The sequence below is a fragment of the Saccopteryx leptura genome, chromosome 3 (genome assembly GCF_036850995.1).
Source record: "Saccopteryx leptura isolate mSacLep1 chromosome 3, mSacLep1_pri_phased_curated, whole genome shotgun sequence".
In the NCBI taxonomy this organism is placed as follows: domain Eukaryota; kingdom Metazoa; phylum Chordata; class Mammalia; order Chiroptera; family Emballonuridae; genus Saccopteryx; species Saccopteryx leptura.
In genome coordinates this window covers 7,742,418-7,883,877 of record NC_089505.1, presented here as the reverse complement: position 1 = coordinate 7,883,877, position 141,460 = coordinate 7,742,418, and the positions used below count along the sequence as shown (strand labels likewise).

The window sequence follows — 141,460 nt, the reverse complement described above, 5'->3', positions numbered from 1 at the left end:
CACCCTCGCCATTTGTCTTCATTGTTGCTATGCCCTGGAGCTGGCCAGGGAGACCACCAACAGGGCACTTGGCTCAGATGCTGCTCAGGAAGTATGAGGGAGGGAGGAAAGAAGGTAGGCAGTTTTTGAGGGCTTGGTTGTGGCTTTTTGTTTCCTTAACACCCTTATCTGCCGTCCCCTCTACCCTTCCCAAAAAGGAGACTGCTGAAGTCCAAGTCATCCTGGTGGTTTGCTTAGAGGGGGGTGGATTCCTAGCTCATAGAGGATGAATTCGTAAGTCATGGCAGGGACTCAGGACCTGGACTTCCACAGTGAAGTCCTCACTCAAGTGTCCCCTGATTTAGACAGCAGAAGAGATTCTTCTGGTAAGAAGACGTGACTTGGGTCTTCTACAGATTACCAGAAATACGAACTTCACCTGACCAGGCGGTGGTGCAGTGAATAGAGCATCGGACTGGGACTTGAAGAACCCAGGTTCAAAATCCCGAGATTGCCAGCTTGAGCATGGGTTCATCCGGCTTGAGCACAGGTTCGCTGGCTTGAGTGTGGGATCAGACACATGACCCCATGGTCACTGGCTTGAGCCCGAGGTTGCTGGCTTGAGCAAGGGGTCACTCAGTGTGCTGTAGCCCCCTGGTCAAGGCACATATGAGAAATCAATCAATGAACAACTAGAGCTGCAACAAAGAACTGATGCATCTCATCTCTCTCCCTTTCTGTGTGTCCCTATCTGTCCCTCTCTCTGTCTCTCTCTCTGTATGTGTCAAAAAAAAAAAAAAAAAAAAAAAAGAAGAAGAAAAAAGAAAGAAAAGAAAAATGAACTTCTATGAGGTTGAAGGGCAGAAGTCTGGCCTGAAGGTTTGAGGAAGGACAACAGGGATCCCCAGAAGACAATCAACATTGTAGTGAATTCTGGTGAGGACCGAGTCCCTGGAGCAGGACTGATGGCGGGCAGGGGACATGCAGTGGCCAGGGGCCAGAGCCCCTGTGTGAGCAGGGTGGCGTGGAGTGGGCTGCATCAGGTGTCTGTGCAGAGGCCCCCACTGGTAGCCATTGGCTGGGAGGTTAGTCCTCAGGCTCCTGGAACAGCCCAAAGGGATGGCAAGACCATTTGATCTTGCCTTATTGTTCTGTGCCAGGGGAAAACAAGAGGACCACTGTCCACTTCCCAGAGTGACCATGGGAGTCTCAGGAAATGCAGGTGTCTTCCTGGAGAAACTGAGAGTTGAAATCATTATACAGGTTTCAAAGATCAGACAATTCGAGACCATTTGTTTGAACACCAGGAGAGGAAGGAGTTTCTGCCCCTGTAGGGAGGAGCATCTTGGGAACCTGAGTCTCAGGGACTTCCCTGGACATGACTCGTGGTTGTGTGTGGACCGGAGGGGTCATGGGTGTCTGAGCAGTAAGGTCCCAGCAAGGAGCAGGTCTGGGGAGAGCTTAGGTGGGGTCTGGGTGCTTTGTGAGGTGTTGGGCACCTCCAAAGATGAAATCTGACCCGAAGGCTAGTGTGGAGATATGGGCTTTGCAGCTGAAGTCCCACTCTGATTCTTGGAGCTCAGAGGTTGTCCAGCCTCTTGCTTACAAAATCAGGTGTTGTCATTAGGACAGGGATTTGGATTGAGCGTCCTCAGTGACAGTTGCTTGGATGGTCTCCTCTCTCCTGATCTTCCCAAAAGAGTCCCTGTGCCTGGAAGGGGCGGAGTGAGTGGGGAGCTGGTGAGGAGGGGTAGGGGCGGGGTGGGGAGAGGAGGAGTAGGGGCGGGGTGGGGAGAGGAGCCGGCGAGGAGGGGTAGGAGCCCGATGGGAGGGGTAGGAGCCCGCGGGGAGGGGTAGGAGCTGGCTAGGAGGGGTAGGAGCCGCCTAGGAGGGGTAGGAGCCGGCGAGGAGGGGTAGGAGCCGCCGAGGAGGGGTAGGGGAAGGGCAGGTGGGGAGAGAGCCCGGAGTGTGTGGACTGGCAGCCACTCTGCAGCTCGGCCCCTCTCTCAGAGGTGGCTGCAGACTGGGGTGCGCCAGTCGCCCGGCAGCGGCCCTGACAGCGCCAGTCATGGGGAGCTAGAGGCCCGCACACCTTGGCACCCATGGCTCCCAGACCCAGGAAGGAAAGAACCCAGACACACAGACTCTTTTGGGCGGATCGGGAGAGAGGAGGCGGGCCAAGGAGCTGTCACTGAGGACCCCGTGGGATGCTCTGCCCTTAGCATGCGGACACACTGGTACCGGCTCGAGGCGCGGGGATGCGCCCCCCCTCCCGCAGAGCTGCTGCGGGTACCAGCACTGTGGTCCTCGAGCTCCTGGGGCCGCCCGTGCTGTGCCCGCGCCATGGGAGCGCGCCCTGCCGCACCTGGGTCCAGTCTCCCGGGGAAGTGCAGGAAACGCTCCCTAAACTCCACTTGGTACGTCTCGCCCGCTTCCTTCTCTTCTCCGCTTTCGCCGGGGACCTCGCAGCCACCGCCCGCCACCTCCTGCGTGTGGGGCCCGCCCGACTCTCTTTCACGCGCACGGACAGCACCGCTCGCTCACATTCACATGGACTGGCTCTGTGCCGTGCCGAAGCCGGGCAGTCGAAACTTAGATTAACAGCCGCCGGGAGTGCTGGAGCCGCCCAGTGGTCTGCTGTGACCCGCTACCCGGCCTCGCGTCCTGGGTTCCCTCCCGCACCGCGGCCGCTGCTGCCACCGCCAAGGAGAATGGTGAGCTGGGCGTCTGCCTCCCACTGGGGACGGGACCTAGCACAGGGCAGAAACCGCCAGATTTGGGGGGAAGTGACTGAGGAAATCAACTAGGGAAGACAGGCCCGGGATGACAGCCACAGTACTTTTTTGAGGCGCGGTACTGCTGGGCAATACTTGGGGAAGACTTTTTTTTTTTTTACAGAGAGAGTGTGTCAGAGAGAGGGATAGACAAGGACAGACAGACAGAAATGGAGAGAGATGAGAAGCATCAATCATTAGTTTTTTTTTGTTTTTTGTCTTTTGTTTCTGAAGCTGGAAATGGGGAGAGACAGTCAGACAGACTCCCGCATGCGCCCGACCGGGATCCACCCGGCACACCCACCAGGGGGCGATGCTCTGCCCCTCCGGGGTGTCGCTCTGTCGGGACCAGAGCCACTCTAGCGCCTGGGGTAGAGGCCAAGGAGCCATCCCCAGCGCCCGGGCCAGTTTTTCTCCAATGGAGCCTTGGCTGCGGGAGGGGAAGAGAGAGACAGAGAGGAAGGAGGGGGGGTGGAGAAGCAAATGGGCGCTTTTCCTATGTGCCCTGGCCGGGAATCGAACCCGGGTCCCCCGCACGCCAGGCCGACACTCTACCACTGAGCCAACCAGCCAGGGCAATCGTTAGTTTTTCATTGCGTGGTGCAACACCTTAGTTTTCATTGATTGCTTTCTCATATGTGCATTGACCTCGGGCCTTCAGCAGACCGAGTAACCCCCTGCTGGAGCCAGCGACCTTGGGTTCAAGCTGAGCTCTTTTTTTTTTTGCTGAAACCAGATGAGCCCGCCCTCAAGCTGGCAAACTCGGGGTCTCAAACCTGGATCTTCTGCATCCCAGTCTGATGCTCTATGCACTGCGCCACCGCCTGGTCAGGCATAAATAAATTTTTATTAATGTTAATGGGGTGATACCAATAAATCAGGGTACATATATTCAAAGAAAACATGTCCCGGTTATCTTGCCATTCAATTATGTTGTATATTCATCACCCAAAGTCAGGTTGTCCTCTGTCACCCTCTATCTAGTTTTCTTTGTGCCCCTCCCCGTCCCTTTCCCCTCTCCCTCCTTTCCTCCCGCGCCCCCCACCTCCCCCCCACCCCTGGTAACCACCACACTCTTGTCCATGTCTCTCAGTCAGGTTTTTATGTCCCACCAATGTATGGAATCATGTAGTTCTTGGTTTTTACTGATTTACTTATTTCCCTCCATATAATGTTATCAAGATCCCACCATTTTGTTGTAAATGATCCGATGCCATCATTTCTTATGCCTGAGTAGTATTCCATTGTGTATATGTGCCACATTTTCTTTATCAGTCTTCTGTTGAAGAGCATTTTGGTTGTTTCCATGTCTTGGCCACTGAACAATGCTGCAATGAACATGGGGCTACATGTGTTTTTACGTATCAATGTTTCTGAGTTTTTGGGGTATATACCCAGCAGAGGGATTGCTGGGTCATAAGGTAGTTCTAATTTTAGTTTTTTGAGGAACCACCATACTTTCTTCCATTATGGTTGTACTACTTTACATTCCCACCAACCATGAATTGAGGGTTCCTTTTACTCCACAGCCTCTCCAGCATTTGCTATTACCTGTCTTGTTGATAATAGCTTGTCTAACAGGTGTGAGGTGGTGTCTCATTGCAGTTTTGATTTGCATTTCTCTAATAATTAATGAAGATGAGCATCTTTTCATATATCTGTTGGCCATTTGTATTTCTTCCTGGGAGAAGTGTCTGTTCATGTCCTCTTCCCATTTTTTTTATTGAATTTGTTCGTTTGTTGTTTGAGTTCTTTGTATATTTTGGATATTAGGCCTTTATCTGAGCTGTTGTTTGAAAACATCATTTCCCATTTAGTTGGCTGTCTATTTTGTTGTCAGTTTCTTTTGAGACATTCCCTGGGGCTTGAGGTTAAACTAGTGTGAGATGGGCACGAGGAAGGTGATTCTTGGGGTGAATTTAGAGTCATGGGTGTCAGTGTGTGTCTTGCCCAGAGGTGGGCGCAGGGCTCTGGGCTTTATTTGAACTGTGCTCAGCAGAGTTTGGGGGCTCGCGCTGGGCCACTTCTCGGGGGGGCCTTGGGGACTGTCGCTTGCAGTGCCAGATGGCTTTGGGAGAGGTAGGGGTGTGCAAGGCCCGAGCACAGGGTGGGCAGAGGACAAGCAAGGATTAGTGAACTTGAAGGTGGGGTGTCTTCTCCTCCCCAGCCTGTCTCCACTCCTCTCAACCCCAATCCTTGCCTCCTGGTAGCTCCTTTTCACGCAACCCCCCCCCCCCCCCACACACACACACACTCACTCACACACTCAGAAGTTGGATGCTGTTGGGCAGATAAAATGTATTATGCTCACTTTGTTAAAGATAACACGAGGAGGCCTTTGCCCAGGTGATATTAATGTGTGTTGGGGTGGGCTAAAGGCAGGCAGAGTCCTTGTAGCCTGGGGCTTGGTTTTGGGATTAAGCCTCTCCTACCCTTTTTGATGTGGGGTGGTACAATCCAGTCATGCCTCAGAAAGTGACTTTGTATTAGAGACTTCCCTGTTTCGTATATTGCATTAAAGGTTTGGATTTCTACACTATAAAATGGGGACCGAGCAGGAGCTTGCCCTCTTGGTTCCTGAGATTATCATTAGAGGAGAGAGCAGAGCAGAGAGCAGAAGGAGGCCACGTGGAGTAGGCCAGGAAAAGCAGCCAAGATGGCAGAGTGCTGAGTGAGATGCCAGTTTGTGTAGTTTGTATCTGGGATAAGGAAGGAGATGGGGAATTGAGGAGAATAAGGCTGGTGAGCTAGAAACCTTTGATTCTAGGAAAGTCAGATAAGTCAGTGGCTTTGTGAGCACTGAATGTGAGTGGGTTTTGGAGCCCAGTGTGTATTTTTACTTGCCCGCCGGGTGCAAGCTAGAATGAAAGAAAATGGCCTATCAGTTTTTGGCTCCATTTCTTTACCGACTGTCCGAATCCAATGCGAACCTGCGTGAGCCGGGCTGCTTTGATAGTGGTAGCCCTGGCCCTGGATACTGGCTTTACAGATGCCATCGAGGGGGATTGTCATATTATTACTACTAAGAGGAGCGCGAGATCTTGTGAGTACTGGCTGGAGCGCGAGACTCCTGCTTTTAGGACTTGGGTGACAGCCGTGTTTTTGGGACGAGAGGAAAGAGAGCCCAGCCTTGGTTGGATGCCTGTACCTGGCGTTTGCCTGTATCTGTGTACAAATGGTCCTTGATTAAAGTGATTGAATGAGCAGCAGGGTAGACTTCTTTACTTTAGGAATGTGAAGTCACTTATCAGTGAATTGATGGAGACACACAAAGACACATAATGATGGGAGGGAAAATGTTGCTTACATGTAACTGCCTCCAGTGCAGGGAGTTTTAACAATGGAGCAATGAAAACTGCTCTGGCCCCTTTCAGATTACTCTCTGCTCTTTTAAAATAGTCTTTAGTAGGCCCTGGCCGGTTGGCTCAGCGGTAGAGCGTCGGCCTAGCGTGCGGAGGACCCGGGTTCGATTCCCGGCCAGGGCACACAGGAGAAGCACCCATTTGCTTCTCCACCCCTCCGACGCGCTTTCCTCTCTGTCTCTCTCTTCCCCTCCCGCAGCTAAGGCTCCATTGGAGCAAAGATGGCCCGGGCGCTGGGGATAGCTCTGTGGCCTCTGCCTCAGGTGCTAGAGTGGCTCTGGTCGCAACATGGCGACGCCCCGGAGGGGCAGAGCATCGCCTCCTGGTGGGCAGAGCGTCACCCCATGGTGGGCGTGCTGGTGGATCCCGGTCGGGCGCATGCGGGAGTCTGTCTGACTGTCTCTCCCTGTTTCCAGCTTCAGAAAAATGAAAAAAAATAAAAATAAAAATAAACTATATATAAAAAAAAAGTCTTTAGTAGAACTGGTTTTGCCCACGGCGTCTGTCGCGAAGTTGGGTGGGGTGGCGAGTGGGGGGCGGTAGTCGGGGTGGTGGGAGAAGGAGGAGGCGGTGGCAAATCCCTATAAATGGCGCCGAAGCAGGACCCGAAGCCTAAATTCCAGGAGGGTGAACGAGTGCTATGCTTTCATGGGTCTCTTCTTTATGAAGCAAAGTGTGTAAAGGTTGCCATAAAGGACAAGCAAGTGAAATACTTCATACATTACAGCGGTTGGAATAAAAATTGGGATGAGTGGGTTCCAGAAAGCAGAGTCCTCAAATATGTGGACACCAATCTGCAGAAACAGCGGGAACTTCAAAAGGCCAATCAGGAGCAGTATGCGGAGGGGAAGATAAGAGGGGCTGCCCCAGGCAAGAAGACATCTGGTCTGCAGCAGAAAAATGTTGGAGGGAAAACAAAAAAGAACCAACAGAAAACACCTGGAAATGGAGATGGTGGCAGCACCAGTGAGACACCTCGGCCTCCTCGCAAGAAAAGAGCTCGAGTGGATCCTACTGTTGAAAACGAGGAAACATTCACGAACAGAGTTGAAGTTAAAGGAAAGATTCCTGAAGAACTAAAACCATGGCTTGTTGATGACTGGGACTTAATTACCGGGCAGAAACAGCTCTTCTATCTTCCTGCCAAGAATGTGGATTCCATTCTGGAGGATTGTGCAAATTACAAGAAATCTCCAGGAAACACAGATAATAATAGGGAGTATGCTGTTAATGAAGTTGTGGCAGGGATAAAGGAATACTTCAATGTGCTGTTGGGCACTCAGCTGCTCTACAAATTTGAGAGACTACAGTATGCTGAAATCCTTGCAGACCACCCTGATGCACCTATGTCCCAGGTGTATGGAGCGCCCCATCTACTGAGATTATTTGTACGAATTGGCGCAATGCTGGCCTACACACCTCTGGATGAGAAGAGCCTTGCTTTATTACTGAATTATCTTCATGATTTCCTAAAATACCTGGCAAAGAATTCTGCAACTTTGTTTAGTGCCAGCGATTATGACGTGGCTCCTCCTGAGTACCTCCGGAAAGCGGTGTGAGGCGCATACTAGTTACGTTTGGATCTCTGTAACACATTTCTGTTCTTAGTTCTCCTGTACAAATAATGTACTTTGAAAATGTTAGTGTAGAACAGAGTTGATGTTTGTTTTCTGTTTGAGTTAAACAGAAAATAAAAGGGGTTGTTGGGCAGATAAAATGTATTATGCTCACTTTGTTAAAGAGGCCGTTGCCCAGGTGATATTAATGTGTGTTGAGAATCCTTGTAGCCTGGGGCTTGGTTTTGGGATTAAGCCTTTCCCACCCATTTTGATGTGGGGTGGTACAATCCAATCATGCCTCAGAGAAGTGACTATTAGAGACTTCCCTATTGTATATTGGATTAAGGGTTTGGATTTCTACACTATAAAATAGGGACGGAGGCGCTCTTGGTTCCTGAGATTATCATTAGAAGAGAGAGAGGAGAGCAAAGAAAGGCCACGTGGAGGAGGCCAGGAGGAGCAGCCAAGATGGTGGAGTTCTGAGTGAGATGCCAGTTTGTGTAGAGTTTGTATCTGGGATAAGGAAGGAGATGGGGAACTGAGGAGAATAAGGCTGGTGAGCTAGAAACCTTTGATTCTAGGAAACTCGGATAGTGGCTTTGTGAGCACTGAATGTGAGTGGGTTTTGGAGTCCAGTGTGTATTTTTACTTGCCCGCCGGGTGCAAGCTAGAATTAAAGACTATGGCCCATCAGTTTTTGGCTCCGCTGTTTCTTTACCGACTGTCCAAATCCAATGCGAACCTGCATGGGCCAGGCTGCTGGCTTTACAGGGGTTATAGCTCCTTTTTTCTTTTTCTTTTCATTTTTTAAATTTTATTTCAAAGTTGCTACCAGTGTATTGATGGACAATGGAGAGACATACTGTAGAGTGTTCTTTTGCCTAGTTGACAAAGCTGCTTTTGAATGCTGGTGGTTCTATTCCTTTGACACTACGCACTTTTATAATACGTGTTAATGCTATATGACAAAATGCTCTGATTCCTAGTGCCAAAGGTCCAATTCAGTGTATATAACTGATCACACTCATCCATTTGTGCTCTTTTTTTTTATTGGTGCTTAAAGTAAAGAGTTTATCCTTTGCAAGTCACCCACATTGTTCCTTAGGCATTTTATCTACTCAGATTGTTGAAGAGTGGTGGCTTGTTTATGGTTTTTGTATTTGTGTCTAATGCACGTTTTAACATGATAAGCGCAATGCATTGTGTAGCTACAGTTTTCTGGAAAAGCCAATCTTTTAGGAATTGTTTCTCAGATCTTCAATAAATTTTTTCTTTAAATTTAAAAAAATAAAAAATAAAAAAAATAAAAGTCTTTTCTCAATTAAGAAAATATATAGAATATCATAAATAATGTAAAACAATGTATTCAAATAGATGCCTAAAGCAGATTACCTGGGAGACTGTGAGCATAGTATTCAGTGGAGTTTCACACAAGTACTAGGATCATGGTTTCTAGATTAAGCCAGACCTCATGCTTAGATTTTAATACTGGAAGTTGCTTCTCTTTGACATCTCTGTGAGAAGGTGTGGCTGACAAGGTGCTGATTATGCCTGCATCATTGTCCTTATCATTTTGCAGGCATACACAGATGTTTTTGAATGAATAATCTTCTTACTCACTGAATTTTCACTCATTCAAAAAGTATTTATTGAGCCAACGAGCACATAATATACAGAGCTGAGCTGGTTGTTATTTTTATTCATTTTAATGTGGTGACATTGATAAATCAGGTCAATATGTTCAGGGAAAACATTTCCAGATTATTTTGACATTTGATTACTTTGCATAACCCTCAGCCAAAGTCAAATTGTCTTCTGTCACCTGTCACCTTCTATCTGTTTTTCTTTGTGCTCCCCACCCCCTCTCTCCTTCGCCCCCCCCTTACCATCACATTCTTGTCCATGTCTCTGAGTCTCATTTTTATGTCCCATCTATGTATGAATTTATATAGTTCTTTGTTTTTTCTGATATACTTATTTCACTCCGTATAATTTTATCAAGGTCCATCCATGTTATTGTAAATGATCCAATGTCATTTCTTATGGCTGAGTAGTATTCCATAGTATATATATACCAAAGCTTTTTAATCCACTCGTACATTGATGGACACTTAGGCTGTTTCCAGATCTTCGCTATTGTGAACAATGCCGCCATAAACATGGGGGTGCATTTCTCCTTTTAGAACAGTTCAATGGTTTTCTTAGGGTATATTCCTACAAGTGGGATAGCTGGGTCAAAAGGCAGTTCGATTTTCAATTTTTTGAGGTATCTCTGTACTGTTTTCCAGTGGCTGCACCAGTCTGCCTTCCCACCAGCAGTGCAGGAGGCTTCCCTTTTCTCCACAACCTGGCCAGCACTTATTCTGTGTTGTTTTGTTGATGAGCACCATTCTGACTGGTGTGAGGTGATATCTCATTGTGGTTTTAATTTGCATTTCTCTAATGATTAGTGATGTTGAGCATTTTTTCATTTGCCTATTGGCCATCTGTATGTCCTCTTTGGAGAAGTGTCTATTCATTTCTTTTGCCCATTTTTTTATTGGATTGTTTGTCTTTCTGGTGTTGAGATTTACAAGTTCTTTATAAATTTTGGTTATTAACCCCTTATCAGACGTATTGTCAAATATGTTCTCCCATTGTGTAGTTTGTTTTTTTATTCTGTTCTTAGTGTCTTTAGCTGTGCAAAAGCTTTTTAGTTTAATATAGTCCCATTTGTTTATCCTGTCTTTTATTTCACTTGCCTGTAGAGATAAATCAGCAAATATATTGCTGTGAGAGATGTTGGAGAGCTTACTGCCTATGTTTTCTTCTAAGATGCTTATGGTTTCACAGCTTACATTTAAGTGTTTTATCCATTTTGAGTTTATTTTTGTGAATGGTGTAAGTTGGTGGTCTAGTTTCATTTTTTTGCAGGTAGCTGTCCAATTTTCCCAACACCATTTATTAAAGAGGCTGTCTTTATTCCATTGTATGCCCTTAACCTCCTTTGTCAAGTATCAGTTGTCCATAGAGCTGTGGATTTATTTCTGGGTTCTATGTTCTGTTCCATTGATCTACTCCAGGCTGTAAAATCTGACCCAGAAATTTGTTGTCTTAAGTTTCTATTTTCTCAGAGTAAGTGATCTTTACTTATGTGCAGACATAGCATTGACATAGTTAAAGCTATGCCATAAATATAGTTTACTTTTTCTCTAATTATTTTTATTTTGTACCTTTCTTATCAAGGAAAAATGTCCCAGAATTTTCACACTAGTTATGTTGAGGCTCCTGGGAAGCTGGAGACACAGTATTGTAAACTAAAGGTAAGTTCTGACTAACTCTCCTGTGTTCTGTTCATGGAGAATCTGCTTCCCTCCATACACCTCTGCCCTAGCTAGGAAAGCTCTGAGTTTGGCCCTGTTTTGGTTTTCTGTTAATGAGATTGTATCATTTACTCTGCAGTTGTTCACATGTAGTATAATATTTTCTTAATGGATCAGAACCACTGCCCCAGGAAGTTTTAAGTAGAACCTGTCTGAGCTGTCATGCTTTACAAAGCAGTGGCTGTGTGTGCTCTGAGACACCATACTGAAAGTTTGAGGTTGATTAGGAGGGGACTTCGGTGTTCTTCATTTCTATCACTCAGTGTTGCCCAGGGTAGGAGAAGCCCAGGATCATTTTTTATCCAGGGATCCCCACAAAGGCCTGGTTAGTTCCAGCTTTTAGTTAAAATTGACAAGGGCTCTCTCTGGGAGTCCTGTACCAGACTTGTACTACATTTAAGTCAATGGAGAAGCACCCAGAGATGTAAAAAGGAAGACAAAATTCATTTCCTGAATTATTGTTTGCTTGGCAGTCAAATGTGCTCTCTTCTGTAGATGAAAGGCTGATGGTTTCCCCTTGTAACCCTTGCTTTGTCTAGGGAACTTCTAGCTTCCGGATGAGGCACCTTCAGAGCCTGCATAAATTTGTTTCCAGAGCTACAGCTGAGTTGATTTGGTTGAATGAGGAGGAGGAGGAGGAACTAGCATATGATTGGAGTGACAACAATCCCAATATCTCGGCCAAGAAAAATTACTTCTCTGTGAGTCTAGCACAACATGCCTGTCATATTTCTGTAATAGCAGCAGAAGGAGACAGAGGGTCTAGTCTGCTGAGAGCGTGGGTTTCTGGGTTTGCATTCTGCTAGGTAGAAATAAGGATACTGTTTAATGCATCTGCGCATGGGAGAAGTGGATGTGGAGAGAGAGAACTCGCACGCTAGAATGAGTTTGTTTAGAAAGTGTCTTGGGTTCACAGAGCAGCAGCCTGCAAGTTGAGTCATTTCAGAAGCAACATGGCTTGTGGTTAAGCTTATAGTCTTTGAAGTGAGCTAGTTCCAATGTAACTTCTTATTCCTCTGCTTACTAGCTCTGTGACCTTTGCAAGTCATTGAATCTCTCTGGACCTCTATAAAATGGGATAATAGCACCACTTCAAAGTGTTGTGTAAAAGATTCAGTAAGATTTAATAAGCTAATAATCTTAGTATTGTTTAACTGAGGCCTCTCAGAAATGCTGAATTCTCTAATTCATTAAAAAACTTTTTGGTCTCAATCACTTCATTTGTGAAATGGGAAGGAAAATTCAGCATTGGACTATGGGACAGTACGTATTCTTTTCAGTGCAAGATGGACACAAGTTGATAGGGTTACTTTTTGGTGTTTTTACTATTTCTACATCTCGGAGGATTTTTAAATATTTTGTAAATCCTATGCAAATAGGAAACTTTTTAACTAACATTTACATTATATATTTTAATTCCATGAATTTAGAGTTTATTTTAAAATATAGGCTTTTCCTGAATAGAGAGTAGTACAGGATTCTTCTGAGGTAAAGGAGACGGAATAGATATGATAATACCTAGAACAGTCTGTATGAGAACAGACTATATAGATATAAAGAAGGTGTTTGGAAAGCATCAAGGGAGAGGGGTCAAATCTGATAGAAGAGCTGGCATCTAAAGTAGGTCTTGTAATGTTAATAGAATTCAGAGCCAGAAGAGGACACTACAGGCTGTGGGAAGAGTCTTAGCGAAGCCAGCCACTCAGGGCCTCGGGTCCACTGGTGTGTCAGGTCCTGTGTTAGGTGGGTGCAGGCATGAACTAGCCACTCTAGCCAAGTTTTGTCCTTTCTCTGCTTTCAGTGCTCGTCCTATGTTCCCTCACTTACTCAGGTCTGGCGTGGGTCCCACATCCTTTGTGAATCATTCCTCAGTAATTCCGGTATTTTTGCTCCTTTCTGAAATCCTTTGGCATGTACTGTTCATGCATCTCATTTTGGCTGTAACCCAGTGCTGTAGGCTTTTAAAAAGTAGGGCAGGGAACAGAGCCTTTTCTTCACTGATACTGTCCCTTTAATAGTGCTTATTGCATACACCTTTATTCCATTTTCAGGAGTTGAGAATGGAACTGGAGGAGAAACAGGATGTGTTTCGGTCTCTACGAGATACAGCGGAGCTGCTATCACGTGAGAACCACCCAGCCCAGCAGACTGTGGAGGTATGGACTGGAGGATGTGTGCTCAGAGGCAGTTGTTATAAAAGTGTTCAAATCGGTGGCTTTGTTCTGCTGAAAGACCTGGAGGAATGATGGGAACATTTGTCTTGGGTCTTCTCCCTTTTCGTCTGAGCCCTCAAAAGACTGCAAACAGTTTAGATGGTCTAAGAAGAATACTATGAAAAACAAGAAGGGATATTGACTCCTAACTTCACAGGGAAAATGCCTTGGACCATATTTTTTCAAGTAACTGCCCAGACAGATCCTCTTGTTGATGTGGTAGCATTGCCCAGAGAGGGAAGATGGTAGAGGAAGTCAGGAGGGGTTTGTTTATGCCTGAGTTTTGCTGGCTAGATCCTTGAGTTGCAACTGAGTGTGGAGAGGCCTTTTCTGTGTAACCCCTTCTTACAAGACCATGTTAGATAAAGACAAGCCTCTTGCTTACGGGAAGCACTGAGCAGTGCCAGTCAAGTACCTCCATGTATCTTCTGTAGGCCTCCCTATCCTTAGGAGATTGTCCTTGGAGGAGAGCGTTGTGCGTGTATTGGGTGTGTTGATTTCATGCTCCTCTGCCTGTGCTTGGTGGTTGCAGGCTTACAGCGCCGCTGTCCAGTCCCAGTTGCAGTGGATGAAGCAGCTGTGCTTGTGTGTCGAGCAGCACGTGAAGGAGAACACTGCTTACTTTCAGGTACGTGGGCTGTGTGTTTGTCTGCGTGCGTGCCTTTGTGTAAGTATGTGTGTATCAGAGACTGAGGAGAATATTTTCAGTCTCGCAAGAGATTGTGTACACGTGCATATACATGGGGAAGGCAAAGTTAATCTCACCTGTGTCAGTTAGCTTCTATTGTATAAACCAGCACCCTAAAACTAAGTTGCTTAAAACAGCAGTCATTTAGGTAGTTAATGATTCTATGGTTTGACACTTACGGCTCTGCTCAGCTGCGCTGTCTTCTCATCTTACCTGGCTGAATCATGATTGCAGGCAGCTGGCAGGCAGGCTGGGATTGGTGGGTCCCTAACAGCATCACTCCATGTCTGACGTCATCTGAGGTGAGGAGCTACAAGTCTGTATACAAGTCTGTAGCTCCCAGCAGGTTATTCTGGACTTCTCCACGTGGTGCCTCTGTCCACAAACAGCCAGAGAGAGGGAGCCCCAGCGCCTGTCTGCTACCTTGCTTAGTAACAGGCCAGTGGCCAAAGGAAGTCATGTGGTCATGCCCAGCTTCCAGGGGAGGAGAAATAGACTCCATCTCTTGATGGCAAGACCTATAGAATAACAGGGCCATTTTTTTTTTCTACAGTCTCTCACAGAATGAAGGATATGCTACTTGTTTTCAAATGAGGGTAGGCAGAGACAATAAATTATTATCTGTTTGGTTTTGCCCTAAGTTAAATATTCTTCCTGATGATTTTGTAATTATACCAACAAATTAAAACATTTGATAATTCAACCTCTAGGCTTTTGTGAACTATACCTCACAGCCCAGTGCTGTCACTAGTGAGAAGTCAAGAGGAATGAGCAGAGCTTTCTGGGGGGGGGGGGAGGGGGGGGAGGGTGAAGCCGGCTGACTTTTCCACAGTGCTCAGCAGGCTTTGTGCTAGTCACCAGTAATAGTTCTAGGCCACGGCATCATGAAAGCTCCCGTTTATACTTCCATGGCCTTTGTAATGAACCTCACTGAGCCAGGAGAGTGTCATCGGCTCTGCTCGGCTCTGCGCAGTAGGCTGTCTCAGTTAAGGTCTTGGTGTTGCGTTGTAGTGAGCACAAGGCAGCCCTCCCTTCTGTCCCCACAGTTCTTCAGTGATGCACGAGACCTGGAGTCTTTCTTGAGGAACCTCCAAGACTCCATCAAGCAGAAATACTTCTGTGACCATAACACCAGCTTATCCCGCCTCGAGGACCTGCTCCAGGACTCCGTGGTGGGTGTTGCATCAGTGGGACGATTACAGAAAGGAGCTCTGAGAAACAGGGTAAACCTGTCAGCTGCTGCTGTTTATATCCTTGAAAGCTCCAGGCAGTGGGTCATTGTTTTTATGTTTGGCTCACATTCAAATAGAGTTTAATCGGTTTGCTCCCTTTCCTTTTTTCCTTTTTCTTTAAAGACATTGCTAATAAGATTCCTTTGGGTACATTATTGAAGTAAAGGCCTAGTCATCTCCCCTGAGCCTCTTAGCGCTCATCATACTTTCTTTGCCCTGTTCCTGTCTGTTTCAGTTCTGTAGTTGGAGCAGAGATGAGGTGTAGAGCAACAAAAGTAGGGTTGAAGGGGATTAACTGACATCAGATTCTTCTTCACTCAGAAAACCCCTATGAAACTAGACTTGAGCCAAATTTCTCTTCCTTGGCAATTTTCTTTAGGTAATGATGAGGTACTAGAAAATTGAATTTAATTAAGGACATTAAAATCTTACTTAGAGGTAATGCTATATTTCCCAGTTTATTTACGTAGCAATATTTACTTTAAAAAAATACAGTATTGCATTTAGTATTTAACCCAAATCAATTTTACCTTCATTTCCTCCAATGAACTGTCCCTTCAGGAGTGCTGTAATCAAATCAGCAGGACCACTTCCATTTATTGAATGTCTATTACGTAGAGTTGGCAAGACAAGGCTCAAGGTACATCTCTCAGTAAGAATGAAATATGTTTGTAATAGAGAAATTACTTTTCCTGTAGGAGAAGCCAGGGGACCCTCACACTTCAATAGAAGATTATAAATAAGAAAAGCAGAATAACTCAAAACAATGCCATTTGTTTTGTGGGTAAGACTTGGGCACTAATGAATGTTGGTTGGTGGGTTTTTTATGTATGTATCACCTGGGCAGATAATCTGTTAATTTGGAATGAAGGGTAAAAACCTGACTTTTCAGATGTTGTCTCTACAGTGTCTCTTTCGGAGGTACTTCAGGTGTGAAGGAGGATTATAATAATCCTTGGCTGTTATCTCCTCCCTCCCACAGAGTACCTTCCTGTCGTAGGGTAACTCCTCTGCAGTTGTTGTCATATCTTCTCTTCTCGAGGGTCGCTGCTCTGTTCCCTCCTCTCCAGATCAGGGGCATGGGTTGGCGGCATCCTCGGGGCATGGAGTCACCTGGGTCTGCTCCTCAGCTTGTCCTCAGCTTTCCGTCAGGTTCGGGAGCATCTGTCCTGGCTTCCGGTTCTTTTCAGAACTTTTACCACGCTGAGCACTTGGTGTCTCGAGTTTGAGATGTTTGGCTATGGGTTAGACAGAAACTGACATCTTTATTGCAAGGCAAATGACATGGGTGGGTGAGCTTGCAAGTATGGAATAGTGAGGCTGTCTCCCTGATAGATTCCATTCCTCTTTCTTAACTAATAAGTTCAAGTTGTATTTCTTCCAATCATGCTCCCTGGGACAGGCACAGGTAGTTTAATTAAGCATTTCTTTTTTTAACTTGCATATTCTTAATTCCTTAATGACATTTCTTAACATTATTAACTCTTGGCTCTCATTACATCTATTTCCATCCTAAGAAAGCCCTCTTCTGGGGAGTTTTTGTACCTTGGAACGGGCTCAAAACATTCCGGTTAACCTTTTACGTAAATGGAATTGGCAGTAGATCGCTACCAATTTTGTTGACAAGAGGTTTATTAGTTTTTAACATAATTGGGTTTGCAGAGACTTGAGTTTTAATTTTGCATGGTACTGCTTTCAAACCAATCAAATTTACATGATTGTCACACAGCAAGGCACTAAATGGTGAACCCTAAATCATTTGTCGCAATGCCTTCACCAACAGTATTGATTTGTAGATTGTTGGTTGGAGAGCTAAGATCTTTCTGGAGAAAGTTTGACTCAATTAAAAAAAGTAAAACATTTGTGGTGGATATAATTTAAAATTTTTAAAGAACTTAATCTAGCTTCTCCTAAGCAGAAGGCAAGAACTGGCTTTTCCCATTGAGAAGTTGAATAAGAACAACAATAACAACATGGTTGTTGTTATTGTTTTTAATTTGTGTGTTCTTTGAACTTTATTTGGGGAAATCCTTTGCTAGCTTTATAGTTGTATTTGGCAGCTAGAAGGTCTTTTTATTTTATTTTCATTTTTTGTCTGTAGCTTTTATGGTTCCTTGAAAGGGCACAGGAAAAAAGCTGCAAAATTTGAGTGCAAATGCACTTGGTGGAAAACAGAAACGGTCTCTTCTTTTTCCTCTACCCCCGTGTTTCTAAGATGGCTCCACCAACAATTATTTAACTGAGAAATGACATTCTCTAAGGGAGTGGAGTATTCAGTTTTTGTTAGCCACTCTGAGTAGCAACATTAGTGTCTTTTTTATTTTCTTCTCATTTTGTAGGATGAAAAGGAGCAGCTTACGCAGTCCAAGAGTTCTGTTGCCAGTCTTGTTGGGAGATCAAAAACAATTGTTCCGGCCCTGGCCGGTTGGCTCCGCGGTAGAGCGACGGCCTGGCATGCAGGAGTCCGGGTTCGATTCCCGAATTCCATTCCCAGCCAGGGCACACAGGAGAAGCACCCATCTGCTTCTCCACCCCTACCCCTCTCCTTCCTCTCTGTCTCTCTCTTCCCCTCCCGCAGCGAGGCTCCATTGGAGCAAAGATGGCCCGGGTGCTGGGGATGGCTCTGTGGCCTCTGCCTCAGGCACTAGAATGGCTCTGGATGCAACAGCGACGCCCCAGAGGGGCTGAGCATCACCCCCTGGTGCGTATGCTGGGTGGATCCCGATAGAGCGCATGCGGGAGTCTGTCTGACTGCCTCCCCGTTTCCAGCTTCAGAAAAATGGAAAACAAAAACAAAAACAAAAAAAACAACAATTGTTCCGTTAAAACCATGAAGTCCTGACCATGTGCTGAAGAGCGCCATTTCTGTGCACGCCATCTATGACTACCGGCAGATCGAGGTAAGGAGAGGGAACGGGTATTCTGGCTCTAGAGGGAAGTGAGGGACAAGGGAAGCTTCCTCATAGAGTTATGACAGTAAGGAAAAATCAAATGATAAAGAGTGGGATTTTTTGTCTGTTTTTTAAATTTTTATTTATTTTTTAAACAGAGACAAAGTCAGAGAGAGAAATAGACAAGGACAAACAGGAACGGAGAGATGAGAAGCATCAATCCTTAGTTTTCTATTGCGCTTTGCGACACACCCTAGTTGTTCATTGATTGCTTTCTCATATGTGCCCTGACTGCGGGCCTTCAGCAGACCGAGAAACCCCTTGCTTGAGCCAGCGACCTTGCATCCAAACTGGTCTGGTGAGCTTTTGCTCAAACCAGATGAGTTTGCACTCAAGCTGGCAACCTCAGGGTCTCAAACCCGGGTCCTTCCACATCCCAGTCCGATGCTCTATCCACTGCACCACCGTCTGGTCAGGCAAGAGACTTTTTAAAATTTAGAAAATTTTTTTTTTTTTTTTGCATTTTTCAAAAGCTGGAAACGAGGAGGCATTCAGACAGACTCCCGCATGCGCCCGACCGGGATCCACCCGGCATGACCACCAGGGGTGATGCTCTGCCCCTCTGGGGCGTAGCTGTGCTACATCCAGAGCCATTCTAGCACCTGAGGCAGAGGCCACAGTGCCATTCCCAGCGCCCGGGCCATCTTTGCTCCAATGGAGCCTTGGCTGCTGGAGGGGAAGAGAGAGACAGAGAGGAAGGAGAGGGGGAAGGGTGGAGAAGCAGATGGGCGCTTCTCCTGTGTGCCCTGGCCAGGAATTGAACCCAGGACTCCCACACGCCAGGCCGACGCTCCACCACTGAGCCAACTGGCCAGGGCCAAAATTTAGAATTCTTTTTTTTTTTTTTTTTTTTTTCCCTGAAGCTGGAAATGGGGAGAGACAGTCAGACAGACTCCCGCATTCGCCCGACCGGGATCCACCCGGCACACCCACCAGGGGCGACGTTCTGCCCACCAGGGGGTGATGCTCTGCCCCTCCGGGGCGTCGCTCTGCCCCTCCGGGGCGTCGCTCTGCTGCGACCAGAGCCACTCTAGCGCCTGGGGCAGAGGCCAAGGATCCATCCCCAGCGCCCAGGCCATCTTTGCTCCAATGGAGCCTTGGCTGCGGGAGGGGAAGAGAGAGACAGAGAGGAAGGAGGGGGTGGGGGTGGAGAAGCAAATGGGCGCTTCTCCTATGTGCCCTGGCTGGGAATCGAACCCGGTTCCCCCACACGCCAGGCCAACACTCTACCGCTGAGCCAGCTGGCCAGGGCCAAAATTTAGAAATTTTTAAACTTTTTTATTTATTGACCTTAGAGGAGAGAGAAAGAAAGGGGGTGAGGGGAGGAGCAGGATGCGTCAACTCATTGTAGTTGCTTCTCATACGTGCCTTGACCAGACAAGCCCAGGGTTTCGAATTGGTGACCTCAGCATTCCAGGTCAATGCTCTGTCCACTGTGCTACTACAGGTCAGGCTAACGTTTAGAATTTAGACATGCTCAAATCTTTTCTGTCATTTTCTTTTAAAAGCTTCAACTCTATAATAATAATTTGCTCCCGACCTATGTGATTGGCTTCATCATCTACCCAGCTGCCTAAGTGGTGACAGAAATGGTACTTGGTAGCACCTGGGAGATACCTTTGACCTCTCTCTTGTCCCCTATGGCTTTTAGGACTGCCAAGTCAGTACTGACTTATAAATAAATAAATAAATATCCTTTAGCTGTTCCTTTTTCTATCCCAAGTTTCTCTCACTTGGATCATTGTATCAGCTTCCTCATCCAATGCGTTCTTTTTCTTCTTCTTCTTTATTTTCCAAGTGAGAGGAGGGGAGATAGAAAGACAGAGTCCCACATGTGTCCTGACGGGGATCCACCCAGCAACTCCTGTCTGGGGCCAATGCTCTGCCCATCTGGGACAATGGCTTGCAACCAAACTAGTTTTAGCACCTTAGGTGGAAGCTCCCCAGAGCCATCCTCAGCACCCAGGGCAATATTCTCAAACCAGCCGAACCATGGCTGCAAGAGGAGGAGGAGAGAGAGAGAGAGAGAGAGAGAGAAAAAAGAGGGAGGGGTGGAGAAGCAGATGGTCACTTCTCTGTGCACTAACCAGGAATTGAACTGGGACATCCACATAGTGGGCCGACCATCTACCACTGAGCCACCAACCAGGGCTCTAATGCATTCTTTTTTTTTTGTACTTTTCTGAAGCTGGAAACGGGGGAGGCAGTCAGAGAGACTCCCGCATGCGCCCGACCGAAATCCACTGGCACGCCCACCAGGGGGCGATGCTCTCCCTATCTGGGGCGTCGCTCTGTCGCAACCAGAGCCACTGTCGTGCCTGGGGCAGAGGCCAAGGAGCCATCCCCAGCGCCCGGGCCATCTTTTGCTCCAATGGAGCTTCGGCTGCAGGAGGGGAAGAGAGAGACAGAGAGGAAGGAGAGGGGGAGGGGTGGAGAAGCAGATGGGCACCTCTCCTGTGTGCCCTGGCTGGGAATCGAACCCGGGACTTCCGCACTCCAGGCCAACGCTCTACCACTGAGCCAACCGGCCAGGGTTCTAATGCATTCTTTATCCAACCACCAGCATGATCATTTACAAAGAATTGTCACTCCCCTGCTTAAGTCCTACAGCAATTCCCCTTTCTATTTAGAAAGTCTAAATTCCTTAGTATGGCTTCAGATGTCTGAATAATTTTTTTTTACCTCTCTGGCCAAGATCATGTCTCTTCCGTGCATTCTCAGTAAATTTTATTATTCACACAGTATTGTAACTGTATACCCCTTGAGAATATGTGGAATATAGACCATGTTTGTCAGATTTCCATTTTACCATTTTTATCTCTAGTGGCCTAGCACACGAAATTTCAGGTACATGGCTGGCTTGATAAATATTGGTTATACAAAAGAATGTATGAACTTCTCCTGCACTTTTCTGTCTCAATATTTGTCTATAAAATAGTGATAACACTAGGTTACTTATCTCCCAAGAGAAAGTCCTGATAATTCCAAATACTTAACTGTTTTCAGGGATTTGGGTGGGATGACAGGAAGGGAGGAGGAGAAAGTATCACAAAAGCAAAGTTGTGAGTATTCATTATGTCTATTTCATTTTTATTCTACTGGTTGATTATGTGAGAGATTGCTCTTGGAGGTCTTAACAGTCTCCTTCTACCCTTCATTTACCGCGTTATTTGACATGTACCAGGCATTTCATAAACACTCGCTTTATGGATTTGACATCTGCACCCTTTCCTGTGTTTTGTATTTTTACATGTTATCTTTTTGTCTGAATCAGGAACTCTCCCTAAGTGATGGCAGATCTCCAAAATGATTTTTTCTTACAGATTTCATAGCCTTGAGGTCAGGCCCCAGGTAATAATGGGTTGTTGATTTATCCATTAGCAATTATTTGTAAATTTGTCTCTTCAGAGCACTATATGCAAGAATGACGAATGTGTATTGGAAGATAATTCACAGAGGACCAAGTGGAAAGTGATCAGCCCCTCAGAGAATGAGGCAACGGTGCCATCTGTTTGCTTCCTCATCACTCCACCCAATAAGGATGCCATTGAGATGGCCAGCAGGTGACTTTGCTCAGCTGTCCCTGTGTGCTTCCACCTGTGCTGTTTGTCCTGGGAGCACAGATATAAGGACAGTCTGCATTTATGATCTTGAACAGAGGGACCCAATTTTAGTTTCTTTTGGGAAAGACTTTCTATTAGAATTTCAAGTCTTACACTCCCAGCCACAAGTAGAGTTTCAGTAAATGCTTATGTTCAGTTGAGATGTTTTCTTTTTAGTTGGTTTTTTTTTTTTTTTTTTTTTTTTTTCATTTTTCTGAAGCTGGAAACAGGGAGAGACAGTCAGACAGACTCCCGCATGCGCCCGACCGGGATCCACCCGGCACGCCCACCAGGGGCGACGCTCTGCCCACCAGGGGGCGATGCTCTGCCCATCCTGGGCGTCGCCATGTCGCGACCAGAGCCACTCCAGCGCCTGAGGCAGAGGCCACAGAGCCATCCCCAGCGCCCGGGCCATCTTTGCTCCAATGGAGCCTTGGCTGCGGGAGGGGAAGAGAGAGACAGAGAGGAAAGCGCGGCGGAGGGGTGGAGAAGCAAATGGGCGCTTCTCCTGTGTGCCCTGGCCGGGAATTTAGTTGTTTTTTTTAATACATGAGAAAAGGGGGAGGCAGAGACATACTCCTGCATGTACCCCAACTGGGATCCACTGCAGCAAACCCACTAGGAGGTGATGCTCTGCCCATCTGGGGCCATTGCTCTGTTTCTCCAGCTGAGCTTTTCTTAGTACCTAAGGAGGAAGCCATGGAGCTATCCTTACTTAGTGCCTGGGACCACCTTGCTTTAACTGAACCATGGCTGCTGGAGGCGAAGATAGAGAGAAAGAGAGAAGCGAGAGGGAGGTGAGTGGAGAGGCAGGTGGTCACTACTTCTATGTACCTTGACCTGGGATTGAACCTGGTACATCTACATGCTGGGCTGACGCTCTACCACTGAGCCAACCAGCCATGGCTGAGATATATTTAGTAATTCTTTTTTTTCTGAAGCTGGAAACGGGGAGAGACAGACAGACTCCCGCATGCGCCCGACCGGGATCCACCCGGCACGCCCACCAGGGGCGATGCTCTGCCCCGACCAGAGCCACTCTAGCGCCTGGGGCAGAGGCCAAGGAGCCATCCCCAGCACCCGGGCCATCTTTGTTTGCTCCAGTGGAGCCTTGGCTGCAGGAGGGGAAGAGAGAGACAGAGAGGAAGGAGGGGGGCGGGGTGGAGAAGCAAATGGGCGCTTCTCCTATGTGCCCTGGCTGAGAATCAAACCCGGGTCCCCCGAATGACAGGCCGACGCTCTACCGCTGAGCCAACTGGCCCGGGGCAATTCTTTTTTAAAAGAATTCTTGGTTATAAATAGCTTATTCTCAGATTGATATTTTATATTATCTTTTTTTTTTGTATTTTTCTGAAGCTGGGAACGGGAGAGACAGACAAGACTCCCGCATGTGCACAACCGGGATCCACCCAGCACGCCCACTAGGGGGCGATGCTCTGCCCCTCGGGGGGGGGGGGTGGCTCTGTTGCGACCAGAGCCACTCTAGCACCTGGGGCAAAGGCCAAGGAGCCATCCCCAGCGCCCAGGCCATCTTTGCTCCAATGGAGTCTCGCTGCGGAAGGGGAAGAGAGAGAGAGAGAGAGGAAGGAGAGGGGGGGGAGGGGTTGAGAAGCAGATGGGCGCTTCTCCTGTGTGCCCTGGCCGGGAATCGAACACGGGACTTCTGCATGCCAGGCCGATGCTCTACCACTGAGCCAACCGGCCATGGCTTCTCAGAATGATATTTTAATGATAGCTATTTTTTTCTATAATTTATATTTTATTAGAGTAATATGTACATATTTTTGACGGTTGAATTATACCAAAGAGTTTATAATAAGACCTACCAACCACCCTCCCCATCCCAGAGTTCTGCTTTCCAGAGTCAACTATTTTCAACTCTTTGAAGCAGATTTTTCTGGTTTTAATTCCAAATTTCTTAATCATGTGATTTTTTTTTCTATTTTCTGATTTTTTTCAACTTTGTTGACTTCCTCCTCTTGGAAATTAACATTTAGCTTGCTACACATACACCTGCATACACTTCTTTTTCCATCTTCCAAATGTAGTTATGTCACAAGTTTTGTTTAAATTGATACTTTTGTGTTACCACATTAAATGGTTTATGGCTGAGCCACAGGTTGATGACTGTGGGGGATTGCTGTGAGGTGTCTTCTCCTTGGGCCTTTCTGCTCTGAGCTCATCCACAGCCACTCTCCTTGCTTGTGCTTGGCTCTGGGACTCTCACCTTTTTCCTGTTTCTCAGGCACCCCAAGCATACCCTTGCCTCAGGCCCTTCTCTTTTCTGTGAATATTGATGGGATTTACTCCCCTACTCACTGCCTGTCACTTTCTGTCTCCTTTATTCATCTTTCTTTTTCTCCATGAAACTTAACACAGACTAGCAGATAATATATTTGTTTATTGCTTCTCCCCTCCTCTTAGAAGTTCCAAAACAATAGAGGTTTTTGTTTTTTTTCTGTTTTGTTTACTTTGTAGCTTTAGCACCTAGAACTAGTGCTGGAACATAGTAGGTGCTCGGAGGTGGTTGTTGAAGGAAAGAGTGAATGAGTAGGTGACTGAAAATATGTATAAGTAGATTACTTCATTTACTTTCTTGTATGGCTTCATGTTTCCTTGAAAGTGATAATTGTTTTGCTTTTAAGTTTGATTAGTTGTTGTCTATTTGCATATTACAGATATAAGGCCAGTGGCCTTGGCCATGCAGGTTCACATTGGATTTGGGCAGACTTAGGTAAAGGAACTGTGGAGCCAAAAACTGCTAGGCCATTCTGTTTATTAGAGTCTTGCAACAGCTGATGAGCAAGCCAAAAACAGGCCAGGGTGGGGGGAACCCCTTCCTTGGCAAACTGTAGCAAACAGTGGCCCTTCCCAAGCTGGCAGGCAATCCGCAATTTGCGATCTGCTGCCCTGAGGGCGAGCGCCCGCAGCCTTACCTAGACTAGACCCACATGGCGCTGCCCTGTACTCATGCACCAATCAGGCAAAGTACAAGCAAGCAAGCATACACACTTACCACACACTTTTTTGCCCAAAAATGACTTTATTTTCAAACTCTCCTACATTTCTCTAAAAGACATCACAATATGGCCAATCACCGTTGATAATTTTCATTTTTATATTCTCTTGGAAACATCTCTCTTGGGTCGTCCTGTCTTCCTTTCCAGTCTGAATCTGCGGTGGGAGCCTGCTTCAGTATGCCTCCCTGGCTTGTACTTCATCTTCATCCCGAAGATCTTCTCTACCTCTCTTCTGGGCTGGGCCCTCTGGTTCCTAGAAACCAACTCTTATTTGTTGGTGTCTTTCCTGGATTGGGAGAGTCCACTCTCTAGGAACCTCCTGAGAAAAAGTCCATGGGAAGTAAATTTTTTGAGACCTCTCATATCTGCAACTGTCTTCTCCCTTCATAAGGAATTGTCCAGTTATGAATTTCTATAACATGAAGGCACTGTTCCACTGTTGTTTAGCTTCCAGGGTTTGCTGTTGAGAAGTACAGTTCTATTCTCATTCTTTATCTTTCTTTTTTTTAAGTTTACTTACCTATCAAATTCTCCCTTTGTAGTAGTGAGCAGTCCTATGGTTTGACCTATGCACAGAATTGTACATCGTCTCATACAGTCACAGTACAGATCAGTTTGATACTTTAACCTTCTGAATGAAATCTGTATCTCTCTGATGCTTTTGAAATCCTAGCTTGTCTTTAATTTTTGGAGGGAATGCTTTGTTTTCAGGGGAAGCTTTATGCTAATTCTGAACACAGACTGAAAACACACATCTTTGAGATCTGGGGAAAATTTTCTTGGACTATTTCTTGAATTGTTTCATTCCCTATGTTCTGTCCTTGCCTTAAGAACTCTCATTTGTTAGATATTGGATCTCCTATACTGATTCTCTAATTTTCTTTCTGTTTTATACTTTTCTGTGTTTTTGTTCTTTGAGATTTTCTGAACTTTTATTTCAACTTTGCTGATATTTTAGTGGGGTTTTTGGAAAAGGGGAAGATAAATTAATGAGTTTAATGTCTTTTATTTAACTGTCAATCTTGGCTTCTAGTTTTTCATCCTACTTTGGTATCTCACGTTTCTAAACTTGAAGAAATCTGTGGTAATTTGATATTTGTTGCTTGTGTCTGAATATCTGTGAGTTTGTCTTCCAGAAGTTGAGACTGAATTAGGGAATGGGATGCTTACAAAAAAAGTCTTCTTCTCAAGCAGTTTCCTTCAATCTGCCAGATGAACTTTTAAATAGCTAATAGCAATCATTTTTGAAGTGTTGAGGTTGACATTTTCAACAATTCCAAATGAGGTTCTTTTATCTCTGATTTTCTTCGTAATTGCTTTCCCTGGGTATTTCCTCTGACTTCTCATAATTGTATTACATGCAGGTAACATTTATGAGATTGCTAAATGTGTGCTGATATAAAATACACGATAGCATAGCAAATCCAAATTGTTTGAGGATCTCTATTAACTTAGTTCTAAAGATTCCTGGGTTTTTAGTGTCTGACTTACTCATTTTCCCAGCTCAGCATACACACTCAGTTCTGCTAAAGTAATCACGTTTATTCCTTAGAGAGTCCCTAATGTGAAGCTGAAGTCTTACAAAAGCTATGCCCTGGCTCTGTGTTGTTCCTAGAGTGGAGTAGTCTTATCAGAAGGTCATGTCCTTTGGCATCAGCTACATGTTAACACCAAAAGCCTTATCTCCTGGAACTACCTGAGGAAGGACCTTGACCTTGTAAAGACCTGGAACCGGAAAAGGTAATTATGAAAGAAAGCATGAGCCCAGGTTCATATCCTATTGGCAAGTTTTTTCCCTACTCACCCAATCAGAAAACAAAAGGGTCAGGGAGACTGGTTCAATGTTAAGGGCTTGTGGCTTTTAACAGGTTCAATGTTAAGGAAATTTCTGATGAAAATATATAACATATTTGGTCCTCTTGTCAGAGAGAGAAGGGTGCAGGCTTCTTCTCACTGCAGGATAAAAATCTCTTCTGCATAAGTGTATGTCGCAGGGGTCTATGGTGAATTAACCGTTATTAAGGGTTATGTCCAAGGGGGCACAGAGGGTGCTTCTGGGTGCTAGTGATGTTCTGTTTCTTTCGGACAAGTTCAATTTGTGAAAAATCAGCATGTTTACAGTTATGGTTTGTACATAATTTTGTGTCTGTTAAATGTCAATAAAAAGGAGAAAGAAAGTATTATGTTCCCATTCTATTGAAATTTCTTGTGGCTTTTCCTGCCTAGCTTGGGTCATCACCCCCAGGGGACTGGCACCAAGAGATGAAGACCCTGCAGGCCCATAACGAGGACGAGGACTTCCTTCAGGACAGCTGGGACTCAATGCTCCTCTCAGTGGCGGACCGTCTGTGTTTGGAAGAGGAAGTGGAGGCTTGTAAAACCCACTTCCAGCACCTGGTGCAATCCATGGAGAATGGTGTGTGCCTGGGAAGAGGAGGGTCCTGGTGGAATGAGCCCTCATGTAAACTAGAAAGTGCTGTCACCACTCAAACTAAAACCTTGAAAGAGAGAAACTTGTAGAGATGAATTCAGATCAGGGAAGAAGAGGCCATATTTTAGTCTATGTTGCTAATCAATCCTTTACCTTGTCTTGTGGAAATACAGTGTTTGGATCCTTAAAGATCATTATATAATGCAGGGAATTTAGGCCCAGGCATAAGGTTGCCCATGTAAGGCCTTGCTTTCATTGGTGGACTGTCGGTTCTGCCGGAACCATTGGTTCCCTGTGTCTGAGGGTGGAGCTGCTTGCCCAGGTTTGCTGATCTCTGGTGTGGTGCTTGATGGTCTTCTGTGCTTGTGTATTCACAGAGGACAAAGAGGAAACAGTGGTCAAGATGTACATTCCAGAGCTGAAGAATATCGGGCTGCGCCTGGAGGAGTGTGAGCAGAGGCTAGTCAAACGAATTCAGACTCCACCAGCTCTAGGATCGACAAGGATGCCCGGCAGGACAGTGCATTAAGGATCGCAGAGCAAGAGGTAAACACTAAGAGCAAGGCGAGTGTTGGTTGCACAGTGAATGCTTTCAGAATGAATTGGGTGGCAAGAGAGTATGTCCAAAAAAATAAAGCAATAGACTCATGCTTCCCTGCAGCCTGTGCCTTTTACCTGTGGAAAAGCCTGATTTCAGCTCTGTGATTGCCAAAAATTGATTAGTTCCATCCACAGTTGGGAAAGCAAACAGACTGGTAAATTGCTCTAAGCACTGCATTTGGGTTATGTATTTGAAGACTGCTTAGTAAAGATGCTCCTATCTGGTCTCTTACATGTAAGTGTTACTTTATATTACATAGTTTCTGCCAGTCATTTGACTCAAAAAATTTTAAGGAAAGAAACAGATTCTACTGTGGATTCTAATGCACTTTCTCTGTGACTTGGAGCAAATTAACTCTAATCTTTAGTTTCCTTTCTTAGAAAATGGAGATAATATGTGAGTCACAGAGTTATTTTGAAAAAATTAAGTAATATAATAAGCTTTCTGGAAGGGTAACATGCTATGAAAATTTGAGTAGTATTCTTGAAGTAAAAGCAGCAAATACTAGTTGCTTTCTTAAGTGCTTGGAGGCATGCATAGAAAAGTAAGGCAAAATTCTTGTTTTTCACTTATAGTGTAGTTTAAAAAGAATAAAAGGTTGAAATCACAATTAGAGACTTCAGTCTAAGAGAGATTATAAAATAGTACCTAGTGTACTTCCAGATTTCCAAGCGAATATTACTCTAGGAATTTCTAGAGGGTTTTAGAACATTTTCATTTGTCATGGTAGAGAGAGTTCCAAAGAATATTCGACTTGGTGCTCGCTCCACAGTCCATACACTAAGAGTTGAATAATACAGAAATTAGCATGGCCCCCATGGGGGAAGTGTGACACAGATTTGTGAAGCGTTCCGTATTTCTATTGGCCTGTTCCAGGATATTACTGTCACAGAATGTTTACCATTTAGTAAAAATCTACCATCAAAAAAGTGTATTAGATTTGATCTGGGAGCTTAAAGGAAATGAAAAGGAATGGCTAATGAGAAGGAGGGATTTCTTTTTCCTTCTTACCTTTCTTAATTATTCTTAAGCTTGAAGAGGAGGTCGAGAGGGCACTGTAGCGTTCATTGGCCGTAAGGGACCTAATATGCCTGTATGACTCATATCATATGAACCTGTAATTCTCATTTGAAGTATTTTACTTTTCTGGGGTCTTTTAAAATCTACTTCTCCCTACAAAATTGCACATCTTAAGAAATAAAGGTTAACATTTAGCTCTTCTAAAGGACTTTCATTTTTCTTTTTCTATTTTTATTTTAAAATTGTTTTTGATATACAAAAAGTTTTATTCTTCACCTAGATTTATCCTTCACCTAGATTCCCCAAATGTTAACTTCTCTTTACATTTGCTGTGTCATTTTCTTCTACAATGTATGTATACAGAATAATAATCATTTTTCTTGAGAGTAACTTTCAGAAATGATGCTCCTTTATCCTTAGATACTGCATTGGGTGTTTCCAAAAACCAGGGTAGTTTCTTATAATTACCACAGGACAATGCTTAAAATTTGGAAATGAATATTGATAGAAAACTTTACTAAAATTTTATCAATTAATCTAATAATCCTTTTTGGGATAGCAGCCCAACCCTCAACTCACCCTACCCCTCTTTCAACAACCAAAAAAATAATTTTGCCACCCTGGCTGGTTGGCTCAGCGGTAGAGCGTCGGCCTGGTGTGTGGAAGTCCTGGGTTCAATCCCTGCTCAGGGCACACAGGAGAGGCACCCATCTGCTTCTCCACCCTTCTCCCTCTCCTTCCTCTCTCTTTCTCTCTCTTTCTCTCTCTCTTCCCCTCCCGCAGCCAAGGCTCAACTGAAGCAAAGTTGGTCCGGGCGCTGTGGATGGCTCGATGGCCTCTGCCTCAGGCGCTAGAATGGCTCCTGCTACAGCGGAGAAACGCCCCAGATGGGCAGAGCATCATCCCCTGGTGGGCATGATGGGTGGATCCCAGTTGGGCATATGTGGGAGTCTGTGTGCCTCCCAGCTTCTAACTTTGGAAAAATAAAAAAGTAATTTTGCTACAGGATTTAATCCAATATCACACGTTGCATTTAGTTGCTGTATCTTTTTAGATTATTTAACCTGATACAGATTTATTTAAAAAAAAATTTTTTAAATTCATTTTAGAGAGGAGAGAGAGAGAGACAGAGAGAAAGAGGAGAGAGAGACGGGGGGAGGAGCTGGAAGCATCAACTCCCATATGTGCCTTGACCAGGCAAGCCCAGGGTTTGAACCGGCGACCTCAGCATTTCCAGGTTGACGCTTTATCCACTGCGCCACCACAGGTCAGGCCCTGATACAGTTTAAAAAAATTTTTTTATCATCTTTCATGAGCTTAACAATTTTGAAGAGTGCAGAGCATTTATTTTGCAGGATGTCCCTCTGTGTTTATCTGAGGCTTCGCCATGATTAGAAATACTGTATTTCCCATGTGTAAGATGCTCCCATGTATAAGACACACCTTAATTTTGGGGCCCGAAGTTTTAAAAAAAAAGTGGTTTTTTTTTTTTTGTTTTTTTTTTGTATTTTTCTGAAGCTGGAAACAGGGAGAGACAGTCAGACAGACTCCCGCATGCGCCCGACTGGGATCTACCCGGCACGCCCACCAGGGGCAACACTCTGCCCACCAGGGGGCGATGCTCTGCCCCTCTGGGGCGTCGCTCTGCCATGACCAGAGCCACTCTAGCGCCTGGGGCAGAGGCCAAGGAGCCATCCCCAGTGCCCGGCCCATCTTTGTTCCAATGGAGCCTTGGCTGCGGGAGGGGAAGAGAGAGACAGAGAGGAAGGAGGGGATGGGGGTGGAGAAGCAAATGGGCGCTTCTCCTATGTGCCCTGGCCAGGAATCGATCCCGGGTCCCCCGCACGCCAGGCAGACGCTCTACCGCTGAGCCAACCGGCCAGGGCCTCTTCCTATTCTTTAGTGTCCCTTTCTTTCCTTTCCTTTCTCTTTATTTTTTCAAGTGAAAGGAATAGAGATAGTGAGGCAAACTCCTGCATGCTCCCTGCCTGGGATCCACCTGGCAACCCCATGGGGGGGGGGGGGTGATGCTCAAGTACTGAGCTATTTTTAGCTCATGAGGCTGATGTGCTCCAAGGGAGCTATCTTCAGTGCCCCAGGCCGCACTCAAACCAATCCAGCCACTGGCTGGGGGACAGAAAGAGAGAGAGAAGGGGGAATGGGGGGCGGAGAAGCAGACGATCATTTCTCATGTATGCCCTGACCAGGGATCAAACCCGGGACATTCATACGCCGGGCTGACACTCTATCTACTGAGCCTCTGGCCAGAGACTTCCTTTCTTTTTGTCCTGAGGTCTCTAATCAAACAAAAATGAGGTAAGAAAGAGTCCTAACACTGCAAATGACCTCCCACCCCATTGGCATTTGTTCAGGGGAGCCCAAATGAACGCATTCCATACTTGGAACTAAAGCCCTGGTATCTTGTCATGGCTATATGCTCTTCAAGATCTACAACCCCTCTGGATTGTTCATGAAACACTCCAGGAACTTCCCTTTCTCATTCCAATGGAAAACATTGCCATTTGGACCCAAATCCTCGGCTCACTCACTTATTCAGACAGACAGTGGAGAGACTATATACATGGTCCATTTTCTCCACCAGCAGATTGAGTTCTGAGTGCAGAGTTGAAATACTTGAACCAGATGGGGACTGATGGAGAAAGCTGTTGCACTTCATGGAAAAAGCATCCAAGTCTGACCTCAGTTGCTGCAAATCATCCTGGGTACGCTGTCAGGACTAAAACATACAACAAAGATGAAGACAGAATTAAACAAAGACGACTTTGTTTGTAATAGCCAAGTATGTAAGTAACCTAAATGCCATCTGTAAGAGAGTGGTTGAATAAATTCTGAAATTGCACTGAAGGGGATGAAGGGGAAAAAACAGACACAAGTAATTTCTGGACAAAGTATCTGGCCTATTGACACACCTTCAGGCCAACAACGGAAAGACTATAAATACATGTTGAGCTCCAGTTAATAGGGTTTTTTTAATAGTAGTATGAGTTAGCACTTCTGAAAGTACTCTCTGCATGTGTAAGAACTGAGCAATAAGTAAATCTGTTATGGATAATGTAAAGTAATAATCACAGCTATAATGGGAGCCAGCTGTCGGCCATGTCCTTGCTGCCTACCTTAGTCTGAGTCTTTTTTACTTTTTAGCGTGGAATTTTTTTTTTTTTTTTTTTTTTTTTTTTTGGCGTGGAATATTTTTAATCTTGTGTTGCTCTGCTTGTGTTTCTACAGCACTGGCTTAGTGATGTGAAAGACAAGAATTCAGTGTTTGCAGTCCTGGATGAGGAAATTGCCAAGGCCAAGGTGGTGGCAGAGCAGCTGAGTTGTCTGACCCCAGAGCGAAACCTGGATGTGGAGCGCTATCAGGAGAAAGGCTCCCAGCTGCAGGAGCGTTGGCACCGGGTCATTGCCCAGCTTGAGACCCGGTGAGTGTCTCAGGGTAGTGACCCTACCCTTTTCTCCTATCAGGGTTCAGGGAGTAGGTTTTAAACAAAAATAATAATATCTGCGTATTCTTGTTTAAACGCAGGAATTGGTAGGGAGAGGTAGAAATGAAATGTCACGATGAATTCTGGAAAAGATGAGAAACAGGAAGTTTAGACCACCAGCCCCAAAGCAGACTTGAGACATGCTTTTGAGTCAGCAGTGATAGTTCTATTAAGTAGTGCCTCTCCTTTGTCCCTTGTCTTACCTAATTAAGTCATGATGACAGTGCTGACTTAGAATACAGCCTGGAAAGGTGACCTGGTGATCTCTTAAGGACAGAACCCGAGGTTCAGGTCTTGTTTTACTAGCTTTGAATCTAAATATAAACCATTTTCATAGTGGGCCTTTGCAGAATTTCTTGCTTCCTTTCATTTGCTAACTAGGTGGTTTTTATCTCAATAACGTAAGGTCCTATTTCTGATGACTGATTTGAATAGGAAAGATAGAAAACTGCCTATCTGAAGCTCGGCTGGGTAGGCAAACACATAGGGTGAGGAGTTATAGAAACTCAAATAAGTTTGGATTGATTCTGTATAATTGAATTACTATCCCAAGGATGAGCTAGGCTAACAAAAATGATATTTTTAAAAAATGCACTGAAATTAATAGTAAATAGGTACTATTTGTCACCCACTCTTTCATCATCCTCCCCAAGAAATGACTGATTCATAAATTACAGCTGGAGTAATCTGATAGGCACCCCATCATTCAGGGACAGAAGTGTACAGTCAGTACTACCTATGGGCAACCCTGGTAATCCTGGGAAATCTCATTAAAAATTTGACAAGGATTATCATAGGATGCCAGGTCGCAGACAGTTCCCAGAGCCACTTTTTACCCCACAGGGCACTGGGCTCCTACGTAGTTCTCAGGATTGTACTGCTTTCTCCCACAAATAAAGATGTATCCTGTGTGGTCAAGCTCAGCTGGAGGTACAGGCCAAGAAGGGAGTTCTCATTTACTTTATTACATTGACACCAAGATACCTCATAGCAGTTTTTCTCTGCTCCTTCAGCCAATTGGAACTAGAAAGTGTCCAGGAAGTTCTGGGAGACTACCGAGCCTGCCATGGAACTCTTATCAAGTGGATTGAGGAAACGACTGTCCAGCAGGAAATGATGAAGCCAGGCCAGGCAGAGGACAGCAGAGTGCTCTTAGAGCAGCTCAGCCAGCAGACGCTGGGTGTGGCAGTAGCATGGTGGAGATTGGGGGAGGGTTAGCTCATCATAGCTAAAGATGATGTACTTGCAGTTATGCTTCCCCTAAATGTGAGATTCTGAGCCCTGTCTCCTGAAAAGGGTTCAAGCAGGATTGTCTCAAGATGCTGGTGTTGCATACAGGCCAGATGACCTATAAGGTCCCTTTTAATCCTAAATTTCTGAGTATCTATTGAAATCATTTGATGGACAGGTTAAAAGGACTTTGGTTTATTTTGTTTCGTGATATTAAATTTTATTTTACTAGGATTAAAATATGGAGAAAAGCTATGAGTGTAAGAAAATGTCTTCTTTCAGAGCACTTTTTATTTGTTGGTATTTTGGGGTTTTTTGTTTTGTTTGGCATTACAGTTAGGTTGCCTGGATACCAATCCTGGTTTACTCACTTACTATGATCCTTTGAGCAAATTGCTTAATCTCTCAGTATTACATTCCTCGTCAATAAAATGGACATAGTCGGTTATTTGTTCAGCTGACCTCATACAGTTGTAGTTGTTAGGATTAAGTGAAGTGATGCGTGTAAAGTACTTAGAACAGTGCTCTTTGAAGTGTGTGCCCCAGACTAGCATCTGGGAACATGTTAGAAATTCAAGTTCTCGAACCCAAACCCAAACCTACTGAGTCAGAAACTCTGGAGTTGTTCTGTGTTATAGGCTGTCTTCCAGGTGATTCTGATGATGCTAAGGTTTGAAAACTGCCTTAGAACCTAATAAATGTTCTTTCTTTCTTTATTAATCATTTCAGTGGTTTCAGTGACAAAGCTAATGTTGTGATATTTTGGTTCCTAGGATCTGTTTGCAGAAACTCAGAGAAATCAGACAAAACTGGACCAGTGTCAAAAATTTTCCCAGCAGTTCTCCACTATTGTAAAGGTAACTACCACGCCCCAAAGGGAACGTAGTGGTCGCCAGCATAGGAACACCTGCACTGTCGCTGCAGGTTTTTCACTGTCGCTCCTCTGCTCCAGGCTGGCCCCTCCCTCAGCTGGTGCAGATGTGCACTGCTCCTGGCCCTGCATTTCAGGATGCTCAGGGAGGTGCCAGACATGAACCGTGATTCGAGGAAGCTTCATTTGGATGACCCCCAGGCCTCCTAAACTTAACATGTCAAAACAGTATTTGGGTTTTCTCTCCATGTTGCTTATATCAGGATAGAGTGTCACCATTTTCCTACTTGCTGAGACAAAAACCCAAGAGTCACCCTTAACATTTCTCTTTGCTTTAAGCTTTGTGTTCAGTCTTTGGACTTCACAAACTGGCTCCATCTTCCAACGTGTCTTGTATTTGACTACCTCTCATCCCCCCCCGCCCCCCCACCGTTTCCCTGGTTTACATCTACGCGAGGACTCTTCTTAAACTGCTCCACTGCCTCCGAGCTGGCCTCTTGCTCCTGCCCCACAGGCTGTTTTTCCACACAGTAGCAGACTCAGCCTTAGAACATACTACCTGGCTCGGAGGTTCAGACACCAGCTATGATATGCACTACCAAACAAAAAAAGAAACTGCTAACTGTGCAAATGCCATTGATTGTCAGACATATTTCAATTTTAGAACTACTAAAATGTGAAATTTTGTACTTTACAATAGATAAAAAATAGAAAATTGTATCACGTTGTGCTCCTGCTCACAACTATTCAAAGGCTTCCTATCATACTTATAATAATTTTTTTGTGTGTGAGAGAGAGACAGAGAGAGGGACAGACAGACAGGAAGGGAGAGAGATGAGAAGCCTCAATTCTCATTGTGGCACCTCAGTTGTTCATTGATTTTTCATATGTGCCTTGACCGTGGGGCTACAACAGACTGAGTAACCCCTTGCTCAAGCCAGCAACCTTGGGTCCAAGTTGGTGAGCTTTGCTCAAACTAGCTGAGCCCACGCTCAAGCTGGTGACCTCGAGGTCTTGAACTTGGGTCCTCCGCATCCCAGTCCGACTCTCTATCCACTGTGCCACCACCTGGTCAGGCTAATTTAGAGTTTTGATACTAGATTTTCGATGTCTATATTATTGTAGGTTTTCTCTTTGCACCCCAAGTCCTGTATATATTGAGTTTTTCACACTTTCAGATTCCAAAATTAGAGATGAATCAGAAAGACAAATTAGGGCCAATTTTTAAAAATGAAATTCTAGTTTAATATTAATCTTTAAAATAATGTCATTGTTTGCAAGAGAGAGAGAGACCAGTGAAGCATCAACTTGTAGTTGTGTCACTGTAGTTGTCCATTGATTGCTTCTCATACGTGTCTTGACTGGGGGACTCAAGCCGAGCCAGTGACCTTTGGCCTTCGAGCCAGTGACCATGGGATCATTTTGATGATCCCATGCTCAAGCTCTTGACCCTATGCTCAAGCTGATGAGCCTGTACTCAAGCTGGCAACCTTGGCGTTTTGACCTTGGGACTTCAGTGTCCCAGGTCAACCCTCTATCCATTGTGCCACCACTGGTCAGGCTAGTCGTATTAATTAAAGATATATTTTGAAGGCTGGTATAAACTAAGAAAGGAAATTCTATACTTTATGTTGACACTTACAAATGGCATCTAGAAATGTTTTTTTTAAATATTTAAACATAATTGAATTTCCAGATAATTAAAAGGACATACTTTTATATTTAAATCATGTCTTATTGAAATAAGTGGCAGAAAGGAGCTCTTCGGTAAAGGTTTGCTGAACTAAAGTGCATCCTATACCCCTGAGCCTTTTCAAATGATAGAGGAGTTAGTCTGTTCTTAACGCTTTAAAGCAGTGGTCCCCAAACTTTTTTGGGCCATGGACCGGTTTAATGTCAGAAAATATTTTCACGGACTGGCCTTTAGGGTGGGACGGATAAATGTATCACGTGACTGACACAAGCGTCAAGAGTGAATCTTAGACGGATGTAACAGAGGGATCTGGTCATTTTTAAAAAAGAGAACATCGTTCAGACTTAAGTATAAGTAAAACGGAAATATTGTAAGTTATTTATTCTTTCTCTGCGGACCAGTACCAAATAGCCCACGGACCAGTACCGGTCCGCGGCCCTGGGGTTGGGATCCACTGCTTTAAAGTCATCATTATGGCCTTTATTATTAATCTGTGTGCCAATAGAGTTCTGTGGTGGCTCTCCTTATTAGACTGCCTCCAACATTCAGGCTTCCTCTCCCCTTTGTAATTTTCTGTTTTTAATCTGAGGGAACTTAAAACCCAAGCTTAGTATGGATTGTTATATTAAATAAGATTTAAGATTCCAAGTTTGCAATAAAGTCCATGATTCTACCATTTGTGTTGGCAAATTTAGCTAGTCTGAGGTGGTGGTGTTGTTTTGTTTTGTTTTATTTGTTTGGTTTGGGGTGGTTTTTTTCCTCTTTTTTTTTTTTTCTTAAATCTGAATTCAAAGTTATGTTCTGGGGCTTGAAATTACTAGAAGCCTTACTAGATTTGGAGAGATGGGAAGGAAGGTCTAGTTCACAGTCTGCCTTTGCTTTTCAAATGCTCTATTCTCTTCACTCACAAGTGAAGGTAGTAGTGACAGAGAAAAATGGGAACTGATGCTTTTCCTACTCCTTTAAACTGTATTTTGGTCTCATGTTTAGATGATACATGAGCTACATTCCAAAGCAGAAAGAGCATTAGAAGGTCTGATATCGTCTTCACTGTACTTTTTCAACTCACTGGGCACCTTGGACAAATCTTTAGGCTTCCAGGGTTGGTTCTCTCTTTTGTAATAGGGAGATAATAATTCTGCCTACACTGCAAGGTTATGACAAAATCAAAATAAGGTAATACTTTTGAAGACCTTTAAAACAGCTGAATGCTATATATGCGTGTTTTGTTTACGATTGGAACTCAATGTGCCTGAGTAAGATTGATCTTTTACTGAATACAGTACTGTTATACTGTTATCCATTTCAAAATTTTTTTTAATTTTTTTAGTTATTCATTTTAGAAAGGAGAGAGATGGAGGGAGAGAGAAGAGAGAGAGAGAGACCGAGAGAGAGAAGGGGGGAGGAGCAGGAAGCATCAACTCCCATATGTGCCTTGACCAGACAAGTCCAGGGTTTACGAACCGGCGACCTCAGCATTTCCAGGTCGAAGCTTTATCCATTGTGCTACCACAGGTCAGGTTCTGTTATCCATTTTAATGTGACTTTTTTTGCCTTAACAATTTGTTCTATGTATTTGCGTAGGCAAAAACAGCTGGAAGATATCCTGGTTCTAGCCAAACTGTTCCGCGAGACAGCTGATCCTATTTCTGACTTCTTATCTGTCACAGAGAAAAAGCTTGCTAACTCTGAACCTGTTGGCCCTCAGACCACCAAAATACAGCAACAGATCATCTGGCACAAGGTAGGAGGTGGTAGTTACAGTAAGTGAAAACAAAAACTGGAATCAGAAGCCCTGGAAATTAGGAAACTGCCTTCAACATGCTAGAATATGTATTTTGAGGAGGTCTTTAAAGTTTAAAATATAGTCACATTATTAATTGGAGTACTCACATCTTTGGTAGATATCCACTAATAGTCTACCATTTAAAAGAAAAACACAATTCTTGTGTTATATTTGCCCTTCAGTAGGTAAACTTTTTTGTATTATTATTTAATTTATTACATCATTTATTCATTGTTTCATGTTTACTTTTCATTTATTTTGTTTCTGTTATTCATTTTTTCCATCTGGATTTCCAGGCTCTGGAGGAGGAAATAGAAAGCCATGCAACAGATGTGCACCAGGCAGTGAAAATTGGGCATTCCCTCTCCTCCCTGGCATGTTCTGTGGAACAGGGAATGCTCTCAGAAAAGCGAGACTCCTTGCAGGCCCGATACAGTGAGATTCAAGACCCGTGCTGTCGAAAAGCAGCCCTGCTTGAACAAGCACTGTTTAACGCTAGACGGTTCGGGGGAGGATGAGGAGGTGCTCAACTGGCTGGCTGAGGTTGAGGACAAGCTCAGTTCAGTGTTGTAAAGGATTACAGACAGGATGTCCTGCAGAAACAGCATGCTGACCACCTGGTATTCATGTTTTCCATTCTTATTGGTTGTGTTTCTAGTTATTTTGTCATTTTGATTCATGTTTCTCTTCATTTCTTTTTATTCCTAACATTTCAACTTCATACACAAGTGCATACTTACAGACTTGTTGCTAAGAACTTAGCTATTTTCTGATGAGTCCATGGAAATATCTGTACTTTACAGTCTGGATTAGGAATTCTAGAAAATGGTTCAGAGTATAGTCAGGGGCCATCTCAATTCCAACTCCGTTTACCTCATTAGGTAATGTACTGCTCCGTTTCCATTTGAAAAGCAGCTTTCATAAAACCAGATTACCTGAACAGTTCCCAGGGTTTGAATTATACAGCTATAACTCTTAAAACAGTTCCAGAACCTGTATGCTCAAATTCCAGGGGTTCTGCATTGCCTTAGAACAGTTTGCCCTTTTCAGTTCATCAAGTGAGGTTCATTAAATTTCATTTCATGACATTTGTTTTGGGATGGCAAAAATGAGCAAACGCAGGGAGGGTTTTACTTTTCTGTCTAGTAATCTAAACTCCATCTGCTTCGTTGATTTCAGATATTGAGAGTTTTTAACCAGGATTAAAATCTGCCTATTTCTTGCTTTCTTCTTTTGAAGCGTCTTATTCTTTGTTTCACATATAAATAATTTTGCTGAATTCTACTTTACCTTTCTTGGGCTCGGGTTTGGTACCAATAAATTGATAAAACTGATTGAATCCCAAAACTCTTCTCATCAGTATAAAAAAACACTTGCCTGTATATATCTGATTTAATTATTTTAAGTAATTAATGGTATAACTAAAGAGATAATGAAGGAGTCAAATATCTGATGTTTAAACTAGACTGATATTCATCTGTTTACTTTCAATTTCATCTCTTAAAGGTCTCATTTCTTTTTATTGTGCCGTAGTTTTAGGATTAATGGTCTTCTTTCCATTCAGGCTTTGAATGAAGAAATTGTTAACAGAAAGAAGAATGTAGATCAAGCTATTAAAAACAGTCAGGCTCTTCTAAAACAAACCACAGGTACTTTGAAAAGTGCATCTCGTAGCATTCTGTATGTATATACAATCACATAACGTAGGGAAAGAAGCACCCTGCATTAGCCACTTCCCTAGATATACAAGCTTACTTATTAATAGTTCACTGATTTTTATTTTTTTTATTTTTTTACAGAGACAGAGAATCAGAGAGAGGGATAGATAGGACAGACAGGAAAGGAGAGAGATGAGAAGCATGAATCATTAGTTTTTCATTGCGACACCTTAGTTTTTCATTGATTGCTTTCTCATATGTGCCTTGACCATGGGCCTTCAGCTGACTGAGTAACCCCTTGCTCGAGCCAGCGACCTTGGGTCCGAGCTGATGAGCTTTGCTCAAACCAGATGAGCCCGCACTCAAGCTGGCAACCTCAGGGTCTCTAACCTGGGTCCTCCACATCCCAGTCTGACGCACTATCCACTGTGCCACTGCTTGTCAGGCCTAGTTCACTGATTTTACTACCATGTTGTCATGGCCCCCACCTCACCCACGCCCACTCTACCCACTGGGCAGCCCTCAGCCTGGGTTCCTGTTTCCTGCTTAACCTTTTGAAAACGAAAAAACTTTGTTGTGGTTATAGATGATGACTCCACTTCCCTCCAATATATTGAAAGCCAGTATTTACTGGAAGGTTCTGGGAATATCTAGAAACACTTGCATTTGGACTCAAATCTTAATAATCTCGGGAGTGGCTTCTTTTATTGATTAAAGGGTTTATTTCCCTCCTTCTTTAATGTGGGATGGTGGGTGAAGTCACTATCATAGGGAGAGAGCATCTATAAAATGTAAGCGCTGCTCTGAAGGAAGGGGGATTAAGGGACTCCCTCATGCCCAGAAGGTGAGTTCCTCATGTTGTCTTTAATACGAATAATTGTGTGCGGTCTCCCACAGGTGAAGAGGTTTTGTTTCTCTAAGAGAAACTGGACGGAATAAAGACCCGCTACGCAGACTTCACAGTCACTAGCTCTAAGGCCCTCAGAACTTTAGAGCAAGCCCGGCAGCTGGCCAAGAAGTTCCAGTCTACTTATGAGGAGCTGACCGGGTGGCTGAAGGAGGTGGATGAAGAGCTGGCAGCTAGTGGAGGACAGTCCCCCACAGGGGAGCGGATACCTCAGTTTCAACAAAGACAGAAGGTAAGCTGACATTTCATTTCACACTGTAGAAGAAAAAAACGTTTCCCTCTTAGCCAGAATCTAAGTTTAAATTCTAAAGTTTTTACACAAACCTTGTCTACTTTAAATCTAAACCAAAAATGTCTGCCTGCCTCCTTTCTTGTTTATTCACTGACAGAAGATTTGACATAAATAGAGATTGATATAAGACCACTTGTTTCAGTCTGAAGAAAAAAGATTGAATCTCAATTCCTGGGAAGTTTGCTTTGTATATAACATTTTAGAATTTGCTTTCCTGGTTCATTCTCTAAAGAGTGCTTCGTGTTGTGTTTGATTCTCATGCAGGATCTAGTGCAGTTCTAAATGCACTGAAGTAGGTACTTACTGAGTTAAATGCCTAAGGGTAAAGAACTATCATTTCTATTGAAGTAAGGGGGGAAAAGGAAGAAACACTATTTTTTTAATGCAGACGGTCTGGCTCAAGAAGTCTTGCAGACAGTTCTAAGCAGCATCTAAGCCTAAAGTCAGGCTTGGAATGATTGCAAAATCTGAGACAAGAAGAAATAAGTGAAGGAAGGAGGTCAAAGCCCTGCTGAGATGTGTGGCAGAGATACCACTTTACCCCAGCACAGCTGCTAATGTGCTTAATTTAGCAAGGTCTGGCCTCAAAATGTTTTTCCCTCCTTAGGAATTAGAGAAGGAGGTCATGGAGCACAGGCTGGTGTTGGACACAGTGAATGAGGTGAGCCGTGCTCTCTTAGAGCTGGTGCCCTGGAGAGCCAGAGACGGGCTGGATAAACTGGTGTCCATTGCCCATGAGCAGGACAAGCTGGTCAGTGACACTGTTGGACAAAGGGTGGATGAAATGGATGCTGCTACTCAGAGATCACAACAGGTAATGTTTATAAACATTAATACTTTAATATTAAACATAGGTGTTTAATTTTAAACATAGGTATTATATTTCCCACCATCTTTTTTCCCTCTTACTTTCTTGAAAAAGTTTAGTTGCTTTTCTTTGTAGCAGGATATGCACCTATTAATGTGCTGGAGTCTCAAAAATAATATAACACGACTCCTTGGATTCATCGTTATAAATAAAAGCTTTGTGAACCACACAGAAGTTTGCCCTAACTCCAGATGCATTCCCAGTATGTCTTTACTGAGATCATTTATCTTGGCCAGATAATTGAGTATAAAATGTATTGTGCGTGGGAGCTTTCTTTTCTCTTAAATATTAGTGTAGGTTAGCAGAGTTGAAGAGGAAGAGATGAAAGATTCAAGGACGTTTACAAACAACAGTCATGTAGAACATGTTCTTACTTTTTTTGTTACTGCATAACTGTGTAAAGATTGTGTTGTTCCGAGGGTCTTAAGCGTCTTCAACTAAGTATTTCCAAGTTAATTTCACTCAGCTATCTGCTGCCATGTTAGATTTTATTTAAACATGACTAAAACTATTATTCAGGATTGACAGAAAGTCCACAGCCTCCTAAAAACACTGATTAGTATAAGATCAACTCATATTTGTTGAAGTATAAGCAATTCTAAAATGCCTGCAACTTGACTTGAATTCTAAAAAGGAAGACTGTGGCTGTATATAATCTGTCATTTTTCTTCAATATGTGTATAGTGTGAGCAAGCTGCTGATGCAGAACTAGCTTGGGTTGCGGAAACAAAACGGAAGCTGATGGCCCTGGGTCCAATTCGCCTGGAACAGGACCAGAGCACAGCTCAGCTGCAGGTACAGAAGGTAAGTATAACACTGATGTATCCAGCGTGTCCTGAACTAATGTAATCATCTTAGCTTAGTATGACTAGGGGAGTTTCTACCTACTCTTCCAAGTCGAGTGGAATGATGCAATGTGATGATGGTGAATAGAGATTATTTTATAAATATTTGGTTAGGATGAGGAGTTTTTTTGCTTTGTGAAAAGGGAGAAATGGGCTTATTAGTCCAGGAAAGATTAATAATTTTCTGGATGATTTTTATGAGGGAAGATATTTTTCTAAGCTATTAAAAGATAAGCATTGCAGATGTGTAAATAGGCAAAATGTCAAGCTAGATAAGAACAATTTTTTTTTTAATTTAGAAATTAAATTTAATGGAGTGACATTGGCCAATAAGAACACATAGGTTTCAGGTAAACATTAGTATAGCAGGTTTTTTGTGTTTTTTTTTTGTGCGAGAGAGATGAGAAGCATCAACTCATCGTTGTGGCACCTTAGCTGTTCATTGATTACTTCTCCTATGTACCCTGAGCAGGGCGCTCAAGCCAGCAACCATGGAATCTTTTTTTTTTTTTTAATTTTATTTATTTATTTTTTACAGAGACAGAGAGTCAGAGAAAGGGAGAGACAGGGACAGACAGACAGGAATGGAGAGAGATGAGAAGCGTCAATCATTAGTTTTTAATTGTACATTGCAACACCTTAGTTGTTCATTGATTGCTTTCTCATATGTGCCTTGACCGCAGGCCTTCAGCAGACCGAGTAACCCCTTGCTGGAACCAGCGACCTTGAGTTCAAGCTGGTGAGCTTTTGCTCAAACCAGATGAGCCCGCGCTCAAGTTGTCCACCTCAGGGTCTCGAACCTGGGTCCTCTGCACCTCAGTCCGACGCTGTATCCACTGCGCCACCACCTGGTCAGACAATCATGGGATCTTGTCTGTGATTCCATGCTGAAGCCGGCAGCCTCGCACTCAGGCCAGTGACCTTGAGGTTTCGAACCTGGGACCTCAGTGTCTCAGGTCGATGTGCTGTCCGTCCACTGTGCCAACACTGGTCAAGCTCAACAACAATTTTTTATGTGGCTTTATTAAAGCAAAGAATTTTTATAGGTGTGTCTGACTTTTTGCTGACACAGCCTTGGGATTCTTTTACTTCCTAACTGTAGTTTACTTTTTTCTTAAAGGCTTTCTCCATTGACATCATTCGACACAAAGTTGTAAAAGGTTATTCGCTAAAATGATAATTTTGCTGTGTTGAGTTTGTGCTATTTTACTATATTTGAAACAACTTTTATATTTTAAAAATTATACTAATAATATATATATATGAGTGTGATAGAAAAGTTAGAAAATTCAGGTAACTATAACGAAAATAAAAATTGCTTATAATCTTAGGTTAGTTCATAATGTTTTAACATTTTAGTATTTCTTTTTTTAGATTTTTAAATTTATATATACCTGTATTTTTGTTGTTATTGTTCACAGGAAAAGACAGAGTCTCTAATACAGCAATATGAAGCCATTAGTCTGCTCAATTCAGAGTGCTCTTCCCTCCTAGAGCGAGCACAGGTCTTGGTGAACCAGTTTTGGGAAACTTACGAGGAGCTTAGCCCCTGGATTGAGGAAAGTCAGGCACTAATAGCACAGTTACCTCCATCAGCTATTGATCATGAGCAGCTCAGGCTGCAGCAAGAGGAAATGAGGGTAAGGAGCATGCTGAGCTTTAGGTAATTGCAGAACTAAGAATGGGCTCCACAGTCTATTCAAGTTCTGCATTATGAAATTCTTAATCAGTCAAAATTTCTTTGCACAATAACAATGTATTACGTCTGAATTATTTCCTTTGTTCTTTAATATGAGTCAAGTAAAGAACACTTTTATATATCAGGAACCTGTGTTGCAGAAGTAACCAAAGAACTAAGTAAACATCCAGGGAACGTAGCATCTTTCCAGTGATGGCGGGGTGCTGTTAGACTTCGGGGGTGGCTGGTGGCTTTTCATTTGGTCAGGCCCCAGCTGGCCCTGGGAAGGAATGTCACAAAGCATTTGCCGCATGTGGGTAAGATGGAAGGAAGATTTATAACATCCACAAATGCTATGACCACTGTAAAAAGGTTCTTTTTTAATGTTTATTTTATTTGGTTATGGCTTGTGCTTATCCCTATCCCTGTCTTTCTGTAAGTGGAAGGATGTAAACTAGAAGTAGCCATCAGATAAGTCAGGGAATGGCTGGAGTACCAGAAATATGACTCTTTGTAGCTTGTCCGGCTTGGTTGTCTCAGTCTCAGGAGGAAGGCAGCCACTAACCCATGAAAATTGCAATTAGTACACTTAAGTATTTATGAGTACAGAGGATGGTGGGATAAATTTGTACTGGAGGTGAGAGTGAGAGAGAAGACATGATCTGGGAAGGCTTCCTGGTTGGTGGGACATCTGAACTGGCTTTTAACAATGTAGAGAATCAGAATCCAAGGCAAGGCTTAGCTGCTTTTCCCCTCTATAAATGATGAAATGTTGGGACATTCAGTAATTCCATTTGTTTTTCTCAAAGTTGGTATAAGCTCTTAACAAAATATTTACGCACATAAACTGGTATAAAAATGCTTATTTTAATCTGTCTTTCTTTACATAGCTACTAAGGGAATCCATTGCTGAACACAAACCTCATCTTGATAAACTGCTAAAGATAGGCCCTCAGCTAAAGGAGTTAAACCCTGAAGTGGGTGAGATGGTGGAAGAAAAAGACCAGAAGGCAGAAAGCATGTATGCCCAAATTAAAGAGGGAGGTGCGCCAGCGGGCCCTGGCGCTGGAAGAGGCTATTTCCTGGTCGGCTCAGGTACGTGTGTGGCTTGACCTTGTAACCCTTCATTTGCTCTTTAGTCTAAGCAAGAAGTTTCTGTATCAAATACACCTCCATGCTCAGGAAGTCTAGACCAGCATGCCGATGGTAGTGTCAGACTAGGAATCTTGGCTGATGTGCATTTTCATTGTAAGGATCAGTAAGAATCCATTGTGATGGATGGGTGTGCTGGTGCTGAAAGGAGGGTAAAATGTCTTAGTCGGTACATGCTGTCTGTTGATAGTTTCCCTTAAAACTTTGTTGTGATAATCCTTCAGCAGGGATAGTTCTGGATAACAGTTCCTATTGAACCTGTTTTCTTTGAGACTTATAAGACAGCACATTAAGATTCTCTCTCTCAGGAGGCCACCAGCTAGCTCCTCCTAGCTCAGAGAAGGATGCTTGAGTAGAGAGAAGTATGAGCCAGAGGGAAACAGACCACCAGCAGTGAAGTTGACAGCATGTAACTACATACTTTTCAACTAATACAGTACCGTTAGTGGTACTTTTGTCATGTCTGGGTATTTTATTCCTATGTTTAGTCAATATTCTTGGTTAATATTTGTACTTACTCAAGTCCCCCCCCCCCCCCCATCCCATCTCTCACTCACATTGTGGAATTGTTACTTTGTGTTGTTGCTGCCTGCTCCTGTCTTCCCCACATCCTCACATTTCATTGTTGTGTTGACCGCGCCCACCATTACAGATTACAGAGGTCCCACTGGGACTAGGGTATTCTTATGAACCTGAGTATTGAGGATGAGCTATCGGGAAATTCCCCTTTACTTCAGAGGAATGAATTTTATTAGCGCAGTTTATTATGCCAGTTTCACTTGGGGTGGATCCTAGAAGTGAGGGAGTGATGGAAAGTGATTTTGTTAAGGAAATTCCACCATGTATTTCTCACAGGACACATACAGTTGATAAGCCTAATTCTAATTCATGAATCCAGAGTTGGTTTTAGATAGCCTTTTTTGAGGGGCAAGCTTATCTGTTTTGCTCCTGTTTTTCCTCTCTCTATGCTTCATATTGTAAGTGAAATTTTACAATAATAGTCACGTTATTCAAAGTGCCAGAGAAGTGGAAAGGTAATTGTTCTCTTAGAATAAGGTTAGATTTGGCCTGCCTTAAGTACCTTTCATCATGCCAACATTTTCCTTTTTCACTGTTACATACGGTGGTTATTAAATTGCATGCTATGATGATTTTAAACTTGAAGTCATTTAGCAAATTGAGTTCCCCATCCATTTATATAGTTGGTGGAGGTCATCTAACTTGTTGGTCTCATCTGTTGCATGCAACTATCATCTGAGATGTTGACACACTGAGTCTCAACAGTTTCATAGTGTTGTACCTTTCGTCATGTTCCTGGTATATAACTTAATATCTTTTTGATTCTTAAACATTTATTTTATATTTCTGGTGGGCCAGCTGCAGTGTACTATGCCCCAAACAGTTTTTAGCCAAGCCCACAGCCGTCAGACAAGGCTATGTGCAGTTTATCCTCAGCAGTAGTAGATGTATGCCTTGGCCTTGTTCCCTAGCACTTCCTCTAGAAGTGGGATGAAGTATTGCTGTGGTGGCTAACGGTCTGGCTTGTATTCAGTTCCATGATAAAATCGAGCCCATGTTGGAGACTCTGGAGAATCTTTCCTCTCACCTACGTATGCCAGCACTGATCCCTGCGGAAGTCGACAAGATCAGAGAGTGCTTCAGTGACGATGAGAGTGCCACCATGGAGCTAGAAAAAGCTTTCCTTTGAGGCCCTGAGCGCCGTGGAGAAGAGCTTATTGGGAGATCTCAGGGAGCTGACAAAGATCTGGCTGCGAAAGGTGCTTGATGAATCTAATTATTTTTAAAGAAAACCAATAATATAAGTTCTAGGCTGTGGTTACCTCCAGCACTCCACCGGATGTATGTACGGTGCTTTGTTGAATGTGAAGTCCCCAAGTAATGAGTATTCCAGAAAGTCATTTGGAAATCATTTAGAATTCAGAACACATCTCCCCATTGAAACAAGGTTATAATTGGTAGTTAGATTCCCAGGCCAGGAAGCAAATGCTCCTTTAACCCCTAATATGAGTGAACTGCAGTATCAATAGTATGTAGATGATAACTATCTTTTATAACACTTTCCATGGGAAACAGCAAGTTGAACACGGAACACTGGGAATCGAGTTCTCATCTCAGTCCCTTTGTAAGTTATGGGGTTTGTATTGAGTAGTAGTACCTTTCTGTTAGATGGTAACTCATTCCAAGATTACCTCTATGGTCTCTTTATGTGGGAAACCAACATAAGTGGGAAATGTGAATGTAGAAATAATAATAAAACTGAGATAGATAGATATAAATAGTTAAAGCTTTTTAAAAGATAATTTCAATGAAAATGTGAGAATTAGATGACATTTTTTGATGAGGCTGATTTCCAGCACTTAGAGAAGTCCTAGTCATACCTCTTTTTTGCCCCCTCAGAAATCCAGGACAAATTGGATCACATGGTATTCTTCTGGGAGGACATCAAAGCTCGGGCTGAAGAGCGAGAAATTAAGTTTCTTGATGTCCTTGCCCTGGCCGGTTGGCTCAGCGGTAGAGCGTCGGCCTAGCGTGCGGAGGACCCGGGTTCGATTCCCGGCCAGGGCACACAGGAGAAGCGCCCATTTGCTTCTCCACCCCTCCGCCGCACTTTCCTCTCTGTCTCTCTCTTCCCCTCCCGCAGCCAAGGCTCCATTGGAACAAAGATGGCCCGGGCGCTGGGGATGGCTCTGTGGCCTCTGCCCCAGGCGCTAGAGTGGCTCTGGTTGCAATATGGCGATGCCCAGGATGGGCAGAGCATCGCCCCCTGGTGGGCAGAGCGTTGCCCCATGGTGGGCGTGCCGGGTGGATCCCGGTCGGGCGCATGCGGGAGTCTGTCTGACTGTCTCTCCCCGTTTCCAGCTTCAGAAAAATGAAAAAAAAAAAAAAAAAAGTTTCTTGATGTCCTTGAACTAGCAGAAAAGTTCTGGTATGACATGGCAGCTCTCCTTACCACCATCAAAGACACCCAGGACATTGTCCATGACTTGGAAAGCGCAGGCATTGACCCATCTATCATCAAACAGCAGGTTGAAGCTGCTGAGGTAAGAAAAAACAACCCCCTTCTCTGTGTTTGCCCGCTACAAAAGCACTTTTTCCAAGTATGTTGTGTTAACGGCTTAGCCAAGGTGAGTGTCTGAAAAGTTGTTTGTTTTTGTTTTTAAGTTTAGGAGGATATTTTCTTTTTGAAAAAATACCTGTTCCTTATAGTAGATTTCTTTTTTTATTACAAATACAAGTTTTACTATTTGTAGATTTGTATAACCTCCACCAACTGAGATATACAGCAGTTGAATTACACAAAACTAATTTTCTCATCAATTTTAAACTTAATTCAAATAAATAGAATAGGCTTAGAATATTTAGTTTTGCTTTCATTTCTGAAAATAGCTTTTGCTATAGTGTACATTATTTTGTTTCTCAAGTAAATTTCTTTAATGCAGAAAATTAGAAGGTAGAAAAGAAAATAAATTCTGGATTCGTCATGCAAAAGAAACAATCGTTAACATTGACATACCGTTTTCTGGTCTTTTAGGAAAGCCTAGTTTTTATTTTTACTGAATGCATTTCTCCCCTCATTTTGTTCATTTACTATAAGCCAACCCTGTCTTGCTATTATCTTCTATTTTAGCCATTTTTCCTTTCAATGCCCCTGTCTTTTTTAGAAATTGGCAAAGAACTGACTTTGTTCAAGATTATATAGCCCAGTGTTCCTACTGTGCTAGTCTCTCAGCTCTTAAATTTGTGACTTGTGCTGTATTATTTTACCCTTGTTGACATACTTCTCTGCAATAGAATTCTGGCTATAGATTATAATCTCCTTGGAGGTAGGGGGGATAAAACCTTTGGTAAATTATTGAAGGCCCATGTACCTTTTCCCAGACTGTTTTATAGATATTGTTCTATATGATATGTGTGTGTGTGTGTGTGTGTGTATTGTTCTATATGATGTGTGTGTGTGTGTGTATGTGTGTGTGTGTGTGTGTGTGTGTGTATATATATATATATAGTTATATATAAATACATTTGATACATACATTTTTGGTATACATATATATGAAAAATAACCAGAGTCTGAAGCTTCACTGTTTAAGTGAAATATAACATTGAAAGGTTTTTTGTGAAATTGACAGGTTCTGTTCAACATCTGCTATTGATGGGAATGTAATTTGCAAAATTTGGGAAGTTCTGCTCTGCTTCTGTTTCGGCTTATGTTTTATTTGTTTACACGTAGAGTATTGAAGAAGAGGCAGAAGGCCTGCATGAGGAGTTGGAGTTTATTCGAATCCTGGGAGCAGATTTGATTTTTGCCTGTGGAGAGACGGAGAAACCGGAAGTGAAGAAGAGCATCGATGAGGTGCGAGACCTGGATAAGGAACTTAGAACGTTAGTGGACTTGGACTGACCAATGGTATTAATTGGAGAAACTGATGTTTCCTCTAGATGAATAACGCCTGGGAGAACTTAAACAAAACGTGGAAAGAGAGGCTAGACAAGCTTGAGGGCGCCATGCAGGCTGCGGTGCAAGACCAGGACACGCTTCAGGTAAGAAGCCAGAGGTGGCCTCCACGGAAGAACGGGTTCCGTGTTGCCGCATTCAGGACCCAGTGGAGAGGGGTCCCTTCGCAGAACCACAGCACTGTCTGTATGTCTAACCAGATTCCCACTGCTGACGTGAAAGGCGCTGACACCTGAATTTCCAGTCTCCTCACCATGTTGTCATCATCGTGTGTTCACCGTATTTGCTCTCGTGGTGGGTACGCAGTGAAGCAGGCCATACTGTGGAAGCCATCTCTCGCCAGAGGTTGCAGCCCAGGTCATCTGAAGCACAGCTTGGCACGGCAGCTTCAGCACATCACCAGCTTGCCTGCTGGCCATGAGAAACAGTAGCTTTTATTCATATTTTGTTTTTCTAGATCGTAGTTTTTTGTGGACTCTGTCCCAGTAATGTTTGCTTTTGTTCTTAAATCTTCATATTAGAATAAGGATAATTTTTTCTACCTGTTCTCCACAACCTGAAAACACAGTGTTTGGCACTTTAATTTACCTCTGCTTGTATTGACAGAGATGATACTTATTCTCTCCCAATTCTGTATGTTTTTTGTTTTCTGACTACTAATTTGTGTGTTCATTTTAGGCTATGTTTGACTGGCTGGATAGCACTGTGATTAAACTCTGCACCATGCCCCCTGTCAGCACTGACCTCAACACTGTTAAAGATCAGTTAAACGAAATGAAGGTTTGTATCCAGGAATGGCTTTTGAAAGAGGATGGCTTCTTTTCCATTTTTAAAGACTTGTTATTAACATTAAGTTTGTCTTTGACAGGAGTTCAAAGTGGAAGTTTACCAGCAGCAAATAGAGATGGAGATGCTCAATCACCAGGTGAACTGATGTTAAAGAAAGCTACTGATGACACGGACAGAGACATTATTCGAGAGCCATTGACAGAACTCAGACTCCTCTGGGAGAACCTGGGGAGAAAATTGCCCACAGACAGGTAAGGGAGCTGGTGGACTACATCAGTGGACTACTACTATCTGCTGTTTTCTAATTTCCTAACACTCGTTCCCTTTATATCTTCTGGGTAGCATAAGCTTGAAGGTGCTCTCTTGGCCCTTGGCCAATTCCAACATGCCTTAGAAGAACTAATGAGTTGGCTGACTCACACTGAAGAGTTGTTAGATGCTCAGAGACCAATAAGTGGAGATCCAAAAGTCATTGAAGTTGAGCTTGCGAAGCACCATGAAAGTATTTTTATTTTTCATCTCTAAGCTTATTGGTTTCAGACTAAATATTGTCACCAGAAGCCTTTCAGTGTTGTGTGTCATTAAACCTTATAGAATCAGGTTTAATGATATCTGTAGAGATAAATAGTTCAACATTTTTTTTTTCCTGTATTTTTCTGAAGCCGGAAACGGGGAGAGACAGTCAGACAGACTCCCGCATGCGCCCGACCGGGATCCACCTGGCACGCCCACCAGGGGGCGACGCTCTGCCCCTCCAGGGCTTCGTTCTGTTGTGAACAGAGCCACCCTAGCGCCTGGGGCAGAGGCCGAGGAGCCATCCCCAGCGCCCGGGCCATCTTTGCTCCAGTGGAGCCTCAGCTGCGGGAGGGGAAGAGAGAGACATAGAGGAAGGAGTGGGGGGAGGGGTGGAGAAGCAGATGGGTGGTTCTCCTGTGTGCCCTGGCCGGGAATCGCACCCGGGACTTCTGCACGCCAGGCCGACTATCTACCACTGAGCCAACCGGCCAGGGGCTCAACATTTTTTTAGGTTCTAAAAAATGATGTTTTGGCTCATCAAGCCACGGTGGAAACAGTCCACACAGCTGGCAATGAACTTCTTGAATCTAGTGCTGGAGATGATGCCAGCAGCTGAAGGAGCCGCTTGGAAACTATGAACCAATGCTGGGAGTCAGTGTTACAGAAAACAGGAGCGGGAGCAGCAGCTCCAGTCAACACTGCACAGGTACACGCATTCCCACGGCCACCAGGTGGAGCTGTGCACATGATGTTTGGAGGAAAGCCGTTTGGGGTAGAGACCCCTGTGTCTTGAGAGGAAGGTCGTTTCTGTGCTGGAAGTTGGCTGGAAAGAACAGCTTTTGATTCAATTGTTCGTTTCTTGGATTAGTTTGTAGCCTAGTCTCTTAATTTACTATCCAAAGTTAGTAGATTTTTTTTAAAGATACTTTTCCCTTTTTTTTCTTTTTGTATTTTTTCAAAGTGAGAAGTGGTGTGGGGGGTGGCAGACAGACTCCCGCATGCGCCGTACCAGGATCCACCCGGCATGTCTACCAGGGGGCGATGCTCGGCCCCTCTGGGGCCAACTAGAATCTGTTTTTTAGCATTAGGCTTTTCCTTGAGAATAAATTTGACTGCTAAATTAAAAAGGAATTTCCTTCTTATAGTTTTTTTTATTTATTTATTTTTTCTGAAGCTGGAAACGAGGAGAGACAGTCAGACTCCCACATGCGCCCGACTGGGATCCACCCACCAGGGGGTGATGCTCTTCCCCTCTGGGGCGTCGCTCTGCTGTGACCAGAGCCACTCTAGCGCCTGGGGCAGAGGCCAAGGAGCCATCCCCAGCGCCCAGGCCATCTTTGCTCCAATGGAACCTTAGCTGGGGGAGGGGAAGAGAGAGACAGAGAGGAAGGAGGGGGAGGGAAGAAGCAAATGGGCGCTTCTCCTATGTGCCCTGGCCGGGAATCGAACCCGGGTCCCCCGCACGTCAGGCTGACGCTCTACCGCTGAGCCAACCGGCCAGGGCCTCTTATAGTTTAGAAATGTATAAATTCAGAAATCCATTTGAAATTACTAGGTTCACTTTCACTTTTTCTGTATCTTTTTAAAATTTTTATTGATTTTAGTGAGAAAGGCAGGAGTGGGGGAGAGACAGGAACATCGATCTGTTCCTGTGTGTTCGTTCCCTGAACGGGGATCAAACTAGCAGCCTCTGGGCTAAAGGAGGATACATTAACCAACCAAGCTATCTGGCCAGGGCTCCTGTATCTTTTAATAAGTATAACTGAGTAAATAACATACTCTTCTCTTTAAAACTTTCCCCTCTGACCTATTTTATTTTGCTCTTCAACATAATTTGGATCAAGAAAATGGAGCTGCTTGTTTTCTTTTAACAGCCTTACAGGGAAGCTTTTCTAGATCAGGTCCTCTGCAGGTATCAAAGAATACTACGTGATAATCCCTGGTTCTTTTGGGTGACCTTTTCTTTTATTTTTTTACAGGGACAGGGAGAGAGTCAGAGTCAGAGAGAGGGATAGACAGGGATGGAGAGAGATGAGAAGCATCAATCATCAGTTTTTCATTGGGACTCCTTAGTTGTTCATTGATTGCTTTCTCATATGTGCCTTGATGACCGTGGGGCTACAGCAGAGCTAGTAACCCCTTGCTCGAGCCAGCGACCTTGGGTCCAAGCTGGTGAGCTTTTATTTTTGCTCAAGCCAGATGAGCCCACGCTCAAGCTGGCAACCTTGGGGTTTTGAACCTGGATCCTTCCGCATCCCAGTCCTACACTCTATCCACTGTGCCACCGCCTGGTGAGGCTGGGTGACCTTTTATAATTTAATAACGTTGCTATATGCCACTTCTACTCCTCAAGTGTCACGGGAGTCTTGTGAAGGGAAAGAGCACTGAACTCGGAGTCAGGAGACAGTGATCTGAAACTTCCCAGCTCCATTATATGACACCAGTTATTTAACTTCTCCAGGCAACATTTTCCTATCTGTAATCTGAGAGTGTTAGAGGTAAGTAATCTTTAAAATCCCTTTGGGCTCAGATTCTGATTTCAAGCACTTAGTATAATTTACTCCCTTTGCTAAAAAAGCCAATCAGAAATTGAGGATAGCCATTTATCTTTTTTAACTTCAAACAATCTTTAAAAAATTGGAAAGCAGCCTGACCTGTGGTGCAGTGGTTAAAGCGTTGGTCCGCAGTGCTGAGGTCACTGGTTCAAAACCCGGGGCATGCCCTGGGAAGGCACATAGGAGAAGCAGCTATGAGTTGATGGCTTCCTGCTCCCCTCCCCACCTTTCTCTCTCTCCTTTCTCTAAAATCAATAAATAAAATCTTTAAAAAAAATTGGAGTGCAGACCTTTTCCTTGGTTTATGAATAATGCATGGGGGATTGGGGAAGATTGACCTGGTTAGGATGGACTTGTTCTCACAAAATTTAGTCATAGTTAGTTTTTCAAAATATCTTTTTTTTTATTTAACTCACATGTACACTTCTCCCATTTAAAGTGTATAACTCAATGGCTTCTAGTATATTATCAGAGTTGTACAATTATCACATTCAATTTTAGAACACTTTCATCACCCCCAACAGAAACCCTATACCCTAACCCCCCCAATACCTCCCCCAGCCCCAGGCAACCACTTACTGTATTTCCCCATGTATAAGACGCACCCTTCCCAAAAAATTCGGGGTCTAAGAACTGGGTGCGTCTTATACACTGGCGTAGAAGTGTGGCATTTCAAATGCGATACATGAAAGTGCGGATGAGGCAGTCTATGAAGACAGTGATTCGTCATCAGATACAGATGAGGACAAGTTAATGGATGGTAATTTTGACAGTGATGAGGAGTTGTATGAATTTCATGATGAATAAAATTTGAGTTTAATAACCTTACGGAATAAAGTACATTCTTTTTTTTTTTTTTTTTTTAATTTCCGGCCCCCATATTAAGGTGTGTCTTATACATGGGAGCCTCTTATGCAGGGGAAATACAGTATCTACTTTCTGTCTGTAGCTTTGCCTGGTCTGGATGTCTCCTGTAAATGGAATCATACAGCCTGTGGTCTATTGCTTTGTTTTACTGGCTTCTTTTCCTGTGCATAATGTTTTCAAGGTTCGTCCATGTTATAGCCTGAATCAATATTTTTTGCTGAATAGTATTTCATTCTATGGATGTACAACATTTTGTGTACCCATTTATCAGTTGATAGATATTTGAGTTATTTTTGGTTATTACAAGCAGTGATTGCTGTTGTGAACATTCAGTCATGTGCAAGTTTTTGGTTTTTGTTTTTTTTTCTGGACGTGCTTTCAATTCTCTTATATATACCTGGAGTGGAGTTACTGGATCATATGATAACTTGTGGTTAGTCTTTTGAGGAACTGTCAGACTTTTTGCCAAAACAGCCACAGCATTTTCCATTTCCACCAGCAGTGTATGAGCTTTCCGGTTTCTTACATCTCCATCAAACACTTATCTGTTTGTGTGTGTGTTTTTCAGTTGTGGCCATCCTAGTAGATGTGATGTGGTATCTCACTATAGTTGTGATTTACATTTTCCTTATGGCTAATGATATTGAGCATTTTTTCATGAGTTTGTTAGCCGTTCATACATATTCTCAGGCACTCACTCACTTTGACAGTGATTTTTACAGGTAGTACAAACAGTCAACCATCTGGATAGTTGAAGTTTGTTGTCAACTCGTTTGTTGACAGAGCATGGTTATTTGTTGGAAACATACATATTGATGATTTCTGAGCTCTCTTGGCTTTATTTTATGCAGCTGTCTCTATAACTAATGATACTTACTTTACTGGACTTTTTCTTAAGGCATTTGTGGAAAACTTTAGAGTCAACCTCGTATTTGCAGAAGAGTTAAGACTTCAGAATGGAGCAGACCTAGATTTGATCGGCCTGTCCCTTTACTGGATGTGTGATCATGGGATGTTAATTGAGCCCTCCAGATTCTATTTCTACAATTGAAAAGTTTCTGACATGGAAGCACTAGTATGTTAGTTTTTGTCCTTCTCTGGGCAGAGTTGTGACCAGTAAGCTTCAGAAACAGACTGTTGTTCTCTGTTCTTGAAAATTCTCCAGAAGAGGAAAATACTCCAGCATTCTCCTTTCCTGTTACCTCTGTCTATATCTCTCTCTGTTGGTTTTCACAGTTATTTTGTGTAATCAGAGGACTGAGATATAACTAACTAGTTTTCCACTAAATTTCTTATAAAGCGGTTGAATTTTGCTATTCATAGTTGTAAAATATAACTGGAATTTTGGGGCCTTGATGTGAAATTAACTTTGCATTTTAGAGTGCCTCCTTTTTCTTTTCAGTATCCTGTGGTATTTAGTATCCTATTGATAACATGATCTCACCTGGTATTTAACCCTACTTTTAATTCATTTAAATAGTTATTCACTGTCCATTCCTGCTATTTATACCCTATATTCAGATGATATATTATCAAAAATAAATCCCTTGTTATCTCTTCTCTTCTTAATCCTTAATACTGTTTTTAATATTTTGAATTATTTATTTTTAAATTACCATTCATTGATAATCTGATTTCCTTTCTACCACTCTTCAGAAAATTATAATCCCAAACACTCTTATTGTAGGAAAATTAAAAAACCCTTTCTTAGTCCTCATCCTCCTTGTCCTGTAGCATTAGATGCTGGTGATCACCCTTCCTTGATTATAGGTTCTCAGTTTTTTGTCTACCTCTCACTGCTGCCCCCCGCCCCCCATTGATTGCTTTTCCGTCTCTGCCCTCTAATTTTGGCGATTCCCTCAGGCTCAGTCCTTAGCACTCTGCTCTTCTTCTTGCCCCTGACCCAGAAAGCCCAACATTTCCCATGTCTCTAGTTAGCACCTCTATGCATGACTTCCAGACTGAAGTTCTCAGCTGCCCAAATGGAATTCTGGTATTTCCAGCTCCTTCAAGAACATTTCCATTTGTAGCTCCTTTGTGGCCACTTTACATTCAACATATTTAAAACTGAATTTGTCAAATTCATTCCCTTTCCAGCTCTCATGACTGCTTCTTGCTGTTAGTGGTGCACTGTGGCTCTTCTGGGTGCAGAGTTCGAAACCTCGGACCCATCTGAGGGAGAGGTCCTGAAATCTTGGAGCCACTGGTGTGCTGGAGTCAGTTTACACAGGCTCACAAGAGCCAAATGTTAAATTCTGGGGAATTTTGTGAGCTTGTTGCTAAGCATAGCCATTGTTAAAAATTAAATTATATAAACTTACAGTTAAATACATTCTATTTAAAATAAAAGTAGTAAATACTCAAAACTCATCACTTCATTGTTATTTTACTACATATTCTTATTGTCTGTGTTCTTGAGGTTAATTATGTCTTTTGTATTTCTGTGATGAAAACACTACATAATGGTGTGCAAAATGTACTTTCCTTTCCAACATCGCATTTATAATAGCAGCTTGCAAGTGGTCATGGTGGGAGTATTGACACCCTGAGAGTCAACAAATACTACAAGTCTGAGCTGGGTGCATTGTTTTGTTCATTGTCGACTTCAAGTGAGGAAGAGAAATGCTTAAACCAGAAAGTGTGTCATATCTATAATGAGTACATTGTAAACAGCTCAGAAATGGAAGAGATGTTCTTTCAGTATTTGAAAGCTATTATGCGATTTATTATGAACTATTTTCTTCATTTGGGTACTCTGTTACTTTATTCCTTAATACACATACACACAAAAATGCACAACTTGCATATTTTAAACTCTATGTCTTGTCTTATATGGTTTTCCTATCTTCTTTCCTTCTATCAAGACATTTTGTAATTTTTCATGTTTTTCTAGTTCGGGAAGTCTTCTCAAATAGTTCCAGTTTTTATCTTTTCTAATTCCCTTTCTGTTTTTGAATTGTAGATATTATAACTGGAAAGAACTATAATTCAGTTTTCCACACAAATTTGGAAACCTCAATATCCCAGTCTCTACTTGAAAAATCCCATTGTCTAGAAATCGACTACATCTGAAACTGGCCCTTTTATTGTTATCTAGAAAATGATTTCTTTTGAAAAGGAATTCTTTTCCTTGTAATTTCTACTAATCTTCTGATTCTGTGTTGTGATTGTCACTCAATGAAGTATCATCACTAAATTTGGAATAAGTCAGAAGACCTACTGCCACTTACCAAAGCTATGTGGCCTTAATATCTTAGAGCCTCAGTTTCGCTTATCGAATATGAGTCACAAATAAACCTCACAGGGCAGTTATTTGGATTCAGTAAATAAAAGAATATTATGGTTGATTATAAAAAATAAAGAAGTTAAAAATACACACAGAAGTTCATGGAAAAGACTAAAATTCAAAAAGACCAAGTTGAAAGCCCTGGCTGGTTGGCTCAGCAGTAGAGCGTCGGCCTAGCGTGCGGAGGACCCGGGTTCGATTCCCGGCCAGGACACACAGGAGAAGCGCCCATTTGCTTCTCCACCCCTCCGCCGCGCCTTCCTCTCTGTCTCTCTCTTCCCCTCCTGCAGCCAAGGCTCCATGGGAGCAAAGATGGCCCTGGCGCTGGGGATGCCTCTGTGGCCTCTGCCTCAGGTGCTAGAGTGGTTCTGGTCGCAACATGGCGACACCCAGGATGGGCAGAGCATCGCCCCCTGTTTGGCAGAGCGTTGCCCCATGTTGGACGTGCCGGGTGGATCCCGGTCGGGCGCATGCGGGAGTTTGTCTGTCTCTCCCTGTTTCCAGCTTCAGAAAAATGCAAAAAAAAAAAAGAGAAAAAAAAAAAAGACCAAGTTGAGGCTAGCTTCCCACCTGTGATGCTGGGCAAGTTATTTAATCTCTTTGTGCCTCATTTCCTCATGTATAACATAGGAATAATAATAAAACCTGCCTGATAGATGTGAGGGTAGATGGGATAACAGGGAAAGCATTTTGCACAGAATTGGGAGTTTAACCATACATTTTTCCAAAGTGAGATTTGTTCTTTTATTGTTTCTGTTATAAAATTGAAATTATTTTTCCTAAAAGGAAAATAATTCTCAAATTCACTTTAAAGTATTTGACAAGAGAGGGGTTAAAGTAGAAGTATACCCTGTGAAACAGTGGGTACCTGGCATTTTAGTTTCCTTTGTAGTATCTCTGGAAGGCTTTTCTACCTCTGGCTGGACTCAACTGTCCATCATTGGCCATCGTATCTCATTTAGGTTCATAATAATTCCTGAGGTGTTTCAGGATGATTACGACTCCCCATCTCCTTGTCCAAACCTTCTTGAATACTGTTCAGGGTTGCCATAATGTGTAATAAATCTGGCTTCAATTTTAAAAACACAGCCTGACCAGGCAGTGGCGTAGTGGATAGAGCATCGGACTGGGATGTGGAAGATCCAGGTTCGAGACCCCAAAGTCGCTGACTTGAGCGTGGGCTCATCTGGTTTGAGCAAAAATTCACCAGCTTGGACCCAAGGTCACTGGCTCAAGCAAGGGGTTACTCAGTCTGCTGAAGGCCATGGTCAAGACACATATGAGAAAGCAATCAATGAACAACTAAAGTGTCGCAATGCGCAACGAAAAACTAATGATTGATGCTTCTAATTTCTCCGTTCCTGTCTGTCTGTCCCTGTCTATCCCTCACTCTGACTCTCTCTGTCTCTATAAAGAAAAAAAATAAATAAAATGCTTTCATTAAAAACACACACTCTGGTAAATGTTCATATGCTGTACTCCAACCTGAAAATTCCTGAATTTACTGTTTCCAGTTTCAAATACTTAACTTCTGTTTACAGAGATTCTTTCGTAGAGAATAAAATAATTCAAGCTCAAATAAAAAGCAGTCTGTTTTACTGTTGTGCACAGGTCCGCAAGCACATCAGTGATCTCTATGAAGATCTGCGGGATGGCCATAACCTGATCTGTCTGCTGGAGGTCCTCTCGGGCACCAAACTGGTGAGCTGCTCTCTCCTCCTCATGTGTGACCTCACAGGTGGGGCCCTGTTTCTATCGGTCCATCGTGCTGAGTGGCGGGGCAAGCGGCCGTCATTGCTTTCCTTGTGACATGGGAGTCAGAAGCAGAAGAGATTATGGGTGGACTTTATTCCTATCTCAGACCTACAGTTTACATATGGTGTGATTTTATCTTAATCCAAAATGATGTGTCATCTATTCTCATTTCTTGATAGATTCAGGTATCAGTTATATTTCCATAACTGTATGCTTTCTCCTTACTTGTTTTTAAATCCATTTACAGATACTAGTAGTATTTTAGGAATAGTAGATTCATAAAAAATTTTAATGAGGTGTATTTTTCTTCTTGGAATTTTATTTCTAGCCTATATAGGCTTTTTCTTATTTTTCTATTTATTATGAATTGTTTAATTTTCTGTATTCATATCAGGTCCTGAAGTTTACATTTAAAAGCCCAGATGTTTCGAGTAATTTTTCCCTCAATTCACCTCACTTTTCTCCTGCTGTTATTCACTGAGTCTCACAGGTTTGAAGGATGCTGAAGTTGGTGCCTGAGCACAGCCCTAGATGCAGTCAGTATATTTGGGCTCCTTGGACAACCAACTGTGCCTGCCTCCTCTCCGAGTGTATTAAACATTGCTTGTGGGAAACACCTATATGCCCGAGGGCAAATTTGTGTGAGCCTCTTAGCTTGTCAGATGATAGTTCTCATACTTGCTTTGTTTGCAGGATTTAAACAATCTTACTTGACGGGCCCATTGTTTCATATATTTGAGGCTAATGGAAGCAGGTGATCCTGTGCAGTTTCTGTTCTAGCTCCAGCATCACAGACAACATAATTTTCACTTAGAGAAGTCTAGGGTTGACTACTGGAAACATCTGTGAGGAAAGAGAACTGAAGAGAGGCAGGCGCACAGTCTGAGTAGTCTGGGAAGCTCGGCCCACTCGCTGCCATTGGTGAATCCGTAGTCGTTCTTCGTTGTGTTTCAGGAACAGAATTTGGCCTGTTAGTTATCACTCCCTAAGTAATACTCAGCTCCATCTAGGATTGGGTTTGGCTCCCTTGGGCCCTTTGGTTTCACATCTTTTTTTTGCCTTGCAATAGAATTATATATATATATATTTTTTTTTTTTTTTTGTATTTTTCTGAAGCTAGAAACGAGGAGAGACAGTCAGACTCCTGCTTCTGCCCGACCGGGATCCACCCGGCACACCCACAGGGGGCGACGCTCTGCCCACCAGGGGGCGATGCTCTGCCCCTCCGGGGCGTCGCTCTGCCGCGACCAGAGCCACTCTAGCGCCCGGGGCAGAGGCCAAGGAGCCATCCCCAGCGCCCAGGCCATTCCTGCTCCAATGGAGCCTCGGCTGCAGGAGGGGAAGAGAGAGACAGAGAAAGGAGAGGGGGAGGGGTGGAGAAGCAGATGGGCGCTTCTCCTGTGTGCCCTGGGCGGGAATCGAACCCGGGAGTTCTGCACGCCAGGCCGACGCTCTACCACTGAGTCAACCAGCCAGGGCTTATAATTTTTAATGGCCTAAAATTGACAGATGCTCTTATTAGCACAGCCAGCACAGAGTGAATTCTAGTTCTTCTCTGGCCCTCATTCATAAATTTCATGGGTATTCAAAATTTCACCTTTAGTATGCTGGACTTGACTCCTCAGAGCTCATCAAGTTATATTTTGTGACCTGACCTGTGGTGGCGCAGTGCATAAAGCGTGACCTGGAAATGCTGAGGTCGCCGGTTCGAAACCCTGGGCTTGCCTGGTCAAGGCACATATGGGAGTTGATGCTTCCAGCTGCTCCCCCCTTCTCTCTCTCTGTCTCTCCTCTCTCTCTCTGTCTCTCTCTCTTCCTCTCCTCTAAAAAAATAAATAAATAAAGGAAAAAAGAATAAATAAATAATTAAAAAGAAAAGTTATATTTTGTGCAATTTTCCTGGTATGTTTGATGACTTGTAGTGATTTTATATTGGAAAGGGACATTTTTGGTGACATTGCTTACAAAACAGGTTAAAACCACTCCAATCTAATTTACTTTCCTAACCTTTAAGAACCTATAGGTGTTTATCAAGATAAATTCATAGGATAGCATCTTATCACTGAAAACAATCCAAATATCTCTTTCACGCTTTTCACTTTGCCTCTTTCTCCCTTCATTGATTCACAGAACAGAGAGGGTGGTTGGCTGTGGAGAATTGAGGCTGTGTTTCAACATAAGACATGTTCAATGAAACCATCTGTTCTGGTCTTGCCTTTTTTTGGATGTGGGAGGGTATTTTCATCCTTTTTTTGTTTAATGCTGCGTTCATCCCCTTTTCATTTTTGTGTTGTGAATTTCTTGTTCCTCTGTTGTGTCTTTGCCTTGGTTGGTGGCCAGAGGAGCCAGCAGGGCTGAAGACCCTCCGTCTGGTGAGCATGCCCTCCTGGCGCCATACAAACGGCGAGGAGCAGGAAGAGGAAGATGATGATGTAGTAGGTCCTCTCAGTGATGCCAGCATCTCAGCTGGCACTGCAGGGCCATCAGAGAATCTGAGGGTCTCCAGGTCTCCAGTAGCTCAGTTACCAGTTGCCTTCTTCCCTCTCTACCTGGGAATATGGGTCCCAAAGAAAGTGGTGAAAAGTAATTGTGCCGCTGGCTACTGTTAGATGATCCTGAAGTGGGAATTATTTTGCTCATCTGAGAATGGTTGACACAAAGAGAATAATGGTGTTTGGGAGGTATCAAGTCCCTCTGACCTGGAGACTCGTGGCTTTCTTGTGGCCTTGTTGTGTTGCCTGAGTCCAGAGTGCAGAACTGGAAAGTCTAATTGAAAGCCTGACAGTTAACTGCTCATCCAGACTAACGGGTAGGTACTCTCTCTCCACCTCTCTAGCCTCCAGGTTCTCACCACTCACCACGTCATTTGATTTCAGAATGGCCTGTTGTTTGCAAACCACTCACTGCATGGAGATGCACCGCCTTGGTCAATAATATCTCTAGTTGCTGTGGAGGACAGAGTTTAACTTGCATGTTCTTAAGGTTATTTACTTTTGGTGGGGGGTACCTAGTAGTAAAGATTAGGGTGTGTGGAAGGGGCATTTCCTGCTTGCAGGCCCTACATTATAGCCCATGACCTTTCTCCAGTAACAGGGATTAGGCAATATTTCCCATTCCCTGTCCTCTTAAAGTCATCTTTTCACTTTATTGATCTCCTTTTTCATTGTCTTAGAATCTTCAGTTTCATAGGCTCTGTCATTCCTTAAGCCACATTTGCCATAATTACTGAAATGACTGAAAAGCAGTTCTTGCCTTAAAGATTTTTCCTAAACTTTTGACTTAAGAAGTTGCCCAGAGAGGCATCAACATCCTGGTAAATTAATCTTAGTTTGGCAGTGTTCCTTAGAAGTGTTGGGGAGGGGATGCCCAGAGAGATAAGCCTTTACCTCTTTCCACCTGTTGGGCCACTTTTTGCTCATTTTAACTTGGGGAAAGGTTTCCTCTGCAGGTGTTCACAACAGAACTACTTTATATTTTATCAGCTTTTAGTACCAATTTGACATTTACAAATGAACTGGGTATAATCTAAGGAGAGTGATATTTTAGTTCCAGCTTTAGGAAGATAGAAGCAACTTTGTAAAGAGAGAAGGAGAGAATGTTTCAGATGTATATAGTTAACCTGCATATTGGGCATACAGATTTCATGTACTTTTGGAGGGATAATAGTTGAGCTATGGGTAGGGCACCAGAGGCAGGGGATGGAGATGGGCTCCTCTTCTGTGGCTGATGTGACACCTAGGATTAAGGAACTGGGGAAAATACTTTTTGGGGGGATATCATGTTGAACATCCCTATACCATCAAGGTTTTGTTAGCTCTTGGTATTTCATACTGGGGTAAAGGGTAGCTTTCCTGCATGGAAACCTATCTTCCTGGAAAATAGGTTTCTTCCTGAATTTTGCCTATCATTTTGGATTTTTTCACTTGTTTATTAAACATATGTAATTCTCATTTTAAACGGAGCTACCTCAGGCTTCTTCTGCTGTGTTTGCAGTAAGGTCGGCTTGTTCAACATCCCTGTGCAATATGCAATTAGGACTTTCCAATAGCATTTCACTGGTTGTAGGAGCCATAGAGCCATAGTCTTTGTCTCTATGAATCTCACATGCAGAAGCAGGCAGCCACGTAGGACCATAGGAGAACCTGTGGAGAAGCTGTGGCAGTGGTTCAGCGTCAGTGGTCACAGCGGCTGTGTTCATAGAGTGACCAAGGCCTTTTGGAGACCTAAGAGAGCATGGTGACACAGACAGGTTCTGCTGTTGAAAGGCGCTTTACGTTGCTCCCACACCTGGCTTCGGCCATGAAGGATTCTTTGTGGTCTTTGACTCTGAAATGGGAGTGATCTGCATGAGTATACTGGTGTAGCTAAAATCAACACCCCTGTTTTTGTTTGCAGCCCCAGGAGAAGGGCAGGATGCGTTTTCATAGCTGCAGAACGTGCAGATTGCCCTGGACTTCCTAAAGCGGCGACAGGTAAGAGTGTCCCATGGGTTCCCCCTTCAGCCAGGGAATGTTGGCGTCCAGTTCCTATTTAGGGAAGTTCTTAGTACCCCTAGTGAGCCCTCAGTGATTGCTAAATCTGACTGGCCCACTTCTGAGTCTTACTTGGTAGTGCGAGAGACTAGTGGACCAATCATTTTATCGTCCTTACATAGAGCTTGTGACCTTCCTGAAGGGAGAGTGTGAACAGAGGAGAGTTATAGGCTAAAGGAGGGGTCCCCAAACTTTTTACACAGGGGGCCAGTTCACTGTCCCTCAGACCGTTGGAGGGCCAGACTATAAAAAAAACTATGAACAAATCCCTATGCACACTGCACATATCTTATTTTAAATTAAAAATACAAAACGGGAACAAATACAATATTTAAAATAAAGAACAAGTAAATTTAAATCAACAAACTGACCAGTATTTCAATGGGAACTATGCTCCTCTCACTGACCACCAATGAAAGAGGTGCCCCTTCCGGAAACGCGGCAGGGGGCCGCATGCAGCCCACCAGCTGTAGTTTGGGGACCCCTGGGCTAAAGATCAAATTGTATGGACCTACCTTAGATGGAGGTGAAAAGGAGGGAAAAAGATAAGCCAGCAAGCGAGGTGGAAAAAAGGAAAAACCAGAGTGGCACATTGTGATCATGAAATTTGGATGAGGAGGTGGCGTCACTTCAGGTCTGAGGAAAAGGTCGTAGCTGTTAAGCATTGGTAACTTAAGAGAACAGTTTTAATAGAGCAGAAAAGTGTTTAGAATATATTGAACCTGGATATAGGAAAGGAAGAATAAAGTTATCATTCTCTGGATGAGGAAAGAAGACAGCAACCTATTTTTAGATATAGGAGGAAAAGCCAGTGAAGAGAAGACTGAAAATGAGAGAGAGGAGAAGAGCAATAGACCTAGAGATACCTTAGCAATCTTCTAGCCCAGGTGTTTCATTTCATAGCTAAGGAAATTGAGGTCTAGATAGGTGAAATGACCTGCCTGCCCCAAATCATAGAGCAGGTTAGAGCAAAGCTGGGGCTTTACCCCAGGTCTCCTGGCATGTAGTTTAATGCTCCTTCCTGTCTCCATGCTGTTTTCTATGTACTGTCCTTCCTTCCATTGCTTCCCAATTAGTGGAACCAAGTCCAGGATTGAGGGTTGAGATCCAGAGCACAGCCGGTATGGTTCTCTTTGAGAAAAAAAAGAAAAATGCCTCTCTTCTGAGATACAGGGAGAAGGAAGGAAGGGCAGATAAAGACAGAGATGGTTTGTGGTCAAGAGGAAGAGGGATGAGAGAGTCACAGACTTCATCTGCTGAGAGAGGGAGCTCTGTATGGAAAAGATTTGGGGTAGCTATAGTTGCTAGGCAACAACAGGGTCAAGAGAACATTGAATGGTGTGCATATTTTTGGAGTTTGTTTTTTGTATCACTCTTATCAGCAGTTCTCATTAACTTGGAAGATTTTCTTTTTGTGTGCTCCCATAATATTTCACTTCAATATACGACTTACTGCTTTATTGTTGTTTCTCGGTTTATTCTAATGCACCGTAGGCCCCATGAGGACAGGGAACATGGTCTGAACATTTTTATCTTCACCACTTGTCATAAAAATGGTCCATAATTTCAAAAACCTATTTGTTGAAATAAATTGATAAATGACAAACAGTCAGAGACTCGGAGGCTGAGGTGTTTAGGGTACTGGAGAAAGCAGCCCTGGAATGTCTGCGTGTAGTTAGAGGACAGCAGACGGGCGTTAAGGAGCAAGGGGAGTTGAGAGGAATTGATGGGCTAGACATCTGAACAAGGATCCAGAGTGGATTTGGTTGCTGTGGTAGGATGAAAGTGCGGGTGGGAAGGAACAGTGGGCTCAGAGAAGGGCAGAGAGCACTCTAGAACAATTCTCCGTGAAGGCTGGAGTCCAAGCTGTCGCTATGCAGGTGTCCAAAGCAGAGTGAAAATGAAAGTCATCGGAACTGAGAAGGCAGATGAATTGTGCAGAGAAGGTGATACTTAGGTCACTGAGACAAGTACTAGAGCTGCCTAGAAAGATGGTAGAAGGAGCGTTGGGAAAGAAGACCAGGACTGAGGTGCTGGAGTCATCGAGGGAAGGGTTCGCAGAGACCGAGTGTGGTTTGGCCCAGGGAGATGGACTTCAGCATAAAAGTGAAAATTGATGGAGGTCAGACTGAGGAATGTGGACTTGGCTGCTACTGCCAGCCTACCACCTGTGGGTTGTTAGTCCTTAGTGATCACAAAAACTGCATTCCCAGACGGGAAGGGGAACTTCTGAGGCACAGAAAAGGGAAAGACCTTGCCTGTGTGTCTTAGTCATTCAGGCTGCTCTAACAAAACGCCCTAGACTGGGTGACTTATAAACAATACAAGTTTACTTCTCAGTTCTGGAGGCTGGGAGATCTCAGATCAAGGCAGTTTTAGTGTCTCGTGGGTTCCTGGTTCAGGGGTGGCTGTGTTTTAGCTCTGTCCTAGTATGATGGAAGGGGCGAGGGAGTTCTCTTGGGATCTCTTATATAAGGGTACTAATCCCATTCCTGAGAGCTCCACCCTCATAACATAATCACCCCCAAATGCCCTACCTCCAACTACCATCAGATTGCTATTAGTATTTAACATACTCATTTCGGAGGGACACAAGCATTCAGTCTGTAGTACTGGTCACCATTAGTATAAGGGAAAGGTGAGGCTTCTGCTTGAGGTCACTGGGGTTCGTTAGAGACATGCAGGTTTCAGTTGAATTAAAGAGATAAAGGGAGGGAAAGTCGGGGACAGTTGGCTACAATTGAACAGGAGCTCCCTGAGGGTCTGACAGAAGAGGCTCACAGGGGTTGAGGTGGAAGTAGGATGGTTGTGGGTTTCAGCACTGGAAGTCCCACATCCTAGAGAACCCCTCAGTTTTCACTCACCGGGACATTTGGTCACCCTAGCAGGGGGACAGCCTGTGTGTCGTGCACTGTGTTAGAGCAGATACTCTGGGAGTCATGAGTAGTTAGGGATATCTGGATGGAAGTGGAGGCCAAATGCAGGCTGGAGTGGGCCAAAGACTGATTAGGGAGAAGAGGCATTACCCACTCCCCAATCTTAAAAAAAGGAAAAAGTCAGGGCTATGACGACTTAATAAACAACTCACAATACCACGTGCTTGCAAGGTTGCTTTACTGCTGGGAATGTAAGACAGTGCAGTCATGCTGGAAAATAATTTGGCAGTTCTTATAAAGCTAAGCATTTACCATATGACCCAGCAATCCCACCCCTAGGAATTTACCCCGGAGAAGTGAAAACAGAGGCTCACACAAAAACCTGTACATGAATATAGGAGCTTTATGCATACTTGCTTCAAGAAACAACCCCGGTGTCCTTTAGTGGATGAGTGGGTCAACACTGTGTGGTAGATCAATGCAATGGAAGAGTGTTCAGCAATAGAGGAGCAGACTATTGATACATGCAGCAACTTCAAAGGTGATCTTAAGAGCATTGTGCTGAGTGGAAAAAAGCCCGTATCAAAAGATTATGTACTGCTTGATTCCATTTATATGACATTCTGGAAAAAGCAAAACTGGGAACAGATCCGTGGTTGCTGGGAGTAGGAGAGGCGACAGGGTGTGACTCTAAAGGGGCAGCATCGGTCACCCTTTTGGGATGTTGGGACTGTTCTGTTATTCTGACTGTGGTGGTAGTTCCATGAATCTATACATGTGTGGAAACTCATAGACTTGTACACCAAAAAAAAAATCAATCTAACTGTTGTATATAATGAAGACAATCTCTATAAAAATGAAATCAAAACAAAAGTCACAAAACAGACCAACTTTTGTTTCCTTTTCAGGTGAAACTATTGAATATTCGCAATGATGACATTACAGATGACAACCCAAAGCTGACCCTGGGCCTGATCTGGACCATTATTTTGCACTTCCAGGTAGGGTCTGTGAAGTTTCAGGGTCACTGTCACTTGGTTTGGACATGGCCTAGTCCAGTGGTTCTCAACCTTTCTAGTGCTGTGACCCCTCAATACAGTTCCTCATGTTGCGGTGACCCCAAGCCAAGAAATAATTTTGGTGGCTACTTCATAACTGTAATATATGCATTATGTATTTTCCGATGGCTTTAGGCGACCCCTGTGTTTTGGTCATTCGACTCCCGCCGGGGTCGCGACCCACAGGTTGAGAACTGCTGGCCTAGTCGGAGCTAGCAGTTGCACTGCCTTCCACAGTCACGCTGAGCGTCCCTTCTCTGTATTTGGCAGTGAACAGCAAGGGTAAGAGAGGGAGTCGGAAAGGAGGATAAGGATTGGCCTGGAGATAGAGCTGTTGCAGCCTAAACCCAGAACTTCCGAATCTTGTTCATGATGCCGTGGGGTTTTTCACTTGTTTTCTTTGGCCCTGTCATTGCAGTCCGGTTGTCTGAAGTCTGCTCAGTTGAGTCAGAACTGGCTCGTTAGGTGCTCTGAGTTTGAGGGGTGGGGAGAGATGTTGGTTGTGATGCTTTCAGAGGGTGAAGGCCTGCAGTCCTGCTTTGATGTAGACTGTTCTTCATCTTTAATGATGTTAAAACAAGCCTGCATAATTGTAGCACTGTTGTAGTTATTTGGGCTGCTGTAAAGAAATACTGTCACAGACTGGGTGGCGTAAACAACAGACATTTATTTCTCATAGTTCTGCCAGTTGGAAATATGAGATCGGTTCTTGGTGAGGGCCCTCTTCCTGGTTATGTCCTCACATGACCTTTCCTTGGTGCATGCATGCAGAGAAAGAGAGCTCGTGTTGCTTCATCTTTTTATAATGGCATAAATTCTATTATGGGGCTCCACTCTCATGACCTTATTTAAACATAATTGCTTCCTAAATGCCCCACCTCCAAATCCAATCACACTGGGGATTCGAACTTCAACATATGAATTTTGAGGGGACACAAACATTCATTTCATAGCAAACAGCTTAGTAGCTGTGTTTGTGTGTTTTAATAAGCACAACCTTGTAGCATTTATCACACCCAAGAGCAGTGGCATTTAGTAGTGCTCACCTAGTCACAGGGCCTTCATAAGGAGGCCAATCCTTTTCAAGTAAGTACAGCCCTACCTTTATAAAAAGGTTATCTTGAATCACTTTAGAACAACTAAGCAAAGCTGTGTCTTGGACAGCTCTCCCATATCCATCCAGTTGCCCTACAGGAGGCAGATGGATTAGAAGGAGCACTTCTTGGTCAGGTGGGAATTGAAAGCTAAGGTAGTATCTGAAGGAGGCATGGGGCATGGTTTATTTATGTCACATAAAATAAGAAGCTTAGGGCATTGCTGTGTTTGCAAACTCTCTGGACCAGAAACGTGAGTGCCTGAGGCTTAGTGGCCACATGCTTGGTGAGCCTTGGGCCTTTCTCTTCCATCTAATCATCATTTATGGCAGGCATCCCCAAAGTACAGCCCGCGGGCCGCATGCGGCCCCATGAGGCCATTTATCCGGCTCCCCACCACACTTCTGGAAGGGGCACCTCTTTTATTGGTGGTCAGTGAGAGGAGCACTGTATGTGGCGGCCCTCCAACGCTCTGAGGGACAGTGAACTGGCCCCCTGTGTAAAAAGTTTGGGGAGTCACAGGGAAATAATCACGACCTTTAGGTAAAGAAACTTAAAAAAAAAAAAAGAAAAAAAAAGAACCAGAACAGAATTGGGAAGCCGTGGATGTCAGCCAGAAGGAAACAGAAAAGAAGCATTTCTTCATTAGTGTCTGCCACCAAATGCTGCAGGGAGGCAAGGCGAGAGGCTGCCCGGAGGACGCGGCTGCGTGCTCAGTGGGTGAGTGTGCCCAGGGCCCGCATCTGGGGCATTCCCCCGAAGGCCCGCCCCCGGTTCAGGAAGAGCTAGAGAGTCTCCCTGCGGTTTATCTTGGCCTCCACCTTCTAATTGCAGCTTGTGAAGGATGGTAAAGAGAGCACTGATGGTCTCAGTTGTGGGGGACCCTGGGGGGCAGTCTGGGTGGAGACTATGGAGGGCCTAAAGTTGGCCTGGCCTTCCCACATGATGGGAAACCCAGAGAACCTCCCTGGGAAACACTTGGTTGTCTTTTCCCTTTGTAACCTGAAGAAGAACACTGTTAGGATTTGCATAAAAGTGATTTTGGTGTTTTAACAGCTTCACCGCCAGCAGTTGTTCAGAAGTGACAATGTAGGGTGACTGGCATCTATTGTCGCCTCTGTCTGAGAGCTCTGTCCCCCTTAGATTCCATCGGCTGTGACTGTGTTGATCTGTGGCTGTCCTGCAGAGACAGCTCAGTTTGATGGATCAGACTCCCACCCCAGAAGTGACAGGCAGGGAGAAGAGCCATTCGAATCTGTCCCAAGCATAGAACAAGGACCTGTGCGGCCAGGGGGTGGGAGGAATCACCCTGCCCTTCAGGGTGGTTTCTGTGAGCAGAACATGGCAGGGAGTTTCAGAACTTCGTGGGAAGAATCAACTGAACCAGGAATTAAGAGGTCCCCTTCTTGGCTGGCTGAACAGGTTTAGTTAGTTTCTGCTTTGTTCCTGGGACCAATGCTGGACTCTTGGTGTGCTTTCAAAAGACATGTCTCGGTAGAGTGGGGCCCCCGGAGGGGGAGACAGTGTTGTTTTACAGGATGGCGGGCCGGGCGTGTTTGTCTTTCTCCCTCTTGTGGGCACTTCCCTGCGGAGCCCGTAGGGGGCCTCGGGATTTTCAGCGTGGCTGCCACCACCTGGTCAAACATGTTATTCAAGAAGAAATTCACTGCTGTGTCTGGGCCAGCTGGGCGGGCTGAGAAAAAGTCTGTGGCATACCTGCTGGGTCTGTGCTGACGCGTGCTGCCTCTTTCTGTCGTTATCATTTTTAATAACATCTTCTGTCCACCCTCCTCCCTTCTTGTTTTTCCAGAAAAGATTGGATGTAAAAATCTGGGCAAATTTATTTCTTCCTCCTCAAAAGAGGAGGGAAACATTCAGCTCTATGCGGACTGTGATGTCTGTGGTGACAAGAAGAGAATAAGAACTAATATAACACTGTTGTGCAAGCCAGGTAAACATTTTAAACACAACACTGGGGAAAGAAAAATACAAAAGAAGAGACATGGTCAGGCTTTTGCCAGGGGTGTGCCCACAGCCTTCGCGTCCGTTTCTTCATGGCCCTGCCAAGGGGATGAGGTCGGAAGGGGTGGAGCCCAGCCTTGCAAGGATCGGCCGTCCTTAGCGGTGGTCCAGTTAGATTTGATTCCCCTATCGGCCGCCCCAGTCCAGTCCAGCAATGGAGAAACCATAAATGCCCTTCAAGGGCATTGTCTTGTAATTTTCCAAAAGAGTTATGGTCCAAGGGGGCTGCCTCTTCCTCAGAGCTGACAGAGCGCGGCCACGCAGCTGCTGAACTTCCTCCATGGGGAGAGGAGGGAGGGGTCGTGATGGTTGACACACGCTGTCCGGGATCTCACCGTTAAAAAGTACAGCACTCTTCTGTACACCGCGTCCCTTTGTTTGCATTGCTTTACAGGGTCAGAACCTACCTGCAGTCACACGTTCTGATGCTCCTCAGAACGTAGCATTGTGAGTGCTTTTGGACGCCTCTCAGTCCTAGTTGTGATTTTTAGGGGCTTCCTTGCTGGTGATGTTGAGCGTGCCCTGATTTTACTAATGTTGGGTCGGCAGCGTGCTCCCAGCGCCACTCACTGTGTCACCACTGAGCCTCTTCACCTTCCCTTGAAGTGTGTCCTTTGGAGCAATTCTCAGCTGTGGGGTGACGTCAGGGGCTAGGATTTTTATATGGATTTTTTTAAAAATTTTAAGTTATGGTATCATATGCAGAATGTGAAACTTATATTTTATTTGTTAAAGAAATTGTAGTAACATGCACATTCACGTGTTTTATCCCCGTGTAAATTCAGCATTTTCACCCCTTGTACTGGACCGTTCTATAGCATTGGGCACTTTCACTGTTGTGCATCTGTCACCACCGTCCACCTGCAGAACTTTTCCATCCTTCCAAAGGGACACTCTGTCCCCTTCCAACACTAACCGCCGTGTCTTCCCCGCTGCCCGCAGCCCGTGGCAGCCTCCCTTTGTTCTGTCTCTGTAGGGTGGACGCTCTCGGGACCTCTGGTAGGTGGACTCCTGCAGCACATGTGGGAAGCCCTCTTGGGAGCGATTGGTGAGGGTCCCTTTCTCCCCCTGACAGGTGATCTGGAAAGTGCTCCGGTGCTGATACATTCCGGAGAAGACGGCTGCTTCTACGAGTTTGAGTGCCACACGGCCACCGCCTACGTGCTGTCCAGGACCGAGGGCGAGAACTGCACCATCTTTGACTTTCAGGCAGGTGGGTGTCCGAGCAGCTTCTGGTGGCGGAGTGTCCCCTGGACCTGCTTAGGCTTAGCAAACAGAAACAAAAACAAATAAGAGTGAATTCGAGGCAAACTGCTTTAGAATATTAGTCCTGTGGGCCCACATTCTGAAAGGCTGACGCTTGAGGGTTGAGATAATGAACAACCAGTCTCGGCTTGCTGCACGGACCCGTGGAAGTGAATCATGTTGGCAAAGGTTTTCCATGTGAGTTTCTGGTCCAGACACCGCCCCTGGGAGACTCTCCACACAGGTCGTGCCCTGGTGCTCCCCTGCTTGGAAGCATGCTGGTTGATTATTTGACCAGCAGTTATGGCTTGGAATAGCATTTTTCAGTTAACGGTGTGACATGGTAAGGACTCCTTCTCTGAGGGACATGTCAGGAACTGTGTTTCTGGTGGCCCAATAGGAAAAGCCTCTTTTTGGCCTTTTTGGTCTCCTGGTCCCCGGGGGGTCCCCAGGAAGAATGTCTCGGCTTGCGGCGGCGAACAGAGGCCGCCGTGACTGACTGCGGTCTGACCGACCTTCCATCCTTGGATTGTTTCTATTTCTTCGCAGAGTTTTCTTTTGACTTGTCAACTCTCATAAAGAAAGATGGCTATAAGGTGGAGACTGAGAAGTACGACTTTTACATAAACGTGTGTGCTGCGGTGTTGGGGGGCCCCTGCCAGCCGGGCTCGGGGCCTGCCAGGTGGCAAGAAGGCAAGTCACTGTGTCCATTTGTGGGTTTTTGATCAGGGGTCTCGTGTGACAGGTGTGTTCTCCGCTGACATTGCTTTGTAACAAGCAATCAGACACGGAGAGGACATAGCATGCTGACCAAAGGGTGCTAAGTGTGTGATTTCCCAAAGAGAGAGTGGACACACCCCGGGAAAAGAGAGAGGGCTATCCGTAATGCCATTTTTTTTCTGTGTAGCTGGCTCTTCTCTGTTGTTAGACACTTACGTACATGTCTCTTCATTGACGAGTAGAAATGAACTGAGTCGTACCCTCCACCAGCTGTGGGTTTGGGTTCTGGAGTGTGACCAGGGTTGGTCTCTGATCCCCGCTGGGCGTAGAAATCCCTAACTAAGGATCGGGGTGGTCTGCCATCCGGGACCTGTCCCAGCTGCTCCCCCACCCTGTGCACCAGCCCTTCCTCCCGCGTCTGGTCTTAGCATCTTTTCTGAGAGACGTTTGTTTGTTTTAGTGATAAGAAGGTTTGGAACTCGGGACGGAGCAATAGTAAACTTTCCTATTCCGATGGGATGATCCAGTTGAATACAAGGATGGCACGCCCTATAACAATGACAAGCATGCGCTGCGCGCGACGCTCATCACCTTCCTCTGTGACCGAGACGTTGGCGTGGGTGTGCCCAAGTATCAGGTGGGAATGGGCCACGGGTGCCCATGCGTACGCCGCCTGGGAGAGGGAATCAGCCGGGTGAAGGCGGGAGGAGAGAAGAAAGGGGTCGCGGCAGGGCCACTGACTTCTCTGGAGTGAGATGGGGTTCTCACTGCAGAGGAGGTGTGGGCTGGGGTATCCCTGGGGACGGACTGTCAAGTGGTCTGGCTGCCCATGACTTCTACGCGAGCCTGCCTGCCATGGCCGTTTGTGTAGAAGCTGAGCTGTGAGAACGGTTTTCTGGGGAAGTTATCACACTTTGAGGTTTTAGTTCATCCGTTTAGATTTGCTAGGATCCCAGGCAGTTGTCAGTTTATGAGCTGTTTATCCACTGGGCCATATACCCCAGTGACTGGGCCATACACCCCAGTGACTGCGCCGTACACCTCAGTGTCGGGCTGTACACCTCAGTGACTGGGCCATACATTTCAGTGTCTGGGCCGTGCATCTCAGTGACTGGGCCGTGCATCTCAGTGACTGTGCCGTACATCTCAGTGACTGGGCCATACACCGCAGTGACTGGGCCATACATCTCAGTGACTGGGCCATACACCGCAGTGACTGGGCCATACATCTCAGTGACTGGGCCATACACCACAGTGACTGGGCCATACACCTCAGTGACTGGGCTATACACCGCAGTGACTGGACCATACACCTCAGTGACTGGGCCATACATCTCAGTGACTGGGCCATACACCGCAGTGACTGGGCCATACACCGCAGTGACTGGGCCATACATACTCCGCAGTGACTGGGCCATACATTTCAGTGTCTGGGTCATATATCTCAGTGACTGGGCCATACACCTCAGTGACTGGACCATACATTTCAGTGTCTGGGCCGTACACCTCAGTGACTGGGCCATACACCTCAGTGACTGGGCCATACATACACCGCAGTGACTGGGCCATATACCTCAGTGACTGGGCAATACATCTTAGTGACTGGGCCATACATTTCAGTGTCTGGGCCATACACCTCAGTGACTGGGCCGTACACCTCAGTGACAGCCCACATTTATCCACTGGACCATACACCTCAGTGACAGCCCACAGTCACCTGGGTTTTGGATACAAAACACACGAAAGCATGAAAACTTTCTCATTCCCACTGAACAGAGGCTAGATTTTCATCTTAATATTTTACTGGACGTTCTCCCCTTTAATAAAATGAGATGGGCAAGGTAGCATCCCTTTTCTGAAGTGTGTTTGTAGAAGGTGTACTGGTCAACTTTTCTTTTTTATTAAATTTAATACAGTGACATTGATAAATCAGGGTACATATGTTGAGAGAAAACATTTCCAGATTATTTTGACACTTGATTGTGCTGTATATCCCTCACCCAAAGTCAAATTGTCTTCCGTCACCTTCTATCTGGTTTTCTTTGTGCCCCTCCCCTCCCCCCACCCCCTCTCTCTCCCTCCTCGCCCCATCCCCCTCAAGCCTCCCCACATGCCCCTTACCATCATATTCTTATCCATGTCTCTGAGTCTCATTTTTATGTCCCATCTATGTATGGATTCATATAGTTCCTAGTTTTTTCTGATTTACTTATTTCACTCCACATAATGTAATCAAGGTCCATCCATGTTATTGTAAATGATCCGATGTCATCATTTCTTATGGCTGAGTAGTATTCCAGAGTATATATGTAGCAACGCTTTTTAATCCACTCGTCCTCTGACGGACACTTTGGTCTGTTTCCAGATCCTCGCTATTGTGAACAATGCTGCCACAAACATGGGGGTGCATTTCTTCTTTTGGAGCAGGTCTATGGTGTTATTGGGGTATATTTCTAAAAATGGGATAGCTGGGTCTAAAGGCAGTTCGATTTTCAATTTTTTGAGGAATCTCCGTACTGTTTTCCACAGAGGCTGCAGCAGTCTGCATTCCCACCAGCAGTGGAGGAGGGTTCCCTTTTCTCCACATCCTGGCCAGCACTTATTCTGTGTTGTTTTGTTGATGAGCGCCATTCTGACTGGTGTGAGGTGGTATCTCATCGTGGTTTTAATTTGCATTTCTCTAATGATTAATGATTTTGAGCATTTTTTCATATGCTTATTGGCAATCTATATCCCTTCTTTGGGGAAGTGTCTATTTCCTTTTCCCATTTTTTAAAGGTTTTTTCTTTTAATTTTTTCTTTCTTTCTTTCTTTCTTTGTTTATTTACAGAGACAGAGAGAGGGATAGACAGACAGGAACGAAGAGATGAGAAGCATCAATCATTAGTTTTTCGTTGCACGTTGCGACACCTTAATTGTTCATTGATTGCTTTTTCATACATGCCTTGACCACGGGCCTTCAGCAGACTGAGTAACCCCTTGTTCGAGCCATAGACCTTGGGCTCAAGCTGGGGAAACCAGATGAGCCTGCGGGGTCTCGAACCTGGGTCTTCCACATCGCAGTCCTACACTCCATCTACTGCGCCACCGCCCAGTCAGGCTCCTTTTCCCTTTTTTTTTTGTATTTTGTTGAGGCTTTTAGCATTTATATTCATCAGGGATATTGGCCTATAATTTTCTTTCTTTGTGTTGTGTTTGCCTGATTTTGGAATCAGAATTATGCTCACATCATAAAAGGAGTTTGGAAGTCTACCTTCCTCTTGAATTTTTTGAAATAGCTTGAGAAGGATAGGAGTTAGTTCTTCTTTGAATATTGGGTAGAATTCACTTGTGAAGCCATCAGGCCCCGGACTTTTCTTTGTTGGGAGTTTTTTGATAACTGTTTCAATCTCATTTGTTGTAATCGGTCTGTTTAGGTGTTCTGATTCTTCCTGATTGATTTTTAGAAGATTGTATGTTTCTAGGAATTTGTCCGTTTCATCTAGGTTGTCTAGTTTTTTGGCATACAGTTCTTCATAGTAGTTTCTTACAATATTTTGTATTTCTGTTGTGTCAGTTGTTATTTCTCCACTCTCTAATTTTATTTGAGTCTTCTCTCTTTTTTTCTTGTTGTGTCTGGTTAAAGGATCATCAATCTTGTTTACCTTTTCAAAGAACCAGCTCCTAGTTTCATTGATCCTCTGTATTGTTTCTTTAGCCTCTATGTCATTTATTTCCACTCTGATCTTTATTATTTCCTTCCTTCTACTACATTTGGGCTTTACTTGATGTTCTTTTTCTAGTTCTTTTAGATGCAGGGTTAAGTTATTTATTTGAGCTTTTTCTAGTTTCTTAAAGTGTGCTTGTATTGCTATGAGCTTCCCTCTCAATAATGCTTTTGCTGTGTCCCATAAATTTTGAGTTATTGTATGCTTGTCATTCACTTCTAGGAATTTTTTTATTTCTTCTTTGATCTCATTCTTAATCTATTCATTATTTAACAACCTGCTATTTAGTTTTCATGTGTTTGAGAATGTTTGAGCTTTTCTGTTGTGTTTCATTTCTATTTTCATGCCATTGGGGTCAGAGAAAGTGCTTGATAAGATTTCAATCTTCTTAAATTTGTTGAGACTGCTTTTGTGCCCTAACATGTGGTCTATCCTAGAGAATGTACCATGAGCTCTTGAAAAGAATGTATATTCTGCTGCTTTAGGATGAAAGGTCCTGAAGATATCTATTAAATCTTGTTGATCTAGTGTGTCCTTCAAGTCTGCTGTTTCTTTAATTTTCTTTCTTGAGGATCTGTCTAGTGATGTTAGTGGGGTATTAAAATCCCCTACTATTATAGTATTGCTTTTGATCTTGCCCTTTATATCCATCAAAGTCTGCTTTATATATTTAGGTGCTCCTATATTAGGTGCATAGATATTTATAATAGTTTTATCTTCCTGTTCGAATACTCCGTTTATCATTATGTAGTGGCCTTCTTTATCTCTTACTATATCCTTTGTTTTAAAGTCCATTTTGTGTGATATAAGTATTGCTACCCCAGCTTTTTTTTTCATATCCATTTGTATGAAATGTGTTTTTTTTCCATTCTTTTTACCTTCAATTTATGTGCATCTTTTGTTTTAAGGTGTGTCTCTTGTAGACAGCATGTGTACAGGTCCTGTTTTCTTTTCCATGCACTTACGCTATGTCTTTTGATTGGATCATTGAATCCATTTACATTTAAGGTTATTATTGATATGTAATTATTTATTGGTATTTTATTCTTTAAAGGTGTATTCCTTTTTTGCTACATTTTTTCGCACTCTGATCTGTTTACAACAGGCCCCGTAACATTTCCTGTAGCATTGGTTTGGTTGTAATGAATTCCTTGAGTTGGTTTTTTTTTTGTTTGGGAAGCTTTTTATTTCTCCTTTGATTTTAAATGATAGCCTTGCTGGCTAAAGTAGTCTTGGTTGTAGGTTCTTGTTCTGCATTACTTTGACTACTTCTTGCCATTCCCTTCTGGTCTCAAGTGTGTTTCTGTAGAGAAGTTGGATGTCATCCTTATGGGGGCTCCTTTGTAGGTGATAGCCTTTTTTCTCTAGCAGCTTTTAATATTTTCTCTTTATCACTTAGCTTTGGTATTTTAATTATGATATGTCTTGGTGTAGGTTTCTTTGGGTTTCTCTTTAATGGCATTCTCTGTGCTTCCTGAACTTGTGAGAATTTCTCCTGCATTAATTTAGGGAAGTTTTCAGCTATGATATGATTAAACAGTCTCTATCCCTTGTTCTTTCTCTTCTTCTTCAGAAACCCCTATGATGCGGATGTTATTTCTCTTCATGTTGTCACAGAGCTAAGAGTTTCCTCAGACTTTGAGTCTCTTTTCTTTTTTCTTCTCTGCTTTCTTGCCTTCATTCAAGTTGTCCTCCAACTCGCTGATTCGATCCTTAGCTCTATCCATCCTCTTTTTAATTCCTTCCATTGTGATCTTCATTTTTGATATTGTATCTTTTTTATACCCGCTATTTCTTTATTTTAGGTGTTCGTAATGACCATCCATTGTTGTTCTGAGATTCGTAAGCATCCTTACAATCATTATTTTGAACTCTGCCTCCGGAAGTTTGATTATTTGCATATCACTTAGTTCATCTCCTGAAGGTTTCTCTTGTGGTTTCATTTGGATTGCACTTTTTTGTCTTCTCATTATGTCTCTGTGTTTGGGTGTTTTGTTTGTAGACCTGGTTGATCTAGGCTTGGTGTTGTCTGCCTCCACTTTTCACTTGTGTTGTTTCTTGGTCTTCTTGGGTTGGCATCAGCTATTATTTGTAATCCACTTTTGGATTTGGGCCACTTTGAAGTCTTGATTTGTTTGTTTTCTTAACAGGTGATAGTCTTGTTTACTGATCTCAGCAGGGGGTTCCTTGAAACTGTATCCAGCAATGTGGTGGGTGTAACCTGAGACTCTGAAGGCCTCTTCTACCTTCTAGTTAATTTCTCTGGGGGCAGGGTGTTTTCTGAGCTTCAGTAGGTGGAGATGTATCTCAGATCTCCATGGAGACCTGAGTTACTGCCCCTCCTTTCCTCTTCTTTTTTTTTAAGACTTTATTCATTTTAGAGAGGAGAGAAGGAAGACAGAGAGAGAGAAAGAGAGAGAGAGAGAGAGAGAGAGAAGGAGGGGAGGAGCAGGAAGCATCAATTTCCATATGTGCCTTGACCAGGTAATCTCAGGGTTTTGAACCAGCGACCTCAGCATTCCAGGTTGATGCTTTATCCACTGTGCCACCACAGGTCAGGCCCACTTCTTGTTTTCAGCTGTATCTTGTTGTGCTGATTGTAGCTGGAGAGATGTCTGGAGATCTGTGATTCAGAAGCAATTCAGTCTTGTTTTGTAGAAGGATCAGTCCCTCCCCCAGCTATGGCCGCCTCCAGCACTGAATAAGTCAGCTTTTTAGGTCGTCTCCTGCATTCCTGTGCCCCTCACAGTCTGTCACTCTCCCCTTTCCACTTGGAAGATAAGCCGATCCTTTCAACACACCTCATTCCCTGGTCACCAGGCAAGTTACTGTGAGCAGCATACTCTGCTCTTTTCCCTGGAGTGAGAGCCCCTCTGGGCTCTCAGCCTCCCCCTCCCCCCTTGTTCCTGTAAGCAGGGGAGATTCAGGCGCTTCCTGCCAGGTTAGTTGTGGCTTCTTCTTTGCTCCTTGTTTTTTGAGAGCTGTTCCTCTAGTCCAGAGGTGGTTTTTCATGCTGATTGTTCCTAAATTGATTTGTATTCCAGTTTGGTGGTGAGAGCTGGTCGTCTGTGCGTCTGCCTACTCCGCTGCCATCTTCCCCATCCTGGTCAATTTTTTTTTAAATGCTGGCTTCACGTAATGTTTCCCTCTCTCATTGTCATCCCTCCCTGTTGCTGCTTCGATTTAGGAGGAAGATAACTCTACCTACAATTTCCGGTGGTATACCAGTTACGCCTTCCCAGAGGAGCCCCTGGAGTGCGTGGTGACTGACGCCTTCACCATGAAGCAGTATGATCTCTCCAGAGGTGGGGTCAGCCTGCCCTTGGCCCTGGCCTGGGCCCAGATCCAGGTAGTGCTGAGGTTCTGTAGGCTTTGCTGGTGAGCGTGTAACTGGGCCACTGATCAAAAGTCGAGTTAGTTCTGGGGTGCAGGACCCAGATGGGGAGTCCCAAGCAGAATACATTCTAAAAGCGGTCTGGTAAACTATATGATAGTAACTGGTCTTGACGCCACAAAGCCTTATCTGTTGTTTAAATCATTAAACAGCATTGTTAAGCAGCATTGTTTAAGTCAGTGACTGTCTATCCCAAGGGGCGAGGGCAGGTCCGGGTGTGCTGAGTGCTCACTTGAGCAGAAGTGGAGCATACTCATGGGTGTTGTGAGTCCCGGTGAGCCCACCTCTGTAGTGTGTTTGCGAGGGCCTGCCTTGCTCTGCGTTTCTCTAACTACTTAGAAATTAATTGTTAGGATGAGGCCTGGAGGCCAGATTAAGCATACCTTTTGCTCTGTAAGTTTAGTCTCGCGAAGTCGGAAGACGGCCCTGATGGAAACTGGTACGCCCTGGACAGCGCAGGAGAACACAACATGTGGAGGAAATACTACATTAACGTGTGCCGGCCTCTCCGCCCCGTGCCGTGCTGTGATGGCTATGTGGCCACTTGCCAGATGAGATACGAAAACTGTCAGGTGAGTCGGCCCGCCCGCTCGTCCCGGTCTCCCTCCTGCCACGCCTTGCGATGGGCAGCTGTGGTTATTTTGGACTCCCAGATTAAAGTGGGGCTGGCTGCTAACACGAGGTGCCTCCCATGGCTGCGACTGAATGTGAATCGTCATTCAGATTTGAACCCCAAACAGGCGGTGGCGTTGGCGATGGCGAACCCGGGTCACAGATGGGGGCAGAACGTTGAACCGTAACTCCGAAGTGTCCTGGAGCAGTAGACCTCTAGAAAGAGCAGTTCTTGTTACCGAAAGCTCTCGCTCCTGGCCGGTGGGGGGGGGGGGGGGACTGGCTTGGGAGAGTCACTGTGGATGTACTGGGTCCACGTGATTGCTTTGGCCAGGATACCGAGTGGCCTTTTGTCATGGTCGGGCACAGTTACTGCCAGCAGCGCTTGGGTCTGTTCCCATGTGGTCTTTACCCGTCAACTCTTAAAATAAAACCGGCCGTGTGCTGCTGCTTTAGAAATAGCCCTGTGAGAACATCCTCTGCCTGGCGCGGTTCGGTTGTGACCTCGGAGGTGTCTGGAGTGTTGTGGGGAAGGACCGAGTCCCATGTGGCGCCTGTGTGAGAGTGTGTGAGCCCATGCGAGCGCCCTTTGTGGGAGCCGGGGCCTCAGGACAGCCAGCGCGCGGCGCTCAGGAGTCTGCACTTCTAGAGCCCTGTTCTTGCTGACATCTGTTACCCTGAAGTCAGTAACTGAAGCGCTTTCTCGGTCACTTGGGACACGGGCAGAGTGGTCTGACATGCACGTTTCCCACTGAGGCCTAGTCTGTAACCCCACCCCCACACGTGGGGGGCAGGGCCATGTGGGGCCGGAAGCTCCTGGCTCCAGGAAGGTGGACCAGGTTTGAGTTCTGCCCCTGATGCCTGTTAGAGGGGAGACAAGACTCTGTGTCTGAACCTCATTTTCCTAGTTGTAAAGACAACAGTCTACGAGTATGAGACACTGTGAGGATTTAAGATTGTATTCTAAGTGAGGTCTGTGTACGTAGAGGCACGTACTTCCCTGTCTGTAGGGCTGTATGTTCCATGTGCACTAGCGTAGCACTCACAGCAATCTTGTAGACCGCAGACAATCGTGAGTCACAAGAACCCGTTGTAGCAGTGTTGTAGTCAGAGGGGACCCTAAGGGACGTGTCTGTCTACAGGGTGTGTTTACCAAAGTCGTCTCCATCAGTAACTTTGGGATGGCCACGATGGGCCCCGCCGTGGAGGTGAGCGACACCCTTCTGTTAGAGTACCTGAATGGTTCAGCGTGCACCACCAGCGATGGCGTACAGACCACCTACATCACCAGGATCCATCTCGCCTGTTCCCGGAGCAGCCTGGTAGGCGGTGCCCATCCCGGACGGGGTTGCCCTGGGGTCTTTCTGGAACCAGTACCACCTGGTGTATTCTCGAACAGAGGTGAACAAGTCTGTGTGGGAGGCGGCATCGGGTTGCCCTGACTTCTTCTCAGGTCAGCATGAGATGGAGACATGAGGAGGCAGGGAGCTCGTCGTAGGGCTTTTGTGTCTGTGCTTTCTGAAGTTGAAGCCAGTGCTGTTGTTGCTGGTATGTGACAACGGAACTGGGCGGTTATCTGTAGCTCTGAGCTTTCTCTCCGAGTTTTCCAGGCACCGTCCTGCCTGTCCGTTCTTGCCAGCGGGTTGGCCGAGGAGCCTGGCAGCAGAACAGGTCTGAGAGCTGGTTCAGGGCTCGCAATTCACAGGAACGGGGAGGCTCAGTTTGGCACCAGCCCATGGGCGGACAGTGAGGGGCGTACATGTAATGTGTTGGCAAAAGAGAATAAGAAAGTAGGGCCGGAAGTAGGAAGGTGATGGCGACCCTTTGGCGCTGGGTTCCTTAGGAAAGGCAGAGCGGGAGGAAGTCTCCAGGCGTAAGTTCTTCCAGGCCGGTCTACACCGTCCCGACTGCTTTAAAAAAAATAGGGCAAAAAATATATACCCACGTTTACCATTTTAACCAATTCTTCGGTGTTCAGCTCAGTGGCACTCGGTATCTCCGCAGTGCTGAGCATCCATCACCTCAGGTTTGATAATTCGCCAGAAGGATTCTAAGAATGTGTCACAGTCACAGAGGGGGATATTGGTCAAGGGAAGTCACGCGGAGGGCAGGGGCGGACGGGACGGTGCTCTGTGATCCCTCCCTGTGCGGTCGGGGGGTGTTATATCCCCAGCAAGTGACAGCGTGTGCTGTGCATTGCCAGCCAGGGGGACTGGCTGCCTCTCGATGGCCAGGGCTCTTATTGGGTCTCTACTATGTAGGTTTGGTTGGTTGGTTGATTGGCCACCTGGTTTGTTGATTGGTTGGTTGGTTAATTGGTTGGTTGGCTGGCTGATTCGTTAATTGATTGGTTGATTGGTTGGCTGGCTGGTGGTTGGTTGGTTGCTTGGTTGGTTGGTCTGCTCCCGGCAGGCTGATAACGTGTGGCCAGCAATCACTCCAGATCATACTGTTAGCTGAGGTCAAAGGCCAGACCTCTGTCAGGGCAAAGTTTAAGTCTGTGTTGCACACTGACTTATGGCAGGGGCCCCATAGTATGTGCTCAGTACTTGTGGAGAAGAACACATGTGGACTTTTTTTTTTTTCAGAGACACAGTCAGAGAGAGGAATAGACAGGGACAGACAGAAATGGAGAGATGAGAAGCATCTATGATTAGTTTTTCGTTGAGTGTTAACAACACCTTACTTGGTCATTGATTGCTTTCCCATATGTGCCTTGACCGAGGGCCTTCAGCAGACCGAGTAACCCCTTGCTCGAGCCAGCAACCTTGGGCTCAAGCTTGTGAGCTTTTGCTCAAAACAGATGAGCCCATGTTCAAGCTGGCGACCTTGGGGTCTCGAACCTGGGTCTTCCGCATCCCAGTCTGACGCTCTATCCACTGTGCCACCGCCCAGTCAGGCCATATGTGGACATTTGATGAGGGACCCTTATGCATGATTTGAAGTCTGGGAAAATTTCTTAGAGACTCTGGAAAGATAAGCTCGGCCTGTCATTGAAATGTGGACGGTAGCGTCGCTGTGGTTATGTGCACGCCTGCCTTTTTGACAGATGATCTAGATGTGGTGTTTTCCTCGTCCTCTAAATGTGGAAAGATAAGACAAAAACCATCTCTTCCACTATCTTCTTTCGCTGCGACCCCTTGGTAAAGGACGGGATCCCCGAGTTCAGCCATGAGACTGCGGACTGCCAGTACCTGTTCTCCTGGTACACCTCTGCCGTGTGTCCCCTGGGTAAGTGCGGCACCCCGGCATTGGCAGGAGCTATCTGTCCATCACTTTCCTCTCTGATGAGGGGGGACACTGGTCCCCCAACTCCTCCCTCAAAACTTAGCTCAAGGGTAAGTTTTCCACCCAGTGTTTTATTGAGGAAAACATTGAGACGTGAACAAAATCTGGAGCAGTGCTAGGTCACTGTCACTGCCCTCCGCCACCCTCGTTAGCACCGGCTAGCAGATGGAGCCCCTCGCGGTCAGCAGTTTTTAAGTCAGAACCCAGTAAGTTTTGTCATCAGTTGCCAAAGCAAATGTGCTGTGATTGATTAGTTCTCCAACAAAAGAGAAGGAATCTTTTGGCTTAATGGTGGTATATGTAAAACGTCAGTCTTTTGATGTAGACAGGACAGAAGACAAGACAGGAATGCAATGAGGTAAGAAATAAGAAAGGCAGAGGGAAGAGAAAGGCAAGCAAAGGAGATTGCATATATGCAGAAGTGATGGTAACAAAGACAGAAGTAGCAGCAAAGGAGGCCACGGAATATCATCAGCTCTTGTGGACAGTGGAAAGAGTGATGCAGAGGTCAAGTCCAGAGTGGCTAGCAGTAGTCCAAGGGTGTCAGATATCATGGATACTTAAGTCTTCACACATGTGCATATTTCTGAGAAAGCATTTTATGTCAACTGTAAATCATTTGTTTCTTTGTTAGTTTACTTTCTCATTTGTGGTTGTCTAATCTGTAGCAATAATTTGTGCCCTTTAAGTCTCTTGTGCTCTCAATGATTTAGATGAAGCCTCTGGGTGCTCTGAGTGGTACTGCCTAAACCACAGTTTTACAGGCCAAGTAAAAGAGAGTTAGAGAGAAGAAAAATACCATTATAAACATCTTAGTTATCCAGAAGATATTTATCTAGCCTCCTTAACCACTATACTCTCAGAACAAAGGAGTTAACAAAAACACACCTGAAGAGCTCAGTAGAGGATGCGAAACCACACAGTAACCTTTACGCAGATTACTCCTTGGACACTCCCCTGGCTCAGAAGTGTGGCACTTCCTTCTCTTAACCGAGCCGGACATCCCTGCTCCCTGTGGGTCTGTCCCTGCAGAGCCTGCATATTGCCTCAACCTGGCTCTCCAGGCAGCTACTACTGGTCTTTTGAGGTCAGCATGCAGCTTGAATATCATTTGCCGTTCTTTTCTTGCATTGTTCCCAAGATCGTTTTATTCTTAGTTTTAAACAAGTCTAACAAGCATAGCTAGTATTTTCGAAGCCGACTGCAGAACAGAACAGCACGATGCCAGGTGGGAGAGGCATATGATAAATGATAGCCAAGGAAGTGACAACAGGGGACTTTGAGGGAGGCACAAATTGTTAACCCCTATGAACATCATCTCAACCCACAAAGTAGGTGACCCATTCAATGTCGGAATAAGGGAATGTGATGTGGCAGGAAGAACATGGACTTTGCCCTAAGACAAGTCCGGTACAAGTCATAGGCCTTTTGCTGGTAGCACTGTGATCCTAGGCAGGTATTGGAGTCACCTGAACATTGGCTGCTCCAATACACCACGTCCCCTCCAAGTCACTGTAAATACCCCGCAGGGCCTGCTGCTGCTGTAGGGATGGGAAGAAAGATCAACTGACCATCTTGCTCTCTAGGCACACCTCAGGCAACAGCTCACCTGAGAGCACAGCGATCAAGAGAGTGAGCTGGGTTCCAGTGTTGGTGTCTTTCCGAACTGTGTGACCTGGAGTACGCATTTCTCCTGTGCTGGGATATCTCTAGGGCACACCTCACAGGGTGTTGGGAATGGTAGAGGCAGTGATTCCGGTCAGGTTCTTAACATGGGGACTGCTTATAGTAAGTTCTCCAAAAATATTAGCTTTCATTATTATCCTAAAATAAGCTGCCCTGCTTCCTCTCTAAAATTATCACTGTTTGTCCTGTGTCAAGTTTTAGTGAGTTCTCTGACCTATAATTCTCATTAAAATAAAAAATTTAATCTCAGCCTTAACAAAATCTATTGACCATTTTCTATTTTTCCAGCACAGAGATTTCCCTCCTAAAAATGAGTGGCAAAGGTCTGGCGGTGTTTAAAATGCCTGCATTAAAATTCTTAGGAGATTGTGGGCATTTGCTGGCTTCTTCCATCAACTTGGGAAGGACCTCTCCCTGAGTCACATACTATAAATCTATTATCTTCATTTTATGTTTCTCTAAATTGTCCCTCAGAATTAAAAAGAACATAATTTTGAAAGCTGGTGTTCCTTATTATTTTTATATGTAGTCCATAAAACCTCATTTATGTGAGATAATGGAAAAACATAGTGAAAAATCCAGCCTAAAAAAATAAATTTGAGAAAAATGGAGTTTTGTACTCTCAAAGAAAGTATTTTAGGCTAAGATATAAATAGGTATTAACAAGTCATAAAGCTAAGTTTATTGAAACTGTACTTCATAAACCCTGATTGTTCTATATTACATATAAGTATAAGATATTTGGGAACATAATAAATTTACTTACAAAAACCAGAAAGTAAAGATTCTTAGAAATAACCTAGATTTTGCCAACTTACAAATAAAAAAGACTCTAAATAGTTATTTAAAGAAGTAATACTTTTTAATATTAATGACATATATTTTAGTTGGGTAACTACATGAGATTAGTGAAGTGTAAATGAACAGGGTTTTATTTGATAAGGCAAGTTAAAACAATCCATAAAATAAACAATCCAATTATTTTTTCTTATATCAGCTTTCAGACATCTAGGGCTTAGGTTTTGTTTTCTTTGAGCTGTATATTGATAGAATTTTATCAAGGGATGCCAGGAGTATGAAGTTGTTACTCTTTCCATCGAAGCAGGACGTCACAGATTATCTTGTCCAGGAGGCCCTGGTTTTCTAGCATGATTTCAGAGCCTGGATTCGGGAGCTAGACTGCCTATGTTCAAGGCCTGCTTTCCCCTTGAAGCTCTGTGACAGGGAGGTTACTTCGGGTCCTTCCTCTGTGAAATGAAGCTGATTATGGAATTTGCCTCACAGAATTACAGAAAGATAACATTGAAAACAGTCTGGTACATAGTGAACTCTCAGTTATCACTGTAGGTGACCTGGTATTAAAAAAAGTTTACTCACATTTAATCTCGTGGAAACAAGTTAATGAAGTCCAGTTTAGATTATTAGTTCAACTGTACTTACTCTTTGCCGTATCATACACTGCTCACAAAAATTAAGGGATCAGGGAACGTGCAGATACTCCATTACTTTCAGCCTTTTGCAAAAGTTGGTTTGTCATCTCATTTGCATCGTCAAACAAATTCTTTGATTTGTAGTTTCCTTTTCTGTTGTTCTTGTTTAATTAAAAAAAAATTAAATGCTTCTTTATAGCTGCATATTCATTTTGAAATATCCCCTAATGTTTGTGAGCAGTATATCATTATATCATATTTTGTGTATTGTAAAATGATTAACATATCTCACCCAGGAGATCATTTTATTTATTTATTTATTTATTTATTTATTTATTTATTTTACTGATAGGAGGAGAGGCAGAGACAGACTCTTACATGTGCCCTGACCAACATCCACCTGGAAAGCCCACTAGGGGGCGATGCTCTGCCCATCTGGGGCGTTGCTCAATTCCGAGCTTCCTCAGTGCCTGAGGAGGAGGCCATGGAGCCATCCTCAGTGCCCTGGGTAGCTTTGCTCCAATCGGCCCTTTCCTTTTCTTCTTATTCATCTCCACATCACAAGAACTGTAGACACTGCTTCTAGAACCTGTCTTGAGTCAGTTTCTGGCTGTCTCCATGATCACCACTCTTTTCCAGACTACCTCCAGCTGTCCTCTTGCCTGGACGGTTGCAGTAGCTTCCTGAGTGGGGTGTTGCTTCCACGCCTTTCCTCATACGATCCACTCTTTACTGAGAGCACCAGTGCTTGCTCCTGGTCAGACACACACTGAACCACAGGATCACTCTTGTGTAAAACCCATTCTCCCTTGAGGTCCAGACTGATCCTGGTGAAACGAGCCTAACCATGACACTACTACTATTTTCAATTTTCCAGGGACTTCTTATCAACCACCATCGGAATAGAATTCAAGCTCTTGACTCTGGAACAAAAGATTTCTAGGCTCTGACCACTCTCTCACCTCTTCACTTAGGCCCTTGTACTAACTGTGGCCTCTGCCAGTAATACCCTCACCCCCATCTTCTCAGCACGGCCTCCTTCTGGACTTTCATGCCGAGTCCAGCCTGAGCGTTCCTTCCTGGGAGATGCCCTCCTTCCTTGTCCAGTGAAAAGCATCTTCCCAGTCGCTATCACATCACCATTTTTTTTTTTGTATTTTTCTGAAGCTGGAAACGGGGAGAGACAGATAGACTCCCGCATGCGCCCGACCGGGATGCACCTGGCATGCCCACCAGGGGGCGACGCTCTGCCCCTCTGGGGCGTCGCTCTGTTGTGACCAGAGCCACTCTAGCGCCTGGGGCAGAGGCCAAGGAGCCATCCCCAGCGCCCGGGCCATCTTTGCTCCAATGGAGCCTCGGCTGCGGGAGGGGAAGAGAGAGACAGAGAGGAAGGAGAAGGGGAGGGGTGGAGAAGCAGATGGGCGCTTCTCCTGTGTGCCCTGGCCGGGAATCCAACCCGGGACTTCCGCACGCCAGGCCGACGCTCTACCACTGAGCCAACCGGCCAGGTCCCACATCACCATTTTTGATGTCCTGCATGGTATTGATCACATTCTCATTTGTTCTTATTTATTCATTTACTGTGCATTCGTGTCTTTGTATATTATCAGCTTTGCTCCAACCAGAACATAAATTACAGGAGAGCAGGGATGTGTTTCTGTCTTCCTTACAGCTCGGTGTGTTATCCTTTGTGTTTGGTGACAGTAAACACTCAACAAACATATGTGGAATGTTAGCTAACATCCCGGGTTTGATCCCCAGCCCGGGCACACAGAAGTGACCATCTGCTTCTATTCCTCCCTCTCCCCTTTCTCTCTCTTTGTTTTCTGCAGCCAGTGGTTCGATTGGTTCGAATGTCAGCCCCAGGCGCTGAAGATAGCTCGATTGGATAGGGTTGACGGGTGGATCCTGGTCAGGGCGCATGTGGGAGTCTCTCTCTCTCTGCCTCCCCTCCTCTCAGTTGAAAAAGGAAAAAAAAAAACCAGTTTGGGTTGGTGGCTGCTGCCCAGGTGTGAAATCCACCAGTCTGCTGCTGATGGTATAGTTTAGGTTGGGTCCACCACCTGGTGTGCTGGTAGTCTGGTGGTCACCCTTTCCCCTGACAGTGTCTTCTAGGAACTGTTGTGGACCATAAATGGCAAAAAGCCTTTGTAGATTGGAGGCTTAGCAAAAGGCTAAGTTCTCTCCCCTCCATCTCCATATTTGCCTATGATGCTGAGTATTTGCACCCACTTCACTTGCTTCCTTAAGTTGCTGGAAGCAATTTACATGCCATTCCTCTGACTCTTTATTTGTTTTCAGATGTTGGTAAATTTCACTAATGTATTGGTTTATGCCTTGGTGTAGAGTTCCTGTTGTAGCCTTGGATGTGTAACTTTGTATCAAGGACTTCCTTGATTTGCATATGGCTATATAATAAAGTGAACTGGGGCTATGGAGCACTTGGATATTGCCATCAGCATTTGAAGAGTCCTCCTGGTCCCATTTTTTCTGGATGAGTATGTTTCCTTAATTCCGCACCGTTATTAGGAGCCGTGCTGGTCCGCGGCAAGGAACTGGTTACTGTCCCTACAAACATCCCCCTTGCATTTATTGTGGTCCTCAAGAGCTCCCCCTCCCAGGTAGTCTGGGTCTCGCAGCATCTCCTGCCCTTGCGGTGGTGCATGCTTCCTTGTTTCTTTGTCGTGACTACCCTTCTCCTTCTGGAAGGCGGGCCTGACCGAGGTTTCCTGGGAAGGTGGCTGGAGCCTGTTCATGAGTTCGGATCCCTCCTGCCACCTTCTGAGATGCCTGGAGGGTTGGGCACCTACCACCTTCCTATACCATGAGCTGACTCAGTGGTCTAAAGCTTTTAGGATTCTGGGGCCTGAATCTGTTTAAAAGAACGTGACATTATTATCCTATCAAAGCTGTTAGAACATTAACTAAATAGAAATCCCTTGCTTGCAAATAACCAAAAACCCAGCTCAGATGAATTAATATGACACAAGGAATTCATCATGCATGTGACAGAAATCCTCAGGTGGACAGCTCCAGGCACACTCAGTAGTCCCAGGTATAGGTGTCTCCTTTTGTCCTTGCACCGCCTTCCTGATGTCACTTTCCTCCTTCAACAGTCTCTTCAACACTCTAGACCGCTCCACCCTCTGTCACATCACAGCATCCACAGTTGTCCACTTCCCACTGCACCAGTCAAGGATGGGGACATGTCTCTGGGTGGCTCTTACAGAAGACTGGAGGCCTCCCGGTACCAGGGAAGGCTTTCCTCAGATCTCATTGGCTCTGACTGGGCCATGTGCCTATCCCCAAAACAATCACTGTGGCCAAGTGATAGGATGACTGTGGAGGGGAATAGAGTTAATCCTGCCTGAACCATGTTGGGGAGTGGGAGCAGGGAAGGCCACCGGCACCATGGCCCCTGCTGTGGGTAGGAAGGGCCATGTCACTGAGGCTCTGAGGGCACGTTGCCAGTTCCAGGTGGCACTTGCCAGGCATCTCTCTGAGGTGCTTGCTGTGCTTTGTCTCATCTGGCCCTCATAATGGCCTGATGACGTGGCCAGATGGGGATGCCTATTGTCTCCATTTTGCAGATGGGAAAACTGGTGGCTAGAGTGGTATGTGGGGGTCAGCTGCTCTCTTTGGTTCCTAGTTCAGCGATTTTATTATAAATCCATTTACTACAAGAATTGTTATTGTTTTGTTTTGTTTTGTTTTGTAGAGAAAGGAAAGGTGGGGGAGAGGGAGAAAAGCACCCATTTGCTGTGCCACTTATTTATGCATTCACTGGTTGACTCTTGCATGTGCCCTGACTGAGGGTAGAACCCACACCCTTGGTATGTTAGGAGGATGCTCTCACCAATGGAACTTCCTGGCCAGGGCCTGCAAGAATTTTTAAAACATGCCATAGCTGACTATTTAGTCAGAGGTACTGACTTTTTATTCTTAGAGTATCAAATAAAAAAAAAAAGACAATAGTCAACACAGCAATAGCTGACTGGTGTGCATGAATCAAAATGATACATATATATTTTTTGTCAGATTGTCAGAATAAAGGAAATGTTCTTGATGTGCCGCGGAATTGTACTAATCTGTGTATTTGCCATGAGACGAAAAAGGGTGAAAACCGCCGCTCTGGTTCCTTCTGCAAAGCCCCAGGGTGTGTTCATGGACGTGCCCCCCACCCGCTCCCCGTATGTGTTCTCTCTATTCTACAAGAGAAACAGAAGCTTAGGAAGGTTGCTTAGGTACTGGGGTCCCTGCCCCGCTAATCGCAGGCACAGGAAGGATGTGATGGTGAAGGAGGCGCTCTGGCGGTGCCGCCTGCACACTGGAAGGAGGAGTTGGGTCGGAGGCTAGGTAGCAGGGAGATGCCCGTCAGTCCCCTTGTCCTCCGGAATCAGCACAGCACTTCCTGTTGGCGTAGGCGGGGCCCGCAGACCCCGGAGCCACAGCCGTGTGTCAGTCCCCCACGCCTCTACCCAGCATCCGTGGGCCTTTCCTCCCACTGGCTCATGCCCTCTCTTAGGGTCTCTGCCCCAGTGGCCCAGCCCTGCAGGAGCCTCTTCGGGGTTCCCAGCAGCACCCCCATCATGTATTCCCCACCTGGCGCTCAAGTGAATGAACGGGCTACCTGCTCCCCTGGCCTGGGTGTGTGGGGTGGGGTGGAGGCTTGGCTTTGCTGAGTGGGAGAAAAAGCTGATGCTCTTTGTAAAATCCCAGGTGCCTGTGACCCTGGCCGGGAATCAAACCCGGGACTTCTGCACGTCAGGCCGACTATCTACCACTGAGCCAACGGGCCCTCTGGGGCCAACTAGAATCTGTTTTTTAGCATTAGGCTTTTCCTTGAGAATAAATTTGCTAAATTAAAATGGAATTTCCTTCTTATAGTTTTTTTTATTTATTTTTTCTGAAGCTGGAAACGGGGAGAGACAGTCAGACAGACTCCTGCATGCGTCTGACTGGGATCCACCCGGCACGCCCACCAGGGGCGATGCTCTGCCCACCAGGGGGCGATGCTCTGCCCCTCCGGGGCGTCACTCTGCCGCGACCAGAGCCACTCTAGCACCTGGGGCAGAGGCCAAGGAGCAATCCCCAGCGCCCGGGCCATCTTTGCTCCAATGGAACCTTAGCTGGGGGAGGGGAAGAGAGAGACAGAGAGGAAGGAGGGGGATGGAGAAGCAAATGGGCACTTCTCCTATGTGCCCTGGCCGGAAATCGAACCCGGGTCCCCCGCACGCCAGGCTGACGCTCTACCGCTGAGCCAACCGGCCAGGGCCTCTTATAGTTTAGAAATGTATAAATTCAGAAATCCATTTGAAATTACTAGGTTCACTTTCACTTTTTCTGTATCTTTTTAAAATTTTTATTTATTGATTTTAGTGAGAAAGGCAGGAGTGGGGGAGAGACAGGAACATCGATCTGTTCCTGTGTGTTCGTTCCCTGAACGGAGATCAAACCAGCAGCCTCTGGGCTAAAGGAGGATACATTAACCAACCAAGCTATCTGGCCAGGGCTCCTGTATCTTTTATTAAGTATAACTGAGTAAATAGCATACTCTTCTCTTTAAAACTTTCCCTTCTGACCTATTTTATTTTGCTCTTCAACATAATTTGGATCAAGAAAATGGAGCTGCTTGTTTTCTTTTAACAGCCTTACAGGGAAGCTTTTCTAGATCAGGTCCTCTGCAGGTATCAAAGAATACTACATGATAATCCCTGGTCCTTTTGGGTGACCTTTTATTTTATTTATTTTTTTACAGGGACAGGGAGAGAGTCAGAGTCAGAGAGAGGGATAGACAGGGATGGAGAGAGATGAGAAGCATCAATCATCAGTTTTTCATTGGGACTCCTTAGTTGTTCATTGATTGCTTTCTCATATGTGCCTTGACCGCAGGCCTTCAGCAGACCGAGTAACCCCTTGCTTGAGCCGGCGACCTTGGGTCCAAGCTGGTGAGCTTTTATTTTTGCTCAAGCCAGATGAGCCCACGCTCAAGCTGGCAACCTTGGGGTTTTGAACCTGGATCCTTCCGCATCCCAGTCCTACGCTCTATCCACTGCGCCACCGCCTGGTCAGGCTGAGTGACCTTTTATAATTTAATAACGTTGCTATATGCCATTTCTACCCCTCATGTGTCACGAGAATCTTGTGAAGGGAAAGAGCACTGAACTCGGAGTCAGGAGACAGTGATCTGAAACTTCCCAGCTCCATTATATGACACCAGTTATTTAACTTCTCCAGGCAACATTTTCCTATCTGTAATCTGAGAGTGTTAGAGGTAAGTAATCTTTAAAATCCCTTTGGGCTCAGATTCTGATTCCAAGCACTTAGTATAATTTATTCCCTTTGCTAAAAAAGCCAATCAGATATTGAGGATAGCCGTTTATCTTTTTTAACTTCAAACAATCTTTAAAAAATTGGAGAGCAGCCTGACCTGTGGTGCAGTGGTTAAAGCGTTGGTCCGCAGTGCTGAGGTCACTGGTTCAAAACCCCGGGGCATGCCCTGGGAAGGCACATAGGAGAAGCAGCTATGAGTTGATGGCTTCCTGTTCCCCTCCCCACCTTTCTCTCTCTCTCTTCTCTAAAATCAATAAATAAAACTTTAAAAAAATTGGAGTACCAGAGCTTTTCCTTGGTTTATGAATAATGCATGGGGGATTGGGGAAAATTGACCTGGTTAGGATGGACTTGTTCTCACAAAATTTAGTCATTAGTTAGTTTTTCAAAATGTCTTTTTTTTTATTTATTTAACTCACATGTACAATTCTCCCATTTAAAGTGTATAATTCAATGGCTTCTAGTATATTATCAGAGTTGTACAATTATCACATTCAATTTTAGAACACTTTCATCACCCCCAAAAGAAACCCTATACCCTAACTCCCCCAATACCTCCCCCAGCCCCAGGCAACCACTTACTGTATTTCCCCATGTATAAGACGCACCCTTCCCCAAAAATTCGGGGTCTAAGAACTGGGTGCGTCTTATACACTGGTGTAGAAGTGTGGCATTTCAAATGCCATAGATGAAAGTGCGGATGAGGCAGTCTATGAAGACAGTGATTCATCATCAGATACAGATGAGGACAAGTTAATGGATGGTAATTTTGACAGTGATGAGGAGTTGTATGAATTTTATGATGAATAAAACTTGAGTTTAATAACCTTATGTAATACAGTATATTCTTTTTTTTTTTTTTTTTTTTTTCAAATTTCCGGGCCCCAAATTAAGGTGCGTCTTATACATGGGAGCCTCTTATGCAGGGGAAATACAGTATCTACTTTCTGTCTGTAGCTTTGGCTGGTCTGGATGTCTCATGTAAATGGACTCACACAGCCTGTGGTCTATTGCTTTGTTTTACTGGCTTCTTTTCCTGTGCATAATGTTTTCAAGGTTCGTCCATGTTATACCCTGAATCAATATTTTTTGCTGAATAATATTTCATTCTGTGGATGTACAACATTTTGTGTACCCATTTATCAGTTGATAGATATTTGAGTTATTTTTGGTTATTACAAGCAGTAATTGCTGTTGTGAACATTCAGTCATGTACAAGTTTTTGTTTTTTGTTTTTTTTCTGGATGTGCTTTCAATTCTCTTATATATACCTGGAGTGGAGTTACTGGATCATATGATAACTTGTGGTTAGCCTTTTGAGGAACTGTCAGACTTTTTGCCAAAACAGCCACAGCATTTTCCATTTCCAGCAGTGTATGAGCTTTCCGGTTTCTTACATCTCCATCAAACACTTATCTGTTTTTGTGTGTTTTTCAGTTGTGGCCATCCTAGTAGATGTGATGTGGTATCTCACTATAGTTGTGACTTACATTTTCCTTATGGCTAATGATATTGAGCATTTTTTCATGAGTTTGTTAGCCATTCACACATATTCTCAGGCATTCACTCACTTTGACAGTGATTTTTACAGGTAGTACAAACAGTCAACCATCTGGATAGTTGAAGTTTTCTACTCGTTTGTTGACAGAGCATGGTTATTTGTTGGAAACATACATATTGATGATCTCTGAGCTTTCTTGGCTTTATTTTATGCAGCTGTCTCTATAACTAATGATACTTACTTTACTGGACTTTTTCTTAATGCATTTGTGGAAAACTTGAGAGTCAACCTTGTATTTGCAGAAGAGTTAAGACTTCAGAATGGAGCAGACCTAGATTTGATCGGCCTGTCCCTTTACTGAATGTGTGATCGTGGGATGTTAATTGAGCCCTCCAGATTCTATTTCTACAATTGAAAAGTTTCTGACATGGAAGCACTAGTATGTTAGTTTTTGTCCTTCTCTGGGCAGAGTTGTGACCAGTAAGCTTCAGAAACAGACTGTTGTTCTCTGTTCTTGAAAATTCTCCAGAAGAGGAAAATACTCCAGCATTCTCCTTTCCTGTTACCTCTGTCTATATCTCTCTCTGTTGGTTTTCACAGTTATTTTGTGTAATCAGAGGACTGAGATATAACTAACTAGTTTTCCACTAAATTTCTTATAAAGCGGTTGAATTTTGCTATTCATAGTTGTAAAATATAACTGGAATTTTGGGGCCTTGATGTGAAATTAACTTTGCATTTCAAAGTGCCTCCTTTTTCTTTTCAGTATCCTGTGGTATTTAGTATCCTATTGATAACATGATCTCACCTGGTATTTAACCCTACTTTTAATTCATTTAAATAGTTATTCACTGTCCATTCCTGCTATTTATACCTTATATTCAGATGTTATATTATCAAAAATAAATTCCTTGTTATCTCTTCTCTTCTTAATCCTTAATACTAAGTTTTTAATATTTTGAATTATTTATTTTTAAATTACCATTCATTGATAATCTGATTTCCTTTCTACCACTCTTCAGAAAATTATAATCCCAAACACTCTTATTGTAGGAAAATTAAAAAACCCTTTCTTAGTCCTCATCCTCCTTGTCCTGTAGCATTAGATGCTGGTGATCACCCTTCCTTGATTATAGGTTCTCAGTTTTTTGTCTACCTCTCACTGCTGCCCCCCGCCCCCCATTGATTGCTTTTCCGTCTCTGCCCTCTAATTTTGGCGATTCCCTCAGGCTCAGTCCTTAGCACTCTGCTCTTCTTGCTTGCCCCTAACCCAGAAAGCCCAACATTTCCCATGTCTCTAGTTAGCACCTCTATGCATGACTTCCAGACTGAAGTTCTCAGCTGACCCAAATGGAATTCTGGTATTTCCAGCTGCTTCAAGAACATTTGCATTTGTAGCTCCTTTGTGGCCACTTTACATTCAACATATTTAAAACTGAATTTGTCAAATTCATTCCCTTTCCAACCCTCATGACTGCTTCTTTCTGTTAGTGGTGCACTGTGGCTCTTCTGGCTGCAGAGTTCGAAACCTTGGACCTATCTGAGGGAGAGGTCCTGAAATCTTGGAGCCACTGGTGTGCTGGAGTCAGTTTACACAGGCTCACAAGAGCCAAATGTTAAATTCTGGGGAATTTTGTGAGCTTGTTGCTAAGCATAGCCATTGCTAAAAATTAAATTATATAAATTTACAGTTAAATACATTCTATTTAAAATAAAAGTAGTAAATACTCAAAATTCATCACTTCATCGTTATTTTTCTACATATTCTTATTGTCTGTGTTCTTGAGGTTAATTATGTCTTTTGTATTTCTGTGATGAAAACACTACATAATGGTGTGCAAAATGTACTTTTCTTTCCAACATCGCATTTATAATAGCAGCTTGCAAGTGGTCATGGTGGGAGTATTGACACCCTGAGAGTCAACAAATACCACAAGTCTGAACTGGGTGAATTGTTTTGTTCATTGTCAACTTCAAGTGAGGAAGAGAAATGCTTAAACCAGAAAGTGTGTCATATCTATATGACACATTGTACATTGAGTACATTGTAAACAGCTCAGAAATGGAAGAGTTGTTCTTTCAGTATTTGAAAGCTATTATGCGATTTATTATGAACTATTTTCTTCATTTGGGTACTCTACCTGTTACTTTATTCCTTAATACACATACACACAAAAATGCACAACTTGCATATTTTAAACTCTATGTCTTGTCTTATATGGTTTTCCTCTCTTCTTTCTTTCTTTCTATCAAGACATTTTGTAATTTTTCAAGTTTTTCTAGTTCGGGAAATCTTCTCAAATAGTTCCAGTTTTTATCTTTTCTAATTCCCTTTCTGTTTTTGAATTGTAGATATTATAACTGGAACGAACTATAATTCAGTTTTCCACACTAATTTGGAAACCTCAATATCCCAGTCTCTACTTGAAAAATCCCATTGTCTAGAAATCGACTACATCTGAAACTGGCCCTTTTATTGTTATCTAGAAAATGATTTCTTTTGAAAAGGAATTCTTTTCCTGTAATTTCTACTAATCTTCTGAATCTGTGTTGTGATTGTCACTCAATGAAGTATCATCACTAAATTTGGAATAAGTCAGAAGGCCTACTGCCATTTACCAAAGCTATGTGGTTAATATCTTAGAGCCTCAGTTTCGCTTATGAAATATGAGTCACAAATAAACCTCACAGGGCAGTTATTTGGATTCAGTAAATAAAAGAATATTATGGTTGATTATAAGACATAGAAGTTAAAAATACACATAGAAGTTCATGGAAAAGACTAAAATTCAAAAAGACCAAGTTGAAGGCCCTGGCTTGTTGGCTCAGCGGTAGAGTGTCGGCCTAGCGTGCGGAGGACCCGGGTTCGATTCCCAGCCAGGGCACACAGAGAAGCGCCCATTTGCTTCTCCACCCCTCTGCCGCTCCTTCCTCTCTGTCTCTCTCTTCCGCTCCCGCAGCCAAGGCTCCATTGGAGCAAAGATGGCCCGGGCGCTGGAGATGGCTCTGTGGCCTCTGCCTCAGGTGCTAGAGTGGCTCTAGTCACAACATGGCGACACCCAGGATGGGCAGAGCATCGCCCTCTGGTGGGCAGAGCATCGCCCCATGGTGGGCGTGCCGGGTGGATCCCGGTTGGGCGCATGCGGGAGTCTGTCTGACTGTCTCTCCCTGTTTCCAGCTTCAGAAAAATGCAAAAAAAAAAGAGAGAGAGAGAGAAAAAAAAGGCCAAGTTGAGGCCAGCTTCCCACCTGTGATGCTGGGCAAGTTATTTAATCTCTTGTGCCTCATTTCCTCATGTATAACATAGGAATAATAATAAAACCTGCCTGATAGATGTGAGGGGTAGATGGGATAACAGGGAAAGCATTTTGCACAGAATTGGAGTTTAACCATACATTTTTCCAAAGTGAGATTTGTTCTTTTATTGTTTCTGTTATAAAATTGAAATTATTTTTCCTAAAAGGAAAATAATTCTCAAATTCACTGTGAAGTATTTGACAAGAGAGGGGTTAAAGTAGAAGTATACCCTGTGAAACAGTGGGCAACTGGCATTTTAGTTTCCTTTGTAGTATCTCTGGAAGGCTTTTCTACCTCTGGCTGGACTCAACTGTCTATCATTGGCCATCGTATCTCATTTAGGTTCATAATAATTCCTGAGGTGTTTCAGGATGATTACGACTCCCCATCTCCTTGTCCAAACCTTCTTGAATACTGTTCAGGGTTGCCATAATGTGTAATAAATCTGGCTTCAATTTTAAAAACACAGCCTGACCAGGCAGTGGCGTAGTGGATAGAGCATCGGACTGGGATGCGGAAGATCCAGGTTTGAGACCCCGAAGTCGCCGACTTGAGCGTGGGCTCATCTGGTTTGAGCAAAAATTCACCAGCTTGGACCCAAGGTCACTGGCTCAAGCAAGGGGTTACTCAGTCTGCTGAAGGCCATGGTCAAGACACATATGAGAAGGCAATCAATGAACAACTAAAGTGTCGCAATGCGCAACGAAAAACTAATGATTGATGCTTCTAATTTCTCCGTTCCTGTCTGTCTATCCCTGTCTATCCCTCACTCTGACTCTCTCTCTCTGTCTCTATAAAAAAAATAAAAAATAAATAAATAAAATGCCTTCATTAAAAACACACACTCTGGTAAATGTTCATATGCTGTATTCCAACCTGAAAATTCCTGAATTTACTGTTTCCAGTTTCAAATACTTAATTTCTGTTTACAGAGATTCTTTCGTAGAGAATAAAATAATTCAAGCTCAAATAAAAAGCAGTCTGTTTTACTGTTGTGCACAGGTCCGCAAGCACATCAGTGATCTCTATGAAGATCTGCGGGATGGCCATAACCTGATCTGTCTGCTGGAGGTCCTCTCGGGCACCAAACTGGTGAGCTGCTCTCTCCTCCTCATGTGTGACCTCACAGGTGGGGCCCTGTTTCTATCGGTCCATCGGGCTGAGTGGCGGGGCAAGCGGCCGTCATTGCTTTCCTTGTGACATGGGAGTCAGAAGCAGAAGAGATTATGGGTGGACTTTATTCCTATCTCAGACCTACAGTTTACATATGGTGTGATTTTATCTTAATCCAAAATGATGTGTCATCTATTCTCATTTCTTGATAGATTCAGGTATCAGTTATATTTCCATAACTGCATGCTTTCTCCTTACTTGTTTTTAAATCCATTTACAGATACTAGTAGTATTTTAGGAATAGTAGATTCATAAAAAATTTTAATGAGGTGTATTTTTCTTCTTGGAATTTTATTTCTAGCCTATATAGGCTTTTTCTTATTTTTCCATTTATTATGAATTGTTTAATTTTCTGTATTCATATCAGGTCCTGAAGTTTACATTTAAAAGCCCAGATGTTTCGAGTAATTTTTCCCTCAATTCACCTCACTTTTCTCCTGCTGTTATTCACTGAGTCTCACAGGTTTGAAGGATGCTGAAGTTGGTGCCTGAGCACAGCCCTAGATGCAGTCAGTATATTTGGGCTCCTTGGACAACCAACTGTGCCTGCCTCCTCTCCGAGTGTATTAAACATTGCTTGTGGGAAACACCTATATGCCCGAGGGCAAATTTGTGTGAGCCTCTTAGCTTGTCAGATGATAGTTCTCATACTTGCTTTGTTTGCAGGATTTAAACAATCTTACTTGACGGGCCCATTGTTTCATATATTTGAGGCTAATGGAAGCAGGTGATCCTGTGCAGTTTCTGTTCTAGCTCCAGCATCACAGACAACATAATTTTCACTTAGAGAAGTCTAGGGTTGACTACTGGAAACATCTGTGAGGAAAGAGAACTGAAGAGAGGCAGGCGCACAGTCTGAGTAGTCTGGGAAGCTCGGCCCACTCGCTGCCATTGGTGAATCCGTAGTCGTTCTTCGTTGTGTTTCAGGAACAGAATTTGGCCTGTTAGTTATCACTCCCTAAGTAATACTCAGCTCCATCTAGGATTGGGTTTGGCTCCCTTGGGCCCTTTGGTTTCACATCTTTTTTTTGCCTTGCAATAGAATTATAATTTTTTTTTTTTTTTTTTTGTATTTTTCTGAAGCTAGAAACGAGGAGAGACAGTCAGACTCCCGCTTCCGCCCGACCAGGATCCACCCGGCACACCCACAGGGGGCGACGCTCTGTCCACCAGGGGGCGATGCTCTGCCCCTCCGGGGCGTCGCTCTGCCGCGACCAGAGCCACTCTAGCGCCCGGGGCAGAGGCCAAGGAGCCATCCCCAGCGCCCAGGCCATTCCTGCTCCAATGGAGCCTCGGCTGCAAGAGGGGAAGAGAGAGACAGAGAGAAAGGAGAGGGGGAGGGGTGGAGAAGCAGATGGGCGCTTCTCCTGTGTGCCCTGGCCGGGAATCGAACCCGGGAGTTCTGCACGCCAGGCCGACGCTCTACCACTAAGTCAACTGGCCAGGGCTTATAATTTTTAATGGCCTAAAATTGACAGATGCTCTTATTAGCACAGCCAGCACAGAGTGAATTCTAGTTCTTCTCTGGCCCTCATTCATAAATTTCATGGGTATTCAAAATTTCACCTTTAGTATGCTGGACTTGACTCCTCAGAGCTCATCAAGTTATATTTTGTGACCTGACCTGTGGTGGCGCAGTGCATAAAGCGTGACCTGGAAATGCTGAGGTCGCCGGTTCTAAACCCTGGGCTTGCCTGGTCAAGGCACATATGGGAGTTGATGCTTCCAGCTGCTCCCCCCTTCTCTCTCTCTGTCTCTCCTCTCTCTCTCTGTCTCTCTCTCTTCCTCTCCTCTAAAAAAATAAATAAATAAAGGAAAAAAGAATAAATAAATAATTAAAAAGAAAAGTTATATTTTGTGCAATTTTCCTGGTATGTTTGATGACTTGTAGTGATTTTATATTGGAAAGGGACATTTTTGGTGACATTGCTTACAAAACAGGTTAAAACCACTCCAATCTAATTTACTTTCCTAACCTTTAAGAACCTATAGGTGTTTATCAAGATAAATTCATAGGATAGCATCTTATCACTGAAAACAATCCAAATATCTCTTTCACGCTTTTCACTTTGCCTCTTTCTCCCTTCATTGATTCACAGAACAGAGAGGGTGGTTGGCTGTGGAGAATTGAGGCTGTGTTTCAACATAAGACATGTTCAATGAAACCATCTGTTCTGGTCTTGCCTTTTTTTGGATGTGGGAGGGTATTTTCATCCTTTTTTTGTTTAATGCTGCGTTCATCCCCTTTTCATTTTTGTGTTGTGAATTTCTTGTTCCTCTGTTGTGTCTTTGCCTTGGTTGGTGGCCAGAGGAGCCAGCAGGGCTGAAGACCCTCGGTCTGGTGAGCATGCCCTCCTGGCGCCATACAAACGGCGAGGAGCAGGAAGAGGAAGATGATGATGTAGTAGGTCCTCTCAGTGATGCCAGCATCTCAGCTGGCACTGCAGGGCCATCAGAGAATCTGAGGGTCTCCAGGTCTCCAGTAGCTCAGTTACCAATTGCCTTCTTCCCTCTTTACCTGGGAATATGGGTCCCAAAGAAAGTGGTGAAAAGTAATTGTGCCGCTGGCTACTGTTAGATGATCCTGAAGTGGGAATTATTTTGCTCATCTGAGAATGGTTGACACAAAGAGAATAATGGTGTTTGGGAGGTATCAAGTCCCTCTGACCTGGAGACTCGTGGCTTTCTTGTGGCCTTGTTGTGTTGCCTGAGTCCAGAGTGCAGAACTGGAAAGTCTAATTGAAAGCCTGACAGTTAACTGCTCATCCAGACTAACTGGTAGGTACTCTCTCTCCACCTCTCTAGCCTCCACCATGTCATTTGATTTCAGAATGGCCTGTTGTTTGCAAACCACTCACTGCATGGAGATGCACCGCCTTGGTCAATAATATCTCTAGTTGCTGTGGAGGACAGAGTTTAACTTGCATGTTCTTAAGGTTATTTACTTTTGGTGGGGGGTACCTAGTAGTAAAGATTAGGGTGTGTGGAAGGGGCATTTCCTGCTTGCAGGCCCTACATTATAGCCCATGACCTTTCTCCAGTAACAGGGATTAGGCAATATTTCCCATTCCCTGTCCTCTTAAAGTCATCTTTTCACTTTATTGATCTCCTTTTTCATTGTCTTAGAATCTTCAGTTTCATAGGCTCTGTCATTCCTTAAGCCATATTTGCAATAATTACTGAAATGACTGAAAAGAGGTTCTTGCCTTAAAGATTTTTCCTAAACTTTTGACTTAAGAAGTTGCCCAGAGAGGCATCAACATCCTGGTCAATTAATCTTAGTTTGGCAGTGTTCCTTAGAAGTGTTGGGGAGGGGATGCCCAGAGAGATATGCCTTTACCTCTTTCCACCTGTTGGGCCACTTTTTGCTCATTTTAACTTGGGGAAAGGTTTCCTCTGCAGGTGTTCACAACAGAACTACTTTATATTTTATCAGCCTTTAGTACCAATTTGACATTTACAAATGAACTGGGTATAATCTAATGAGAGTGATATTTTAGTTCCAGCTTTAGGAAGATAAAAGCAACATTGTACAGTGAGAAGGAGAGAATGTTTCAGATGTATATAGTTAACCTGCATGTTGGGCAAACAGACTTCATGTACTTTTGGAGGGATAATGGTTGAGCTATGGGTAGGGCACCAGAGGCAGGGGATGGAGATGGGCTCCTCTTCTGTGGCTGATGTGACACCTAGGATTAAGGAACTGGGGAAAATACTTTTTGGGGGGATATCATGTTGAACATCCCTATACCATCAAGGTTTTGTTAGCTCTTGGTATTTCATACTGGGGTAAAGGGTAGCTTTCCTGCATGGAAACCTATCTTCCTGGAAAATAGGTTTCTTCCTGAATTTTGCCTATCATTTTGGATTTTTTCACTTGTTTATTAAACATATGTAATTCTCATTTTAAACGGAGCTACCTCAGGCTTCTTCTGCTGTGTTTGCAGTAAGGTCGGCTTGTTCAACATCCCTGTGCAATATGCAATTAGGACTTTCCAATAGCATTTCACTGGTTGTAGGAGCCATAGAGCCATAGTCTTTGTCTCTATGAATCTCACATGCAGAAGCAGGCAGCCACGTAGGACCATAGGAGAACCTGTGGAGAAGCTGTGGCAGTGGTTCAGCGTCAGTGGTCACAGCGGCTGTGTTCATGGGACTTAGAGTGACCAAGGCCTTTTGGAGACCTAAGAGAGCATGGTGACACAGACAGGTTCTGCTGTTGAAAGGCGCTTTACGTTGCTCCCACACCTGGCTTCGGCCATGAAGGATTCTTTGTGGTCTTTGACTCTGAAATGGGAGTGATCTGCATGAGTATACTGGTGTAGCTAAAATCAACACCCCTGTTTTTGTTTGCAGCCCCGGGAGAAGGGCAGGATGCGTTTTCATAGCTGCAGAACGTGCAGATTGCCCTGGACTTCCTAAAGCGGCGACAGGTAAGAGTGTCCCATGGGTTCCCCCTTCAGCCAGGGAATGTTGGCGTCCAGTTCCTATTTAGGGAAGTTCTCAGTACCCCTAGTGAGCCCTCAGTGATTGCTAAATCTGACTGGCCCACTTCTGAGTCTTACTTGCTAGTGCGAGAGACTAGTGGACCAATCATTTTATCGTCCTTACATAGAGCTTGTGACCTTCCTGAGAGGGAGAGTGTGAACAGAGGAGAGTTATAGGCTAAAGCAGGGGTCCCCAAACTTTTTACTCAGGGGGCCAGTTCACTGTCCCTCAGACCGTTGGAGGGCCAGACTATAAAAAAAACTATGAACAAATCCCTATGCACACTGCACATATCTTATTTTAAAGTAAAAATACAAAACGGGAACAAATACAATATTTAAAGTAAAGAACAAGTAAATTTAAATCAACAAACTGACCAGTGTTTCAATGGGAACTATGCTCCTCTCACTGACCACCAATGAAAGAGGTGCCCCTTCCAGAAACACGGCAGGGGGCCGCATGCAACCCGCCAGCTGTAGTTTGGGGACCCCTGGGCTAAAGATCAAATTGTATGGACCTACCTTAGATGGAGGTGAAAAGGAGGGAAAAAGATAAGCCAGCAAGCGAGGTGGAAAAAAGGAAAAACCAGAGTGTCACATTGTGATCATGAAAATTAGATGAGGAGGTGGCGTCACTTCAGGTCTGAGGAAAAGGTCGTAGCTGTTAAGCATTGGTAACTTAAGAGAACAGTTTTAATAGAGCAGAAAAGTGTTTAGAATATATTGAACCTGGATATAGGAAAGGAAGAATAAAGTTATCATTCTCTGGATGAGGAAAGAAGACAGCAACCTATTTTTAGATATAGGAGGAAAAGCCAGTGAAGAGAAGACTGAAAATGAGAGAGAGGAGAAGAGCAATAGACCTAGAGATACCTTAGCAATCTTCTAGCCCAGGTGTTTCATTTCATAGCTAAGGAAATTGAGGTCTAGATAGGTGAAATGACCTGCCTGCCCCAAATCATAGAGCAGGTTAGAGCAAAGCTGGGGCTTTACCCCAGGTCTCCTGACATGTAGATTAATGCGCCTTCCTGTCTCCATGCTGTTTTCTATGTACTGTCCTTCCTTCCATTGCTTCCCAATTAGTGGAACCAAGTCCAGGATTGAGGGTTGAGATCCAGAGCACAGCCTGTATGGTTCTCTTTGAGAAAAAAAAGAAAAATGCCTCTCTTCTGAGATACAGGGAGAAGGAAGGAAGGGCAGATAAAGACAGAGATGGTTTGTAGTCAAGAGGAAGAGGGATGAGAGAGTCACAGACTTCATCTGCTGAGAGAGGGAGCTCTGTATGGAAAAGATTTGGGGTAGCTATAGTTGCTAGGCAACAACAGGGTCAAGAGAACATTGAGTGGTGTGCATATTTTTGGAGTTTGTTTTTTGTATCACTCTTATCAGCCGTTCTCATTAACTTGGAACATTTTCTTTTTGTGTGCTCCCATAGTATTTCACTTCAATATACGACTTACTGCTTTATTGTTGTTTCTCGGTTTATTCTAATGCACTGTAGGCCCCATGAGGACAGGGAACATGGTCTTAACATTTTTATCTTCACCACTTGTCATAAAAATGGTCCATAATTTCAGAAACCTATTTGTTGAAATAAATTAATAAATGACAAACACACTCGGAGGCTGAGGTGTTTAGGGTACTGGAGAAAGCAGCCCTGGAATGTCTGCGTGTAGTTAGAGGACAGCAGACGGGCGTTAAGGAGCAAGGGGAGTTGAGAGGAAATGATGGGCTAGACATCTGAACAAGGATCCAGAGTGGATTTGGTTGCTGTGGTAGGATGAAAGTGCGGGTGGGAAGGAACAGTGGGCTCAGAGAAGGGCAGAGAGCACTCTAGAACAATTCTCCGTGAAGGCTGGAGTCCAAGCTGTCGCTATGCAGGTGTCCAAAGCAGAGTGAAAATGAAAGTCATCGGAACTGAGAAGGCAGATGAATTGTGCAGAGAAGGTGATACTTAGGTCACTGAGACAAGTACTAGAGCTGCCTAGAAAGATGGTAGAAGGAGCGTTGGGAAAGAAGACCAGGACTGAGGTGCTGGAGTCATCGAGGGAAGGGTTCGCAGAGACCGAGTGTGGTTTGGCCCAGGGAGATGGACTTCAGCATAAAAGTGAAAATTGATGGAGGTCAGACTGAGGAATGTGGACTTGGCTGCTACTGCCAGCCTACCACCTGTGGGTTGTTAGTCCTTAGTGATGACAAAAACTGCATTCCCAGACGGGAAGGGGAACTTCTGAGGCACAGAAAAGGGAAAGACCTTGCCTGTGTGTCTTAGTCATTCAGGCTGCTCTAACAAAACGCCCTAGACTGGGTGACTTATAAACAATACAAGTTTACTTCTCAGTTCTGGAGGCTGGGAGATCTCAGATCAAGGCAGTTTTAGTGTCTCGTGGGTTCCTGGTTCAGGGGTGGCTGTGTTTTAGCTCTGTCCTAGTATGATGGAAGGGGCGAGGGAGTTCTCTTGGAATCTCTTATATAAGGGTACTAATCCCATTCCTGAGAGCTCCACCCTCATAACATAATCACCCCCAAATGCCCTACCTCCAACTACCATCAGATTGCTATTAGTATTTAACATACTCATTTCGGAGGGACACAAGCATTCAGTCTGTAGTACTGGTCACCATTAGTATAAGGGAAAGGTGAGGCTTCTGCTTGAGGTCACTGGGGTTCGTTAGAGACATGCAGGTTTCAGTTGAATTAAAGAGATAAAGGGAGGGAAAGTCGGGGACAGTTGGCTACAATTGAACAGGAGCTCCCTGAGGGTCTGACAGAAGAGGCTCACAGGGGTTGAGGTGGAAGTAGGATGGTTGTGGGTTTCAGCACTGGAAGTCCCACATCCTAGAGAACCCCTCAGTTTTCACTCACCGGGACATTTGGTCACCCTAGCAGGGGGACAGCCTGTGTGTCGTGCACTGTGTTAGAGCAGATACTCTGGGAGTCATGAGTAGTTAGGGATATCTGGATGGAAGTGGAGGCCAAATGCAGGCTGGAGTGGGCCAAAGACTGATTAGGGAGAAGAGGCATTACCCACTCCCCAATCTTAAAAAAAGGAAAAAGTCAGGGCTATGACGACTTAATAAACAACTCACAATACCACGTGCTTGCAAGGTTGCTTTACTGCTGGGAATGTAAGACAGTGCAGTCATGCTGGAAAATAATTTGGCAGTTCTTATAAAGCTAAGCATTTACCATATGACCCAGCAATCCCACCCCTAGGAATTTACCCCGGAGAAGTGAAAACAGAGGCTCACACAAAAACCTGTACATGAATATAGGAGCTTTATGCATACTTGCTTCAAGAAACAACCCCGGTGTCCTTTAGTGGATGAGTGGGTCAACACTGTGTGGTAGATCAATGCAATGGAAGAGTGTTCAGCAATAGAGGAGCAGACTATTGATACATGCAGCAACTTCAAAGGTGATCTTAAGAGCATTGTGCTGAGTGGAAAAAAGCCCGTATCAAAAGATTATGTACTGCTTGATTCCATTTATATGACATTCTGGAAAAAGCAAAACTGGGAACAGATCCGTGGTTGCTGGGAGTAGGAGAGGCGACAGGGTGTGACTCTAAAGGGGCAGCATCGGTCACCCTTTTGGGATGTTGGGACTGTTCTGTTATTCTGACTGTGGTGGTAGTTCCATGAATCTATACATGTGTGGAAACTCATAGACTTGTACACCAAAAAAAAAATCAATCTAACTGTTGTATATAATGAAGACAATCTCTATAAAAATGAAATCAAAACAAAAGTCACAAAACAGACCAACTTTTGTTTCCTTTTCAGGTGAAACTATTGAATATTCGCAATGATGACATTACAGATGACAACCCAAAGCTGACCCTGGGCCTGATCTGGACCATTATTTTGCACTTCCAGGTAGGGTCTGTGAAGTTTCGGGTCACTGTCACTTAGTTTGGACATGGCCTAGTCCAGTGGTTCTCAACCTTTCTAGTGCTGTGACCCCTCAATACAGTTCCTCATGTTGCGGTGACCCCAAGCCAAGAAATAATTTTGGTGGCTACTTCATAACTGTAATATATGCATTATGTATTTTCCGATGGCTTTAGGCGACCCCTGTGTTTTGGTCATTCGACCCCCGCCGGGGTCGCGACCCACAGGTTGAGAACTGCTGGCCTAGTCGGAGCTAGCAGTTGCACTGCCTTCCACAGTCACGCTGAGCGTCCCTTCTCTGTATTTGGCAGTGAACAGCAAGGGTAAGAGAGGGAGTCGGAAAGGAGGATAAGGATTGGCCTGGAGATAGAGCTGTTGCAGCCTAAACCCAGAACTTCCGAATCTTGTTCATGATGCCGTGGGGTTTTTCACTTGTTTTCTTTGGCCCTGTCATTGCAGTCCGGTTGTCTGAAGTCTGCTCAGTTGAGTCAGAACTGGCTCGTTAGGTGCTCTGAGTTTGAGGGGTGGGGAGAGATGTTGGTTGTGATGCTTTCAGAGGGTGAAGGCCTGCAGTCCTGCTTTGATGTAGACTGTTCTTCATCTTTAATGATGTTAAAACAAGCCTGCATAATTGTAGCACTGTTGTAGTTATTTGGGCTGCTGTAAAGAAATACTGTCACAGACTGGGTGGCGTAAACAACAGACATTTATTTCTCATAGTTCTGCCAGTTGGAAATATGAGATCGGTTCTTAGTGAGGGCCCTCTTCCTGGTTATGTCCTCACATGACCTTTCCTTGGTGCATGCATGCAGAGAAAGAGAGCTCGTGTTGCTTCATCTTTTTATAATGGCATAAATTCTATTATGGGGCTCCACTCTCATGACCTTATTTAAACATAATTGCTTCCTAAATGCCCCACCTCCAAATCCAATCACACTGGGGATTCGAACTTCAACATATGAATTTTGAGGGGACACAAACATTCATTTCATAGCAAACAGCTTAGTAGCTGTGTTTGTGTGTTTTAATAAGCACAACCTTGTAGCATTTATCACACCCAAGAGCAGTGGCATTTAGTAGTGCTCACCTAGTCACAGGGCCTTCATAAGGAGGCCAATCCTTTTCAAGTAAGTACAGCCCTACCTTTATAAAAAGGTTATCTTGAATCACTTTAGAACAACTAAGCAAAGCTGTGTCTTGGACAGCTCTCCCATATCCATCCAGTTGCCCTACAGGAGGCAGATGGATTAGAAGGAGCACTTCTTGGTCAGGTGGGAATTGAAAGCTAAGGTAGTATCTGAAGGAGGCATGGGGCATGGTTTATTTATGTCACATAAAATAAGAAGCTTAGGGCATTGCTGTGTTTGCAAACTCTCTGGACCAGAAACGTGAGTGCCTGAGGCTTAGTGGCCACATGCTTGGTGAGCCTTGGGCCTTTCTCTTCCATCTAATCATCATTTATGGCAGGCATCCCCAAAGTACAGCCCGCGGGCCGCATGCGGCCCCATGAGGCCATTTATCCGGCTCCCCACCACACTTCTGGAAGGGGCACCTCTTTATTGGTGGTCAGTGAGAGGAGCACTGTATGTGGCGGCCCTCCAACGCTCTGAGGGACAGTGAACTGGCCCCCTGTGTAAAAAGTTTGGGGAGTCACAGGGAAATAATCACGACCTTTAGGTAAAGAAACTTAAAAAAAAAAAAAGAAAAAAAAAGAACCAGAACAGAATTGGGAAGCCGTGGATGTCAGCCAGAAGGAAACAGAAAAGAAGCATTTCTTCATTAGTGTCTTCCACCAAATGCTGCAGGGAGGCAAGGCGAGAGGCTGCCCGGAGGACGCGGCTGCGTGCTCAGTGGGTGAGTGTGCCCAGGGCCCGCATCTGGGGCATTCCCCCGAAGGCCCGCCCCCGGTTCAGGAAGAGCTAGAGAGTCTCCCTGCGGTTTATCTTGGCCTCCACCTTCTCATTGCAGCTTGTGAAGGATGGTAAAGAGAGCACTGATGGTCTCAGTTGTGGGGGACCCTGGGGGGCAGTCTGGGTGGAGACTATGGAGGGCCTAAAGTTGGCCTGGCCTTCCCACATGATGGGAAACCCAGAGAACCTCCCTGGGAAACACTTGGTTGTCTTTTCCCTTTGTAACCTGAAGAAGAACACTGTTAGGATTTGCATAAAAGTGATTTTGGTGTTTTAACAGCTTCACCGCCAGCAGTTGTTCAGAAGTGACAATGTAGGGTGACTGGCATCTATTGTCGCCTCTGTCTGAGAGCTCTGTCCCCCTTAGATTCCATCGGCTGTGACTGTGTTGATCTGTGGCTGTCCTGCAGAGACAGCTCAGTTTGATGGATCAGACTCCCACCCCAGAAGTGACAGGCAGGGAGAAGAGCCATTCGAATCTGTCCCAAGCATAGAACAAGGACCTGTGCGGCCAGGGGGTGGGAGGAATCACCCTGCCCTTCAGGGTGGTTTCTGTGAGCAGAACATGGCAGGGAGTTTCAGAACTTCGTGGGAAGAATCAACTGAACCAGGAATTAAGAGGTCCCCTTCTTGGCTGGCTGAACAGGTTTAGTTAGTTTCTGCTTTGTTCCTGGGACCAATGCTGGACTCTTGGTGTGCTTTCAAAAGACATGTCTCGGTAGAGTGGGGCCCCCGGAGGGGGAGACAGTGTTGTTTTACAGGATGGCAGGCCGGGCGTGTTTGCCTTTCTCCCTCTTGTGGGCACTTCCCTGCGGAGCCCGTAGGGGGCCTCGGGATTTTCAGCGTGGCTGCCACGACCTGGCCAAACATGTCACTCAAGAAGAAACTCACTGGCTGTGTCTCGGCCAGTTGGGCAGGCTGAGAAAAAGTCTGTGACGTACCTGCTGGGTCTGTGCTGACGCGTGCTGCCTCTTTCTGTCGTTATCATTTTTAATAACATCTTCTGTCCACCCTCCTCCCTTCTTGTTTTTCCAGAAAAGAGTGGATGTAAAAATCTGGGCAAATTTATTTCTTCCCCCTCAAAAGAGGAGGGAAACATTCATCTCTATGCGGACTGTGATGTCTGTGGTGACAAGAAGAGAATAAGAACTAATATAACACTGTTGTGCAAGCCAGGTAAACATTTTAAACACAACACTGGGGAAAGAAAAATACAAAAGAAGAGACATGGTCAGGCTTTTGCCAGGGGTGTGCTCACAGCCTTCGTGTCCGTTTCTTCATGGCCCTGCCAAGGGGATGAGGTCGGAAGGGGTGGAGCCCAGCCTTGAAAGGATCGGCCGTCCTTAGCGGTGGTCCAGTTAGATTTGATTCCCCGATCGACCGTCCCAGTCCAGTCCAGCAATGGAGAAACCATAAATGGCCTTCAAGGGCATTGTCTTGTAATTTTCCAAAAGAGTTATGGTCCAAGGGGGCTGCCTCTTCCTCAGAGCTGACAGAGCGCGGCCACGCAGCTGCTGAACTTCCTCCATGGGGAGAGGAGGGAGGGGTCGTGATGGTTGACACACGCTGTCTGGGATCTCACCGTTAAAAAGTACAGCACTCTTCTGTACACCGCGTCCCTTTGTTTGCATTGCTTTACAGGGTCAGAACCTACCTGCAGTCACACGTTCTGATGCTCCTCAGAACGTAGCATTGTGAGTGCTTTTGGACGCCTCTCAGTCCTAGTTGTGATTTTTAGGGGCTTCCTTGCTGGTGATGTTGAGCGTGCCCTGATTTTACTAATGTTGGGTCGGCAGCGTGCTCCCAGCGCCACTCACTGTGTCACCACTGAGCCTCTTCACCTTCCCTTGAAGTGTGTCCTTTGGAGCAATTCTCAGCTGTGGGGTGACGTCAGGGGCTAGGATTTTTATATGGATTTTTTAAAAAATTTTAAGTTATGGTATCATATGCAGAATGTGAAACTTATATTTTATTTGTTAAAGAAATTGTAGTAACATGCACATTCACGTGTTTTATCCCCGTGTAAATTCAGCATTTTCACCCCTTGTACTGGACCGTTCTATAGCATTGGGCACTTTCACTGTTGTGCATCTGTCACCACCGTCCACCTGCAGAACTTTTCCATCCTTCCAAAGGGACACTCTGTCCCCTTCCAACACTAACCGCCGTGTCTTCCCCGCTGCCCGCAGCCCGTGGCAGCCTCCCTTTGTTCTGTCTCTGTAGGGTGGACGCTCTCAGGACCTCTGGTAGGTGGACTCCTGCAGCACATATGGGAAGCCCTCTTGGGAGCGATTGGTGAGGGTCCCTTTCTCCCCCTGACAGGTGATCTGGAAAGTGCTCCGGTGCTGATACATTCCGGAGAAGACGGCTGCTTCTACGAGTTTGAGTGCCACACGGCCACCGCCTACGTGCTGTCCAGGACCGAGGGCGAGAACTGCACCATCTTTGACTTTCAGGCAGGTGGGTGTCCGAGCAGCTTCTGGTGGCAGAGTGTCCCCTGGACCTGCTTAGGCTTAGCAAACAGAAACAAAAACAAATAAGAGTGAATTCGAGGCAAACTGCTTTAGAATATTAGTCCTGTGGGCCCACATTCTGAAAGGCTGACGCTTGAGGGTTGAGATAATGAACAACCAGTCTCGGCTTGCTGCACGGACCCGTGGAAGTGAATCATGTTGGCAAAGGTTTTCCATGTGAGTTTCTGGTCCAGACACCGCCCCTGGGAGACTCTCCACACAGGTCGTGCCCTGGTGCTCCCCTGCTTGGAAGCATGCTGGTTGATTATTTGACCAGCAGTTATGGCTTGGAATAGCATTTTTCAGTTAACGGTGTGACATGGTAAGGACTCCTTCTCTGAGGGACATGTCAGGAACTGTGTTTCTGGTGGCCCAATAGGAAAAGCCTCTTTTTGGCCTTTTTGGTCTCCTGGTCCCCGGGGGGTCCCCAGGAAGAATGTCTCGGCTTGCGGCGGCGAACAGAGGCCGCCGTGACTGACTGCGGTCTGACCGACCTTCCATCCTTGGATTGTTTCTATTTCTTCGCAGAGTTTTCTTTTGACTTGTCAACTCTCATAAAGAAAGATGGCTATAAGGTGGAGACTGAGAAGTACGACTTTTACATAAACGTGTGTGCTGCGGTGTTGGGGGGCCCCTGCCAGCCGGGCTCGGGGCCTGCCAGGTGGCAAGAAGGCAAGTCACTGTGTCCATTTGTGGGTTTTTGATCAGGGGTCTCGTGTGACAGGTGTGTTCTCCGCTGACATTGCTTTGTAACAAGCAATCAGACACGGAGAGGACATAGCATGCTGACCAAAGGGTGCTAAGTGTGTGATTTCCCAAAGAGAGAGTGGACACACCCCGGGAAAAGAGAGAGGGCTATCCGTAATGCCATTTTTTTTCTGTGTAGCTGGCTCTTCTCTGTTGTTAGACACTTACGTACATGTCTCTTCATTGACGAGTAGAAATGAACTGAGTCGTACCCTCCACCAGCTGTGGGTTTGGGTTCTGGAGTGTGACCAGGGTTGGTCTCTGATCCCCGCTGGGCGTAGAAATCCCTAACTAAGGATCGGGGTGGTCTGCCATCCGGGACCTGTCCCAGCTGCTCCCCCACCCTGTGCACCAGCCCTTCCTCCCGCGTCTGGTCTTAGCATCTTTTCTGAGAGACGTTTGTTTGTTTTAGTGATAAGAAGTTTGGAACTCGGGACGGAGCAATAGTAAACTTTCCTATTCCGATGGGATGATCCAGTTGAATACAAGGATGGCACGCCCTATAACAATGACAAGCATGCGCTGCGCGCGACGCTCATCACCTTCCTCTGTGACCGAGACGTTGGCGTGGGTGTGCCCAAGTATCAGGTGGGAATGGGCCACGGGTGCCCATGCGTACGCCGCCTGGGAGAGGGAATCAGCCGGGTGAAGGCGGGAGGAGAGAAGAAAGGGGTCGCGGCAGGGCCACCGACTTCTCTGGAGTGAGATGGGGTTCTCACTGCAGAGGAGGTGTGGGCTGGGGTATCCCTGGGGACGGACTGTCAAGTGGTCTGGCTGCCCATGACTTCTACGCGAGCCTGCCTGCCATGGCCGTTTGTGTAGAAGCTGAGCTGTGAGAACGGTTTTCTGGGGAAGTTATCACACTTTGAGGTTTTAGTTCATCCGTTTAGATTTGCTAGGATCCCAGGCAGTTGTCAGTTTATGAGCTGTTTATCCACTGGGCCATATACCCCAGTGACTGGGCCATACACCCCAGTGACTGCGCCGTACACCTCAGTGTCGGGCTGTACACCTCAGTGACTGGGCCATACATTTCAGTGTCTGGGCCGTGCATCTCAGTGACTGGGCCGTGCATCTCAGTGACTGTGCCGTACATCTCAGTGACTGGGCCATACACCGCAGTGACTGGGCCATACATCTCAGTGACTGGGCCATACACTGCAGTGACTGGGCCATACATCTCAGTGACTGGGCCATACACCTCAGTGACTGGGCCATACACCTCAGTGACTGGGCTATACACCGCAGTGACTGGACCATACACCTCAGTGACTGGGCCATACATCTCAGTGACTGGGCCATACACCGCAGTGACTGGGCCATACACCGCAGTGACTGGGCCATACATACTCCGCAGTGACTGGGCCATACATTTCAGTGTCTGGGTCATATATCTCAGTGACTGGGCCATACACCTCAGTGACTGGACCATACATTTCAGTGTCTGGGCCGTACACCTCAGTGACTGGGCCATACACCTCAGTGACTGGGCCATACATACACCGCAGTGACTGGGCCATATACCTCAGTGACTGGGCAATACATCTTAGTGACTGGGCCATACATTTCAGTGTCTGGGCCATACACCTCAGTGACTGGGCCGTACACCTCAGTGACAGCCCACATTTATCCACTGGACCATACACCTCAGTGACAGCCCACAGTCACCTGGGTTTTGGATACAAAACACACGAAAGCATGAAAACTTTCTCATTCCCACTGAACAGAGGCTAGATTTTCATCTTAATATTTTACTGGACGTTCTCCCCTTTAATAAAATGAGATGGGCAAGGTAGCATCCCTTTTCTGAAGTGTGTTTGTAGAAGGTGTACTGGTCAACTTTTCTTTTTTATTAAATTTAATACAGTGACATTGATAAATCAGGGTACATATGTTGAGAGAAAACATTTCCAGATTATTTTGACACTTGATTGTGCTGTATATCCCTCACCCAAAGTCAAATTGTCTTCCGTCACCTTCTATCTGGTTTTCTTTGTGCCCCTCCCCTCCCCCCCACCCCCTCTCTCTCCCTCCTCGCCCCATCCCCCTCAAGCCTCCCCACATGCCCCTTACCATCATATTCTTATCCATGTCTCTGAGTCTCATTTTTATGTCCCATCTATGTATGGATTCATATAGTTCCTAGTTTTTTCTGATTTACTTATTTCACTCCACATAATGTAATCAAGGTCCATCCATGTTATTGTAAATGATCCGATGTCATCATTTCTTATGGCTGAGTAGTATTCCATAGTATATATGTAGCAACGCTTTTTAATCCACTCGTCCTCTGACGGACACTTTGGTCTGTTTCCAGATCCTCGCTATTGTGAACAATGCTGCCACAAACATGGGGGTGCATTTCTTCTTTTGGAGCAGGTCTATGGTGTTATTGGGGTATATTTCTAAAAATGGGATAGCTGGGTCTAAAGGCAGTTCGATTTTCAATTTTTTGAGGAATCTCCGTACTGTTTTCCACAGAGGCTGCAGCAGTCTGCATTCCCACCAGCAGTGGAGGAGGGTTCCCTTTTCTCCACATCCTGGCCAGCACTTATTCTGTGTTGTTTTGTTGATGAGCGCCATTCTGACTGGTGTGAGGTGGTATCTCATCGTGGTTTTAATTTGCATTTCTCTAATGATTAATGATTTTGAGCATTTTTTCATATGCTTATTGGCAATCTATATCCCTTCTTTGGGGAAGTGTCTATTTCCTTTTCCCATTTTTTAAAGGTTTTTTCTTTTAATTTTTTCTTTCTTTCTTTCTTTCTTTGTTTATTTACAGAGACAGAGAGAGGGATAGACAGACAGGAACGAAGAGATGAGAAGCATCAATCATTAGTTTTTCGTTGCACGTTGCGACACCTTAATTGTTCATTGATTGCTTTTTCATACATGCCTTGACCACGGGCCTTCAGCAGACTGAGTAACCCCTTGTTCGAGCCATAGACCTTGGGCTCAAGCTGGGGAAACCAGATGAGCCTGCGGGGTCTCGAACCTGGGTCTTCCACATCGCAGTCCTACACTCCATCTACTGCGCCACCGCCCAGTCAGGCTCCTTTTCCCTTTTTTTTTTGTATTTTGTTGAGGCTTTTAGCATTTATATTCATCAGGGATATTGGCCTATAATTTTCTTTCTTTGTGTTGTGTTTGCCTGATTTTGGAATCAGAATTATGCTCACATCATAAAAGGAGTTTGGAAGTCTACCTTCCTCTTGAATTTTTTGAAATAGCTTGAGAAGGATAGGAGTTAGTTCTTCTTTGAATATTGGGTAGAATTCACTTGTGAAGCCATCAGGCCCCGGACTTTTCTTTGTTGGGAGTTTTTTGATAACTGTTTCAATCTCATTTGTTGTAATCGGTCTGTTTAGGTGTTCTGATTCTTCCTGATTGATTTTTAGAAGATTGTATGTTTCTAGGAATTTGTCCGTTTCATCTAGGTTGTCTAGTTTTTTGGCATACAGTTCTTCATAGTAGTTTCTTACAATATTTTGTATTTCTGTTGTGTCAGTTGTTATTTCTCCACTCTCTAATTTTATTTGAGTCTTCTCTCTTTTTTTCTTGTTGTGTCTGGTTAAAGGATCATCAATCTTGTTTACCTTTTCAAAGAACCAGCTCCTAGTTTCATTGATCCTCTGTATTGTTTCTTTAGCCTCTATGTCATTTATTTCCACTCTGATCTTTATTATTTCCTTCCTTCTACTACATTTGGGCTTTACTTGATGTTCTTTTTCTAGTTCTTTTAGATGCAGGGTTAAGTTATTTATTTGAGCTTTTTCTAGTTTCTTAAAGTGTGCTTGTATTGCTATGAGCTTCCCTCTCAATAATGCTTTTGCTGTGTCCCATAAATTTTGAGTTATTGTATGCTTGTCATTCACTTCTAGGAATTTTTTTATTTCTTCTTTGATCTCATTCTTAATCTATTCATTATTTAACAACCTGCTATTTAGTTTTCATGTGTTTGAGAATGTTTGAGCTTTTCTGTTGTGTTTCATTTCTATTTTCATGCCATTGGGGTCAGAGAAAGTGCTTGATAAGATTTCAATCTTCTTAAATTTGTTGAGACTGCTTTTGTGCCCTAACATGTGGTCTATCCTAGAGAATGTACCATGAGCTCTTGAAAAGAATGTATATTCTGCTGCTTTAGGATGAAAGGTCCTGAAGATATCTATTAAATCTTGTTGATCTAGTGTGTCCTTCAAGTCTGCTGTTTCTTTAATTTTCTTTCTTGAGGATCTGTCTAGTGATGTTAGTGGGGTATTAAAATCCCCTACTATTATAGTATTGCTTTTGATCTTGCCCTTTATATCCATCAAAGTCTGCTTTATATATTTAGGTGCTCCTATATTAGGTGCATAGATATTTATAATAGTTTTATCTTCCTGTTCGAATACTCCGTTTATCATTATATAGTGGCCTTCTTTATCTCTTACTACATCCTTTGTTTTAAAGTCCATTTTGTGTGATATAAGTATTGCTACCCCAGCTTTTTTTTTCATATCCATTTGTATGAAATGTGTTTTTTTTCCATTCTTTTTACCTTCAATTTATGTGCATCTTTTGTTTTAAGGTGTGTCTCTTGTAGACAGCATGTGTACAGGTCCTGTTTTCTTTTCCATGCAGTTACGCTATGTCTTTTGATTGGATCATTGAATCCATTTACATTTAAGGTTATTATTGATATGTAATTATTTATTGGTATTTTATTCTTTAAAGGTGTATTCCTTTTTTGCTACATTTTTTCGCACTCTGATCTGTTTACAACAGGCCCCGTAACATTTCCTGTAGCATTGGTTTGGTTGTAATGAATTCCTTGAGTTGGTTTTTTTTTTGTTTGGGAAGCTTTTTATTTCTCCTTTGATTTTAAATGATAGCCTTGCTGGCTAAAGTAGTCTTGGTTGTAGGTTCTTGTTCTGCATTACTTTGACTACTTCTTGCCATTCCCTTCTGGTCTCAAGTGTGTTTCTGTAGAGAAGTTGGATGTCATCCTTATGGGGGCTCCTTTGTAGGTGATAGCCTTTTTTCTCTAGCAGCTTTTAATATTTTCTCTTTATCACTTAGCTTTGGTATTTTAATTATGATATGTCTTGGTGTAGGTTTCTTTGGATTTCTCTTTAATGGCATTCTCTGTGCTTCCTGAACTTGTGAGAATTTCTCCTGCATTAATTTAGGGAAGTTTTCAGCTATGATATGATTAAACAGTCTCTATCCCTTGTTCTTTCTCTTCTTCTTCAGAAACCCCTATGATGCGGATGTTATTTCTCTTCATGTTGTCACAGAGCTAAGAGTTTCCTCAGACTTTGAGTCTCTTTTCTTTTTTCTTCTCTGCTTTCTTGCCTTCATTCAAGTTGTCCTCCAACTCGCTGATTCGATCCTTAGCTCTATCCATCCTCTTTTTAATTCCTTCCATTGTGATCTTCATTTTTGATATTGTATCTTTTTTATACCCGCTATTTCTTTATTTTAGGTGTTCGTAATGACCATCCATTGTTGTTCTGAGATTCGTAAGCATCCTTACAATCATTATTTTGAACTCTGCCTCCGGAAGTTTGATTATTTGCATATCACTTAGTTCATCTCCTGAAGGTTTCTCTTGTGGTTTCATTTGGATTGCACTTTTTTGTCTTCTCATTATGTCTCTGTGTTTGGGTGTTTTGTTTGTAGACCTGGTTGATCTAGGCTTGGTGTTGTCTGCCTCCACTTTTCACTTGTGTTGTTTCTTGGTCTTCTTGGGTTGGCATCAGCTATTATTTGTAATCCACTTTTGGATTTGGGCCACTTTGAAGTCTTGATTTGTTTGTTTTCTTAACAGGTGATAGTCTTGTTTACTGATCTCAGCAGGGGGTTCCTTGAAACTGTATCCAGCAATGTGGTGGGTGTAACCTGAGACTCTGAAGGCCTCTTCTACCTTCTAGTTAATTTCTCTGGGGGCAGGGTGTTTTCTGAGCTTCAGTAGGTGGAGATGTATCTCAGATCTCCATGGAGACCTGAGTTACTGCCCCTCCTTTCCTCTTCTTTTTTTTTTAAGACTTTATTCATTTTAGAGAGGAGAGAAGGAAGACAGAGAGAGAGAAAGAGAGAGAGAGAGAGAGAGAGAGAAGGAGGGGAGGAGCAGGAAGCATCAATTTCCATATGTGCCTTGACCAGGTAATCTCAGGGTTTTGAACCAGCGACCTCAGCATTCCAGGTTGATGCTTTATCCACTGTGCCACCACAGGTCAGGCCCACTTCTTGTTTTCAGCTGTATCTTGTTGTGCTGATTGTAGCTGGAGAGATGTCTGGAGATCTGTGATTCAGAAGCAATTCAGTCTTGTTTTGTAGAAGGATCAGTCCCTCCCCCAGCTATGGCCGCCTCCAGCACTGAATAAGTCAGCTTTTTAGGTCGTCTCCTGCATTCCTGTGCCCCTCACAGTCTGTCACTCTCCCCTTTCCACTTGGAAGATAAGCCGATCCTTTCAACACACCTCATTCCCTGGTCACCAGGCAAGTTACTGTGAGCAGCATACTCTGCTCTTTTCCCTGGAGTGAGAGCCCCTCTGGGCTCTCAGCCTCCCCCTCCCCCCTTGTTCCTGTAAGCAGGGGAGATTCAGGCGCTTCCTGCCAGGTTAGTTGTGGCTTCTTCTTTGCTCCTTGTTTTTTGAGAGCTGTTCCTCTAGTCCAGAGGTGGTTTTTCATGCTGATTGTTCCTAAATTGATTTGTATTCCAGTTTGGTGGTGAGAGCTGGTCGTCTGTGCGTCTGCCTACTCCGCTGCCATCTTCCCCATCCTGGTCAATTTTTTTTTAAATGCTGGCTTCACGTAATGTTTCCCTCTCTCATTGTCATCCCTCCCTGTTGCTGCTTCGATTTAGGAGGAAGATAACTCTACCTACAATTTCCGGTGGTATACCAGTTACGCCTTCCCAGAGGAGCCCCTGGAGTGCGTGGTGACTGACGCCTTCACCATGAAGCAGTATGATCTCTCCAGAGGTGGGGTCAGCCTGCCCTTGGCCCTGGCCTGGGCCCAGATCCAGGTAGTGCTGAGGTTCTGTAGGCTTTGCTGGTGAGCGTGTAACTGGGCCACTGATCAAAAGTCGAGTTAGTTCTGGGGTGCAGGACCCAGATGGGGAGTCCCAAGCAGAATGCATTCTAAAAGCGGTCTGGTAAACTATATGATAGTAACTGGTCTTGACGCCACAAAGCCTTATCTGTTGTTTAAATCATTAAACAGCATTGTTAAGCAGCATTGTTTAAGTCAGTGACTGTCTATCCCAAGGGGCGAGGGCAGGTCCGGGTGTGCTGAGTGCTCACTTGAGCAGAAGTGGAGCATACTCATGGGTGTTGTGAGTCCCGGTGAGCCCACCTCTGTAGTGTGTTTGCGAGGGCCTGCCTTGCTCTGCGTTTCTCTAACTACTTAGAAATTAATTGTTAGGATGAGGCCTGGAGGCCAGATTAAGCATACCTTTTGCTCTGTAAGTTTAGTCTCGCGAAGTCGGAAGACGGCCCTGATGGAAACTGGTACGCCCTGGACAGCGCAGGAGAACACAACATGTGGAGGAAATACTACATTAACGTGTGCCGGCCTCTCCGCCCCGTGCCGTGCTGTGATGGCTATGTGGCCACTTGCCAGATGAGATACGAAAACTGTCAGGTGAGTCGGCCCGCCCGCTCGTCCCGGTCTCCCTCCTGCCACGCCTTGCGATGGGCAGCTGTGGTTATTTTGGACTCCCAGATTAAAGTGGGGCTGGCTGCTAACACGAGGTGCCTCCCATGGCTGCGACTGAATGTGAATCGTCATTCAGATTTGAACCCCAAACAGGCGTTGGCGTTGGCGATGGCGAACCCGGGTCACAGATGGGGGCAGAACGTTGAACCGTAACTCCGAAGTGTCCTGGAGCAGTAGACCTCTAGAAAGAGCAGTTCTTGTTACCGAAAGCTCTCGCTCCTGGCCGGTGGGGGGGGGGGGGGGACTGGCTTGGGAGAGTCACTGTGGATGTACTGGGTCCACGTGATTGCTTTGGCCAGGATACCGAGTGGCCTTTTGTCATGGTCGGGCACAGTTACTGCCAGCAGCGCTTGGGTCTGTTCCCATGTGGTCTTTACCCGTCAACTCTTAAAATAAAACCGGCCGTGTGCTGCTGCTTTAGAAATAGCCCTGTGAGAACATCCTCTGCCTGGCGCGGTTCGGTTGTGACCTCGGAGGTGTCTGGAGTGCTGTGGGGAAGGACCGAGTCCCATGTGGCGCCTGTGTGAGAGTGTGTGAGCCCATGCGAGCGCCCTTTGTGGGAGCCGGGGCCTCAGGACAGCCAGCGCGCGGCGCTCAGGAGTCTGCACTTCTAGAGCCCTGTTCTTGCTGACATCTGTTACCCTGAAGTCAGTAACTGAAGCGCTTTCTCGGTCACTTGGGACACGGGCAGAGTGGTCTGACATGCACGTTTCCCACTGAGGCCTAGTCTGTAACCCCACCCCCACACGTGGGGGGCAGGGCCATGTGGGGCCGGAAGCTCCTGGCTCCAGGAAGGTGGACCAGGTTTGAGTTCTGCCCCTGATGCCTGTTAGAGGGGAGACAAGACTCTGTGTCTGAACCTCATTTTCCTAGTTGTAAAGACAACAGTCTACGAGTATGAGACACTGTGAGGATTTAAGATTGTATTCTAAGTGAGGTCTGTGTACGTAGAGGCACGTACTTCCCTGTCTGTAGGGCTGTATGTTCCATGTGCACTAGCGTAGCACTCACAGCAATCTTGTAGACCGCAGACAATCGTGAGTCACAAGAACCCGTTGTAGCAGTGTTGTAGTCAGAGGGGACCCTAAGGGACGTGTCTGTCTACAGGGTGTGTTTACCAAAGTCGTCTCCATCAGTAACTTTGGGATGGCCACGATGGGCCCCGCCGTGGAGGTGAGCGACACCCTTCTGTTAGAGTACCTGAATGGCTCAGCGTGCACCACCAGCGATGGCGTACAGACCACCTACATCACCAGGATCCATCTCGCCTGTTCCCGGAGCAGCCTGGTAGGCGGTGCCCATCCCGGACGGGGTTGCCCTGGGGTCTTTCTGGAACCAGTACCACCTGGTGTATTCTCGAACAGAGGTGAACAAGTCTGTGTGGGAGGCGGCATCGGGTTGCCCTGACTTCTTCTCAGGTCAGCATGAGATGGAGACATGAGGAGGCAGGGAGCTCGTCGTAGGGCTTTTGTGTCTGTGCTTTCTGAAGTTGAAGCCAGTGCTGTTGTTGCTGGTATGTGACAACGGAACTGGGCGGTTATCTGTAGCTCTGAGCTTTCTCTCCGAGTTTTCCAGGCACCGTCCTGCCTGTCCGTTCTTGCCAGCGGGTTGGCCGAGGAGCCTGGCAGCAGAACAGGTCTGAGAGCTGGTTCAGGGCTCGCAATTCACAGGAACGGGGAGGCTCAGTTTGGCACCAGCCCATGGGCGGACAGTGAGGGGCGTACATGTAATGTGTTGGCAAAAGAGAATAAGAAAGTAGGGCCGGAAGTAGGAAGGTGATGGCGACCCTTTGGCGCTGGGTTCCTTAGGAAAGGCAGAGCGGGAGGAAGTCTCCAGGCGTAAGTTCTTCCAGGCCGGTCTACACCGTCCCGACTGCTTTAAAAAAAATAGGGCAAAAAATATATACCCACGTTTACCATTTTAACCAATTCTTCGGTGTTCAGCTCAGTGGCACTCGGTATCTCCGCAGTGCTGAGCATCCATCACCTCAGGTTTGATAATTCGCCAGAAGGATTCTAAGAATGTGTCACAGTCACAGAGGGGGATATTGGTCAAGGGAAGTCACGCAGAGGGCGGGGGCGGACGGGACGGTGCTCTGTGATCCCTCCCTGTGCGGTCGGGGGGTGTTATATCCCCAGCAAGTGACAGCGTGTGCTGTGCATTGCCAGCCAGGGGGACTGGCTGCCTCTCGATGGCCAGGGCTCTTATTGGGTCTCTACTATGTAGGTTTGGTTGGTTGGTTGATTGGCCACCTGGTTTGTTGATTGGTTGGTTGGTTAATTGGTTGGTTGGCTGGCTGATTCGTTAATTGATTGGTTGATTGGTTGGCTGGCTGGTGGTTGGTTGGTTGCTTGGTTGGTTGGTCTGCTCCCGGCAGGCTGATAACGTGTGGCCAGCAATCACTCCAGATCATACTGTTAGCTGAGGTCAAAGGCCAGACCTCTGTCAGGGCAAAGTTTAAGTCTGTGTTGCACACTGACTTATGGCAGGGGCCCCATAGTATGTGCTCAGTACTTGTGGAGAAGAACACATGTGGACTTTTTTTTTTTTCAGAGACACAGTCAGAGAGAGGAATAGACAGGGACAGACAGAAATGGAGAGATGAGAAGCATCTATGATTAGTTTTTCGTTGAGTGTTAACAACACCTTACTTGGTCATTGATTGCTTTCCCATATGTGCCTTGACCGAGGGCCTTCAGCAGACCGAGTAACCCCTTGCTCGAGCCAGCAACCTTGGGCTCAAGCTTGTGAGCTTTTGCTCAAAACAGATGAGCCCATGTTCAAGCTGGCGACCTTGGGGTCTCGAACCTGGGTCTTCCGCATCCCAGTCTGACGCTCTATCCACTGTGCCACCGCCCAGTCAGGCCATATGTGGACATTTGATGAGGGACCCTTATGCATGATTTGAGGTCTGGGAAAATTTCTTAGAGACTCTGGAAAGATAAGCTCGGCCTGTCATTGAAATGTGGACGGTAGCGTCGCTGTGGTTATGTGCACGCCTGCCTTTTTGACAGATGATCTAGATGTGGTGTTTTCCTCGTCCTCTAAATGTGGAAAGATAAGACAAAAACCATCTCTTCCACTATCTTCTTTCGCTGCGACCCCTTGGTAAAGGACGGGATCCCCGAGTTCAGCCATGAGACTGCGGACTGCCAGTACCTGTTCTCCTGGTACACCTCTGCCGTGTGTCCCCTGGGTAAGTGCGGCACCCCGGCATTGACAGGAGCTATCTGTCCATCACTTTCCTCTCTGATGAGGGGGGACACTGGTCCCCCAACTCCTCCCTCAAAACTTAGCTCAAGGGTAAGTTTTCCACCCAGTGTTTTATTGAGGAAAACATTGAGACGTGAACAAAATCTGGAGCAGTGCTAGGTCACTGTCACTGCCCTCCGCCACCCTCGTTAGCACCGGCTAGCAGATGGAGCCCCTCGCGGTCAGCAGTTTTTAAGTCAGAACCCAGTAAGTTTTGTCATCAGTTGCCAAAGCAAATGTGCTGTGATTGATTAGTTCTCCAACAAAAGAGAAGGAATCTTTTGGCTTAATGGTGGTATATGTAAAACGTCAGTCTTTTGATGTAGACAGGACAGAAGACAAGACAGGAATGCAATGAGGTAAGAAATAAGAAAGGCAGAGGGAAGAGAAAGGCAAGCAAAGGAGATTGCATATATGCAGAAGTGATGGTAACAAAGACAGAAGTAGCAGCAAAGGAGGCCACGGAATATCATCAGCTCTTGTGGACAGTGGCAAGAGTGATGCAGAGGTCAAGTCCAGAGTGGCTAGCAGTAGTCCAAGGGTGTCAGATATCATGGATACTTAAGTCTTCACACATGTGCATATTTCTGAGAAAGCATTTTATGTCAACTGTAAATCATTTGTTTCTTTGTTAGTTTACTTTCTCATTTGTGGTTGTCTAATCTGTAGCAATAATTTGTGCCCTTTAAGTCTCTTGTGCTCTCAATGATTTAGATGAAGCCTCTGGGTGCTCTGGTACTGCCTAAACCACAGTTTTACAGGCCAAGTAAAAGAGAGTTAGAGAGAAGAAAAATACCATTATAAACATCTTAGTTATCCAGAAGATATTTATCTAGCCTCCTTAACCACTATACTCTCAGAACAAAGGAGTTAACAAAAACACACCTGAAGAGCTCAGTAGAGGATGCGAAACCACACAGTAACCTTTACGCAGATTACTCCTTGGACACTCCCCTGGCTCAGAAGTGTGGCACTTCCTTCTCTTAACCGAGCCGGACATCCCTGCTCCCTGTGGGTCTGTCCCTGCAGAGCCTGCATATTGCCTCAACCTGGCTCTCCAGGCAGCTACTACTGGTCTTTTGAGGTCAGCATGCAGCTTGAATATCATTTGCCGTTCTTTTCTTGCATTGTTCCCAAGATCGTTTTATTCTTAGTTTTAAACAAGTCTAACAAGCATAGCTAGTATTTTCGAAGCCGACTGCAGAACAGAACAGCACGATGCCAGGTGGGAGAGGCATATGATAAATGATAGCCAAGGAAGTGACAACAGGGGACTTTGAGGGAGGCACAAATTGTTAACCCCTATGAACATCATCTCAACCCACAAAGTAGGTGACCCATTCAATGTCGGAATAAGGGAATGTGATGTGGCAGGAAGAACATGGACTTTGCCCTAAGACAAGTCCGGTACAAGTCATAGGCCTTTTGCTGGTAGCACTGTGATCCTAGGCAGGTATTGGAGTCACCTGAACATTGGCTGCTCCAATACACCACGTCCCCTCCAAGTCACTGTAAATACCCCGCAGGGCCTGCTGCTGCTGTAGGGATGGGAAGAAAGATCAACTGACCATCTTGCTCTCTAGGCACACCTCAGGCAACAGCTCACCTGAGAGCACAGCGATCAAGAGAGTGAGCTGGGTTCCAGTGTTGGTGTCTTTCCGAACTGTGTGACCTGGAGTACGCATTTCTCCTGTGCTGGGATATCTCTAGGGCACACCTCACAGGGTGTTGGGAATGGTAGAGGCAGTGATTCCGGTCAGGTTCTTAACATGGGGACTGCTTATAGTAAGTTCTCCAAAAATATTAGCTTTCATTATTATCCTAAAATAAGCTGCCCTGCTTCCTCTCTAAAATTATCACTGTTTGTCCTGTGTCAAGTTTTAGTGAGTTCTCTGACCTATAATTCTCATTAAAATAAAAAATTTAATCTCAGCCTTAACAAAATCTATTGACCATTTTCTATTTTTCCAGCACAGAGATTTCCCTCCTAAAAATGAGTGGCAAAGGTCTGGCGGTGTTTAAAATGCCTGCATTAAAATTCTTAGGAGATTGTGGGCATTTGCTGGCTTCTTCCATCAACTTGGGAAGGACCTCTCCCTGAGTCACATACTATAAATCTATTATCTTCATTTTATGTTTCTCTAAATTGTCCCTCAGAATTAAAAAGAACATAATTTTGAAAGCTGGTGTTCCTTATTATTTTTATATGTAGTCCATAAAACCTCATTTATGTGAGATAATGGAAAAACATAGTGAAAAATCCAGCCTAAAAAAATAAATTTGAGAAAAATGGAGTTTTGTACTCTCAAAGAAAGTATTTTAGGCTAAGATATAAATAGGTATTAACAAGTCATAAAGCTAAGTTTATTGAAACTGTACTTCATAAACCCTGATTGTTCTATATTACATATAAGTATAAGATATTTGGGAACATAATAAATTTACTTACTAAAACCAGAAAGTAAAGATTCTTAGAAATAACCTAGATTTTGCCAACTTACAAATAAAAAAGACTCTAAATAGTTATTTAAAGAAGTAATACTTTTTAATATTAATGACATATATTTTAGTTGGGTAACTACATGAGATTAGTGAAGTGTAAATGAACAGGGTTTTATTTGATAAGGCAAGTTAAAACAATCCATAAAATAAACAATCCAATTATTTTTTCTTATATCAGCTTTCAGACATCTAGGGCTTAGGTTTTGTTTTCTTTGAGCTGTATATTGATAGAATTTTATCAAGGGATGCCAGGAGTATGAAGTTGTTACTCTTTCCATCGAAGCAGGACGTCACAGATTATCTTGTCCAGGAGGCCCTGGTTTTCTAGCATGATTTCAGAGCCTGGATTCGGGAGCTAGACTGCCTATGTTCAAGGCCTGCTTTCCCCTTGAAGCTCTGTGACAGGGAGGTTACTTCGGGTCCTTCCTCTGTGAAATGAAGCTGATTATGGAATTTGCCTCACAGAATTACAGAAAGATAACATTGAAAACAGTCTGGTACATAGTGAACTCTCAGTTATCACTGTAGGTGACCTGGTATTAAAAAAAGTTTACTCACATTTAATCTCGTGGAAACAAGTTAATGAAGTCCAGTTTAGATTATTAGTTCAACTGTACTTACTCTTTGCCGTATCATACACTGCTCACAAAAATTAAGGGATCAGGGAACGTGCAGATACTCCATTACTTTCAGCCTTTTGCAAAAGTTGGTTTGTCATCTCATTTGCATCGTCAAACAAATTCTTTGATTTGTAGTTTCCTTTTCTGTTGTTCTTGTTTAATTAAAAAAAAATTAAATGCTTCTTTATAGCTGCATATTCATTTTGAAATATCCCCTAATGTTTGTGAGCAGTATATCATTATATCATATTTTGTGTATTGTAAAATGATTAACATATCTCACCCAGGAGATCATTTTATTTATTTATTTATTTATTTATTTATTTATTTATTTTACTGATAGGAGGGGAGGCAGAGACAGACTCTTACATGTGCCCTGACCAACATCCACCTGGAAAGCCCACTAGGGGGCGATGCTCTGCCCATCTGGGGCGTTGCTCAATTCCGAGCTTCCTCAGTGCCTGAGGAGGAGGCCATGGAGCCATCCTCAGTGCCCTGGGTAGCTTTGCTCCAATCGGCCCTTTCCTTTTCTTCTTATTCATCTCCACATCACAAGAACTGTAGACACTGCTTCTAGAACCTGTCTTGAGTCAGTTTCTGGCTGTCTCCATGATCACCACTCTTTTCCAGACTACCTCCAGCTGTCCTCTTGCCTGGACGGTTGCAGTAGCTTCCTGAGTGGGGTGTTGCTTCCACGCCTTTCCTCATACGATCCACTCTTTACTGAGAGCACCAGTGCTTGCTCCTGGTCAGACACACACTGAACCACAGGATCACTCTTGTGTAAAACCCATTCTCCCTTGAGGTCCAGACTGATCCTGGTGAAACGAGCCTAACCATGACACTACTACTATTTTCAATTTTCCAGGGACTTCTTATCAACCACCATCGGAATAGAATTCAAGCTCTTGACTCTGGAACAAAAGATTTCTAGGCTCTGACCACTCTCTCACCTCTTCACTTAGGCCCTTGTACTAACTGTGGCCTCTGCCAGTAATACCCTCACCCCCATCTTCTCAGCACGGCCTCCTTCTGGACTTTCATGCCGAGTCCAGCCTGAGCGTTCCTTCCTGGGAGATGCCCTCCTTCCTTGTCCAGTGAAAAGCATCTTCCCAGTCGCTATCACATCACCATTTTTTTTTTTGTATTTTTCTGAAGCTGGAAACGGGGAGAGACAGATAGACTCCCGCATGCGCCCGACCGGGATGCACCTGGCATGCCCACCAGGGGGCGACGCTCTGCCCCTCTGGGGCGTCGCTCTGTTGTGACCAGAGCCACTCTAGCGCCTGGGGCAGAGGCCAAGGAGCCATCCCCAGCGCCCGGGCCATCTTTGCTCCAATGGAGCCTCGGCTGCGGGAGGGGAAGAGAGAGACAGAGAGGAAGGAGAGGGGGAGGGGTGGAGAAGCAGATGGGCGCTTCTCCTGTGTGCCCTGGCCGGGAATCCAACCCGGGACTTCCGCACGCCAGGCCGACGCTCTACCACTGAGCCAACCGGCCAGGTCCCACATCACCATTTTTGATGTCCTGCATGGTATTGATCACATTCTCATTTGTTCTTATTTATTCATTTACTGTGCATTCGTGTCTTTGTATATTATCAGCTTTGCTCCAACCAGAACATAAATTACAGGAGAGCAGGGATGTGTTTCTGTCTTCCTTACAGCTCGGTGTGTTATCCTTTGTGTTTGGTGACAGTAAACACTCAACAAACATATGTGGAATGTTAGCTAACATCCCGGGTTTGATCCCCAGCCCGGGCACACAGAAGTGACCATCTGCTTCTATTCCTCCCTCTCCCCTTTCTCTCTCTTTGTTTTCTGCAGCCAGTGGTTCGATTGGTTCGAATGTCAGCCCCAGGCGCTGAAGATAGCTCGATTGGATAGGGTTGACGGGTGGATCCTGGTCAGGGCGCATGTGGGAGTCTCTCTCTCTCTGCCTTCCCTCCTCTCAGTTGAAAAAGGAAAAAAAAAACCAGTTTGGGTTGGTGGCTGCTGCCCAGGTGTGAAATCCACCAGTCTGCTGCCGATGGTATAGTTTAGGTTGGGTCCACCACCTGGTGTGCTGGTAGTCTGGTGGTCACCCTTTCCCCTGACAGTGTCTTCTAGGAACTGTTGTGGACCATAAATGGCAAAAAGCCTTTGTAGATTGGAGGCTTAGCAAAAGGCTAAGTTCTCTCCCCTCCATCTCCATATTTGCCTATGATGCTGAGTATTTGCACCCACTTCACTTGCTTCCTTAAGTTGCTGGAAGCAATTTACATGCCCTTCCTCTGACTCTTTATTTGTTTTCAGATGTTGGTAAATTTCACTAATGTATTGGTTTATGCCTTGGTGTAGAGTTCCTGTTGTAGCCTTGGATGTGTAACTTTGTATCAAGGACTTCCTTGATTTGCATATGGCTATATAATAAAGTGAACTGGGGCTATGGAGCACTTGGATATTGCCATCAGCATTTGAAGAGTCCTCCTGGTCCCATTTTTTCTGGATGAGTATGTTTCCTTAATTCCGCACCGTTATTAGGAGCCGTGCTGGTCCGCGGCAAGGAACTGGTTACTGTCCCTACAAACATCCCCCTTGCATTTATTGTGGTCCTCAAGAGCTCCCCCTCCCAGGTAGTCTGGGTCTCGCAGCATCTCCTGCCCTTGCGGTGGTGCATGCTTCCTTGTTTCTTTGTCGTGACTACCCTTCTCCTTCTGGAAGGCGGGCCTGACCGAGGTTTCCTGGGAAGGTGGCTGGAGCCTGTTCATGAGTTCGGATCCCTCCTGCCACCTTCTGAGATGCCTGGAGGGTTGGGCACCTACCACCTTCCTATACCATGAGCTGACTCAGTGGTCTAAAGCTTTTAGGATTCTGGGGCCTGAATCTGTTTAAAAGAACGTGACATTATTATCCTATCAAAGCTGTTAGAACATTAACTAAATAGAAATCCCTTGCTTGCAAATAACCAAAAACCCAGCTCAGATGAATTAATATGACACAAGGAATTCATCATGCATGTGACAGAAATCCTCAGGTGGACAGCTCCAGGCACACTCAGTAGTCCCAGGTATAGGTGTCTCCTTTTGTCCTTGCACCGCCTTCCTGATGTCACTTTCCTCCTTCAACAGTCTCTTCAACACTCTAGACCGCTCCACCCTCTGTCACATCACAGCATCCACAGTTGTCCACTTCCCACTGCACCAGTCAAGGATGGGGACATGTCTCTGGGTGGCTCTTACAGAAGACTGGAGGCCTCCCGGTACCAGGGAAGGCTTTCCTCAGATCTCATTGGCTCTGACTGGGCCATGTGCCTATCCCCAAAACAATCACTGTGGCCAAGTGATAGGATGACTGTGGAGGGGAATAGAGTTAATCCTGCCTGAACCATGTTGGGGAGTGGGAGCAGGGAAGGCCACCGGCACCATGGCCCCTGCTGTGGGTAGGAAGGGCCATGTCACTGAGGCTCTGAGGGCACGTTGCCAGTTCCAGGTGGCACTTGCCAGGCATCTCTCTGAGGTGCTTGCTGTGCTTTGTCTCATCTGGCCCTCATAATGGCCTGATGACGTGGCCAGATGGGGATGCCTATTGTCTCCATTTTGCAGATGGGAAAACTGGTGGCTAGAGTGGTATGTGGGGGTCAGCTGCTCTCTTTGGTTCCTAGTTCAGCGATTTTATTATAAATCCATTTACTACAAGAATTGTTATTGTTTTGTTTTGTTTTGTGGAGAAAGGAAAGGTGGGGGAGAGGGAGAAAAGCACCCATTTGCTGTGCCACTTATTTATGCATTCACTGGTTGACTCTTGCATGTGCCCTGACTGAGGGTAGAACCCACACCCTTGGTATGTTAGGAGGATGCTCTCACCAATGGAACTTCCTGGCCAGGGCCTGCAAGAATTTTTAAAACATGCCATAGCTGACTATTTAGTCAGAGGTACTGACTTTTTATTCTTAGAGTATCAAATAAAAAAAAAAAGACAATAGTCAACACAGCAATAGCTGACTGGTGTGCATGAATCAAAATGATACATATATATTTTTTGTCAGATTGTCAGAATAAAGGAAATGTTCTTGATGTGCCGCGGAATTGTACTAATCTGTGTATTTGCCATGAGACGAAAAAGGGTGAAAACCGCCGCTCTGGTTCCTTCTGCAAAGCCCCAGGGTGTGTTCATGGACGTGCCCCCCACCCGCTCCCCGTATGTGTTCTCTCTATTCTACAAGAGAAACAGAAGCTTAGGAAGGTTGCTTAGGTACTGGGGTCCCTGCCCCGCTAATCGCAGGCACAGGAAGGATGTGATGGTGAAGGAGGCGCTCTGGCGGTGCCGCCTGCACACTGGAAGGAGGAGTTGGGTCGGAGGCTAGGTAGCAGGGAGATGCCCGTCAGTCCCCTTGTCCTCCGGAATCAGCACAGCACTTCCTGTTGGCGTAGGCGGGGCCCGCAGACCCCGGAGCCACAGCCGTGTGTCAGTCCCCCACGCCTCTACCCAGCATCCGTGGGCCTTTCCTCCCACTGGCTCATGCCCTCTCTTAGGGTCTCTGCCCCAGTGGCCCAGCCCTGCAGGAGCCTCTTCGGGGTTCCCAGCAGCACCCCCATCATGTATTCCCCACCTGGCGCTCAAGTGAATGAACGGGCTACCTGCTCCCCTGGCCTGGGTGTGTGGGGTGGGGTGGAGGCTTGGCTTTGCTGAGTGGGAGAAAAAGCTGATGCTCTTTGTAAAATCCCAGGTGCCTGTGACCCTGGCCGGGAATCAAACCCGGGACTTCTGCACGCCAGGCTGACTATCTACCACTGAGCCAACGGGCCCTCTGGGGCCAACTAGAATCTGTTTTTTAGCATTAGGCTTTTCCTTGAGAATAAATTTGCTAAATTAAAATGGAATTTCCTTCTTATAGTTTTTTTTATTTATTTTTTCTGAAGCTGGAAACGGGGAGAGACAGTCAGACAGACTCCTGCATGCGTCTGACTGGGATCCACCCGGCACGCCCACCAGGGGCGATGCTCTGCCCACCAGGGGGCGATGCTTTGCCCCTCCGGGGCGTCGCTCTGCCGCGACCAGAGCCACTCTAGCACCTGGGGCAGAGGCCAAGGAGCCATCCCCAGCGCCCGGGCCATCTTTGCTCCAATGGAACCTTAGCTGGGGGAGGGGGAAGAGAGAGACAGAGAGGAAGGAGGGGGAGGGAAGAAGCAAATGGGCACTTCTCCTATGTGCCCTGGCCGGAAATCGAACCCGGGTCCCCCGCACGCCAGGCTGACGCTCTACCGCTGAGCCAACCGGCCAGGGCCTCTTATAGTTTAGAAATGTATAAATTCAGAAATCCATTTGAAATTACTAGGTTCACTTTCACTTTTTCTGTATCTTTTTAAAATTTTTATTTATTGATTTTAGTGAGAAAGGCAGGAGTGGGGGAGAGACAGGAACATCGATCTGTTCCTGTGTGTTCGTTCCCTGAACGGGGATCAAACCAGCAGCCTCTGGGCTAAAGGAGGATACATTAACCAACCAAGCTATCTGGCCAGGGCTCCTGTATCTTTTATTAAGTATAACTGAGTAAATAGCATACTCTTCTCTTTAAAACTTTCCCTTCTGACCTATTTTATTTTGCTCTTCAACATAATTTGGATCAAGAAAATGGAGCTGCTTGTTTTCTTTTAACAGCCTTACAGGGAAGCTTTTCTAGATCAGGTCCTCTGCAGGTATCAAAGAATACTACATGATAATCCCTGGTCCTTTTGGGTGACCTTTTATTTTATTTATTTTTTTACAGGGACAGGGAGAGAGTCAGAGTCAGAGAGAGGGATAGACAGGGATGGAGAGAGATGAGAAGCATCAATCATCAGTTTTTCATTGGGACTCCTTAGTTGTTCATTGATTGCTTTCTCATATGTGCCTTGACCGCAGGCCTTCAGCAGACCGAGTAACCCCTTGCTTGAGCCGGCGACCTTGGGTCCAAGCTGGTGAGCTTTTATTTTTGCTCAAGCCAGATGAGCCCACGCTCAAGCTGGCAACCTTGGGGTTTTGAACCTGGATCCTTCCGCATCCCAGTCCTACGCTCTATCCACTGCGCCACCGCCTGGTCAGGCTGAGTGACCTTTTATAATTTAATAACGTTGCTATATGCCATTTCTACCCCTCATGTGTCACGAGAATCTTGTGAAGGGAAAGAGCACTGAACTCGGAGTCAGGAGACAGTGATCTGAAACTTCCCAGCTCCATTATATGACACCAGTTATTTAACTTCTCCAGGCAACATTTTCCTATCTGTAATCTGAGAGTGTTAGAGGTAAGTAATCTTTAAAATCCCTTTGGGCTCAGATTCTGATTCCAAGCACTTAGTATAATTTATTCCCTTTGCTAAAAAAGCCAATCAGATATTGAGGATAGCCGTTTATCTTTTTTAACTTCAAACAATCTTTAAAAAATTGGAGAGCAGCCTGACCTGTGGTGCAGTGGTTAAAGCGTTGGTCCGCAGTGCTGAGGTCACTGGTTCAAAACCCCGGGGCATGCCCTGGGAAGGCACATAGGAGAAGCAGCTATGAGTTGATGGCTTCCTGTTCCCCTCCCCACCTTTCTCTCTCTCTCTTCTCTAAAATCAATAAATAAAACTTTAAAAAAATTGGAGTACCAGAGCTTTTCCTTGGTTTATGAATAATGCATGGGGGATTGGGGAAAATTGACCTGGTTAGGATGGACTTGTTCTCACAAAATTTAGTCATTAGTTAGTTTTTCAAAATGTCTTTTTTTTTATTTATTTAACTCACATGTACAATTCTCCCATTTAAAGTGTATAATTCAATGGCTTCTAGTATATTATCAGAGTTGTACAATTATCACATTCAATTTTAGAACACTTTCATCACCCCCAAAAGAAACCCTATACCCTAACTCCCCCAATACCTCCCCCAGCCCCAGGCAACCACTTACTGTATTTCCCCATGTATAAGACGCACCCTTCCCCAAAAATTCGGGGTCTAAGAACTGGGTGCGTCTTATACACTGGTGTAGAAGTGTGGCATTTCAAATGCCATAGATGAAAGTGCGGATGAGGCAGTCTATGAAGACAGTGATTCATCATCAGACACAGATGAGGACAAGTTAATGGATGGTAATTTTGACAGTGATGAGAAGTTGTATGAATTTTATGATGAATAAAACTTGAGTTTAATAACCTTATGTAATACAGTATATTCTTTTTTTTTTTTTTTTTTTTTTTCAAATTTCCGGGCCCCAAATTAAGGTGCGTCTTATACATGGGAGCCTCTTATGCAGGGGAAATACAGTATCTACTTTCTGTCTGTAGCTTTGGCTGGTCTGGATGTCTCATGTAAATGGACTCACACAGCCTGTGGTCTATTGCTTTGTTTTACTGGCTTCTTTTCCTGTGCATAATGTTTTCAAGGTTCGTCCATGTTATACCCTGAATCAATATTTTTTGCTGAATAATATTTCATTCTGTGGATGTACAACATTTTGTGTACCCATTTATCAGTTGATAGATATTTGAGTTATTTTTGGTTATTACAAGCAGTAATTGCTGTTGTGAACATTCAGTCATGTACAAGTTTTTGTTTTTTGTTTTTTTTCTGGATGTGCTTTCAATTCTCTTATATATACCTGGAGTGGAGTTACTGGATCATATGATAACTTGTGGTTAGCCTTTTGAGGAACTGTCAGACTTTTTGCCAAAACAGCCACAGCATTTTCCATTTCCAGCAGTGTATGAGCTTTCCGGTTTCTTACATCTCCATCAAACACTTATCTGTTTTTGTGTGTTTTTCAGTTGTGGCCATCCTAGTAGATGTGATGTGGTATCTCACTATAGTTGTGACTTACATTTTCCTTATGGCTAATGATATTGAGCATTTTTTCATGAGTTTGTTAGCCATTCACACATATTCTCAGGCATTCACTCACTTTGACAGTGATTTTTACAGGTAGTACAAACAGTCAACCATCTGGATAGTTGAAGTTTTCTACTTGTTTGTTGACAGAGCATGGTTATTTGTTGGAAACATACATATTGATGATCTCTGAGCTTTCTTGGCTTTATTTTATGCAGCTGTCTCTATAACTAATGATACTTACTTTACTGGACTTTTTCTTAATGCATTTGTGGAAAACTTGAGAGTCAACCTTGTATTTGCAGAAGAGTTAAGACTTCAGAATGGAGCAGACCTAGATTTGATTGGCCTGTCCCTTTACTGAATGTGTGATCGTGGGATGTTAATTGAGCCCTCCAGATTCTATTTCTACAATTGAAAAGTTTCTGACATGGAAGCACTAGTATGTTAGTTTTTGTCCTTCTCTGGGCAGAGTTGTGACCAGTAAGCTTCAGAAACAGACTGTTGTTCTCTGTTCTTGAAAATTCTCCAGAAGAGGAAAATACTCCAGCATTCTCCTTTCCTGTTACCTCTGTCTATATCTCTCTCTGTTGGTTTTCACAGTTATTTTGTGTAATCAGAGGACTGAGATATAACAAACTAGTTTTCCACTAAATTTCTTATAAAGCGGTTGAATTTTGCTATTCATAGTTGTAAAATATAACTGGAATTTTGGGGCCTTGATGTGAAATTAACTTTGCATTTCAAAGTGCCTCCCTTTTCTTTTCAGTATCCTGTGGTATTTAGTATCCTATTGATAACATGATCTCACCTGGTATTTAACCCTACTTTTAATTCATTTAAATAGTTATTCACTGTCCATTCCTGCTATTTATACCTTATATTCAGATGTTATATTATCAAAAATAAATTCCTTGTTATCTCTTCTCTTCTTAATCCTTAATACTAAGTTTTTAATATTTTGAATTATTTATTTTTAAATTACCATTCATTGATAATCTGATTTCCTTTCTACCACTCTTCAGAAAATTATAATCCCAAACACTCTTATTGTAGGAAAATTAAAAAACCCTTTCTTAGTCCTCATCCTCCTTGTCCTGTAGCATTAGATGCTGGTGATCACCCTTCCTTGATTATAGGTTCTCAGTTTTTTGTCTACCTCTCACTGCCCCCCGCCCCCCATTGATTGCTTTTCCGTCTCTGCCCTCTAATTTTGGCGATTCCCTCAGGTTCAGTCCTTAGCACTCTGCTCTTCTTGCTTGCCCCTAACCCAGAAAGCCCAACATTTCCCATGTCTCTAGTTAGCACCTCTATGCATGACTTCCAGCCTGAAGTTCTCAGCTGACCCAAATGGAATTCTGGTATTTCCAGCTGCTTCAAGAACATTTGCATTTGTAGCTCCTTTGTGGCCACTTTACATTCAACATATTTAAAACTGAATTTGTCAAATTCATTCCCTTTCCAACCCTCATAACTGCTTCTTTCTGTTAGTGGTACACTGTGGCTCTTCTGGGTGCAGAGTTCGAAACCTTGGACCCATCTGAGGGAGAGGTCCTGAAATCTTGGAGCCACTGGTGTGCTGGAGTCAGTTTACACAGGCTCACAAGAGCCAAATGTTAAATTCTGGGGAATTTTGTGAGCTTGTTGCTAAGCATAGCCATTGCTAAAAATTAAATTATATAAATTTACAGTTAAATACATTCTATTTAAAATAAAAGTAGTAAATACTCAAAATTCATCACTTCATCGTTATTTTTCTACATATTCTTATTGTCTGTGTTCTTGAGGTTAATTATGTCTTTTGTATTTCTGTGATGAAAACACTACATAATGGTGTGCAAAATGTACTTTTCTTTCCAACATCGCATTTATAATAGCAGCTTGCAAGTGGTCATGGTGGGAGTATTGACACCCTGAGAGTCAACAAATACCACAAGTCTGAACTGGGTGAATTGTTTTGTTCATTGTCAACTTCAAGTGAGGAAGAGAAATGCTTAAACCAGAAAGTGTGTCATATCTATATGACACATTGTACATTGAGTACATTGTAAACAGCTCAGAAATGGAAGAGTTGTTCTTTCAGTATTTGAAAGCTATTATGCGATTTATTATGAACTATTTTCTTCATTTGGGTACTCTACCTGTTACTTTATTCCTTAATACACATACACACAAAAATGCACAACTTGCATATTTTAAACTCTATGTCTTGTCTTATATGGTTTTCCTCTCTTCTTTCTTTCTTTCTATCAAGACATTTTGTAATTTTTCAAGTTTTTCTAGTTCGGGAAATCTTCTCAAATAGTTCCAGTTTTTATCTTTTCTAATTCCCTTTCTGTTTTTGAATTGTAGATATTATAACTGGAACGAACTATAATTCAGTTTTCCACACTAATTTGGAAACCTCAATATCCCAGTCTCTACTTGAAAAATCCCATTGTCTAGAAATCGACTACATCTGAAACTGGCCCTTTTATTGTTATCTAGAAAATGATTTCTTTTGAAAAGGAATTCTTTTCCTGTAATTTCTACTAATCTTCTGAATCTGTGTTGTGATTGTCACTCAATGAAGTATCATCACTAAATTTGGAATAAGTCAGAAGGCCTACTGCCATTTACCAAAGCTATGTGGTTAATATCTTAGAGCCTCAGTTTCGCTTATGAAATATGAGTCACAAATAAACCTCACAGGGCAGTTATTTGGATTCAGTAAATAAAAGAATATTATGGTTGATTATAAGACATAGAAGTTAAAAATACACATAGAAGTTCATGGAAAAGACTAAAATTCAAAAAGACCAAGTTGAAGGCCCTGGCTTGTTGGCTCAGCGGTAGAGTGTCGGCCTAGCGTGCGGAGGACCCGGGTTCGATTCCCAGCCAGGGCACACAGAGAAGCGCCCATTTGCTTCTCCACCCCTCTGCCGCTCCTTCCTCTCTGTCTCTCTCTTCCGCTCCCGCAGCCAAGGCTCCATTGGAGCAAAGATGGCCCGGGCGCTGGAGATGGCTCTGTGGCCTCTGCCTCAGGTGCTAGAGTGGCTCTAGTCACAACATGGCGACACCCAGGATGGGCAGAGCATCGCCCTCTGGTGGGCAGAGCATCGCCCCATGGTGGGCGTGCCGGGTGGATCCCGGTTGGGCGCATGCGGGAGTCTGTCTGACTGTCTCTCCCTGTTTCCAGCTTCAGAAAAATGCAAAAAAAAAAGAGAGAGAGAGAGAGAAAAAAAAGGCCAAGTTGAGGCCAGCTTCCCACCTGTGATGCTGGGCAAGTTATTTAATCTCTTGTGCCTCATTTCCTCATGTATAACATAGGAATAATAATAAAACCTGCCTGATAGATGTGAGGGGTAGATGGGATAACAGGGAAAGCATTTTGCACAGAATTGGAGTTTAACCATACATTTTTCCAAAGTGAGATTTGTTCTTTTATTGTTTCTGTTATAAAATTGAAATTATTTTTCCTAAAAGGAAAATAATTCTCAAATTCACTGTGAAGTATTTGACAAGAGAGGGGTTAAAGTAGAAGTATACCCTGTGAAACAGTGGGCAACTGGCATTTTAGTTTCCTTTGTAGTATCTCTGGAAGGCTTTTCTACCTCTGGCAGGACTCAACTGTCCATCATTGGCCATCGTATCTCATTTAGGTTCATAATAATTCCTGAGGTGTTTCAGGATGATTACGACTCCCCATCTCCTTGTCCAAACCTTCTTGAATACTGTTCAGGGTTGCCATAATGTGTAATAAATCTGGCTTCAATTTTAAAAACACAGCCTGACCAGGCAGTGGCGTAGTGGATAGAGCATCGGACTGGGATGCGGAAGATCCAGGTTTGAGACCCCGAAGTCGCCGACTTGAGCGTGGGCTCATCTGGTTTGAGCAAAAATTCACCAGCTTGGACCCAAGGTCACTGGCTCAAGCAAGGGGTTACTCAGTCTGCTGAAGGCCATGGTGAAGGCACATATGAGAAGGCAATCAATGAACAACTAAAGTGTCGCAATGCGCAACGAAAAACTAATGATTGATGCTTCTAATTTCTCCGTTCCTGTCTGTCTATCCCTGTCTATCCCTCACTCTGACTCTCTCTCTCTGTCTCTATAAAAAAAATAAAAAATAAATAAATAAAATGCCTTCATTAAAAACACACACTCTGGTAAATGTTCATATGCTGTATTCCAACCTGAAAATTCCTGAATTTACTGTTTCCAGTTTCAAATACTTAACTTCTGTTTACAGAGATTCTTTCGTAGAGAATAAAATAATTCAAGCTCAAATAAAAAGCAGTCTGTTTTACTGTTGTGCACAGGTCCGCAAGCACATCAGTGATCTCTATGAAGATCTGCGGGATGGCCATAACCTGATCTGTCTGCTGGAGGTCCTCTCGGGCACCAAACTGGTGAGCTGCTCTCTCCTCCTCATGTGTGACCTCACAGGTGGGGCCCTGTTTCTATCGGTCCATCGGGCTGAGTGGCGGGGCAAGCGGCCGTCATTGCTTTCCTTGTGACATGGGAGTCAGAAGCAGAAGAGATTATGGGTGGACTTTATTCCTATCTCAGACCTACAGTTTACATATGGTGTGATTTTATCTTAATCCAAAATGATGTGTCATCTATTCTCATTTCTTGATAGATTCAGGTATCAGTTATATTTCCATAACTGTATGCTTTCTCCTTACTTGTTTTTAAATCCATTTACAGATACTAGTAGTATTTTAGGAATAGTAGATTCATAAAAAATTTTAATGAGGTGTATTTTTCTTCTTGGAATTTTATTTCTAGCCTATATAGGCTTTTTCTTATTTTTCCATTTATTATGAATTGTTTAATTTTCTGTATTCATATCAGGTCCTGAAGTTTACATTTAAAAGCCCAGATGTTTCGAGTAATTTTTCCCTCAATTCACCTCACTTTTCTCCTGCTGTTATTCACTGAGTCTCACAGGTTTGAAGGATGCTGAAGTTGGTGCCTGAGCACAGCCCTAGATGCAGTCAGTATATTTGGGCTCCTTGGACAACCAACTGTGCCTGCCTCCTCTCCGAGTGTATTAAACATTGCTTGTGGGAAACACCTATATGCCCAAGGGCAAATTTGTGTGAGCCTCTTAGCTTGTCAGATGATAGTTCTCATACTTGCTTTGTTTGCAGGGATTTTAAACAATCTTACTTGACGGGCCCATTGTTTCATATATTTGAGGCTAATGGAAGCAGGATGATCCTGTGCAGTTTCTGTTCTAGCTCCAGCATCACAGGACAACATAATTTTCACTTAGAGAAGTCTAGGGTTGACTACTGGAAACATCTGTGAGGGAAAGAGAACTGAAGAGAGGCAGGCGCACAGTTCTGAGTAGTCTGGGAAGCTCGGCCCACTCGCTGCCATTGGTGAATCCGGTAGTCGTTCTTCTGTTTGTGTTTCAGGTACCAGAATTTGGCCTGTTAGTTATCACTCCCTAAGTAATACTCAGCTCCATCTAGGATTGGGTTTGGCTCCCTTGGGCCCTTTGGTTTGGTTTCACATCTTTTTTTTGCCTTGCAATAGAATTATATAATTTTTTTTTTTTTTTTTTTTTTTTGTATTTTTCTGTTTAGCTAAGACGAGAGAGAAGCGAGAGCGACTCGCTTCCGACCGGGATCCACCCGGCACACCCACAGGGGGCGACGCTCTGTCCACCAGGGGGCGATGCTCTGCCCCTCCGGGGCGTCGCTCTGCCGCGACCAGAGCCACCCTCTAGCGCCCAGGGGCCAAGAGGAAGATAGAGACAGAGAGAGACAGAGAAAGGAGAGGGGGAGGGGTGGAGAAGCAGATGGGCGCTTCTCCTGTGTGCCCTGGGCGGGAATCGAACCCGGGAGTTCTGCACGCCAGGCCGACGCTCTACCACTAAGTCAACTGGCCAGGGCTTATAATTTTTAATGGCCTAAAATTGACAGATGCTCTTATTAGCACAGCCAGCACAGAGTGAATTCTAGTTCTTCTCTGGCCCTCATTCATAAATTTCATGGGTATTCAAAATTTCACCTTTAGTATGCTGGACTTGACTCCTCAGAGCTCATCAAGTTATATTTTGTGACCTGACCTGTGGTGGCGCAGTGCATAAAGCGTGACCTGGAAATGCTGAGGTCGCCGGTTCGAAACCCTGGGCTTGCCTGGTCAAGGCACATATGGGAGTTGATGCTTCCAGCTGCTCCCCCTTCTCTCTCTCTGTCTCTCCTCTCTCTCTCTGTCTCTCTCTCTTCCTCTCCTCTAAAAAAATAAATAAATAAAGGAAAAAAGAATAAATAAATAATTAAAAAGAAAAGTTATATTTTGTGCAATTTTCCTGGTATGTTTGATGACTTGTAGTGATTTTATATTGGAAAGGGACATTTTGGTGACATTGCTTACAAAACAGGTTAAAACCACTCCAATCTAATTTACTTTCCTAACCTTTAAGAACCTATAGGTGTTTATCAAGATAAATTCATAGGATAGCATCTTATCACTGAAAACAATCCAAATATCTCTTTCACGCTTTTCACTTTGCCTCTTTCTCCCTTCA

General features: G+C 44.6%; 3 protein-coding genes, 2 long non-coding RNA genes and 1 pseudogene across 10 annotated transcripts; all 6 read left to right on the top strand.

Moving 5' to 3' along the window:
• The first annotated feature begins 1,977 nt into the window (after positions 1-1,977).
• Positions 1,978-21,597, top strand: LOC136398677 (microtubule-actin cross-linking factor 1-like). Its single transcript, XM_066372904.1, has 8 exons — positions 1,978-2,693; positions 10,900-10,976; positions 11,576-11,770; positions 13,088-13,192; positions 13,782-13,877; positions 14,984-15,109; positions 17,509-18,069; positions 21,529-21,597. The coding sequence occupies exons 2-7, from the start codon at positions 10,905-10,907 to the stop codon at positions 17,815-17,817; spliced, it is 903 nt and encodes a 300-aa protein (XP_066229001.1). The 5' UTR covers positions 1,978-2,693; positions 10,900-10,904; the 3' UTR covers positions 17,818-18,069; positions 21,529-21,597.
• On the top strand, positions 6,677-7,674 carry LOC136397101 (mortality factor 4-like protein 1 pseudogene; annotated as a pseudogene).
• Positions 21,598-32,042: 10,445 nt separating the features above from the next.
• LOC136397099 (uncharacterized) lies at positions 32,043-38,421 on the top strand. Of its 2 annotated transcripts, XR_010749840.1 has the most exons (5): positions 32,043-32,234; positions 34,301-34,384; positions 37,435-37,576; positions 37,676-37,835; positions 38,174-38,421. It is a non-coding gene; the product is annotated as an uncharacterized lncRNA (long non-coding RNA). The 2 variants fall into 2 exon arrangements; XR_010749841.1 differs by lacking the exon at positions 37,435-37,576.
• Positions 38,422-40,608: 2,187 nt separating this feature from the next.
• Positions 40,609-44,081, top strand: LOC136398682 (uncharacterized). Its single transcript, XR_010750032.1, has 4 exons — positions 40,609-40,674; positions 41,342-41,548; positions 42,287-42,406; positions 43,879-44,081. It is a non-coding gene; the product is annotated as an uncharacterized lncRNA (long non-coding RNA).
• Positions 44,082-48,194: 4,113 nt separating this feature from the next.
• Positions 48,195-103,923, top strand: LOC136398668 (microtubule-actin cross-linking factor 1, isoforms 6/7-like). 2 transcript variants are annotated; one of them, XM_066372889.1, is made up of 18 exons: positions 48,195-48,339; positions 49,530-49,840; positions 49,955-50,048; positions 50,433-50,534; positions 50,623-50,794; positions 59,379-59,468; positions 63,918-63,994; positions 67,839-67,931; positions 70,893-71,033; positions 72,180-72,317; positions 72,899-73,094; positions 73,530-73,706; positions 79,964-80,125; positions 80,569-80,742; positions 81,925-82,104; positions 83,932-84,013; positions 99,320-99,409; positions 103,847-103,923. In XM_066372889.1, the coding sequence occupies exons 13-17, from the start codon at positions 80,057-80,059 to the stop codon at positions 99,337-99,339; spliced, it is 525 nt and encodes a 174-aa protein (XP_066228986.1). In that variant the 5' UTR covers positions 48,195-48,339; positions 49,530-49,840; positions 49,955-50,048; positions 50,433-50,534; positions 50,623-50,794; positions 59,379-59,468; positions 63,918-63,994; positions 67,839-67,931; positions 70,893-71,033; positions 72,180-72,317; positions 72,899-73,094; positions 73,530-73,706; positions 79,964-80,056; the 3' UTR covers positions 99,340-99,409; positions 103,847-103,923. The 2 variants fall into 2 exon arrangements, with proteins under 2 accessions (XP_066228986.1, XP_066228987.1); XM_066372890.1 differs by lacking the exons at positions 49,955-50,048; positions 59,379-59,468; positions 63,918-63,994; ... (9 more) ...; positions 99,320-99,409; positions 103,847-103,923 and adding an exon at positions 50,886-50,997 and having other exon boundaries at positions 49,530-49,652; positions 49,739-49,840.
• A 3,842-nt stretch (positions 103,924-107,765) lies between these two features.
• LOC136398667 (cation-independent mannose-6-phosphate receptor-like) lies at positions 107,766-139,440 on the top strand. Of its 4 annotated transcripts, XM_066372888.1 has the most exons (10): positions 107,766-107,855; positions 110,816-110,956; positions 112,103-112,240; positions 112,822-112,965; positions 113,453-113,628; positions 119,888-120,049; positions 120,493-120,666; positions 121,849-122,028; positions 123,856-123,937; positions 139,236-139,350. In XM_066372888.1, exons 6-10 carry the CDS (start codon positions 119,981-119,983, stop codon positions 139,253-139,255), a joined length of 525 nt encoding a protein of 174 aa, XP_066228985.1. In that variant the 5' UTR covers positions 107,766-107,855; positions 110,816-110,956; positions 112,103-112,240; positions 112,822-112,965; positions 113,453-113,628; positions 119,888-119,980; the 3' UTR covers positions 139,256-139,350. The 4 variants fall into 4 exon arrangements, with proteins under 4 accessions (XP_066228985.1, XP_066228984.1, XP_066228981.1 ...); XM_066372887.1 differs by lacking the exon at positions 123,856-123,937 and having other exon boundaries at positions 120,498-120,666; positions 139,236-139,440; XM_066372884.1 differs by lacking the exon at positions 123,856-123,937 and having other exon boundaries at positions 139,236-139,440.
• The last annotated feature ends 2,020 nt before the right edge of the window (positions 139,441-141,460 follow it).

Coding starts and splice junctions, on each gene's coding strand:
- LOC136398667 (XM_066372884.1), top strand. CDS start 119,981: ATGAAGCAGTATGATCTCTCCAGAGGTGGGGTCAGCCTGCCCTTGGCC. Junction 120,050..120,492: donor TGGCCTGGGCCCAGATCCAG/GTAGTGCTGAGG, acceptor TTGCTCTGTAAG/TTTAGTCTCGCGAAGTCGGA. Junction 122,029..139,235: donor CCTGTTCCCGGAGCAGCCTG/GTAGGCGGTGCC, acceptor TGTTGTGCACAG/GTCCGCAAGCACATCAGTGA.
- LOC136398668 (XM_066372889.1), top strand. CDS start 80,057: ATGAAGCAGTATGATCTCTCCAGAGGTGGGGTCAGCCTGCCCTTGGCC. Junction 80,126..80,568: donor TGGCCTGGGCCCAGATCCAG/GTAGTGCTGAGG, acceptor TTGCTCTGTAAG/TTTAGTCTCGCGAAGTCGGA. Junction 82,105..83,931: donor CCTGTTCCCGGAGCAGCCTG/GTAGGCGGTGCC, acceptor CCCTTGGTAAAG/GACGGGATCCCCGAGTTCAG.
- LOC136398677 (XM_066372904.1), top strand. CDS start 10,905: ATGTCCCAGAATTTTCACACTAGTTATGTTGAGGCTCCTGGGAAGCTG. Junction 11,771..13,087: donor AACATGCCTGTCATATTTCT/GTAATAGCAGCA, acceptor TTCCATTTTCAG/GAGTTGAGAATGGAACTGGA. Junction 15,110..17,508: donor ACCTGCTCCAGGACTCCGTG/GTGGGTGTTGCA, acceptor CTCATTTTGTAG/GATGAAAAGGAGCAGCTTAC.